This window comes from Beta vulgaris, chromosome 5, assembly GCF_026745355.1.
Source record: "Beta vulgaris subsp. vulgaris cultivar EL10 chromosome 5, EL10.2, whole genome shotgun sequence".
Lineage (NCBI taxonomy): Eukaryota > Viridiplantae > Streptophyta > Magnoliopsida > Caryophyllales > Amaranthaceae > Beta > Beta vulgaris.
In genome coordinates this window covers 67,383,558-67,523,780 of record NC_079206.1, presented here as the reverse complement: position 1 = coordinate 67,523,780, position 140,223 = coordinate 67,383,558, and the positions used below count along the sequence as shown (strand labels likewise).

The 140,223-nt window shown below is 36.3% G+C and overlaps 15 protein-coding genes, 2 long non-coding RNA genes, 1 other non-coding gene and 1 pseudogene across 54 annotated transcripts; 13 read left to right on the top strand and 6 right to left on the bottom strand.

Annotated features, from left to right (window-relative positions):
* The first annotated feature begins 2,399 nt into the window (after positions 1-2,399).
* On the top strand, positions 2,400-5,930 carry LOC104894809 (hypothetical protein). Of its 2 annotated transcripts, none has more exons than XM_010681139.4 (9): positions 2,400-2,759; positions 3,368-3,401; positions 3,549-3,746; positions 4,445-4,534; positions 4,800-4,865; positions 4,968-5,059; positions 5,149-5,196; positions 5,443-5,550; positions 5,720-5,930. In XM_010681139.4, the coding sequence occupies exons 1-9, from the start codon at positions 2,461-2,463 to the stop codon at positions 5,757-5,759; spliced, it is 975 nt and encodes a 324-aa protein (XP_010679441.2). In that variant the 5' UTR covers positions 2,400-2,460; the 3' UTR covers positions 5,760-5,930. The 2 variants fall into 2 exon arrangements, with proteins under 2 accessions (XP_010679441.2, XP_048493600.1); XM_048637643.2 differs by lacking the exon at positions 2,400-2,759 and adding an exon at positions 2,797-3,026.
* Positions 5,931-7,289: 1,359 nt separating this feature from the next.
* On the top strand, positions 7,290-11,578 carry LOC104894806 (uncharacterized). Its single transcript, XM_010681137.4, has 10 exons — positions 7,290-7,397; positions 7,493-7,588; positions 7,680-7,745; positions 8,427-8,732; positions 9,008-9,266; positions 9,412-9,469; positions 10,010-10,096; positions 10,250-10,384; positions 10,487-10,625; positions 10,975-11,578. The coding sequence occupies exons 1-10, from the start codon at positions 7,357-7,359 to the stop codon at positions 11,219-11,221; spliced, it is 1,434 nt and encodes a 477-aa protein (XP_010679439.1). The 5' UTR covers positions 7,290-7,356; the 3' UTR covers positions 11,222-11,578.
* Positions 11,579-11,925: 347 nt separating this feature from the next.
* Positions 11,926-14,374, top strand: LOC104894805 (hypothetical protein). Its single transcript, XM_010681136.4, has one exon. It carries the CDS (start codon positions 12,026-12,028, stop codon positions 14,030-14,032), a length of 2,007 nt encoding a protein of 668 aa, XP_010679438.2. The 5' UTR covers positions 11,926-12,025; the 3' UTR covers positions 14,033-14,374.
* A 1,788-nt stretch (positions 14,375-16,162) lies between these two features.
* On the top strand, positions 16,163-19,941 carry LOC104894804 (uncharacterized). Its single transcript, XM_010681135.4, has 7 exons — positions 16,163-16,576; positions 16,717-17,001; positions 17,120-17,328; positions 17,434-17,482; positions 17,571-17,660; positions 17,845-17,907; positions 18,002-19,941. Exons 1-7 carry the CDS (start codon positions 16,409-16,411, stop codon positions 19,604-19,606), a joined length of 2,469 nt encoding a protein of 822 aa, XP_010679437.2. The 5' UTR covers positions 16,163-16,408; the 3' UTR covers positions 19,607-19,941.
* Positions 19,942-20,980: 1,039 nt separating this feature from the next.
* On the bottom strand, positions 20,981-24,615 carry LOC104894803 (autophagy-related protein 8i). The gene is made up of 5 exons (XM_010681134.4): positions 24,457-24,615; positions 24,279-24,334; positions 24,032-24,084; positions 21,414-21,532; positions 20,981-21,303 (listed from the first exon to the last, which is right to left on the bottom strand). The coding sequence occupies exons 1-5, from the start codon at positions 24,494-24,496 to the stop codon at positions 21,197-21,199; spliced, it is 375 nt and encodes a 124-aa protein (XP_010679436.2). The 5' UTR covers positions 24,497-24,615; the 3' UTR covers positions 20,981-21,196.
* Positions 24,616-24,656: 41 nt separating this feature from the next.
* TRNAF-GAA (transfer RNA phenylalanine (anticodon GAA)) lies at positions 24,657-24,729 on the top strand. Its single transcript has one exon. It is a non-coding gene; the product is annotated as a tRNA-Phe (tRNA).
* Positions 24,730-25,951: 1,222 nt separating this feature from the next.
* On the top strand, positions 25,952-47,088 carry LOC104894802 (hypothetical protein). Of its 6 annotated transcripts, none has more exons than XM_019249830.3 (21): positions 25,952-26,284; positions 26,441-26,745; positions 26,828-26,945; positions 27,184-27,266; positions 28,937-29,157; positions 29,252-29,384; positions 29,921-30,003; positions 30,620-30,826; positions 34,990-35,349; positions 36,113-36,275; positions 36,455-36,646; positions 37,786-37,995; positions 38,081-38,173; positions 39,548-39,753; positions 40,051-40,593; positions 40,680-40,760; positions 40,864-40,949; positions 43,661-44,368; positions 44,827-44,980; positions 45,086-45,212; positions 45,885-47,088. In XM_019249830.3, exons 1-20 carry the CDS (start codon positions 26,176-26,178, stop codon positions 45,168-45,170), a joined length of 4,140 nt encoding a protein of 1,379 aa, XP_019105375.2. In that variant the 5' UTR covers positions 25,952-26,175; the 3' UTR covers positions 45,171-45,212; positions 45,885-47,088. The 6 variants fall into 6 exon arrangements, with proteins under 6 accessions (XP_019105375.2, XP_019105374.2, XP_010679434.2 ...); XM_019249829.3 differs by having other exon boundaries at positions 45,869-47,088; XM_010681132.4 differs by having other exon boundaries at positions 45,864-47,088.
* LOC104894801 (chlorophyll a-b binding protein of LHCII type 1-like) lies at positions 44,037-46,600 on the bottom strand (annotated as a pseudogene).
* Positions 47,089-64,989: 17,901 nt separating the features above from the next.
* Positions 64,990-72,237, top strand: LOC104894799 (long chain acyl-CoA synthetase 1). Of its 4 annotated transcripts, none has more exons than XM_048637668.2 (21): positions 64,990-65,113; positions 65,219-65,276; positions 65,600-65,765; positions 66,505-66,568; positions 66,671-66,760; positions 67,295-67,351; positions 67,507-67,555; positions 67,649-67,725; positions 67,839-67,878; positions 68,728-68,822; positions 68,905-69,072; positions 69,415-69,525; positions 69,695-69,782; positions 69,992-70,058; positions 70,140-70,215; positions 70,398-70,515; positions 70,624-70,869; positions 71,035-71,174; positions 71,270-71,452; positions 71,545-71,664; positions 71,965-72,237. In XM_048637668.2, the coding sequence occupies exons 3-21, from the start codon at positions 65,620-65,622 to the stop codon at positions 72,010-72,012; spliced, it is 1,983 nt and encodes a 660-aa protein (XP_048493625.1). In that variant the 5' UTR covers positions 64,990-65,113; positions 65,219-65,276; positions 65,600-65,619; the 3' UTR covers positions 72,013-72,237. The 4 variants fall into 4 exon arrangements, with proteins under 4 accessions (XP_048493625.1, XP_048493624.1, XP_010679431.2 ...); XM_048637667.2 differs by having other exon boundaries at positions 64,991-65,113; positions 65,611-65,765; XM_010681129.4 differs by lacking the exon at positions 65,219-65,276 and having other exon boundaries at positions 64,994-65,152; positions 65,611-65,765.
* A 1,947-nt stretch (positions 72,238-74,184) lies between these two features.
* LOC104894858 (pentatricopeptide repeat-containing protein At2g21090) lies at positions 74,185-75,774 on the top strand. Its single transcript, XM_010681202.2, has one exon. The coding sequence runs from the start codon at positions 74,185-74,187 to the stop codon at positions 75,772-75,774; it is 1,590 nt and encodes a 529-aa protein (XP_010679504.2).
* Positions 75,775-76,066: 292 nt separating this feature from the next.
* Positions 76,067-80,699, bottom strand: LOC104894798 (probable pre-mRNA-splicing factor ATP-dependent RNA helicase DEAH2). 4 transcript variants are annotated; one of them, XM_010681125.4, is made up of 7 exons: positions 80,204-80,683; positions 79,014-79,216; positions 77,836-78,920; positions 77,290-77,415; positions 76,958-77,196; positions 76,635-76,753; positions 76,067-76,529 (listed from the first exon to the last, which is right to left on the bottom strand). In XM_010681125.4, exons 1-7 carry the CDS (start codon positions 80,498-80,500, stop codon positions 76,403-76,405), a joined length of 2,196 nt encoding a protein of 731 aa, XP_010679427.1. In that variant the 5' UTR covers positions 80,501-80,683; the 3' UTR covers positions 76,067-76,402. The 4 variants fall into 4 exon arrangements, with proteins under 4 accessions (XP_010679427.1, XP_019105370.1, XP_057251303.1 ...); XM_019249825.3 differs by lacking the exons at positions 76,067-76,529; positions 76,635-76,753; positions 76,958-77,196 and having other exon boundaries at positions 77,372-77,525; positions 80,204-80,699; XM_057395320.1 differs by lacking the exons at positions 76,067-76,529; positions 76,635-76,753; positions 76,958-77,196 and having other exon boundaries at positions 77,372-77,521; positions 80,204-80,699.
* A 2,135-nt stretch (positions 80,700-82,834) lies between these two features.
* Positions 82,835-85,602, bottom strand: LOC104894797 (probable glycerol-3-phosphate acyltransferase 3). The gene is made up of 2 exons (XM_010681124.4): positions 84,790-85,602; positions 82,835-83,776 (listed from the first exon to the last, which is right to left on the bottom strand). Exons 1-2 carry the CDS (start codon positions 85,537-85,539, stop codon positions 82,895-82,897), a joined length of 1,632 nt encoding a protein of 543 aa, XP_010679426.2. The 5' UTR covers positions 85,540-85,602; the 3' UTR covers positions 82,835-82,894.
* An 8,120-nt stretch (positions 85,603-93,722) lies between these two features.
* LOC104894796 (hypothetical protein) lies at positions 93,723-97,563 on the bottom strand. Its single transcript, XM_010681121.4, has 4 exons — positions 97,207-97,563; positions 95,983-96,837; positions 94,111-94,252; positions 93,723-94,016 (listed from the first exon to the last, which is right to left on the bottom strand). Exons 2-4 carry the CDS (start codon positions 96,524-96,526, stop codon positions 93,956-93,958), a joined length of 747 nt encoding a protein of 248 aa, XP_010679423.1. The 5' UTR covers positions 96,527-96,837; positions 97,207-97,563; the 3' UTR covers positions 93,723-93,955.
* A 2,794-nt stretch (positions 97,564-100,357) lies between these two features.
* LOC125494101 (uncharacterized) lies at positions 100,358-108,265 on the top strand. Of its 24 annotated transcripts, none has more exons than XR_008969668.1 (15): positions 100,362-100,813; positions 100,981-101,054; positions 101,364-101,500; positions 101,726-101,771; positions 101,923-101,979; positions 102,901-102,946; positions 103,642-103,786; positions 104,331-104,506; positions 104,937-105,080; positions 105,174-105,352; positions 105,818-105,971; positions 107,027-107,079; positions 107,538-107,614; positions 107,804-107,843; positions 107,922-108,265. It is a non-coding gene; the product is annotated as an uncharacterized LOC125494101 (long non-coding RNA). The 24 variants fall into 24 exon arrangements; XR_008969671.1 differs by having other exon boundaries at positions 101,716-101,771; positions 101,944-101,979; XR_008969667.1 differs by having other exon boundaries at positions 101,716-101,771.
* Positions 108,266-111,539: 3,274 nt separating this feature from the next.
* On the top strand, positions 111,540-111,995 carry LOC125494103 (uncharacterized). The gene is made up of 2 exons (XR_007270515.2): positions 111,540-111,641; positions 111,748-111,995. It is a non-coding gene; the product is annotated as an uncharacterized LOC125494103 (long non-coding RNA).
* A 3,394-nt stretch (positions 111,996-115,389) lies between these two features.
* LOC104894795 (hypothetical protein) lies at positions 115,390-116,905 on the top strand. Its single transcript, XM_010681120.4, has one exon. The coding sequence runs from the start codon at positions 115,522-115,524 to the stop codon at positions 116,719-116,721; it is 1,200 nt and encodes a 399-aa protein (XP_010679422.1). The 5' UTR covers positions 115,390-115,521; the 3' UTR covers positions 116,722-116,905.
* A 3,053-nt stretch (positions 116,906-119,958) lies between these two features.
* On the top strand, positions 119,959-120,740 carry LOC104894857 (3'-5' exonuclease). Its single transcript, XM_010681201.2, has one exon. It carries the CDS (start codon positions 120,026-120,028, stop codon positions 120,701-120,703), a length of 678 nt encoding a protein of 225 aa, XP_010679503.1. The 5' UTR covers positions 119,959-120,025; the 3' UTR covers positions 120,704-120,740.
* Positions 120,741-125,415: 4,675 nt separating this feature from the next.
* On the bottom strand, positions 125,416-131,483 carry LOC104894794 (KH domain-containing protein At4g18375). 2 transcript variants are annotated; one of them, XM_010681119.4, is made up of 9 exons: positions 131,324-131,457; positions 130,917-130,991; positions 130,096-130,697; positions 129,086-129,568; positions 128,357-128,593; positions 128,002-128,268; positions 127,341-127,393; positions 127,139-127,235; positions 125,416-125,944 (listed from the first exon to the last, which is right to left on the bottom strand). In XM_010681119.4, the coding sequence occupies exons 3-9, from the start codon at positions 130,681-130,683 to the stop codon at positions 125,813-125,815; spliced, it is 1,857 nt and encodes a 618-aa protein (XP_010679421.1). In that variant the 5' UTR covers positions 130,684-130,697; positions 130,917-130,991; positions 131,324-131,457; the 3' UTR covers positions 125,416-125,812. The 2 variants fall into 2 exon arrangements, with proteins under 2 accessions (XP_010679421.1, XP_010679420.1); XM_010681118.4 differs by lacking the exon at positions 130,917-130,991 and having other exon boundaries at positions 131,324-131,483.
* A 2,842-nt stretch (positions 131,484-134,325) lies between these two features.
* LOC104894793 (uncharacterized) lies at positions 134,326-139,010 on the top strand. Its single transcript, XM_019249824.3, has 3 exons — positions 134,326-135,549; positions 137,432-137,791; positions 138,774-139,010. Exons 1-3 carry the CDS (start codon positions 134,965-134,967, stop codon positions 138,843-138,845), a joined length of 1,017 nt encoding a protein of 338 aa, XP_019105369.2. The 5' UTR covers positions 134,326-134,964; the 3' UTR covers positions 138,846-139,010.
* The last annotated feature ends 1,213 nt before the right edge of the window (positions 139,011-140,223 follow it).

The following is a 140,223-nucleotide window of genomic DNA, read 5'->3' as shown; positions in this document are numbered from 1 at the left end:
AGTTATATAGGTTGCAACAGAAGAGGCGCATTCTAAAATGTGGGAGTTATAATAGAAAAAGGATGGCAAACTAATAACATAGAGTCCAAAAAAGGAGAGAGTGATGCATAGAGAGTGAGAATTCCATTGATTTGATGCAAAATCAAAGATTCTGTGTGGTTCTCCATAGAAGAGGCGCATTCTATAATTTGGGTTTAAGTTTCTATCTATATTAAGGCAACAAGACAAGAACTCCTAGCAACTTCATATCCACAGCCAGGATTACATAACGATCAACTAAAAAGTCTTCATAATATCCAAAGAAGTTGAAACTTAGACTCCGTTTGTCTCGGAGGAAAACATTTTCCAAGAAAACAACTTTTCCCATATTCCATTGTTTGGTTGGATAAGGGATTTAAAAAAGAAAACTAAGGTGGAAAAGAGTTTTCCATCCCTTTGTAAAGATTCCCCTCCAAAGTTTGAAGGAAAACCATTTTCTTCCGCTCTCTCATTTCCAACATTTCCATTTTTTCCCTCCTTAGTTTAATAGTTTTCCATCTAACTAAACAAAGGAAAACTAATGTTCATATGCATTTTCCACCGAAAAATACTAATTTACGGAAAATCTTTTGGCGTAAAAAGTGTTCTCCATCAAACCAAACGGATCCTTAATCGGAAACAGCACAACACATGACACCCCATCCCGGGTTATCAACCCATTGATGGAATCTCCTGTGAAGTATCAGCTCTAAATTGGCAAAACATGAACAAGGTGTCCGGGTTGTAATGGTTTCGAGTTTCAGGATACTTAATTTGAGCATTCCATGAATGCAACTGAGATAGATGGAGGCATGACTGTATTGAGTATTTTCCACTCTAACTTTTTACTTTGCAATCTTAAAGCCATTATAACATCTAAATCCACACCATAAACCAAGAAAAACACATCCATGAAACTGTATTTGGAGCCAAAGATCCATTTTTTAAAACACCCATATAAATCAAAGGGAAGAGTACCCATATAAAACACCATCATCCACCTACCTCCGTAGATAAAAGTTAATACAAGCAAATACAACTCACATCTCATAGCACTATGATAAACTAGTCTACCAAATTCAATTTTAAAACTGCATGATTCCGGGAAACAAAGAAGTTAATCATGAATCCTAGCTATAAAAATAATTGACTTTAAGTTACCTGAAAAAGAATATGGGGTTTTCAATAAATATTCGTTGTTGCTGATCGCTGCGTAGTGGAGGCTGCCGGTCTCGGTGCTGCCTGCCTGGAGGTAGAGAGGAGGAAGGGGGGAAGTTGAAGAAGAGATTAGAAGAGTTTGTCCGGTAAGACACCGTCTACTTTTTAAGTTAAAACTAGTTATTAGGCCGCGCTATGCTCCGGGTAACAAAATTTTCATTTATTAATATTGTACTTTGATATAATAGCACTAAATACTACTTGGTCTAATGGTTAAAACTTTAGTATATGAACTTGAGGTCAGTTTTACGCACGCCTTTTAATATATTAGTATATATTAGGTAATAGTAAGTCTAATATTAGAAAGGTAACAAATCCAATAGTGACTAAGTTAATTTCATTCGGTGACTAGGTTAATATTTAATGACTATGTCTACTTTTATATCTAAAATTAGACTATCTTTTCTAATAATTTCTTAGTGTAGGATTGGTCTTGGGTCAGTTGAGTGCAAATATATTGGCAAAAATTGACTAATTTCAAGTGAAATATATTAAGATTGAAAAAATTGTTAATACCCTAAATTAATATCTTTTTGTCCTATATTAATCGATACATTTTCCATTTTTGTCCATCTCATATTAATTGATACACTTCTTAACGAGTAAGGTTATTGGACAATTAAAATATATTATTTAAATGACAAACATAAATTTTAATAAGCTAAATAAATTAGAATAAGTTAAGGCAATTGAAGATTACTAACCCCACATAAAACGCACCCATAAAGGCAAGAATAAGAAAATCAATTTTCACACATGACACGTACACCCATTCATCTCCAATACTTTTCCATCTACCGTATATGACTATATTCTAGTATCGTTCCTTTTCTATTGCAATAATAGCGATTTTACGATTTTCAACGTACAATTTTAATTATTAATATTTATAATTACTTTTTAGTAGAAATTATACAAATGTGATATTTTGAAAGTACAGATCGAGACGAATTTAACAAAATTCCACATGTATATTTTTCTTATTTAAAATCCGATAGTAAAAAGTGGTAAGTGAAAAATATAAAAGTCTCATTGTTACATTAGAAAAAGAATGGAGGAAGTATAAAATAAAGTAAAGGAGGAAAATTGAAAATTGATGATCTTTCATTAGACTCGATCCCGAAATCATAGGTCAACAGGTGATACCAACACCACTCGGCTATATTCTATACTAATGTATTTGAAATTTTGTTGACTCGATTCTCACTCTTCCCTGAAAGGAAAATGACGAAATCAGCAGGGGAAGATGTGGGTATTGATTACTGGATGAAATGGCAAGTTATGGTATGTGGGTTGATCATAGCAATCCCAGCTGCAATTGTGATCAACATCATAAAATCAAGGAACAGAAATCTGAAAAAATCCCAGAATTTGAATAACTACTTATTATGGCTTCCTTCCTGGAGAAACCTCCACCCAAAATGGCTTCTTCTCTACAGAGCCTTCGCTTTTCTTTCTATGGCTTTCCTTCTCTACCAGATTCTTCTATTTGCTGGTCTTTTCGCTTTGTATTTTTATACCCAGTAAGTCTCTGTCTATGCCTCAGTTTAATTTCTTTCTTTTTTCTGGCAATGTAAACTTTTATCACTTTTGTATACACTATACAGTATGCCATAAATGGAAATATAAGATTTATCTGATTGAGAATCATGTGGAAGCCCAATGATTGGAGCTCCCAACCTCGTGATCGGGAGTTCAACTCTCATCAACTTCATATTTGGGGTGTTTGTGTGGATATTTGCTTCTGGGTATAAATCACCAGTTTCCAGTCTCTGGAAGTTTCTTTATAGGTGAACTTGCTTGAGCTAGTAAATTACCGAATCGAAAAAAAATGATGCCTAACTTTAACTTCCATTGATGCTACTCAGTTTGTACATGCTTAATCTTAGTCATTGAGCATACTGTAATACTTTCTATGATCCTTTTATAAAAGTTTGCCTTTGCTCTAAATCTTGGTACTTGTAATACTTTCTATGTATAATTTCTATAAATCTGGGTGTGTTTGTAACAAATTATACATTGATAAACATACTGTTTTGCCTACTTTCCTAAGTGAGCAATTCATTCAAAGTTTAGGCTTTCTATTATGTTAAAACCTTAGCTATAACACATTTTATTCACTGGTTTACAGGTGGACTTTTGTGTTGGTTATGCTCTATTTTGCGGTAATTCTACTCTACCATTATTATCAGTTTAGCAGCTATAATTGTATTTGTTTTAATCAATGTGTTTCAATTCTGTATTGAAGCAACTTGCTGAATTGAAAAAATACCTAGAACTCTATAATCCCTCATGTTCCTGTGTGCATGTAGATTGGGACCTTTGTTTCTGCCCAAGGATGCTTAATGTCTTCTAACAAAGCTCCAACCGGAAACGCGGAGAAACACAAGGTTGTAGAAAAAGAATCAGGTACTGCCTTGAGCAGCACCAACTTGCAACTTCATGATGGTGGTGATGAATCCCATGAAGGAGCAGGAGTTCTGGGGTCACTTATGCTTATAATTTACCAGGTGAGATAATTGGAGTCTTTTCTGAAAACTAAAAACAATATGTTGAAATTAGAAACGGCGGTTTTAAGTAGCCTGTTAGTCAGTTTTTAGAGTAAACATAGACTGTATAGGTATGACTAATTTAGGTTCATTTTGCAACCTTTGTACTGTATGGTTTTTTAATTCTTAGAATCAAAACTGGATACTGGTAAATGGTAATGATACAGAATGGGTACGAAGTTTTTGATATTCCATTTAGTTTCATCTGATATTTGGATACAGATTTGTGTTTACTAGCTGAGCCCCTCCTTGTCCCTCTTCACCTTGAGTGCAATTAAGAAACTAGAAATGCTTGTAAGCAGACAGCAAGTCTAATCACTAATTCTAAGGAAGTTGCACAAACTTAGAACTTGAAAGCCAGCATGAGATCTAAACACCTGAAACTAATCATATGTATGCAGCCTTGCGCTTATAATGCAAACAAGCTGGAATTGTCTCAGCGCAGCAACAGCTAGAGTCTGTTTCTGAAGTCCTGAAACATTTGTATCTCTTCAGAGTTGATTTTAGCTGCAACATAACGAGGTCCAAACATACTACGTACAGCAGTATCTCTCCCAACAGATTTGACAAGTCAAGGCATTTAGTCATAACCTAATCAGCAATATTAAAGTTTTTAGTGAATATATATGGCTTCATTTAGTTCTTGATTCTTCCCTCAGACTTCTGCAGGTGCTTCTGTACTTACAGACTTGGTATTCTGGTTTATATTGGTGCCGATGATGTCAGGAAAACAGTTTCAACTCACTTTGGTAAGTCTTCTATTATAGCAAAGGTGTAGATGTTTAATGTACTATACTATATGCATTACATACGAGAACAAAGAAATTAAGTATAGGAATTTTGTCTCCGTACAAATATTTGAATCCTATACTAACTCAATTACAAATATCTACATGTAGAATTCTTAGTCCATGAATCTGGCATTACAAATTTACAATCTTGTACTTACATTTGAAGTCTGCAATCGTAGCTTGCAGATACTTTGCTCACTGGGTGAATGTATATTCCTTGCAGTTGATAGGATGTATCCACTCACTAAATGTAGTCTTCCTGGTCATTGATGCTCTTCTTAATGCTCTTGTAAGTGACAAACACATATAATTTATTTCGTTATTTGGTCATGCCTGTTATAAGAGGTGGATTGCTAGCTAATGTCTTGTTATTTCTTCATGGATTTTGCAGCCGTTTGAATGGTTTGGCTTCTGCTACTTCATACTTTGGAGCATCACATATGTGACATTCCAGTGGATACTTCATGCATGTGGTTCCACATGGTAATTGCATATCTTTCTCTCATTTAATTTCATGAGCTATGAATTGAAGTAGTTACCACTTGTTTACCAGAAGAGCTTGTTGCATGTAGGTGGCCTTATCCTTTCTTGGAGCTCTCAACGCCATGGGCGCCTCTGTGGTAAATATTGCAAGCTGTCTCTTTTGTTTTGAACTAAACTAACTCTGGAGTCTGGACAATCTCTTACCGAAACTGCACATATATTGTTCTTTTATTTTGAAATGTATAGATTATATTGCAATCTCGTTACCTCTCTGCCTACTCCAAGATATTGGACCAAAATTATCAGGGTTGCAATCTGGTCAAGATCCTTCTCTTTACCATTAAAAGAACAAAATTTCTGATAAAACAGACTTGTGTTTGCAGGTATCTTGGATTGGCTCTAATTCATGTTCCATGTTACGGTGTTTACTACATGTTCGTTAAAGCAAAAAACTTGATTTTCTCAAAGCTGTTCGAGCGAGCATTCGTGAGGTAGATCATAGTGTGTAGTATAGTTGGTTCTCATTGCTAGATTGCTACTTTGCTAGTATAGGAGACAGATACTCCATGTATAGTAGTAATTCCCATCACTCATCAGTCATCTCTTTCGATGTCTATAATTATATGGCTTTGAAAACAGCTGGTGTTTTTTTATTCACAGATCACATGGATGGATATTACAGCACCATAAAGCAGCCTGAGAATTTTAGAGAAATTAAAGCAAACTGAAATTGAAGACTGAAGCGAGATACTGTACTAATGATAATAATTAGAGGTTGTAATTGTAAACTTGGCTTAAGCCAAACAAACAAGTGGAGGCTGCAATATATGTTACAAATTCTTAGTTACTGATAATATGCTATTATACCAAAGACAGTATGTTGTGTCAATCAAAAGTTACAACCTTAGTCACGTCCAAGCTTCATGTTCGTGTTCATGTTCATGTCCAAGCTCTTCCTATATATCGAGCTAAAAAATCTGTTAAAACTAGATTCGTTTATGATCTTTTGTGTCCGAGTTTGGTTCGTGTTGACCCTTTTATGAACCAAATTGATTTCATAAACTATGTTTTTAAGTTTGTTAATAAAGCAGCTTATGAAATTAGGAGTACAAGTTAAATAGTTAAAAAAAAATTGTCAATATTTGGATAACTAAAACAGCTTTTCTAAGTGAACAAAGGGAAGAGTTTAGGGAAGAGCTTCTAAGTGAAGATTAAATATTAACTAAAAAGTAATGAGCTTTGGGTGAAATTAACTTTATTCAAACTCCATCTTTTTCTTTTTATTAAAATTTTATAGGTTCCTAAAAATTGGGAAATAGGTGAGGTGTTTGGTACAAAAGAAAGTTGGCAAAATGAGGGGAAGTAGAATTTGGCAGGATTTCAACTTTACACAAAATAGGAGAAGATACTTATCTAAAGTCCCTTAAGTAGAAATTCGCATAGAAATTTACTTCCCCCCATTGAACCAAATACTTAAAGCGCGTTTCTATGAATTTGATTATGGAACTTATTTCATATGATTTGGGATTTCATGGCAATTTCAATTTCCGGTTATATTATAAACCAAATTAAACCGAGTGCCTAATAGAGAATCAAGGAAGCACAATTATCATATAATTAATTTTGCTTAGAAAGACAGTAGTAGTATTCTCTTAGTTTATTGTTAACTGAAAAAAGGTACTTGATGAGGGTATTAAAGTTCTAATTGTTATTTTAAAAGAAATAAAATAGTTGTATGACCTTTGAGTCGGAAAAAAAAGCAAGTGCCACAAATCTCCAGAATTGGAAAAACATGAAATTAAGTTTAATAAGATTTTGCATAATCATGAGTTTGGTTGAGTTTTAATATTAATGAATAATTTCATTATTTTTGAATTTGATTGAATTACAATATATGTAATTTGATTAAAATATATACAATTTGATTAATATGTACACAATTTGGTTGAATAATTACATGGGATAGGCTGGTCCGGTTCATGAGCCGGACTTGACCGATTTCGTGACCTTACTGGACGGTTTTAGTAGTGGACTTTCGTGGACTGGGCTCAAAAAATCTGGCCCACGACCTACCCAACAATTTCATGGTTCGAGTTAGACTGGACCGACCTTTTCGTGAGCTCAACCCACATAACCCAAGAAGCGGATTGGACATAATGGGCTGGATTGGCCCGCATTATTGACCATCTTTACTATACTGAGACATCCTCTTTTCCCATCTCACTACTTTTAAAGTCAAACACCATTCTGAAAATATATTTACCCGATTTTCCACCCTAAAAAAATGCTGAAAATCTATGGACAAGATTGTGAAAATGAATATAATTGAAAATCACAGGTATGATAAATAGGTGAAGTTAATAAATTGAAGCATGTGTTACAGTGTTAGTACTTAGTATAACTTAGGATTTTGATTTGTCAATTGACAAGCAGTGCAGTGGTAATATCAAACATGGAGAAACGATGCCAATTTTGGCTGCCGAAGAAGAAGAGATTCTGCGCCAACACCCCCCTCAATCCCTCATCCTCGTAAGTCTCCTCCTCAATAACACTCTCTTATGCTTGCTTACTCTTACTTGCTGCTGCTAATCTTGCTTGTTTTCTATATATACACATATAGATTCTGTGGGAATCACACCACAAGGTCCGATGCCAACTGGGTTCCTTGTTCAATCGACCCTTCACAGTAATCCACTTCTTTTCCTTTCTCTCTTTTGCCTGCATTATTACTATCATTCATTCTTTACTCTTTCGGCTCGTTTGGTTAGTGGTTATAAATAGTGGTAATGGTGGTGTAATCTAGTGTAAATTTGTAAGAAAAAGTTATCATTCTCATAACAATGGGATTATGGGAATGAAAATTTATCGCAAAACATGGATTTTCCTTTATAAATTTCTATTACCACCCGATACCATATTCTCAAGTGTTAAACTGTTAATGGATAGTAATGAGATTTTAAGAAAAAAATTGATATCTTGGGATAAAGTAGCGTTACCATAGGTAATGACATTGGATTTCTAGTACAAATTTATACTATAATGTATTACCATTCCTACCATTTATTACCTCTTACCAAACGAGCAGTTAAATTTCTATTACCACCCAATATCACATTCTCAAGTGTTAATGGATAGTAATGAGATTTTAAGAAGAAAATTGATATCTTGGGATGAAGTAGCGTTACCATAGGTAATGACATTGGAATTCTAGTACAAATTTAGACTATAATGTATTACCATTCCTACCGTTTATGACCTCTTACCAAACGAGCAATTTATGTTTATGTTTATGTTTTTCTCATTTTCATCGTTTCATTATTACTAGCATTGTTCCTTATGTGTGTATTGTTTCATCATTTTCTCAAAGTTGTGTGCTTGAAGATAACATGGAGGCACATCTTAAGAAATGCCCTCTTTTGAAACAAACACAGACTTTGTTAGTCCAGCCTTATTACCAACAGGGCATCAATCGAGGTACAGATGATGATTCTGCAGACCACCCCGATTTTACTTCTGTATTGAAGAGGAATCTGGTTTATTCTTTGACGGTTCCTCAGTTTTCGGACCTGCTCTCCAAGATCTGCTCTATTCACAATTCCATTTCTAAGGATATAGGCTTTTCTTATAAGGTGCCTCCTGCCTGTCATATCTGGATTAACAGGCTAATTAGTAGGTATGTCTATGTCTTTCTTTTATTGCTTTTCCAATCTCCAATGAAACTAATATCTGTTTATAGTTAACCCAATTCGCTTTGTCCTGAGAAACATTGGGAATGTTAATATTACACTTATTCTTCTTTATATGAGATATAACAACTTAACAAGTGAAGTACTATCATATGATCGACTCGTCTGGTCTACCCTTTATTGAACAATAACTGAAAATTTTCAAGTATTCATTTGTGTGTGAATTGTATTTTTAGGGTGATCACTTGTCAGCTACTTGTAGGAAATTGCCGTACCAAGAGAAGCATGTCCAGCAACAGGCGTCAATTCTTGGCAACTTGGAGGAATTTGGGGTTCTGAGCAGTTCTACTCAAGCTTTGACAGAACAACAGTTTGATCATACTGCATCACGTTACTGTGAAGATAATATCTCTTCTGTTGTTGAGTTTGGAGCTGGTAGGGGCTATTTGACACAGATATTAGCTGATTGTTATGGGATCAGAAAGGTCTTCTTGGTTGAGCGTAAGTCATACAAGCTGAAGGTCAGTTTAGCTACAAATTACTTCATTGTTAAAGCAGCCTAAAAATTTCATGCAAGTCGGCTATACAAGCAAGTTTTGGATTTGATATTGATGTTTCAAGGAAACTTCAGCTTTCTTATTACTATTATTATATCTTATACTTTAGGCTGATCGAAGTTTACGACAGAAAGAGAACCTGGCATTGGAGCGTTTAAGAATTGACAGTAAGGTTTCCCTAGGTCCTTGAATTTGGTTGTTTGATTACTTTGTCACTTTTTGAGCTACATTACGCTTTCGAATTTGGACAGAGTATCAAATGGAGAGGGTAATGAACTCTTTCATTCTGTGATACTTCTTTTCTGTTATGGGTCCCCTATGTGATTTTTATGTGTATATGCATTCTATAAGATGATTATAAAATGAAACTATCGAGGCTTTGACTCTTGTTTAAAACAAGACGTTTGGTTCGTAATAAAAATTTACAATGTGGTGAAATACATTATGAAAAGACATTCTGGATAATCTGGACTCTGTTGAAGTAATATATAGTGTCCGCCTATATGAAAATTTCAAGTTTTCTTGGAAACAATTTTGATGAATATGAAGACGTGCATGCCTTCCTGTTTTATTATTTTGATATAGAAGAATACTTTTCTGAAGCGTGTTGAACAAGTTCAAATTTATAATTTGTTGTTGAATAATTACATTATCTTTATAGCTGCATCTTCTTGCCTCTTGACACACATTGATGGTCGCTCGTGCAGTCGAAGACTTGAATCTGAATGCTGTCGAATCTTTGAAGGGAATACCTTACTTGGCGATTGGTAAACATCTATGTGGACCTGCCACAGGTGCATAATATGATCACATTTGAATTTTTGTGAATTAGTTACCATATATCTAGCATATTTCTTTAACTCTTTCGCCCTACCCCTTGTAAGAAACAGAGAAGGGAAACATGCTGAGGAGTTGAACCAATAAGTTTAGTGTATGGCATATTGCAGATTTGACCCTTAGATGTTGTCTTGGCGAACAATGTGATCAAGATATTGGGATAGAAAAGAGTGTTCGTCCTCAACTTAGAAGCACTGCTGTGGCAACCTGTTGCCACCATCTCTGCCAATGGAAACACTACACAGGTAATTTGTGCTGTGGTCATTTATATTTATTTCAATGTCTTTAAGCTGGATCTTATTTTTTCCCCCAATAACTTATTGCTTTTCCTTCGGTCACACTTGCAGGTAAAAAGTACCTAAAGAACCTAGGAATCACTAAAGACGGTTTCCATGCTATTACTTGGTTTACCAGCTGGGCAGTAGATGCTGATCATGGATCAGATCTTTCTGATGATGGTTTTTTGCAATCTCCATTGCCACCAGGGTAAGACATGCATTAGAGTTCTTGAATGTTTGGTTGGATTGACTCGAGTGCCCCTATTCTTCTTCTCTTTTCCTATCTCTCCAGCTTAGTTCTATTATTTTCTCCATATATAATGCTCACAAATTATTAAATTCCTGTTACTTTCTCCTTATCTTTACTGTTCCGATAACTTTAAAAGAGGGCAGAAAAGATCAACTCTGCCGCTTGTTCCTTTTGAACACACTCGAGTAGTAAGTGCAGTAAAGTTTAATTAAACCAGGTGAAAGGAATAGGCTCTGATTCCTTTTATTTTTCTTCTCTCTCTGTCTCTATTGTTTTTAGTTTATGATGGTTTCTCCTCCTTTTATAGTGATAATGATGAATATGGTGGAGGTGGTAAAGAAGTTGAAGATATTATAAGGAATATGAAAGCAGTGGACAGGGCAGCATTGGGATTCATGTGCAAGGATATCATTGACATGGGAAGGTTGATGTGGATGAAGGAATGCGGATTAGAAGCTAAACTTGTCAAGTATGTCCCATCAGACATTTCCCCTGAGAATCGTTTACTGATTGCTAAGGTAGCAGCACCAACCATATCTACACCAACAAGCTAAGATGTAGGACTAAACACTAGTGACGAAATGCATGGAATCCATGACTCCACCTGATATTGATGTACTCCTATAAGACGTTAACCAGGCCAAGAAAGTGAAGTCTCGCTGTCTCGGAGAACATTGTGTTATGTACTTGTGTGTTTTGAGGAAACACAACATCTTTTACTCTTTCTGCTTGTAATGAATATGATATAAAGAAGTTAACTTGTTCATTCATCGATGTACCTAGACCATATTTACGAGTAACAGACAAGGGGTATCAGATTTTGTACAACATTCATTTGGGACATCAACTTTAATTCCTTGCTGGTTTTCTCAGCTTTCATAAGTCCATTAGTCAAATATGGGTTCTCTCAATTTTATCTGTGAAACCCTTTGGATTCAATGTGCTTAATAGTTTTTTTTTTCAGAGAAAAAAGTGCTTAATAGTTACCAACTGAAAATTTGCAGTGTCTTGTTGCTTACTGCTTGTTCAAAGACTTATGGTAGCTACTCCAGGTAGGATATTGATGCATGTATGTGCAGGTGTGAACACAATGTGTTATCCTTGAAGAAAGAAGATTCTGCTGATTAGATTAGATGAAGATGAAGTTGCAAAAACAAAGTTTCTGCCAAAAAGTTTGACTGGTACGTCATGTCTTACGTATTTAGCAATGTCAGTAGCCTAAAGGACATAGTATAAATAGTCATATATACTCATATGATGTAGTACTAAATTAATACTGAAACAACAAACAAACAGCAGCACTAGATATCACAATATCAGTACTAACTAAAGTTTCCCAACCCTTTATCACATTTGATATGGCTTCCTCACACACAGACTCAGATTCAGACTCACTGGGTGTTAGCGGCAGTATCGTCTTCTCTACGGTGGGGCGCACCGAATACGGCTTTGACATATTCTGTGTGTCCCTCCAAGACACTGCCACCGAGCACTGCCTTACTGATGGCATATCCATCAACTTCAACGGCCAATTCGTTGATGACAACAACACCCTCGTCTTCATCTCTGAACGAAATGGGTTTCCTCAGGTTTACTTGACCCGACCCAACTCCTCTGACTCACCAGAGAAGCTTCCCTCTGCTCCCAGAAGTCTCTTCCACGACCGCCCCATCCTCTTTGGCAACTGTCTCTACTTTGTCTCAGCTCATGAACCCACTGATTCTCTCTACAAGAGTTGCTCTGCTGTTTACTCTATTCAATCTAATATTCTAACTCGTTTGACACCACCTGGTACCGCCGATTTTAGCCCCGCCCTTTCTCCCTCTGGAAACTTCATTGCTGTTGCTTCATATGGATCCAACTCTTGGGGTGGTGAATTCCATGAGCTTCACACTGAAATTGTAGTTTTTCCTGTATCTGACCCCTCTAAACGCACTGTTTTAGCTCAACGTGGTGGGTGGCCTACTTGGTCTGATGACTCCACTATCTACTTCCACCATCAATCCGAAGATGGTTGGTGGAGCATTTATCGAGTTCATTTCCCTGCCACTCACTCACCTCATCGTGTCACTCCGCCGGGTGTCCACGCATTTACTCCCGCCGCTCTACACGGAAACGCTGCCAAGAAAATTGCTGTTGCAACTCGCAGGAAGGGTAGATTTTACCGCCACATCGAGCTTTTCGATACTGAAACAGCTAAATTCGAACCAGTTACCGAGTTGTTAAACCCAGAATTCCACCACTACAACCCCTTTGTCTCCCCTAACTCCAAGTTCCTCGGGTACCACAGATTCCGAGGAACTGAACAGAAGAAGGGAGACCAATTCATCCCAAACTTAGAACCTATTCTCTCTCCCATCAACTCACTAAACATGCTCAGAATCAATGGCTCATTTCCTTCATTTTCCCCAGATGGCAACCTCATTGCATACAATAATCAAGATATCAACAATATCGCCAACGGAGGGATCAAGATCATGAAATCAGACGGCTCCAAAAGGTGGACACTCATCAAAGGCCAAGTAGCTTTCTACAACTCTTGGGCTCCATCTCTAGTAGATAAGAACAACCACGTCCACATTATCTTCACTTCATTGGGTAACATCTTTCAACCTGCTAAAACAACAGTCCAGATAGCTCGCATCACCTTCAATGCCTCTAGCTTACATCCTAACCATACAGACGTCGACAACGTTAAGATCAAGATAATGACCAAACAAGATACAGGTAATAATGCTTTTCCTGCTTGTTCACCTGACGGGAAATTGGTGGTTTTCCGGTCAGGTAGATCAGGTCATAAAAATCTTTACATAATGGACGCGGTTGAAGGAGAAGACAGTAATAATATCCGACAGTTAACTAATGGTCCATGGATTGACACTATGCCTAGTTGGTCACCTGATGGAAAACTGATAGCATTCTCTTCAAACAGGCATGATCCTAGTAACACGGTTACATTTGGAATATACTTAGTTGCTGCAGATGGATCAGACTTGAAAAGAGTACATGTGAGTGATGTAGCTATGGAGAGGATTAACCATGTATGTTTTAGCCCCAATGGAGAATGGTTATTGTTCACAGCAAATATGGGTGGTGTAACTGCGGAGCCAGTTAGTTTTCCGAACCAATTTCAGCCATATGGTGATCTGTTTATTGCGAAGTTGGATGGTACTGGATTGAGGAGGCTAACATGGAGTGGCTACGAGAATGGGACACCTGCTTGGCACTCTCGACAACTGCTGGACATTCCTCTAGGAAACCTGTCTTTAGAGGGGATTGAGAAGGCTGATGCTCATCATCAAGTGGATGCTGATAAGTTGAAAGGCAAGTTTGATGAGCCATTATGGATTACTTGTGATTTTTGAAGGCTAAAACCAAATAAATGACTCACTTCCACTAGTCCATTCAGTGCTTGCTACAACGCCAAATAATAATTTACATGTTTGCTTACATGGGGCGGGTGCTGGTGGGTGGTGGCGGAGGTGGCTGGTAAGAGGTGGTGGCAGGTGGTGGCAGGAGGTGGTGGTTTGGGGAAAGAAAAGAAAAAAAAGGGGAAGGTAAAGCTGGAAATGTTTGGTGGGATGGATATGATTTTAAGTAATTTTGGGGCGAAGTTTAGCAGTTTAGAATATGTACCATGTTGCAAGTCTTTTGTTGTTTTCTACCCTCTAAGTTTGAGATTATGGAAGCATTTGATCAATCGTTAATGTTGAGTGTCATCTTAAGTTCTTTACTCATTTTTGTTATTTTACTTGTTTTGTACTTCTTTGCTATTTGCAAGTTTTATATGAAAATCTTATGAATGATTTTGGAAGGGAGAATAAAAGGTATATTCCTTGTGGAGTATAAATATTATTCAAGAATATATCTTATAATATTTTATTGATGGTATTAAGTTTTGGCTATTTAGTTAAAGCAATTTATATATTTTGAGGTTTATTTAAGATTATTATTTTGAGAACCTATTGGGTCAGACCGTCTGACCCAATGTGTTTGGTCGGACGGGCTGAGCCCAAAAGTTTCACTTATAAGAGACGCGCGCAGGCTTTTTTGGTTTTTTTTTTCTTTGTTTTTGTTTAACGATACAGTTAGGTTTTTATACAGTTTTTAAACTTCTTTCGTTCTTCATTGTTCTTATTTCAATCTTTCTTCTTCTTTCAAAATTTCTTCTTATTTCTACTTTTGCTCTCGATTTTTGCTTTTCTTCTCTTCCAATTTACTCCATTTTTGTTCAAAATTCTATATTTGATTACTGTCGGAAATTGATTTAACATACTACATCGCAAATATGGTTAAGACTTAAGAGGATCAGAGATGAAGTTTCTAGGTATAATTTGGTTGGATTTTTCGCTGATTTTTTTTTCAAATTTTTAATGTATTGTTGTGTTTCTCTGATGTTGTTGTTGTTGATGTAACTGTAATGCAGTTCGAAGTCGAAGAAGGTGAAGACTGACACAACTTCTCGTGAAAAACACTAACTGAAAAGAATAAGTTTGATTGGAATATATTTTTTTAAATGAAAAGGTTAAAGAGGTAAATGAAATAATATATAGACCAACTGAAAACTGTAAAACTCTAACTGAAAATAATGTGTTATTGGAATATATTTCTGTAAATGAAAATATTTAAACAGTAACTGAAACAATATAAATACCAGCTGAATAATTTATAGAGTTAACTGAAAATAATAAGTCTAGTTGGAATACATTTGTGTAAATGAAATTTTATACAGTAACTGAAGTAATATAAATACCAAATGAAAATTGTAGAGAAACTAATTGAAGCAATGTGAACACTAACTGAAAATATTTAAGTTAGGATGTGCATTTTTGTGCGTGTTGGTGCTTTGTCCGACGAGGTGGTTTTGTCTGACACAATACCATCTCAATATTTAAACAGTAACTGAAACAATAGAAATACCAGCTGAATAATTTGTAGAGTTAACTGAAAATAATAAGTCTGATTGGAATACATTTGTGTAAATGAAAATTTTATACAATAACTGAATTAGTTTTCTTTAACGTCTACATGTTGGGACTCGCCTTTACAAGTGTCATGGTTTCACTCGTCACACCTCTCAAACCACGACCATCATCACTCGAACTTCATTTTATTTGTTGTTAAAGAAACAAAATTTAAAGGTTGAGCCCACAATCATCTTTCATTTTGATCAACGTTAAATTAAGCATGATCTTCTACTATTAAAGACTGAAGTAAATACTTCCGTTTCATATTACTCGCTACACTTCTCAATTCACGAATTTCTAGGCAAGAGTGTAAAAAGAAAAGGGATTCATGTGAGAGAAGAGAGATAGAAAGAGTTTATTGCTAAAAAAGAAAGTATAGTAAGTAATATTTAAATTCTCATTATAAAAAGTGTAGCGTGTATTATGAAACGGAGGAAGTAATATTGTAGTCAAATAATTGGACGCTTGGAGGCCAAGGTCAGCAAAGTTGGGCCGTGGATCCATAGATATACACCGAAAGGAAAAAAGAAAAACGAATACGAGTAGGAATAGAATAATAATAATAATAATATAAGATATTGCGTGGTTCCTTTCTTCTTGAGAAAACTCTTTTGTCTTCCCAGAAGTTGGATCCACGAACCCTAAATTCCCGAAAATCAAAATTGAGGTCTTGAATTTGCATATCCTGCATCAAAAATACAAAAATCAAATTCGGAAATCAAAATCAATTGGTGTATTAGTTGTAATTGAATAGCTGAATCGAAGAAAAAAGCGATGGACGATAGTTGTGCTGTTTGTGCCGATAACCTAGAATGGGTTGCTTATGGTTCTTGTGGTCATCGAGAGGTATGCTCCACCTGCGTTGCTCGTCTTCGCTTTATTTGCGATGATCGTCGCTGCTGTATTTGCAAATCAGACTGTCATGTCGTTTTTGTTACCAAGGTATGTATAAATTATGTATCTATGTATGTTCTTGATTATTTAGGAGTACTGATTAGTGATATCTGGATGCTGTTATTTGCAATTACTGAGTAATTCATGTTGATCATGTTATAAATTTGTGAATTTGTTGATTTGTAAAGGCACTTGGGGATTATACTAAAACGGTGAATGACTTTTCCACCTTTCCGTCGGAAGTAAAAGAGGGGAAGGTGGGTTCTTATTGGTATCATGAGGATACTCAAACCTTTTTCGACGATTCGGAACACTACAAGATGATCAGAGCTATGTGCAGGCTGTCATGTACTACGTGTGATCATGAGGAACAACCTAGGCGCAACAGATTCAGGAACATTTCACAGCTTAAGGGTCATTTAGCTTATCAACATCGACTCTTTATGTGTGATCTCTGCTTAGAAGGCAGAAAGGTTTTTTTCGCCTTCTTTCCCATCCCATCACTTTTGCATTCAAAATATCATCATTAATATTCAATCTTCTTACTGTCTCTATTGTTCCATTGTTGTTTTCTTTTTTGAGTAATATTAGGTATTTATTCGCGAGCAAAAGCTCTATACTCGATCACAATTGAATCAACATAAGAGATCTGGTGACTCTGAGGTTGATGGAACTGAAAGTGAAAGGGGAGGGTTTGCAGGCCATCCTATGTGTGAATTTTGTCGATCTTTCTTCTATGGAGAAAATGAACTTTATTCTCATATGTCTACTGAACACTATACCTGTCATATTTGTCAAAGGTGCATTCACTTTTATATATATCTATCTATCTATTTATCTGCCTATGCTCTATCCTTGCTCTCGAGGAAAGGAAAACACTAACATCTTATTAATCATTTTTTTAGGTGGCATCCTGGCCGATATGATTATTTTAAGGATTATGATGACTTGGAGGCAAGCACTTTTCTCTCCCGATACATTTCAATGCCCTTTGCCATGTCTTTACCGTGTCCTAAAATATATGCTTACCTATTTGCGACAGACACACTTCCGTCACGAGCACTTCTTGTGTGAAGATGAAGCATGCCTAGCAAAAAAGTTCATCGTATTCCAGTCAGAATCCGATATAAAGGTGATCTTTCTAGCATGTTACGTAAACATACTAATGGCTTAAATTGGATATCTACTTCCTTGTTTTTTAATTGTTCAACCCCGTTGATTTGCGAATGTGAAAATTTGGACTTACTACATGGTATAAAATGTTGTTTTGCTGGGTATAACAATTGAGTTTTACATTATGTTGATACTTAATACAGAGACATAATGCTATAGAACATGGAGGACGCATGTCTAGATCGCAGCGTAATGCTGTTCTCCAGGTATATATATTATATCCGTTTAATGGGTTTGGTGTTTTTCTTTCAATATTTAGTATTCAATTGTCTCATACTCTAATCTTTGTTTTGCACACAGATACCAACTAGTTTTAGATATCGAAGCAGCAATGAGGCGGGACATCACCGTGGACGGAGACTATCTTTTCGCCGTGAATCTTCCCCAGACCATCAGCTTAGTCGGGCTATTGAAGCCAGTCTTGGCAGAGGGGATGCCAGTAATACGGGGGCTGGTCAAACAGCGTCATCTGCTGCTGAACCTTTAGCTCATGGTGGTGCTGAATCAAGCGACATTGATCCCCTTGTGCAGCCGTTCGAGTCATTAACCACTACTGATCCTGAACTATCTTCAAGGTATCGTCAGGCTGTGTCTCAAACCTCTCTCAGTGGGCCATTAAGAGAATCTTCCTTCCCTCCATTATCAACTGCAGCCAGCAGCAGCGAACAAAAATCTCAACAAGAAACCCATGATACAATGGCAGCTCGCCTACGACGTCGAAACAACACCACTGTTCTAAATGTTGCCCATGCTAGGCCCGCTAGAAGTCGTGGGTCTGCTCCAGGTACTTCAGCTGCTTGGCCTGCTCCTGCTCCTGCTCCGGCTCCCGTTCCAGTACCTGTCCCGTCTTCTGGTTCTGGTCAAATCAAGCCAGCAACTGCCAGTGGTTCTGGGTCATCTAGTTATGCTACTTCTTTGCATGGACGGCCAGCGACTGGATCTGGAATCTCTGTAGGTGGGTCATGGGGTTCCAGAAATTTGGGGAGTAGTAATAGGTTGAACCATTCAAACTCTGCTCCTAATCTTGTTGAAAGTAGATCCTTTGATCCAGCTTCTGATTTCCCACCAGTGTCTTCAGCAAAATCCAATAGGTTACAATCTAATGGCCAAACCAAGAAGACAGAAAATGTTCAAACTGCGAATAAGTCTTTGGTAGAGAGGATGCGTTCTGCACTTGAGTATGATGAAAACAAATATAGTGCTTTTAAGGAGATATCGCAAGAGTATCGCCAGGGAATAGTTGGCACGTGGGAATATCTAGAATATGTGAAGCAGTTTAACTTGACACACCTTGTTCTTGACTTGGCAAGATTATGCCCTGATATTCAGAAGCAAAAGGAGCTCATTGAGGCCTATAATGCTTCTTGTCTGAGTAATGGAGCACAAGAGACATTCTGGGGCAGTGACAACTCTTATTCTAAAGGAAGCAGTAGCTCAAGGAAGGACAAAGGGAAGAAGGTGATAGTGGCTGAGAACAGCCGATCAAAGGAAGCATTAGCAGATAGCGTCATCAGTACAGTGAAGAGTTTGCAGTCTCAGCTCAAGCCTTCTGATGGAGTGGTGGAGGTCTTGGAGAAGGATGGGTATCGTCATGGTAGAGGAAAATCAGCTGTGGCAGCAGGTGAAATGACAGTTGAATTGCGTGGCAGTAGCCAGCACCCTCCTGCACAAGTGACCACAGTTGATAACACTAAAGTAGATGGTGGAAACAAGCACAAAAAGAAGACCTCAAAATTTCATAGAATTCGCCTTGGTGATGGCTCTGGTGCAGCAGTTTTAGATGTTAGGAATTCATCGACTGATCCTAGTTCAGCGGTCTCTTCAGGTTGGCCGAAGCCATCTGGAGGTTCATCTTCACGCAGTGTTTGGGGTAATGGAGCTAGTCAAAAACTATTCGCAAAATGATTATTGTTTTGGCTCAACTTTCGGGAACTTCAAAAAATATCAAGACAGGTGTTTTATGCACTGATCATTTGCTTGGAAGTAGTATGGCCTCTTGTGCAACATGTTGCGTTAAGGTTATGAAGATCCAATTTGCCTTTGTTTGAGTTCAAAACGAGCTCATGAAGAATTTTCATGATAAATGAAAATTTACACATAAATTTATACTTTCGAGTACAGGATTATATCTTGGTGGGGCTATTTTTGTTGATTGTGGCTTATATTTTTGTTGATCGTAGAAGATTTGTCTTGTTCAATTTGGTAAATTTCATGTGGAGCGCGTACAGTATCTCTTTGTAGATGATAGTAAGAGTGACAAGTATTTTACAATGAATTTATTTGTAATCAGCAAATAAAGTCTCATATTAATGACCATGATAATGAAATTTTATGGACAAACGTTATCATGGGGCAATAATAAGAGACTTTCTTCACAAAGTTGCACATAAATTTATCACATTACCACCATTTAACACTTATCTTTTTTCTTTTTATTCATATGAGCCATGAAGGCAATACAAAGTACAAAAAAAGAGGGGGGGGGATTGAACTTATAACCTATCGTTCACAACACTTCAATCTTAACCATTTAACATTTATCGCCCTTGTTGTCTTGTAATATTCATACGATGAATTCGGAATAAATGAAATGTATCAAAATTTATACCAAAAGCTCGTTAATCTTTTTATTCGGCATTATCTTTACTTAAATATAGTAAAATTTTCATTTTTGTACACATGATGTTAAAAATCAATAGTAATAAAATGTTTAAACCACAACCTTTCTTTTTCATATTCAATATTGTCTCACATAACAAAATTTTCATTTCTGTAGGAATGTTCCTAGAAGACTTTGTTGAAATTCTTAGATATTAATAGTTTTTATGAATACCTTAGTTAAATTCGTGAATTGATTTACAGGGAAACTATTTGAGGAGAAAGGGATCTAACTAGTTTGTAAAGGGTGAATAAATTTCTTTCCCAATACTTAAAAAGATTTCTAAATGGTGAATATCAATTTACTCTTGAAGGAATAATGTATGTTCTTCCTTATTCCTTGTGTTTATTTGATTCTCTCCCATCCATACTCGTTCCTCTCCATTTTCATATTTTCTCTTATATATGCCTGGCTTTTATTGCGAGGAACCAAACAATAGAAAAACTAATTTAGATGATTTTTCCTTATGAAAATATTCAAAGACACATTCCATCCAATCAAATAGAGGCGCAAGATACATCCTCATTTTATTGTGAAGGAAAAAAAAAACTGCTTACACATTTATTGTAGTAGATATCCGAAAAGGTTCTGGTGAAGTGACTTCCAGTAGAACCAACACATAAACAACTGCAGTTTTTCAATATGAATTAAAGCACAGCTTATTTGCTGGTACTGGACCACTATACACAGAAGGAGTTTGAATTGTATGTCATCAAACATCTTAGCATGATTGATGTTTGGAGAATATACATAATTAACTACCACAAAGTTTAACAGATCTATACACAAATAAAATTGAATTACTAAACAGTCACATCGGGCTGAGATCGGTAAATTTACTCCACAGTCATAACACCACCAAAAGTCTTTTCACTGCTGTAACACATGTATAGAAATCCATCTTCATCCTTGTATGTTTCATAGACAGAGTCCAGCAAACAGGCTGCATATACAATAACATAATGAAAACATTGCCTGAAATTGAACTTGTACTGAACCTCTGAAAGTGGACACCCAGAAAAGCTATTGAAAGGGTATACAGCCAATACTTACTTGTTTGAGGCAATGTATCCTTGACAAATATAAATAGAGCTTTGCCCGGAGCTAGTCGAAGTCTGCCGCTCAATATGTGAATGAAATGCCCAACAGACATGTCTCGTGGAACTAAAAATCTGAAATGCAGAACACAGTATATAATATAAGTTTGAACCTACAAGGGTCTCTGCTTTATGAGACATGAGAAAATTCCAGAAGCATCTCATCTTTGCCAAAAAGCATGAATTACTAGCACAGTTATCATAATGTTTTCCTTCCTCTCTCTCTCTCTCTCAATTTGTGCTCCTCTTTTTGGGGGTTGTGGCAAGTGTTAAAGCAAGTTATTAATACAAGCCCGACGTCTCAAGGACTAAGGGCATATGCTTAGATTGAGGCCTTGAGGGTAATGTATAAGGGGGTACTAGATGAAAACAAAAAAGATAATACTACCCTCACTTTGGTGGTAGTAGATGTCATAATGTATTGATTGTGTAAAGAAGGGGGGAAATACTACCCTCACTTTGGGATAATAATTAATCACCCTCCTCTATTACCCTAAAATGAGGGTAATAGTTCCTCCCTTCTGTTTCTCCCTCCTTACATTTTTATAATCTCTTCCAACACTACCTAAATTCAACTTCATTTTCTTTAGTTTGTCTCTATCACCCCCTTATATGGATTACCATCATTCCAAACATGCACTAAACAAAAGATCCATACTTGGAAAATAAGAATGCACAGGAACTGCAAATTCATTTTCTCAAAGGCAAACCAGGCAATATGCCAATATGCAACCGGATAAAGATATGATTTAAATAATAAATGATCTAATTAGAAGAGCTCATGAAGAAGATTCAAGCATTAACTAGCAAGAGTATGCTCCTGTGAGTTCAGTCTATCACCATAGAGTCATTCCAAAGCTCCTTGTTAGAGCACATATATGACATATGATATATTTTGGTTCTGAGAAACAATTTATAGCGTTGCAGGGAATAAGACCTGGATGATAACAAACCTCACAGCTTGTTAGGTGTTAGGTTATAAATTACAGGAACACAATGAAGTACACGTGTGTAGATTCACAAGAGTGTTGAACTTTGCCTCTAGAATATTTGATGTTTTGGACCTCTAGAGATCCAAAATCATCTTTGATTGCTACTCAAGAATATATTTATAGTATAAATATATCTTTGTCCATATAGCTAATCACTAGCTTTTAGCTAGTGATGCCTAGTTCATAACGATTACTAAAGTGTTTTGTTCATAACGTTCTTTTAATTCGATATTTCACTATTGATATTGTATATTAGATCACAGATGTATTATATTGAAGTCAAAATTTCACAATGTTACATAGCTAGCTGGTAGATGATGTTAATACCTTGGATCTCATATACAACATTTCTGATTTTATATGCAGCATTATCACTCAATATACAACGTTCATTGTCAAATATGCGCTTATTGTTTGTTGACCATAATTGATGCACCCCGTTACCATAGGGAACATATAGTAAATATCAATAAAAAAATAAGATTTTTTTCTTTCTCTTGTTTGTGCCAAGTTGTAGCTAATGTAATGAAAATACCAATTGTTGTTCCAAAAACTCCACCTACTTGATTTATTTCAAAAAACTCAGAGATGAATATGTATGGAATAGAGAGATTCCAACGACCCAAGTAAAGAACGGTTAAACCATAAACCAATCTCGTTTGGGGAGCAAGATGTAAGGCTGTGATGGAGAGGGAGTTCGTTCATCCGGAGGAGACCATGGCCTACGCACGTAAGATTCATGCAGAGGTGCTACAAGTTGGTGTGGATCGCAAGTTGGGTGTGGGGGGTGCTAGTTCTCCTCATCCGCAGATCTGGAAGCCTCCGGCAGAGGGGTGTGTGCGGGTTAATACTGATGCGGGTCAGCTCGAGGGGATGGATGTAGGGCTGGGTGCTGTAGCTCGCAATAGCGAGGGGCAGGTGTTGGGCTGTGTGGTGGAGCAAGGGTGTGGTGATTGGAGGGTGGATGTTGTGGAAGCCAAACGGGTGTATTTGCGGCTGCTGCTGGCTCAACAGTTGGGGAGCGAGATTGTGGAGGTGGATAGTCATAGTCTGAGCGTAATCCAAGCTTTGAGGCAACAATCCTCGGGCTCTAGTGAACTCCATTTAATTTTAGATGATGTTCTTAAATTAGCTTCTAATTTTATTTCAGTTAGTTGGCTTTTTGTGGTTTAACAAAGTCGCTCATAATCTAGCTCACTTTCAACCTATGGAAGCTGGGAAAAGGTGGTGGGTTGATGATGTTCCGGAAAACATTGTTTCTTTGGCTCGTTGTGATATGATTATTTAGTTCCCTTTTGGGTTCCTTTCAAATAAAATACAACCACAAAATGTCATGAATTAGGGATCTCTCCTCGCTTCTAGCTAAGTCCAGTAAGTATCAGTGGTTCTTCTTCAGCTATTTGAAAGTTTTCACTTTTCTCTTTGGCATTTCGGTTTCCATGTACTAATATAAAGCAGATTACACAATTGATCATGGATATGCATAAGCACATACATTCACACAACAATCACATGCAACATTACTTCAAAAAATCATCAGGAAGTATAATATTCTCATATACCAAAAAAAAAAAAAACTGACTTTTTCTTTTCAATCTCAGGAAGATCAGTTCTTGAATATTTCTCAGCAATCACCTGCAAAAATTAAGGCCTAAAAATGAATACTTTGCAGAAACACAACAAAGAAAGAAAGAGATTAAGACCCATAATAAAATTAGTTATACAAAAGTTGGAAGCCCTAAAAGCAATTGGATCAAGCATAAACTGAAAAAAAAGAGATGAAACTGAAAAGTAATTAGTTGTAAAAAGTAGAAAAAAAAGTATCTCACAGGGACTCGATCAGGATACTTGGCAAGCATATCAGTAGATTCATCCAAACGTTGCTCTGCAAAAATTCACAATTCCAAATTCAGCAATTTATCATCATCATCAATTTATCATCATCAATGATTATGATTATGATTATGATTATGATTATGATTTGTGAAGGGCAGAATAATAACATACCAAAACTGAACTCATCTTTGAAACATTCTGTCTTTCCCATTCTCTTTCTCTCCTGATTTTCTGACTTTTGCTCAATTTCGTGTTACTGTGAATTTGTGATTACAGAACAACAAATGGAGGTTGGAAAAAAGATGAAGTCTTGTCGACTGCTACACCACGTATTGAAGTGTTTTGGTTGTCAATATAAGAAGCTTCAACTTGCGGGGATAGCTCAGTTGGGAGAGCGTCAGACTGAAGATCTGAAGGTCGCGTGTTCGATCCACGCTCACCGCAAACAATTATTTTTTCCCATTTGGTTTTAATTAAAATTCTTTAATCTATTGCATTTTATTTTTGATAATTTTATATTTGATTCAAATTTTATATTGCATTTTATTTTTGATAATTTTATATTTAATTCAAATTTTATATGAGGATAATAATACAAATCCCCAACTCTTTGAAAATTCCTCTTACAAATTACAATAGTTAAATGAAAAAAGCTATAAGAAGTTAAAAATGGAAAAAATATGCATTAATTGATCATTTATTATATCGGTTTATATATGATTTTTCCATAAATTTACAACTTATTTTAATTTTAAGACTATGTATAGCATGATCCTAGTTAAATTATGATCATTATGATAATAAAGTTAGAAGTCGATCAAACACCATCATTATCCGTATTCGAGAACGTACACTCCATATATACAGCTATAGGAAAACACTTATAAAAAAAAACTATAGGAAAGCAAAAGGACTAAAGGAGCAACAACTTAAGTTGCAAATTGAGACTTTTGATCTTAGAGACTTAGACCAACTCAACATTGATATCTCCATTAACTTCTCCTTCCCTTCCATTCTCATCATAGATACATTCTACTACCGCGGGTAATTCTAGCTAATGTTTCTCATCTAACATTTAAAAAATGTACAATTTATTCCCTTTTTAAAAAATGTACAATTTATAAGAAAAAAAAATCCGATGATAAATTATAAAATAACTTGTGTATTTAATCTATTTAGACTAAGTAACTGCAATATTAACAAATTCAAAATTGACCTAATTAGTTATAATAAGTACCAATTAGTACTTGGTCTAGCGATTTGGTTTGTATCTCATAATCTTGACGTCGTGGGCGAAGTTCCGATTCGATTATGATGTCTTCTTCTTACCTTATTAAAAAAAAATAGTTATAATAAGGATTTGAGTCTTATCATTGCAAAATGAAATCCCCGATTTCGTCTACATATGCAAAGAATATTCATTATACCAAAAAAAAAAATTAGAGCAATACAATTAATTATTATTAAGGGTTTGTTCTCTTTAACATAAAACACTTGAACCGAATTAAATTGAAATGAAATGAATAATAATATATGAGAATAAAAGTATTGTCCAAAATTGAACTGAACTAGACTGAAGTGAATTGAAAATAAACTGGAGAGACATGCTAGATTATTTTTAGATTTTAGAGGGTATAGAAATTGAAAGAAAGCTGAAAGTGGAAAAGAGCCCGGCCGCAAGTCGGAATGGGTAGTAGCCAGTAGGCAGTGTAGCGGCGCTCCATTCACTCTGACTCCTCCTTTCCAATTTTCCATTGTTGTTTCAGATACATCGTTCATTCTTCATTGTTCTTCATCGTTCTTCATTGTTCTTCATCGTTCTTCATCGTTCATTCTTCATTGTTGATTGTTGTGTTTGAAGAATTTGACAGAGATTATCGAAAGAGAAAGATGGGCGAATTATTGAAGGTGAATGCAAAGCAGTACCTTGGAGAAATCTCGGCTCTTTGTTTCCTTCATGTCCCCTCTCCTTTCTCTTCTCTTCCTTTGCTTCTTGCTGGTCAGTACTCACTACTTGTCTTCTTTTCCTTGCAACATTATTTTCTTCAATTTATGAATGCTAATTCTAACTTCACTACATTAGGGTTTAACTTAGGGTTTAGTTACATCTTATATTTTGATCAATCTGCTGCTTGCTTATTATGATATTTTGCAGGATCAGGATCACAAATATTACTATTTGATGTAAACCTTGGTAGACAGATACAATCGTTTTGTGTATTCCAAGGAATTCGTGTTCATGGAATTGCGTCTCGCATAATGAATTATGAGGATAATGCTTTATCTCAATCTGTTACCTTTAAAATTGTTATATCAGGCGAGAAGATTGTAAAACTGTATAGGTTGTGCATTCAGTTGCATTCAGAATCTCTTGATAAATCACATGTTTCGACGGAGCTCACTTTTCTACACTTGTTGCCAAGATTTACACATTGGGTCCTTGATTTTTGTTTTTTAGAGGTATCTCTGTTTAATTTTCGCGTAAACCTAATTATTTTACTAACTATGCTCTTATACCTAATTATTTGTTGACTTGCTGTAGGATGGTTTATCTTCCTCTAAAGAGGGAGGCTGTTATCTTGCTGTTGGATGTAATGATAATTCTCTTCATATTTGGGATGTCTTGAAGTCGAGATTGGTGTTTGATGTTATATGTCCAGGTCATTAACAATATATACTATCTCCTCTGTTATATTATATGTCCTTTGTTTCTCGAAATTGCAGCATGCTAAAATATCCCATGGCCTCCTGTATGAGCTTTGTAATCTTTTGCTGTGATTGAACAAAGTGTAATTGATTTTCTTCACACTGCAAGGTCTTTATTGTTAAAAAGTTTTTCCATAAACATTATTCAACTTGTAAGTTGTAACTATCTGACATTCTGTTTTTGTCCTGTAGAGCGTTGTCTTCTGTACTCGATGAAGTTCTGGGGCCATGATTTTAAAACTCTTATGATTGCCTCTGGTACTATCTTTAATGAGGTGAGCATGGGTGTCATTTTACTCTCTCGCGAATATGAGTATTTGAAACTGTTATTTATATTAATCAGTTTATTTCTCTAGCTTCAAGTGGAATGTAATGTATATTCCACCGTTTTTTTTACTTGCAACTTTGAAGAATGGCACAAAGATTTTGGAGAGAAGAGGGATAGATAGAGATTAAAAAAGAACCTCCATGTGCAATGAGAGAGAAAGCGGGGATATATTGCGAAAAATATTTATGTTGCGAGTAATATGCAACTTCCTAGAATGGGAAATGTTGCAATTAAAAAACATGGATGAAGTATTGTTCTTAAATCATGATTCTCTCAATGTACTCCCTCCATTTTTCTGATTTCTACTCACTATAACTCCAATAACCAAGGAGAGCAGGAAATAGGGACCGCCCCATGTACCTTTGAGTTACTTTTAAGAAAGAAAATAGTAGAAGTGGGTTCCACGTTGTGTGTTATTGGAAGATAAAAGTGGAAATAGTTTTGCTAAAGAAGGAATCAAGAAAAAGTGAGTAGAACTTTAGAAATTGGATGTAAACCGAAATTGAGTAGAATTTAGGAAAATGTTGGGAGTAGAATGGTTATTATTTTGTGTTTGTTTGGGGGGTTATGGGTAAAGTGAAATATTACATCACAAGAATGGGTGTTATGTTTACACTTTGTTTGGATGTGGAGAGGAAGAGGGGGAAGAAGTGAGGAGGGTAGGAAATGAAAGGAAAAGGGGGGGGGGGGGTTTGAGCTCTCAATTTTTTTCTAAATATTTCCTATAGGTGAGTGAATATGAATCTTTTTAATTCCTCCACCTTTCATTCTCATATGTGACTTTAACAAGGGAGACTTATTCCTTACCCCCAAAATCCCCTATCAGACCACACTCTTATTAATCAATTATTAACTATGATATTCTTGATATCTTCTTCAATGTGCGCAGCATTGTATGGATTGCTCATGGACAAGTTATCTTTAAGTTAATATCTTTGTTGGCCAAGTCAAATTGGTTAAAAAATAAATACAACCAATTGCCACTTGGGTAAAAGAAAAAATTTGGCGCCAACCAATTGTTAATCTAGTAAAAAGCATTCTGATGGGATTAAAATGGACTAATTTTTCAGCTGAAGGTTGTAAAGTATGACGCATTTACACGTGACTAATTCTTTAATATGATTATGTAACTATATTGTGTAAGATACACAAAGCGTTCTGTAATAACTTAGGGTTCTGTAAAATTAAGGGTCATTCTACTTATATAAGTGCGATAAATGTTATTTCACGACCTCTAAGCAATTACAAAACCTTAATTTACCCTTGAAAACACTTCATAACCTTAATTTAGAGTCTGAGTATGATTAAGTTTCTTTGCCTATCTGTTGAAACTCGAATAATAACTTCATAATCCAATAGTTAGCAAAACTTTATTACGGCATTACCCATAAGTTGGGAAAATGATATTAACAATAGATTTCCGAGATCTATTACCTTATTTCCTGATAAGATAATTTACGCATCCAATTAGTACATATCTGTATTTTCCATTTTCCCGTCTATTATGTTATTCTTTCTCCAATGCCATATTCTTCTTCCTTAAATGTGGATGGCCATGACTAGTCGATTTGTTATCGATGTTGTAATTCGTGATCATTTACATATTGTTTTTTCCAGATTGTTGTGTGGAAATTGGTTTGTCAACATCCCAGACAACTTTCAACAAGTGCTGGACAAGATCTCGTTGTGTTGAGCTTTTCTGGAGATGTTCACCCCCTGAATTATCTCCACTATGAAGCTGAGATTATTTCCACTCTCTCAGGCCACCAGGGTTCTATCTTTTGTTTATCTTGGTCAAAGGATGGATCCAAACTGGTTTCTGTATCTGATGATCGTAGGTGAGTCACTTCATGCATTCTAGTAAAATTTCCTGTCTTAAAATTTCAGGACTCCTTAGTTAGCACTATAAGAAATTGATTAGACATTTTTTAGTGCTCGAATGTGGATCACCAATGCTGCAATGAACGTGACTGATGATTTATCAATATCATGTGGCCCTTACTTGGCTGGTCCTGTGCTGTTTGGTCATGGTGCTCGGGTCTGGGATTGCTGCATATCTGACTCAGTAAGCTTCGACGCACCTCTTCTAGTTTAATTTATCCCAGTTGGGTTGTGGGGCTGCTTTTAGATTGCAATATCCTTCGACTGCTTTTATAATTTTCTTTTAGCTCTTCATGACTATTGCCTTTGGCTTTTTCGTTATAGTGTTCTGCTGCAATTTTCTTTTTTCTATTTGCTTTATTTTGTATTGGTTAAACTGTAGTAGCTTGAATGGAGTATATAGATATGTCAGGAAACCATGCCATCTTGTCTGCTGACTACCGATCATTATTTCCTTTATCGCTTTTGTTTGTGTAGAAACTACATTTATTGCGTCTCATGGGCTAAGCTTTTCTTCCTTTTTCTCACCCTACCTGTTAGTAGTAATCATATGTGCCTGGTCCTGGACATTGAATTGCATACCATTATTAGCTTTATTAGGCCTCATGAATCTGTAGTATTTTATTATTTGCTAAGTATATACAGGAAGCTGGCTTCTATAATTACTATATGATGTTTATCTTACAAACTGAATGTGCTCAACATGTGTCCTTTTCAAAGTTTATTGTCACTGCCGGAGAGGACTGTACGTGTCGTGTTTGGGAGTTGGATGGAACTGAGCTAAGAGTTATTAAGGAGCATAGGTAAGTGTAACTCACTTTAGTTTTTTTTTCTTGTAGGTTTTTTACTTAAATCTGGTTCAAAATCTATAATTAGCACTTATTGAATGACAGGCTATACTTAAAAATAAATCATCATGACCTGATGTTTTCTGTCTAGCGTAGCGAGTACCGTGTACCCAAGTCTATGGACTATGGCTTCATTATTTACTTTGTTGCAAGTACAAAGCATCTATGTTTTTTTGCATTTGTGGTTGTATCATTCCATTTCGTAGTCGTACTCAGTTAGTAGCGTTGAAAATGTTCCCGGTATGAAACTGGCCAAGTCAACATCAACATCTAAATAACTCCAATATTATTTTAGAATTATTTTTCCCTTGATGGTCCTAACTTAAAGTGCCGGGCGTCCATTCTCATGTCTGCGTATTTGATGATTTGACTCAGGTACTCAAAAGGTGTTATAAATTCTCCAGAGTAACATAGATGTTACTTGTATTATCTTCATATTCTCATGTTAAATGTTTAATATTTTTGTTGCATGTGTTGAGTTTTACTATTTCTTCTCTGAATGAAATGAATACTATCTGTCACTTGTTTTTGTTCATTGTACTTATGAGCAATCCCATTTTTTGTCTTGCAGTGGGAGGGGAATATGGCGATGCCTCTATGATCCAAATACGTCCCTCCTTGTTACTGGTGGATTTGATTCTGCAATCAAGGCCCACCGTCTGCATTCTTCAGTATCTGCATTCTCAGGCGAATGTATCAGTGAATTTGAGGAAAGAAGAGCAGAGGTCTTAAGAGTTTGCATTCCAAATTCATCAGGTCATAGTGGGTTTATTGACAGGTACACCGTACAACAAATTTTCAACTTGCTTTTTTTTTTCTTGTGCTCCAATCAGGAAATCTTAAGAACTTAAATGCTCTGTTATTCTGTTTTAAGATTGTCCTTGGGGTTACCTGTGATCATTTTGGCTATATGTTGAGTGTCGACACACTGCACCAATCAGTTGAGAAAGCTGTTCACATACCAAATCTGAATTTAGTTTTACCTTGAGTTTGATGCGGAAATGCCTCCCATTTTGCTACCCTCATATTTCGTCTAATGACAGTTTTATCTTTTTGGTAAATTGTATGGATTAGGATAACCCGATACTTTTTTGTCCTATGTGATCGTATTCTGGCTTCCTGCTCAACCCCTTTTTTTAATTAAAAAATCTTCAATTTAGTGTCCAAATTAAACAGGAGTTAGCTTTTGGCCATCTTATTATATTCCCAACTTTCAAGTCAACAATGCAAATTTGGGACGGAAAATGCAGTCTTCTGCAGTTCTAGACTAATGGCATCAAAATTTTCCATTTAAGAATTTTTTAAAAACACATAACTCATTCTTAAGGTTAAAAAGTGTAAATAATCCCCTCAAAGAAAAAAAATGTAAATAAAATCTTTCATATTCTGCCTGTCATTCTAGTTTTCTCTCTCCTCTTCTTTACGACTACTGCCATATCACGTCTCCAACTTCAGTCTCTCTATCTTTTTTCCTCTCACACCTCCTTTCTTGAGCGCATTGAAAATAATTATTCTTGTTCTTTTGTTCCCCATTGTTTCTCTCCTTCACCGATGGAAATGGAGCCTCGGCATAGAATTTGAGCGTTGATTGCTTTTTAGCTCAACCAGCAGCTCCCCTAGTGGTCGCCTTCAGTGAGTTTTGTCAACCTAGTGGGCCACTATGACTATTGAGATTCACTTGCTCTTGCCACAACTCCTTTTCTGGATCTCTCTCTCTCTCTCATCCATATTGATCACCACCTGCGCCTCTTCCTTTTGCAAAGCTGAAATACAGTTACTAATAATAGTGTAGCCATGGTGCAAACTCAAAAAAGTTTCAAACATTTTAATCTACCATCAAGTAAAACTCTTGAATTTGTATGCAAACTATATTGTGCCATTTTATCCACACACTCCTATACTCAGGTACTAATTAGTTGGGTATCACCTCCCCGCTGAATTTTAGGCCCAACGAGTAACCACTGTGCTAAGAATTAATAAAGGGGAAGGGGACTTTAGGTAGTAGAGTTGTAGGTTCTTAGTAGCTTGGAGAATAAGATAGGTAGTTTGTTAGGGGAAAAGCTCTATGTGTAGAGCATATTAGAGATAGAATAGTATGTTGAAAAAAGTGAAGTGTTTATTGGTTTATATTGAGAGAGAACAAACCTCTAAAAGCTTGTATTATCCTTAATTTTTGCTGCTATTAATCTTCCCTTAATTATTTCTATCTCGAAAGTTAATACTATCCTTTATTTTTTGCTGATTTTCCAACTATTAATCAATCAAACTTTTCCATCTTCCCTTAATTGTTTCTATATTACATCACTAAAATCTGTCCTGAGCTAAGCTAGTTCTTAGCACACTCCAATAGGAATGTAAAGGAATGGAGAGTTCTCGATATCCTCTTCTATTTACCAAAGTAAGATCTTTCCTCTAGTCCTAGACACAAGAATTTGGGTAAGAAAAATACCACTATTGGGTGGAATATCAAATCTTGAGATTTATATGGCATCGATTCCAGTTGACGATTCATGTTAGCCGACCCCAAATCACTTTGGGAATAAGGCTTTGTTGTTGTTGTTGTATAGGAAAAGCAAGCCTTACTATGTACATGACGGTTGAGGTCTCTAGCTGCTTTGTTATTAGCAATCAATTCTAATTTCCTAGATTCATTCTAGTTGTTGATATTGGAAGGGGTTAACAAAGACTAGAGAAAGAAACATTTATGTGTGACAAATCTTTCCCTCCTTTTCATTTTAGAATTATAGTTTAAATTCAGTTTAGTAAAGAAGAAAGGGATATTCTATTTGGTATCCTTCAAATTTATAATTCTACATGAGACTAGGACTATGCAAAGACCGGACCGTAATTTGGACAGGACCGGACCAAAGATTTCGGTCTGGTCCTCGGTCCACATAAAATCCCGACTCTAGGTTTCCGGCACGTCACTTGTGGACTGAAAATTTCTGTTTTTTTTACTAAAAGTAAAAATTTATATGTTAAAAATTTTAAAAGGTAGAAAGTTAAAAATGTACTATTTATTACCTTCCGGAATATTGTTATTAAAATAATTAAATTTTAATGTATCTAATTTATATATATGTTTAAATCAAATAAAAAAGTTTTTTTTATAAAAATTATTGATTTCGGTCCAACATGTCAAAAACCGGACGTCCGGACCGGACCGGAATTTTCGGTCCGGTCCTAGTCCAAAATTTTCCAAACTGGTCCAGTCAGTTCCGGACCTTGGCCGGTGAAGACCCCTACATGAGACCTCTCTACTATTGACATATTTATATTGTAACCCCTTAAAAAATAAGTTGCCATCTTAACCACCCACCAATATCGTTTAACAATCCTTACATTCACTTTATGTTACTCCGACACCTTCAATTATCTCAAAAATCGGGTGTCGTGTTCGACACGACATTTTACTTGGATACTTCATTTTAAACTAAAAACTTGTCTTTCTTCTACAAAATAGCCGAGTCGGACACTTGGACACCGGTATTCGTGTAGACATTCAATCCGTATCTGAGCAACATAGCATTCACTATTGCCACCACCTAGATCCACCATGTTTCCTCTTCACAAATTTTTTTACTCGTACTAATGGTACTCCGTAATAGTTAACATCATTATTAAAAAAAGGCTAGAGCTTGCGGTTAGTGGATCTGGTTGATGGTGATAATAGTAGTGAGGACTCGTAGGGGGTGATTAACGGGTTATTATGAAGTGGGAGGAAGTATTTGACTTTCAAGAGGTACAATGTACAATATAGAAAAGTCAATAATTGACAGATACTGTTTAAAATACTAAAACATGCTAAGGTACTACATAGAAAAATAAAAAACAGAGGAGCAGCATATAGAATTACACTGGGTTCAACCTTCAAAAAGCTTTTCACGATTGGGGATGAATTTTTTTTTGGGTTGAAATAAGAGTAGTATAGTTTGATGCAAATTTCATTATATAATGTTTCTTTACTGCTACATTTTCCTTATCAATTACTTTACTTAGTTGGTTTGTCACAATATTCAAGCAGTGAGTTGGGTGTGAGCCTCTAAGTGTTCATTGGGGTTAAAAATAAGATTAACATGATTTATATGCAAAATATATTTAGAAGAGAGACTTTAGTGTGGGTCACTAAGTTGATAGTGATATTCTGTTATGTGAACGCATTCCAAAGAAGGCAATGAGCTAAGTAGATTGAGACAACTGAAAGTGGAGAATAGGTGAAGTGTTTGTAAATGAAGGGAGTAATGAGTATATTATAAATATTATTGCTTTATTGTGATAGACTTTGCATGGAGTTGCGGGCAGCAACAAGAGGGAAGAGCTTGAAAAATGGTAAAGAAAGGGGGCAATCAAGGATCCATTGGCTGGTGGTGACGTAGTACCGAATTACGAAGGGGAGGGCTAGGGGTAAAGCAAATGGTGGTGAACTTCAAAATCTTTTTGGTGGTCGCGAATCGCGATGGGTAGCTGATGATGATAAATAGTGGAAGTAGGGGGATGGGTAGGGTGGTGGCGTTGGCTGAGAGCCTGAGACGCTGACTAGAGGTGGAGCTGGTTGCCAGTGATGAGTGGAAGGAGGTTGAAGGCGTCATATGTTGGTTATGGTGAGTATGAGAATTTTGGCTTATGGTGATGGATCAGGGGGAGGTAGGAGGGAGGGAAAGAGAGAGAGTGAGTTCAAAAAAAATTATTTTTTAACAATGCTTAACCTATAGGAATGCCAATTTTGCTGATCAATTTTTTTTCTAATGAAAAGTTCACGAATTATTAGTTCCATACCATTTTCAGAAGATTTGCTCTAAATTTGGGGTTATTCCAAGTTATTTCCAAGTTCTGATTGTTATAAGATGACAAAATTTGGGACTTATCCTGTTTAATTTCCCCTTTTTCTTGAATTCTAGAACTGTTCAATCTTTTGATGAGTTTTTGGTCTTGCCGGTGCAGCAAAAGCGAATATGTACGTTGTTTGAAATGTGCTCGCAAGGATGTGATTTATGTTGCTACAAACCACGGTTATGTGTACCATGCTAAATTATATGAAAGTGGATCCGCAGAATGGACTGGACTTATCCGAATCACTGAGGAGATCCCAGTTATTTGCATGGATTTGTTGTCGACAAATCTTGATGAGCTGTCCCTGGAAGTTGAGGATTGGATTGCTGTTGGTGATGGTAGGGGAACCATGAAAATAATAAAAGTTGTATTTCGTGATGGCGCTCCTCATGTAGCAGTCAGAATTTCTTGGTCCGCTGAAATGGATAGGCAGCTCTTAGGAGCATATTGGTGCAAGTCACTTGGATGTAGGTAAATGACCTTTCTGTTCTATTTTGATTTTAGTACAGATAATTCAAGGTTTAAGACTTTAAGTTCAATCTTCCTTGTTAAAGACGCATAGTGGTGATGGAACTGGCCAACGATATCAATGTGATGTCTTTGACTGATAAAAAAGAGCTATCTCTGTCTCTCTGACTTTCAGGAAATTGGGGAAGATGAGATCCCTCATATGTGTTGTGTTGGGAAATTGGGATTATGAGATTCTCATATCTGCTGTATTGGGAAATGGGTTATGATGAGGTCCCTCATATCTGTTGTATCGGGAAATTGGGGATGACAGCTTCTTCTAAAGGAAGCATGATAATCTATTGAATTTCCTTTTTATTACTTGTTCCCAAAAGCAAAAACTTCCTATCAATCATATTAATCTACCTTTGCCCATAGCGAGGAAAGGCCTCTTTAATCTTTTCACAACTCATAGAGGTGTATGTAGTTTCCACCTTTTCCTGCGATCATACTCCATCACTTCCCAGGAACATAATATCTGGTGCCTGTATGTGGCCTTTTTTTTTTTTGCACAGTTTCATTTTTTGGCATGTGATCCACAGGTTGACCAATCTTTTGGTTGTTTCAGTTTTGAGGTAGTAGTGATGGTCGAAACTTTGAAAGTATATTCAATGAGTCTGTCACTTCTCTTTGCTTATGAAGATATTTCGGGATCATTTATATTAGTGAAAGAGTGTAGCTGTTCTTCAACTACATATATGTAATTCTTTTTCCTCTTATTCTTTAGGTTCATTTTCACATCTAACCCAAAGGGTTTGGTGAAGCTATGGAGGTTGTCTGATTCATTATCTCATGATGCTGTGGGAAATTATGATATGTATCCAGTTGCCGATTTCATGTCACCTTTTGGTGCAAGGATAATGTGTCTGGATGCGACATTTGAGGAAGAGGTATATCCTGTATGTTTTCTGATTAATTTTAGACAGTATTCTTTTGCACTTGCTTTCATCTACAGTTGGCTTGGTAAGCATTACCAGATACAAAATACATTAATAAATTTTGCTACTGATGCATCAATGCTAAATTGTTTCATATGGTGATCCTGGTCCGTAAACTTTAATTTCTGCAGGTATTAGTTTGCGGGGATTTGCGTGGCAATCTGATTTTGTTCCCTTTGTCAAAAAGGATACTGCTTGATAGTTCTATACAAGCCATTGAGAAGACACCTTTCTTAACATATTTTAAAGGTGCCCATGGGATATCTACTGTCTCCAGCATCTCAATGGTCAAACTCAGCTTCAATGTGATTGAAATCTGCTCGGTAATGTCTGAATTTTAAATGATAGCTGCTCGACCAGTGATTGTGCTTCATGCTTCTTTACTTTGTATTTAATCATATAAGTGATAACCAAATCAATCACAATATAGTTTATTAGTCCATTGACCCCATAATGATGTCCTCCCTTTGAGATTGTAGTCAGATTTCATTTGCTTTGACTGCTAATAATATAGTATCTCCGTCTACTTTTAGTTACAACAAATCCCTCTTATGGCAGTTTCAAATTAATTGAAACACTACTTTTGACATTGAGTTCTCGTTATCTTTCTCTTCATCACATGGTTCCCTCTTTTTATTTATTTTGCAATTAAAAGTGAGCAGAGGAGGATTAGTCAGACTCCTTAATTGCTGCATTTTAATGAAGGATGTACTGTCTTAGAAAGTTGTGTTCGGTGCACAAGCCAGTTGTTGATTAAGATGACATCAAGACTAGATGTAAAAATATTACCGTTTGTTTAAGCTAGTATATTTTCACAAAATTTTACATATAACTAATAGTAAATGATGGCCAAAGTTTGGCCTCATTTGTCAGCGACTTGAGTCTAGGGGGACATATATGGGACAGATTTTTCATAGCTCTGGTGTAATTATACTCATTAGGTACCTGAAGGCTCTGTTATTTTGTTGATTCCAATTTTTTTTTTTTTTGCTTTGACACTTTGTTTTATTTATACCTAGATGATATTTGAAAACATTGATGAATGGTCTTGGCTGCCCTAAAACAAGAAAAAGAAGGAAAATTTCAAATTTCATACATCTTTTTCTCTTTATCATTAGCTTAGCTGTGACACCTGTGCAGATGTCCACTAATTATTCATCTCAATGTTGTCTGCTTTACCACCGAGGCACCAATAATTCTAATCTAGCATTGGACCACTCGACCTTGTCTTTTCGAACTCTATAGGGGGTTTGATGGTTCTGGTCAAATACAATTAACCATTAAAAGGCTGCTGCATAAGCTCTATCATATGCTTCTCTCATTTTAAGTATCCTGTACTCCTGTCTATTTGATGCAACTCCAGAAAATGACGATGATGTCTTATTGTCAAGTATGACGTTTTGCAAGAGGTCGACCTGCTGGAATTTTGATACCCCATTTTCTGTATTTCTTATTCGTTCAGACTGGAGGTGATGGGTGCATATGCTATCTGGAATATAATAGAGATCAACAAATTGTAGAATTTGTGGGAATGAGACATATGAAAGAATTAAACCTCATTCAGTCTGTCGTTGCTGACCATTATTCCCTGGATGATTTAGCAAGCGTCAGCTATGCAGTTGGTTTCTCATCTACGGACTTTTTGATATGGAATTTACTCTCTGAAACTAAGGTCCTTCTCTGCTACTAATTTCGTTTTGTTTATCTAAATATGTGATCCTACCTAACTTGGAGTCTGAAAATGCATGTAATTGCAGGTACTGCAAGTTAAGTGCGGGGGATGGCGCCGTCCTCATTCTTATTATCTTGGTCAAACACCAGAAATCTGCAGTGGCTTTGCATATGTTAAGGTATGCTCTCATTCTCTTGTCCACCCACAAATATTCAATATCATTTTTCGTATCAGATGTGGGAAAACATGAATCATCCTCTGTTCCACCTCTACAGAGATATTGTGTTGCTATTAGTACAATCTTTATGTGCCTACTAGTTGATACTTAACTTGTGAGCACTGTATCTAATTTTTATTCTATACATGCAAAAATGCAGTATAATCGTATGTGAGCCCTATACAAATTGAGTAGCTTGAGCCATGTCCATTTTTGAGGATCTATGTGCCTTTTCAACTGACTTTTTTACTGGACGTTATCTTAAGTTGTCTTGCGATGAAGGAAAAAAGAGAAAGGTAGCTGTATCTTGCTTTACAAGGAAACTTGGAAAGTGAGGGGAAAGGAAGGATTTTTTCCCAATAATTTAATGAACAAATCTCCTCAAAATTGGAAAGATTGGAAGGAAATGAAAATGAAGTGCAGTTTCTTCCCAACAATTTCTAACAACGCTCTTTTGATTTCATCTCTCTTGTCTTCACTATCTTTTCTTTCTCTCTCCTCTCTTTTCACTTTCTCCTTCCCACGTCTAGATCTAGGTTGCACAGAGACGGGTTCGGGGACGGGGAAGGAAAACGGTAAGATTTCAAAACTTTAGGAATGGTTACGCACATCCATACATGATACGTATCGGGTACGGGTACAAGTACATGACCTAGAAGAAGTACCTGTGCTACATAGCTCTAGACCCTCTACTTTGCTCTCTCACTTCACTTTCTCTCCTCCCTGTTTTACTCGTGGTTTTCGTAGAAGATTAGATTGTCTTGCTAGATATTTCAAAATTTTTTTATAGATTTTGATCAAAAATTTTGTTCACCCCTGCTCCTTGGTTCTCTCCCCCTCCTTTCCCTCATATTTTTTGCGATACAAACAGACAAATTTATTTTCTTTTACCCTCCCCTCCTCTTTCTCTCCCCTTCCTTCCCTTTCCTTCCAATTTTACCTAAACAAGCTGTAAGGGTATAGTTCTTGAGGACTAGTCGACCTTTCATCCACAATTGTACTTTTAAAGGCCACTATTATTATTAACACTTTTGCTTGTCAAAAGATCTTTAACTACTATTAATATCAAAGTCAAGGTCGCTGGAGCGTAGTTGCTGGCTTGCTGCCTACTTGGTGATCATATTTCAAATATCATTCATTGATCAAAATCCTGAATTCCTGATATTGTTAATAGTGGTAATTAATTTTTCAACGTATATTCCATCAAGATTGGAATATATTCCTTTGTGCCGATATATAGCTGATATCAACCAGTAGTATTTATCAACCCGTATGGGGTTGGCACTTAGCTACCTTCTTTAAATCTGAAGTTTTTAATTAATGTACCTCCTACAGGATGAGATCATCTATGTTCATAGATACTGGGTACCAGATGGTGAAAAGAAGACATTTCCGCGTAACTTGCACTTACAATTCCATGGGAGAGAGATCCATTCATTGTGTTTTATCCCTGAAGATGTTCAATGCGCAACACAATATCTTGATTCTAAATTAAGTTGGGTTGCAACTGGTTGTGAAGATGGTAGCGTGAGACTGACTAGGTATGATATATAAATGGCTTCCAGTCTTGTACACTGTAGCTAAATATTGTTCTGTCTAATATATGTTTGCTTTATCAAATTTCTATCTATTTCACAGGTGGCTGTTAGTTTCTTTTTGTTTGAACACTTTTGGGATCTATATATGTGCAAACGACTTAGTACACTTGGCTGTGCTTTCTTCTGGATTTTAAAAACTTTAAACATCTTAAACCGTCAAAATATGCAAGATAACTTTTTTACTGTGATTTGTTATGCTGTGTGTGCTGCTATTTAACAGTAATGGGATGGATGGCTCAGGTATGGTCAGGGTACTGATGATTGGGCCATGTCCAATCTACTCGGGGAGCATGTTGGAGGGTCAGCTGTGAGATCATTATGTTTTGTGTCAAAGGTACATTCTGTGGAAGCTAAAATTGTTGAAGCACCTAATGGTACTACGAGGACCAACAATTTCATGGAGAACATTGAGCATCCATGCTTGCTGATTTCTGTTGGGGCTAAACGGGTGCTAACCTCATGGTTGTTAAGGAAAGGAAAGAAGAACGAGGGAGATACATCTGCTGATGGCCTGGAGCACAGTTATGGCAGTCATAGTTCTTCAGTAGGTCACATATCTTCAATGTCATTCAAGTGGCTATCCAGCGACATGCCGGTCAAATGTGTTCGTGTTGAGAAAAAGACTCAAAGCAGTGGGCACTTAATTAGGCCATCAGATGAAGTTCGTATTGAAAACTCTTCAGCCTCCATGGAGATGGAACTGAAACAACATGGAGATGTGCAGGATAATGATTGGAGATATCTGGCTGTTACTTCTTTTCTTGTTAATGCTGCCACGTCAAGGCAAGTTAATTTGACTACTGCTGCTACAATTTTATATTTAAGTGCTCAAATGCAGATTCTGTGACGGAGCTTTCATCTACTTTCAGGTTCACTGTCTGTTTTGTTATTGTGGCTTGCTCTGATGCTACTCTCACCCTGCGGGCACTTGTTCTTCCCTATCGATATTGGTAAGATAAAGGCTTTTGAGCACTGAGATCAATTGGTGACCGCGAAGAAGTCTAGAAGGCCTTATTTAATCTCTCCTATGCTACTCTTTTCGTTGTTTTGCAGGTTTGATGTTGCATCTTTGGCGCCTCTGTCATCTCCCGTTCTGGCTTTACAACATGTTGTGGCTCCCCTTCGCCAACCTTATCAAGGTTTGTCATGATATTTTAATAAGTCCTATATTTCCCATGTTTCAAATATATTATGCTATTGGAAAGGGATTTTGCTGTATTAGCAATTCTTTGGTACTCCCTGCCAGAGTCACATAATTCGCTCCCCATCCCCACGAATTGAGTGCATTCGCTCATTCAAATTCGCAGTCCGTTAGCGTGCCAAATCGATATGGTCTGCAAATTGGAACGACGAAATTAGCGTACTGACCTCTTAGAAGTCATCTTCTGTCCATGAGTGGAAGATCAATTGCAAGGAGAAAAGCAAGATTTAACAAAAATTTCAGATCTAGGGTGATCTGCAAGTTGGAGATGTAATTCACTAAATCAAGGTTTTAATGGTTGGGGCTTTCATCAAGGAGGGTAAGGCGAGCCAATAGGCGTGGTTGAAGAGTGTTGGGTTGCCGACATCTTTTCCGGTGAGAGCAGGCACTTCCGATAGTTGTTGTGTGGTTCGAACGTGCGTTCTTTTTTGCGGTGAGAGCAGACACTTCCGGTAGCATACACTTTTTCGGCAAGGGCTTCCGATTTGTCCATGGAAGTGGACCATTTTCTCAGGTCGAGGTTGAAGATGTGGCTGAATATATAGAACTTTGTATTACCATTTAATGTTCATTTTTTTTAATAGTGGGTAGTTGGGTATGATAGTATGACAGCTGGAAGCCTCATCTCCTTTTATTTTTTCTTTGACAATTACAAAGGGAATTATAAAATACGTCTCAAATCACCAACTAATTTTTAAAGCGTATTCCGAATTCGCTTATCGAACCGAATTCACCGAATGGCGAATTCCGCTTCCGAATTTGTTCCGTGTTCCAGATAGATCTGCGAATTTTGTAACAGTGCTCCCTGCATCCTATATTAGTCTTCCCGTTTGATATGATGTAAAATTTCTTTTTAATGTAATTTATGAATAACATAGTAAGAGAAAATGTTGTCTTGATGGAGAGAGAGTGATTTTAAATTATGAAGAAATTAAGATATTATTTTTGGGACACCTTAAAGATATAGTCGGGGCAGAGGGTCTATGGAGTAGTAAGTTTGGAGATTGCTATACCTTTACTATTATGTGTTGAAGTCATTGTACATTGAATAGCAACCTTCATGCTTTCGACTATGTGGTGATACCATTGTAATAACCTAATGTGCTAAAAGTGCATAGACTCCATAAAAAAAAAACCAAAATCCACGATGTGTGTTAAGCGTTTGTATGATCCATGTATGTGTAATGTCCATGCTAATGGAAAGGGACTCTGCTACAATTTGATCATAAAATTCACGTCAAAGAAACCAAAATCGTGGACAATGCCGATGGTTTGTGACTGTTGCGGCCTAATATCTCAGCTGCGGTAAGCTAAAAAATGTATACAATGCGTTGCAGAATCAAAATATCTCTGGCTTCATTGCATCGGGTAATTTTATTGTCTTTCAACTCATATAACACAGCATACAACCTTTTAGCTCTCTTGGTCCCTCTACCTTAAGTCCGTCCTCAGTTGATATGTCTCTTAATTCGTTGTACTAGACCGTGCTTGCCTAAAACAATTATTCTGGTAGTTTCTAATTTTATTTTCCTTTTTTTTTTGTCCATGCTGTCTGCTGGTAATGATTGCTGGTTGTCATAGAGACAAGTAATGGAATTGATCTCAAAAATTTATGATCAATTTTATTGTGCAATTAAGATATTAGATCATGTATTGAGTGGAAGATTTGGAAGTTCTTCTCAAACTGAACCTGTGAAAGATATTGGGTTGATTTCCAACAGAACTTATATGACACAACTGAGAGAATCAGAATAATGGGTCCTATTTATATGCTATAGACTAAATATGGGAAATAAGAAACTTTGTATCTTTTATTCGATGTTAAGACTTAAGAGGAAACAAATTACTAATACAAATATATAATGCGTACTGTTAGTGTGCCTATTATAACTGCTATCTGAAGAATAAGTTATATCAAATACATCCTCGAGCCCGAGATAGATTACCACAAGACGTCAGACTTCTATGGTAGGGCGGCGGGACACAAATTCTATCTGTATGCTTGGAAATGTAGACATGGTTTTATACTTTGGGATGCTGCATTCTAATCATGGAGTGTAATCTATCACCTTAGCAATAATGCTAGGAGAAAGAGACAAAATCCCAAAAGTTTGGGATAAATAAAATAAGCGTGGATAAGTTGGTAAAATGCAGAGTTGTGTGATTAAGCACTCAAATGTTTGTGCATAAAGGAATGTGTGGATTGGAGCTGATGTAATAAGAGGGTTATAGAAGTAAAATATGAAGAGGGTAGGTAGAGATAGAGGTGGTAGGAGATGGCATGAGTTAATGATTGTGCAAGTATGAGGGAGGAATTGGGAAATTATCACCCTCATTTTGGGGTTATTAGTTACTCACCATATCCCCTAGGGTAATGTTTTACCCCATATGAGGCTAATATTTTCCTTTTCCCGCCCTCTCTTCTTGTGCCATATGCTAAACCATCCCTTCTACCTTATGTTTAGTTCATCTTTATCCTCTTTGATATATTATAATTACCCCCTTCATGTATTTGTCCCTATCCAAGAATGCCCTAATTAGATAATTGTGTGGCTGGCTTCTTGGGTTCAGATTGTTCTCTTTTGTGCCTCGTTCTGTTTTTCTTTCATATAAGACTGGCTTGATATAACCTGAATAAGGTCATGGCAGGTAAAACGATGACCAGGAACATATATATTGCTATTAGTGGATCAACTGATGGAAGCATTGCCTTCTGGGATGTTACTGAAAGCATTAAAGCATTTATGCAGAGGGTATCATCACTTCACGTGGAAAAATCTATAGATTTTCAAAAGCGACCACGCACTGGTAGAGGAAGCCAGGGTGGTCGCTGGTGGAAATCTATTGATGCAACTCTATCTGCTAAAGAAATATGTGCAGATTCTATGGCATTGAGCGACAAAGTTGTCTGTAGTGACAATCCTGTTGTTGATAAAACTTCAGCAGAAATGACCTTGAAGGCCAAGAAAATATCTTCTAATCATGTAAAAATAGCTTCCTCTAAATCTGAGGAAAGTTTTGACGATTCTTCTGCCAGGTTTTCTGAAATAAAACCGTTGCATGTCTTGCATAATGTTCACCAATCTGGCGTCAATTGTCTGCACATTTGCAGTCAAGGGAACAATTTGCCATACAGCCTGGTAAGTGGAGGGGATGATCAAGCAATTAATATTCTGCAATTTGTAGTGGAGCCATCTGTAGCAAGCCCAAATTCCAATGATATTGGAAAAGAAGGTGATACAACATCAAAATCAAGAAGCCCAGGACACACTATGGACTACGACTCGAATCAAAATTATTCAATCAAATTTATACATCAGAACAAACCTGTAGCAGCTCATAGTTCTGCTGTAAAAGGTACTCGTTATGAAAATTTGTTTGAAGTAATTACTCATCTGCTTATTAGAAAGAGTATTCTTATTGTTTCTTCAGTTCTGTCTTCACATGTAATTTTCTGTTGATAGAGCATTTTGGTCTGGGGCAGGGATTTTATGCCATATAACATGCTCAAATCATCTTTGCTTGTGCCTCATTGTGCAATGAGTATGTTCTTTCCTTTCTTGAACTACCCTTTTGGCTCCCAATTTCTTTGTATGTCCTCTTTATGCCTTGCAAAAGGAATTTCATGTCTCGTAACAAAGATTTAACATGTTAGTCACCTTCGTATATTATCTTTTTGTCACTCCCATATCTTTAGTGAGACCTGGGAGAGATCTTGTGAAGGAGAGAGTATCTTACAGGTACTTCCATTTCAAGAGGTTCTTACATTCTGTAACAGCTGGAAGTTTAAGTGTTTCGGCTTTCATTTGATCCAGGTGTATGGACAAATGGGATTTTGATATTCTCCACTGGTCTTGATCAAAGACTAAGGTGCTGGAAGCTTCAAGAGCATGGCGATCTAACTGAACATGGTCATTTTATAACTAGTGTGCCAGAGCCAGAAGCTTTAGATGTCAGAGCTTGTGGAAGGTAGGTGAATCACTTAAGACTTTGCTTGCACATGGCTTCCACTTTTATGTAGAACAAGAGAAATGACTTCCTGCTTCTTTTCTACTATCTTTTTGTTTTATCCAGGAACTCTTATCAGGTTGTTGTAGCTGGTAGAGGAATGCAGATGGTTGAGATCTCTCTATCTTCTGAAAATGATAGGCAGCAATGATTGGACTGTTCTATATGTCCATGCACTTAAAGCACTGAACTGGTAAGCAAAAACTTACACCTGATTTCTGTAATTGGATATCGAGTGTGTCAGCAATCCAGTGAATGTCTGCAGTGTGCCTTTGTAATTGTTCCGAAGCAGGTTCTCAGTGGTTTAGATCTTTATGAGTTGCTGAGTACTGGTATCATCGTCAACCAAATGACAATTTAACTATTTCAAAGTAATAGGTCATATCTAACTCCATGGTCAAGGTTTTTGGCACTGAGGCTTTGTTGTTGTCATTTTTGTTGTTGTTGGTCAAGGTTTTATAAAAAATGACCACATTCTATTAGGATCACTGTCATTGTGTCATACTACTCAGTGAAACTGTGAAACAGCTATATCTCATCCATTGCTGTTCTACCAAACATCTAATGCTCCAATTCCTGACCATGATGTAGTAATTTGCTGATGATCCAATTCTTGGTAACTGATTTGGATATTCTTACTTTGGTTGGCATTTGGCTGCATGAAAACCCGTATGTAGGTTTGAATTTTGTTGGTTTTGCCTATTTGTTTTGCTCTAATTGCACAATGCAGAAAAGATGTGACCTTATGGATTTACAAGGATAAAATTCCAGTCCAACAATTAGTAATATGTTGTTTCTCTCATGGATTAATTTCACTTTTCTGGAACAAAATCTGTGGCATAAGCCCAGGCATTATTGTTAACAGGTTCTGTGAGATGGTCAGAAGGACCCTTTCCGGTTACAATTGCTTGAACAAATAAGCCAAGCATGGAGAACATGGCAAGGCGGCCTTTCTTAATCTCTTTCATCTTCAACTCGGAAAATGCTTCTGGATCATCTGCTAGACCAAGTGGGTGAAAGCTGCCACCTGGATACAAAGGATCAATAACCTCACCTAGAGGCCCACCGGCAACCTGGTAACCCTCAACAGCACCCATAAGGATGACCTGGCAAGCGCAGATGGCCAAGATGCTTTGTGCATGGATCAAACTCGGGTCGCCCAAGTAGTCAAGACCTCCCTCGCTGAAGATTTGAGAACCAGCATTAAACCAAACTGCCTCTCCAAACTTAACCCTATTCTAGAAAGAAGCTCAGGAAAGACAGCCTAAAGCTCCGAGCATGACACGTCGAGAATGAATTACTTCAAGCTCTTTGTTCTTTGTAAAGGTATTTGGGTCAGCCGAGGTCCAGCTGTATTGCATCCGTAGTCACCGGGGAATTCCCCAGTGAGGTAGGATGGGGACTCACCAGAGATTAGGCCTAGGTACTTGACATGTTATGGGCCGTACCATGGGCTTCCCGAGGAAGCTGTCTTCCTGATTGTGATTTTCCCATTGCTTTGGGCAACGGCGGATAGGTCTACTTTGAGTTCAAGGGGAATACCTTCCCTATAAATGGGGATGAAAGGGCCATAGTTGACATTGATTCATGGTTTTGTAAGGGATTTCTTGTGTTCTTCGAGGACGAGATTATTGATTTTGTGTTTGCTGTGCTATTGGGCCAACACCTTATATACAATTGAGGGAGGTCCACATATTTGTTCTATGTGGATATGTGAATCCAGACTTTCTCTTTGATTGGTTATTGGAAGTAAAGTGATGATTAGATTTTGGATCTGAGTCGGACCTTTATGGTCAATCAATGCATGTGATACCGATACCTCTAATTGTATCTCGAATTCTTTTTGTGATTTTTTTACACTCAGCAGATTGCTTTTCTGGGTTTGAGTTTAACTATAAATAATTACATTCTTTTCTCTGAAGGGGATATAGGAAACAAATGTGTACATTGCTATTTGCTACCCGTAACAGGGCCTCCATTTATGGCTCAACCAGTAGTTAGTAATGTATCTTTCTTGATCATTTACTGTGTCAGACTATGCCTATATGTATATATTTTTGGATTGTTAAGATGAATAAGGGTGCGTTCTATTCAACTTATTGGACCTGAACTTATTGGAACTTATCTGAACTGAACTTATTGAACCTGAACTGAACTTATTGGAACTTATTAAACCTGATTGGACCTGATTGCACCTGATTCAACTTATTGGACCTGATTGAACCTGATTGGAACTTATTGGACCTGATTGAACCTGATTGACCTTATTGGAACTTATTGACCCTGATTGAAACTTATTAGACCTTATTGGACCTGATTGAAACTTATTAGACCTTATTGAACCTGATTGAAACTTATTTGACCTTATTAGACAAAAACATTGACCATGAATAACATAAATATTACCCCTCAAAATTTTTTATGGAATAATAATTATTTATAATTCGTTCTTTAAAAATAATGATTATTAATTATCTCTTATGATAATTAATTTAACAAAAAAATTACTATTTATATATTTGCCTATACATAACTTTCATCACTAATATATCTAATAGTGTTGTTTAATTTTATAAAACACTAGTAGAAAATCAAAAAATTAATAATCATTATTATTATTGTTAACCTTAATTATTATTATGTAATTATTATTATTATTATTATTATTATTATTATTATTATTATTATTATTATTATTATTATGTTAACCTTAATTATTTGACCATGATTATAATTATTGTTAACCTTAATTATTATTATGTAATTATTATTATTATTATTATATGTAATTATTATTATTATTATTGTTAACCTTAATTATTTGACCATGATTATAATATTATTCAATAGCAATATGAATAATCAAATAATAGACAATAATACAAGTATAATACTATACATTGTGGTACTTTAATAAAAATTCTAATAATAACATAATCAGCTAATAGTAATATGAATAATAAAATAATAGACATAATACAAATAAATAATAAATAATAAAAAATAGACATAATACAAATAAATAATAAAATAATAGACACTAATACAAGTATAATACTATATAATCAATGTGGTACTTTAATTATAAATTCTAATAATAACATAATCCGCTAATAGTGATATGAAATTATGAATAACAAAATAGTGGACAATAATACAAATGTTTATTAAACATTGACTATTTGGACCTTATTGGACCTTATTAGACCTGATTGGAACTTATTAAACCTTATTAGACCTGATTGGAACTTATTGCACCTGATTGGAACTTATTGCACCTGATTGGAACTTATTGGACCTTATTAGACCTTATTGGAACTTATTGCACTTATTAGACCTTATTGCAACTTATCTGAACTTATCTGAACTTATCTGAACTTATCTGAACTTATTGGACCTGAAACTTAATTTTTTAAGTTGAACAGAACGCACCCTAATTTTTCGCATAGCGTCGGATCTAGCGGCCTAGGCACTTGAAGCGAGGGAGAAAATAAGGTGAATTCTCCTCCAAGTGTCTCCACTTGGTGGAATTTGAACCCATGACCTTGAGGTCATGAAGTGGAATCCCCACACTTGCCGCTAGTTGGCGACAATAAAAGCAACTCCCATAGCAGCATGGGCCGTTGAAGTGGTGTCGGGCACAAGCCGAACATGGAACATCGGATAGGGGCAACAAGAGGATAATTCACTTTCCTAGGCATATACGACCATCCTAGGCATCGCGACACACAACATGGCATGAGCTTTTCAGCTCCAATAGCTCTTCGGATAGGGGCAACAAGAGGATAATTCACTTTCCTATTCCGACTATGGTCATCGACCATTGGGCATAGCATACATGGCTCTACTATGTTCATGCATAGCTTGACCTTTCCTAATGGGTAAGGGGTGCTACATAGCCTAGCAGCCATGGCCCATTGCACACACATAACATAGTAATGGGCTTTAACTTCTGAAAATGTTATAATAGTGCCTTGTCTTTTTATATGAATCTATTGAATACGACATATATTTAAATTAGGTACTTTTTTTTATTTATGTTTGAGGACATGAGATGGTATATAAAGAACTCCCACGACTTGGAACGAGCATAACAACAACTTCTACAACTGTTTCGGAGACATTATAAATGGGTAGTTTGATGGTATTATGGGGCATTTCAGATGGAGCGAAACACCCGAGATGCATTATAAGTCATGCCGCACCCCATAGGAAGGTTTTCGGCAAAAAATATAACCGGGTACGAAGAAACCTAAAACGGTCAAAATTGAAGACTATAAGGCTCCGTTTGGTAGGGCGTAAAATATTTTCAGTGTAAAATGATTTTCATGGAAAACAATTTACAATGGAAAACACAATTCCAAAATTAGTTTTCCGTTGTTTGGTTCGATGTAAAAAAAATGATGAAATGAAAGGAAAATGAAAGGGAAAGTAAGGATGTAGTGAGAGGAGTATACAAGAGAGAGAAGGAAAATAGTTTTCCCTTCATTTTGAAAGGAAAATGGTTTTCCATCCTTGGGAGAGTAATTTTACCCCAAGGGAAAATGGTTTTACACTCTTTTGCCAACCAAACAATGTAAAACTGAAAATAGAGGAAAACAGTTTTCCGGGAAAACATTTTACGCCCTACCAAACGGAGCCTAAGTTATGCTTTTAGACGTTCCCGGGACCGTGCACCAAGTGTCGTGAGATGCCTCGAGGGGACATGGGATAGTATATTAAGGTCTCCCACGACTTTGAATGGGAATACGAACAACTTTTACGACCGTTTGGGGTCATTTCCTGGCTGCACAACAAAATAATAAATGGGTCGTTTGGTGACATTTTGGGGAAATTCAGATAGTGTGAAGCACCCGAGATGCAGTATTAAGTCGTGCTGCACCCCATAGGAAGGTTTTTGGCAAAAAATATGATCGGGTCAGGAGGAGCCCTTAAACGGCCAAAATTGAAGGCTATAAGTCACACTTTTAGAGTCCCCGGGACTTGTGCACCGATTAAGGTGGAAAACTTCAAGGATACATGGGATGGTATATTAAGGACTCACACGGCTTTTAACGGGCATAAGAATAACTTTTACGTCCATTTTGGGGTTTTTTCTGTGGCAGCACGACAAAATAATAAATGGGTCGTTCGGTGGCATTCTAGGGCAATTCAGATAATGTGAAGAACTGGGATGCATTATAAGTCGTGCTGCACCCCATAGGAAGGTTTTAGGCGAAAAATATGACCGGACCAGGAGGAGCCCTGAAACGGTCAAAATTGAAGGCTATAAGTCACGCTTTTAGACGCCCCGAGACTTGTGCACTGATTGTTCTAGGACGCTTTCAGGGGACATGGGATGGTATATTAAGGACTCCCACAGCTTTTAACGGGCATAAGAATAGCTTTTACGTCCGTTTTTTGCGGCAGCACGACAAAATAATAGATGGGTCGTTCGATGGCATTTTAGGGATATTCAGATAATGTGAAGCACCCGAAATGCCTTAAAAGTCGTGCTGCAGCCCATAGGAAGGTTTTCAACGAAAAATATGACCGAGCCAGGAGGAGCCCTGAAACGCTCAAAATTGAAGGCTATAAGTCACATTTTTAAACGTTCCCGGGACTTGTGCACCGATTGTTGTGGGACGCTTCGAGGGGACATGAGATAGTATATTAAGGACTCCCACGGCTTTTAATAGGCGTAAGAATAGCTTTTATGTTCATTTTGGGGTCTTTATCTGGCAGCATGACAAAATAATAAATGGGTCGCTCGGTGGCATTCTAGGGCAATTCAGATAATGTGAATCCCCCGGGATGCAATATAAGTCGTCCTACACCCCACATGAAGGTTTTCGGCGAAAAATATGACCGCACCAGGAGGAGCCCTGAAACTGTCAAAATTGAAGGCTATAGGTCACGCTTTTAGACGTACCGAGACTTGTGCACCGATTATCGTGGGACGCTTCGAGTAGACATGGGTTGGTATATTAAAGACTCCCATGGCTTTTAACGGGCATAAAAATAGCTTTTACGTCCATTTTGGGGACTTTTGTGGCAGCACAACAAAATAATACATGGGTCGTTCGGTGGCATTCTAGGGCAATTCAGATAATGCGAACCACCCGGGATGCATTATAAGTTGTGGTGCACCCATAGGAAAGTTTTCGGCGAAAAATATTACCGGACCAGAAGGAGCCCTGAAACGGTCAAAATTGAAGGCTATAAATCATGCTTTTAGACGTCCCTGGGACTTGTGCACCGATTGTTGTGGGACGATTCGAGGGGACATGGCATGGTATATTAAGCACTCCCACGGCTTTTAACGGACATAAGAATAGCTTTTACGTCCGTTCTGGGGTCTTTTTATGGCAGCACGAAAAAATAATAAATGAGTCGTTCGGTGGCATTTTAGGGCAATTCAAATAATACGAAGCACCCGGGATGCGTTATGAGTCGTACTGCACCACATAGGAAGGTTTTCAGCGAAAAATTTGATCGGGCCAGGAGGGGCCCTGAAACGGTCAATATTGAAGGCTATAATAAGTCACACTTTTAGACGTCGCCCGGACTTGTGCATCGATTGTTGCGGGACGCTTCGAGGGGACATAGGATGGTATATTAAGGACTCCTACGGCTTTTAACGGGCATACGAATAGCTTTTACGTCCGTTTTGGGGTCTTTCTATGGCAGCACGACAAAATAATAAATTCGTCGTTCGGTGGCATTCTAGGGCAATTCAGATAGTGTGAAGCACCCGGGATGCAGTATTAAGTCGTGCTACACCCCATAGGAAGGTTTTCGGCGAAAAATATGATCGGGCCAGGAGGAGTCCTAAAACAGTCAAAATTGAAGGCTATAAGTCACGCTTTTAGACGTCCCCGGGACTTGTGCACCGATTAAGGTGGGAAACTTCAAGGAGACATGAGATGGTATATTAAGGACTCACACGGCTTTTAACGGCATAAGAATAACTTTTACATCCATTTTGGGGTCTTTTTGTGGTAGCACGACAAAATAATAAATGGGTCGCTCGGTGGCATTCTAGGGCAATTCAGATCATGCAAAGAATCCAGGATGCATTATAAGTCGTGCTGCACCTCATTGGAAGGTTTTCGGCGATAAATATGACCAGATTAGGAGGAGCCTTGAAATGGTCAAAATTGAAGGCTAAGTCACGATTTAGACGTCCCCGGGACTTGTGCACCGATTGTTGTGGGACGCTTCGAGGGGACATGGGATGGTATATTAAGCACTCCCACGGCTTTTAACGGGCATAAGAATAGCTTTTACGTCCGTTTTGGGGTCTTTCTGTGGCAGCTCGACAAAATAATAAATTCGTCGTTCGGTGGCATTCTAGGGCAATTCAGATAATGCGAAGCACGCGGGATGTATTATAAGTCGTGCTGCACCCCATAGGAAGGTTTTCGATGAAAAATATGACCGAGCCAGGAGGAGTCCTAAAATGGTCAAAATTGAAGGCTATAACTCACGCTTTTAGATGTTCCCAGGATTTGAGCACCGATTGTTGTGGGACGCTTCGAGGGGACATGTGATGGTATATTAAGGACTCCCACGACTTTTAACAGGTATAAGAATAGCTTTTACGTCCGTTTTGAGGTCTTTCAATGGCAGCACGACAAAATAATAAATGGGTCGTTCGGTGGCATTCTAAGGCGATTCAAATAATGCGAAGCACCGGAGATGCACTATAAGTCGTGCTGCACCCCATTGGAAGGTTTTCAGCGATAAATATGACCTGACCAGGAGGAGCCCTGAAACGGTCAAAATTGAAGGCTATAAGTCACGCTTTTAGACGTCCCCAGGACTTGTGCACCGATTGATGTGAGACGCTTCGAGGGGACATGGAATGGTATATTAAGGACTCCCACGGCTTTTAACGGGCATAAGAATAGCTTTTACGTCCGTTTTGGGGTCTTTCAATGGCAGCACAAAGAAATAATAAATGGGTCGTTCGGTGGCATTCTAGGGCAATTCTGATAATGCAAAGCACCCAACATGCATTATAAGTCGTTTTGCGCCCCATAGGAAGGCTTTCGGCGAAAAATATAACCAGGCCAGGAGGAGCCCTGAAACGATCAAAATTGAAGGCTATAATTCACGATTTTAGACGTCCTCGGGACTTGTGCACCGATTGTTGCGAGACGCTTGGAGGGGACATGGGATTGTATATTAAGGACTCCCACGACTTTTAACGGGCATAAGAATAGCTGTTACGTCCGTTTCGGGTGTTTTCTATGGCAGCACAACAAAATAATTAATGGGTCGTTCGGTGACATTTTAGGGCAATTGAGATAATGCGAAGCACGCGGGATGCATTATAAGTCGTGCTGCACCCCATAGGAAGGTTTTCGGCGAAAAATTTGACCGAGCCTGGAGGTGCCCTGAAACGGTCAATATTGAAGGCTATAAGTCACACTTTTAGACGTCCCCGGGACTTGTGCACCGATTGTTGTGGGACGCTTCGAGGGGATATGGGATGGTATATTAAGATCTCCTACGGCTTTTAACAGGTATAAGAATAGCTTTTACGTCCGTTTTGAGGTCTTTCAATGGCAGCACGACAAAATAAAAAATGGGTCGTTCGGTGGCCGTGCTGCACCCCATAGGAAGGTTTTCGGCGAAAAATATGACCGGGCCCGAAAGAGCCCTAAAACGATCAAAATTGAAGGCTACAAGTCACGCTTTCAGACGTCCACGCGACCCCTACACCGAATGTCGTGGGATGGCTGTAGGGGACATGGCATGGTATGTTAAGAACTCCTATGACTTTGAACAGGCATAAGAACAACATTTACGACCGTTTCGGCACCATTCCGTGGCTGCACCACAAAATCATAAATGGGTTGTTTGATGGTATTTTGGGGCAATTCAAGTACCCGGGATGCATTATAAGTCGTGCGCACCTCATAGGAAGTTTTTGGGTGAAAAATGTTGTCGGGCCCGGAGAAGTCGTAAAGCGGTCAAAATTGAAAGCTATAGGTCACGTTTTTAGACGTCCCCGAGACTTGTGCACTAAATGTCATGGGATGCCTTGAGGGGACATGGGATGTCATATTAAAGACTCCTACGACTTTAAACGTGCATAAGAAAACCTTTTACGACCGTTTGGGGGTCATTCCGTGCTACACGATAAAATAATAAATGGGTCATTTGGTGGCATTTTAGGGCAATTCAGATGGTGAGAAGCACCCGTGATGCATTAGAAGTCGTACTGCACCCCCGTAGGAAGGTTTTGGGTGAAAAATATGACCGGGATCGGAGGAGCTCTAAAACGGTCAAAATTGAAGGCTATAAGTCACGCTTTTGGACGTCCCTGGGACCTGTGCACCGAATCATGCGGGATGCCTCGAGGGGACATTGGATGGTATATTAAGGACTTCCATGACTTTGAATGACTTATAACGGGTATAAGAACAACATTTACGACCGTTTCGGACCATTCCAAGGGACTAACAAAGCTCTTGGATGTACCCCATGAGCACCGGTGCCGAGCCCCCACCGGAGCCCAGAGTCGTGGACTATTAATCCACCCTTTTCTTGTTTTCGGGCCATTATTCGACTTCTCGGGACCCGACGACGTTTTTCGTCCCGAAACTTGCTAAGGATCCCAGGGTGCCTAACAATGGCCCCATGCGGCCTTCACATGGCATCTCATGCCTCTTCTAAGGCATGAGTATGCCTCCAATAGACCTCCGACATCCCTAGGGTGCACCCCATAGTCACATATGTCGGGGCCCTGTGGGTGCTCGAAATCGTGGACTATAATCCACATTTTTTCCCATTATCGAGCCATTTTTCGACTTCACCGGCCACAAAGAATTTTTTCATCTCGAACCTTCATAAGATCACCTAGGTGCCTAAGATGCCTCCGGATGCCTCAGACCTTACTTTTTGCCAACTTTTGCCTTCCCTTGGCTCGTTTAACACTGCAGATCGCATCACATGCCTCTTCCAAGGCACTAGTGTGCCTACAAAGGGCCTGCCACAGCCGTGGGGTGCACCTCATGGTTGTCGGTGCTCGAACTCCGTGGGTACTTGGAGTCGTGGACTAATCAACACTTTTTCTCGTTTTCGAGCCATTTCTCGCCTTCTCTAGGCCCGACGACTTTTTCCTTCTTGTTCCTTCCTAGGATCCCCAAGGGTGCCTAAAGATGCCCTAGGGTGCTTCAAACACTCCTTCGTTTCCCATTTTTGCCTTCCTTTGTATCGCTTGGCACTGCGTTCACTAGGGTCCGAAGTGCCTTCGGATGGCATCCTATGCCCCTTCAAAGGCATGAGTTTGCCTCTCAAGGGCATCATGTATCCTTGGGGTGCATCATATGGTCACCGGTGCTTGGTCCCCGTGGGCGCCTGGAGTCGTGGACTATAATCCACACATATTTTTGTTTTTTGGTCATTTTTCGATTTCATCGGAACCAATCAACAATTCCTTTCATCCCAGATCTTCCTAGTGGACCCGGGGTGCTATGGATGCCTCTAAGTGCGTTAAAGCTTCCTGCGCTACCCACGTTTGCCTTCCCTTGGCTCGCTTGTCGTCGCCCTCGTTAGCCTCCAAACGACATTTCATGCCCTTTCTAAAGCATGAGTGTGCCTCCCATGGGGATCCTACAGCCCAGGGGTTTACCCCATGGAGACCGATGTGCGGGTCCCGTGAGCGTTTGGAGCCGTGGAGTATAAACCACCTTTTCCCTTTTCCGGGCCATGTCTCGACTTCTCTGGGCCCTTTTTTCTTCCCGTGCCTTCCTAGGATCCCCAAGGTGCCTAAGGATGCCCAGGTGCCTAAGGATGCCCAGGTGCCTTGGACAGTCCTTCGTCGCCAACTTTTTCCCCTTGGCATTTGATTGCGACTTTTGAAAGGCAAGCTCCTCTTACTAACCGCTTGCACGACTTTCTAAGGGCAGGCCTTCTCCGTACAACCACAAGATCGTGTTACGGGGATCCTAGCACGGGTGAGCAAATTAAATGTTGTTTTTAAGCAGGATACGGCTTTCAAAAGGCCTCCATGTACTTACCGCATGTGCGACTCTAGAAAAGGCAACCCATTTACTTACCGAGAATCGGTTTTCAAAAGGTAATTTGGACAACCTAGTACTATGAAATGACAAGCCATCTACTAACGTGCCACTACTTACGAGAGAATGCCCCCTACTAACTGGTTGTGGGGATTTGGAGGAAACAAACCTGAATTAAAGAAATTAGTAGAAATTGATTGGAAATAAGAGAAAATAAAGTAAAAGGAGGGAATGAGAAAGAAAGAAAGAAAGAATAAGGAATGGGCTTGTGCTATCAACATATAACATGACATAAAACTAATCAACTATACAAGTATAACCAACTTGTAACCTCATTACTTTTGGTGCATCTACAATATGACTCACCTGGCCACTAATACGGTGCTCTTAGTGCTCAACATAATTGTGGCTGGTGGTCCAAACTGAAGTTTAAGTACACTGGCAATGTAGTGATGTACAAGTATTTATAGTCATATATCAAAGCCCACTTATGAAGGGAATTGGACCACAACTAAGATTATAAGCCAACGTTCTCACTCAAAATGATTATTTGACAGCTCATAAAGAAATTAGCATGTAGACGAAGAACCTATTTTTAGAGGCGATTAAATACTTCGTTTTTTAATATCAATATAACTCTATTTCAAAACATATACTTCCTCCGTTTCTTAATAAATGCAACATAGAGAAAGTGGGGGAATACCAAGGAATGTAAAGAGAAAGTTGGGACCACAATAAAGTAGAGTAATTCAAGTGATGAAACAAAAAAAATTTGTGGTCTCCTTTTGCTTTTTGGTGGCATATTTGTAATAATATTATACTTTTTTTTCAATTTTGAGCTTGGTTGCACTTATTGTGACTATTCCAAATAAGGAAAATGTTGCACTTATTAAGAAACGGAGGTAGTAATTTTTTATCCATATGAACTAGTCACGAAGGCAATACAAAGAAGGAGAAGGGGGATTTGAACCTATGACCTATTGTTCACAGCACCTCAATCTTAACCACTAGTCCAAGACATCATTGATCTATTTCAAAACATATGGTTTTTCTTCATAAATTTTCATTGTCACTATCACCATTTTAGGGACCTATTGCGAACCTCCCGCTTAGTTAACCTATTTTAATTAAAGTGATACATGGCTCTGCAAAGAATACATAGTAAGTGATAATTAACCAATATCAACGTGCAATTTTTATTACACACGTAGCTATATATAGACTACCAAAAACCTTTATATTAAACTCCTTAAGGGCTATGTCGACTAAGGTTTATGGTCCAGGTGCATGCGTGGCAAATAAGACCCTACGTGATCAACGATAGATCGTCTCGTCGTACCATGAAGAAGAAGAGAATTAACTGCAATTACCTACGTACATCTGAAAAGTTTGATTTGCATTAACAACAATTCGTCCTCAATGACTCGTAAAACAGCGTACCTATTAAACACAACGTTCTCGATATCTCAACATGCATGCATCTATAGTTGTGGTCCTTTGATGAATCCTATCAGTATCTTAATAGATTTATAATTAATCCAAGCCAATTGTTTTTTGCGAAAGGAACTACACCACAATCTATCGCCATTTTGCCAGGCAATAACTTCATCTCCAAGGCATTCATCACACATGATAATAAACTTGGAGCTATCTGCTATAGTCGGACCAAGCAGTAGCATACCATGCAATGCAGCTGTTTCTAGAATGACCAATTTGTCTCAACTACAACTTGTAAATAAAAAGATTACGATGAAACTTTTTGTTAGCAATGCATGTAATACTACGAGAATTTGATTTCCCTACCGAGTAAAAGAATACTTGTATGCAAATTTTAATCTGATATTCAATGGACGATAATTTTGACCCAATAACATACAATAACATATATAGGAAGTTTTACATGCCATCAAAAGGAGGAATTTTCTAATTATCAAAACTTAAATCATAACACTTTTTAGGAAATAAATTTTCATGGATATACATTATGTACCTAATTAACTTGACAACTGGATATATCAGATTAAGAAAAATGGCGTGAGAGAGGTATCAATGTAGAGCGGATATTTTACGTATCCCTCTCATCGAAATAAATCTCTTTGCACTTAGTGTATAGCTAGCTAGGTAGTGGCATTGATGGTATCAGTCATAAAAGTAGAAAAGAAAGTACATTTAATAATTTGCACTTTATTCACCTCTTTTCCCATGTAGACACTTCAAACTTTATAGAGGCCGAAAGCAAACATTTAATTCGATGAGCAAGTTGAAACTTGAAAGCTAGCTTCAACCATCTATGGAGTAAAGAGTTTAAATCTCAAGAGTTAGGATTGAGTCCAAGTAAATCACTAGAAGTGAGTGTTTCAAAATTTTGGGATCTATATATTATCTACAGGATATTGAGACATATTTATACATCAAGAAATTTGGCATATAATTAAGTTTTGCTGTTCGTCAAAAACTAAAACTTGGTTGGCTTACCGCTTATGTTATCACAACTTTAATCATTGAAGAAGATCATATATATAAAGGTTGCATGCTTTTGGTTCAGTATTTATGCAACCGTTGCAAAACAAAAAAGTTGTGGAATTACAAAGTCTTATATCATCGACAAAAGAAAAAGCATAACAATAACTCCCACTTAAGGAGGAAAAGATGGTAGCTCAGGATTCGAATCCTCATCCTAACAATATGTTGGGTCATTTACTTGTGGATTGTTTAGCCTTGTACCTAGCCTATATTTACAAGCTAGCGTTGTTCGGAGCCAAAAGGCAAGAAGTATAAGCGATAAAAATGTTTATTATAGAGGAATGCCAAATTAAAGCAAAATTTCATTTTAATTTGTATTCTAAGGTCACAACTCACACATATAGGTGCTGTGTCACAAACAGGTAGACTTAATAGAATTCAGTTAGTGTATATCATGTTTCCCAGCTAGGTCATGCAAAAATGCGGTTCAACCAAATATCCAATGTAAGGTTGCATGGCTAGTTGTGTTAAAACTGAATCACTGCGAAGTTTGAAAATTTTGATTTGTTTCTTCTCTTTAATTACAAACTGAAACTAATGAGGATAATCAGTTTTTTTGGTGCATAAAAAAATGAAGGATATTTAGTAACATTAAAGGACAAGCTACAAATTCTTGTAGATTGATGTTGTTGAACAACCATCATTACTTGGTCCTCTTCAACTATAAGTCTATAACTATATAACTTCGTTGTTCTAAGGAAGTTGATAGATTACTATTTGGACAGTGTTAATACATGTACAATGTTAATACATGTACCTAGAAAAGATTATTCAGCCTCTTAAGAATAGTACAAATCACATGCATGATATATCCACAAGCATTTATATATTCTGTTTAGAGAATAATATTGTGACTCATTGAGCCTACAATCTCTAGACAATCCGTCCACGAGACCCGTGCATCGAATGTCGTGGGATGTCTCAGGGGACATTGCGATGGTATATTAAGGTCTCTCACGGCATTGAATGGGGATAAGAACAAGTTTTACGACCGTTTTGGGGTCATTTCGAGGATGCACGACAAAATAATAAATGAGTCGTTTGGTGGCATTATGGGGTAATTTCGATCGTGCAAGCACTCGGGATTCATTATATGTCGTGCCGCACCCCATATGAAGGTTCTGGGCGAAAATTATGACCGTTCCCGGAGGAGCCCTAAAACGGTTGAAATTGAAGGCTATAAATAATCACGCTTTTAGACGTCCCCGGGATTCGTGCACCGAATGCCATGGGATGCCTCGAGGGACATTGGATGGTATATTAAGGTCTCCCACAGCTTTGAACGGGAATAAGAACATCTTTTACGACCGTTTTGGTGCCATTTCGTGGCTACACGACAAAATAATAAATGGGTCGTTTGGTGGCATTCTGGGGCAATTCAGATGGTGCAAAGCACCCAGGATGCATTATAAGAAGTGTCGCACCCCATCGGAAGATTTTGGGGGAAAATATGACCGGGCCCAGAAGCGCCCTAAAACTGTCGAAATTGAATGTTATAAGTCACGCTTTCGGACGTCCTCGGGACCCGTGCAATGTTGTGGGATATCTCGAGGAGACATTGGATGGTATATTGAGTTCTCACACGGCTTTGAACAGGAATAAGAAAAGCTTTTACGACCGTTTTGGGGTGATTTCGTGGTTGCACGACAAAATAAGAAATGGGTCGTTTGGTGGCATTCTGAGGAAATTCAGATTGCGCGAAACACACGGGATGCATTATAAGTCGTGTCGGACCCCATAGGAAGGTTTTGGGCGAAAAATATGACCGAACCCGGAGGAGCCCTAAAACGGTCGAAATTGAAGGTTCACGCTTTCAGACGTCCTCGGGACCCGTGCACCGAATGTCGTGGAATGCCTCGAGGAGACATTGGATGGTATATTATGGTCTTCCATGGCTTTGAACGGGAATAAGAATAGCTTTTACGTTCGTTTTGTGGTCATTTCGCGGTTGCACGACAAAATAATAAATGGGTCGTTTGGTGGCATTTTGAGGCAATTCAGATTGGGCGAAGCACACGGGATGCATTATAAGTCGTGTCGGATTCCATAAGAAGGTTTTGGGCGAAAAATATGACCGAACCCGGAGGAGCCCTAAAACGGTCGAAATTGAAGATTATATAAGTCACGCTTTCAGACGTCCTCGGGACCCGTGCACCGAATGTCGTGGATGCCTCGAGGAGGCATTGGATGGTATATTAAGGTCTCCCACGTCTTTGAACGGGAACAAGAACAACTTTTACAACTGTTTTGGGGTCATTTCAGGGGTGCACGACAAAATACTAAATGGGACGTTTGGTGGTATTCTGAGGCAATTTAGATTGTGCGAAGCACGCGGTATGCATTATAAGTCGTGTCGGACCCCATAAGAAGGTTTTCGGCGAAAAATACGACCGGGCCCGCAGGAGCCCTAAAATGATCGAAATGAAGGTTATAAGTCACACTTTCAAACGTCCTCGGAACCCGTGAATCGAATGTTGTGGTTTGTCTCGAGGAGACATTGGATGGTATATTAAGGTCTCTCACAGCTTTGAATGGGAAGAAGAACCACTTTTCCGACCGTTTTGGGGTGATTTCGTGGCTACACGACAAAATAATAAATGGGTCGTTTGATGGCATTATGGGGTAATTCAGATGGTGCAAAGCACCGGGATGCATTATATGTAGTGTCGCACCCCAAAGGAAGGATTTGGGCGAAAAATATGACCGGGCACGGAGGAGCCCTAAAACGGTCCAAATTGAAGGCTATAAGTCACGCTTTTAGCTGTCCAAGGGACCCGTGCACCGAATATCGTGGGATGTGTAGAGGTAACATGAGTTGGTATCTTAAGGTCTCCCACGGCTTTGAACGGGAATAAGAACAGCTTTTACGTTCGTTTTGGGGTCATTTTGTGGCTGCACGACAAAATAATAAATGGGTCGTTTGGTGGCATTCTGGGGATATTCAGATTGTGCGAAGCACTCGGTATGCATTATAAGTCGTGTCGCACTCCATAGGAAGGTTTTGGGCGAAAAATATGACCTGGCCGGAAGAGCCCTAAAACGGTCGAAATTGAAGGCTATAAGTCACGCTTTTTGACGTCCCCGGGACCCGTGCACCGATTGTCATGGGATGCCTCGAGGTGACATTGGATGGTATATTAAGGTCTCCCACGTCTTTGAACGGAAACAAGAACAACTTTTACGACCGTTTTGGTGTCATTTCGTGGGTGTACGACAAAATAATAAATGGAACGTTTGGTGGCATTCTGAGGCAATTCAGATTGTGCGAAGCACACGGGATGCGTTATAAGTCCTGTTGGACCCCATAGGAACGTTTTGGGCGAAAAATATGACCAGGCCCGGAGGATCCCTAAAACGGTCGAAATTGAAGGTTATAAGTCACGCTTTGAAACGTCCTCGGGACCCATGCACCAGATATCGTAAATGCCTCTAGGAGACATTGGATGGTATATTAAGGTCTCCCACGGCTTTGAACGGGAATAGAACAACTTTTACGACCATTTTGGGGTGATTTCGTCGTTGCACGACAAAATAATAAATGGGTCGTTTGGTAGCATTCTTGGGAATTTAGATGGTGCAAAGCACCCGGGATGCATTATATATAGTGTCGCACCCCCAAAGGAAGGCTTTGGGCGAAAAATATGACCGGGCTCGGAGGTGCCATAAAACGGTCAAAATTGAAGGCTATAAGTCACGCTTTTAGATGTCCACGGAACCCGTGCACCGAATATCATGGGGTGTGTAGAGGTGACATGAGTTCGTATCTTAAGGTCTCCTACGACTTTGAATTGGAATAAAAACAGCTTTTACGTTCGTTATGGGGTCATTTCGTGGCACTACGACAAAATTATAAATGGGTCGTTTGGTGGCATTCTGGGGCAATTCAGATTCTACGAAGCACTCGGGATTAATTATATGTCGTGCCGCACCCATAGGAAGGTTTTGGGTGAAAAATATGACCGAGCCCGGAATAGACAAAAACGGTCAAAATTGAAGGCTATAAGAAACACTTTCAGACGTCCCCGGGACCCGTGCACCGAATGTCGTGGGATGCCTCGAGGGGACATTGGATGGTATATTAAGGTCTCCCACGTCTTTGAACGGGAACAAGAACAACTTTTTTGACCGTTTTGGGTCATTTCGTGGCTCCACGACAAAAATTATAAATGAGTCATTTGGTGGCATTCTGAGGCAATTCAGATTGTGCAAAGCACACGGGATGCATTATAAGTCGTGCCGGACCCCATAGGAAGGTTTTGGGTGAAAAATATGACCAGGACCGGAGGAGCCCTAAAACGGTCGAAATTGAAGGTTATAAGTCACGCTTTCAAACCTCGGAACCCGTGCACGGAATGTTGTGGGATGCCTCGAGGAGCCATTGGATGGTATATTAAGGTCTCCCACGTATTTGAACAGGAACAAGAACAACTTTTACGACCGATTTGGGGTCATTTCGAGGCTGCACGACAAAATAATAAATGGCACATTTGGTGGCATTTTGAGGCAATTCAGATTGTGGGAAGCAAACGGGATGCATTATAAGTCGTGCCGGACCCCATAGGAAGGTTTTGGGCGAAAAATATGATCGGGCCCGGACGAGCCCTAAAACTTTCGAAATTGAAGGTTATAAATCACGCTTTCAGACGTCATCGGAACCCGTGAACCTAATGTTGTGGGATGCCTCGATGAGACATTGGATGGTATATTAAGGTCTCCCATGGCTTGAACGGAAATAAAAACAACTTTTACGACCGTGTTGGGGTGATTTCATGGCTACACGACAAAATAATAAATGGGTCGTTTGGTGGCATTTTGGGGCAATTCAGATGGTGCAAAGCACCCGGGATGCATTATATGTAGTGTCGCACCCCAAAGGAAGGCTTTGGGCGAAAAATATGACCGGCTCGGAGGAGCCCTAAAACGGTCAAAATTGAAGGCTATAAGTCACGCTTTTAGCTGTCCAAGGGACCCGTGCACCGAATATCGTGGGATGTTTAGAGGTGACATGAGTTGGTATCTTAAGGTCTTCCACGGCTTTGAACGGGAATAAGAACAGCTTTTACGTTCGTTTTGGGGTCATTTCGTTGGTACACGACAAAATAATAAATGGGTTGTTTGGTGGCATTCTGGGGATATTCAGATTGTAGGAAGCACCTAGGATGCATTATAAGTCGTGTCGCACCCCATAGGAAGGTTTTGGGCGAAAAATATGACCGGGCGCGGAGGAGCCTGTAAACGGTCAAAATTGAAGGCTATAAGTCACGTTTTTAGACGTCCACGAGACCTTTGCACTAAATGACGTGGGATGCCTCGAGGGGACAGTGGATGGTATATTAAGGTCTCCCACGGCTTTGAACGGGGATAAGAACAGCTTTTACGATCGTTTTGGGGTCATATCTTGGATGCACGACAAAATAATAAATGGGTCGTTTGTTGGCATTCTGGGGCAATTCAGATGGTGTGAAGCACCCGATTTGCATTATAAGTCTTGCCTCACCCCATAGGAAGGCTTTGCGCTAAAAATATGACGGGGCTCGGAAGAGCCCTAGATAGGTCAAAATTGAAGGATATAAGTCACGCTTTTAGACGTCTCCGGGACCCGTGCACCGAATATCGTGGGTTAGCTTGAGGAGACATTGGATGGTATATTAAGGTACATGTTGATTAGCTTGCAAAGCACGAGCATATGCTTAGAAGTTAGATCCCTTATGTTTAATGAAAATATCATAGGTTCAACTTTTTGATAAATTTCGTAGATCCATTTATTAAGGTTTTACTCTCGAAACGACAAGGACGTCCAAATATAAATTGTCTTCTTTAATTTCCTTCCATACATCATAAACAAAAGGTCACATTTGCCAACAACCAAACCATATTCAACATTTATCTCAAAGGACCAATTAAACCAAAAGGTTAAGCTGGTGATTGGAGTTCCATGAATAGTCGATCTTATACTCTCTCACGCCCCCTCACGTGAGAGTTTATTGGGCTTGAAGTGTAGATGCAGCACAGGTCTCCCTCATACCTGGCGCTAAATATTCCACTTAGCAGTGGGGGTGGATGAGATTTGGACCCGTGACCTTTATGTCACGCTGGCTCTGATACCTTAGCTTGTATGAGACCAACTAAATCAAAAACTTAAACTAATGGTTGAAATTTCATGAATAGTTTTATACTCTATCATTTATAACAATCAGTATTACAAGGTCTTAATCTTTCCATCCGACCCTCTTCGAAAGAATAAAACCCTATACGCACAATAGTAATTATTACTGATCAAATCATGAAGATAGTTTAGATCTTACGTACACCTTCTTAAATATAGCCTAAGCAAAAATTTGGAAGTTTCCACTTTGGACTCAACATCACATTGATGACAACTTCTTGAATAGCCTTAGGAGAAATGATGACCATCTATATACCATAAGCAAAATATAAATGCTCCCTCAACTAACCTATACATTTCCTCCCAAATATTCATCATATGAAAAATCCACTTCCTTTTTTTGGTTATATATACATTTCCATATTTCACGGTTTCGTCCTTATATTATATACTGTGCGTTTTCTCATCTTCACACCCTCTAACAACTAACCAGTACGTACTCATCTACTGAAATTATTCATTTTGATAAACATCACTCTTTTTTTTCCCTTCAATTAGGTGGTTTTGGCTCACACATGCAATTATCATTTTGATTCTTAATTAGCTTCTTTTTGAGGTATAGTATACAAAATCTCGTGGCTTAATCTCCTAATTAAGCAAAACTGTAAACCAAGAAATAAGCAAGAAATAAGCTTAAGCAAAATCTATGTGATCAAACTATCTAGCTCTTTTTCTTTCTTTTTTCTTTCAGAAAAAACAGTCAGTCTTTCAACAACATGTATTAAATGAACTTAATATCAGTCTGAAACTCAGAAATTCCTTTATTATTACTACCTCAACATTATTACATGTAAAGATAAGGAAATAACACTTCTTTTTTTGTTTTTTTGTGAAGTTGGAACTATATATTATAATATTGTGTCATTGTATAACTTATAGTTGAAAAACATATTATTAGGATGAAGAGTTTCTCAGTACAAGTAAGTAGTGGAAGAGAAGGACAAGATGGTCGTCCGGCTGTGGGTCCCATCTATCGGAATATTCTCTCCAAGGATGAATTTCCACCGCCTCATCCTGAAGTGTCAACTACTTGGGATTCTTTCAGGTAACTTTTTGTTTTATATGTTCTGAATAATTCACTGTTCTATTTAAGGAAATTTTCTTTTTCTAAAGTTGTTGATGGAATACTGTGTATATATATAGTATGTTCTTGAGATAACCATTTGCAATTCTTCATTTTAAACAAAATTACTACCCCAGTGGTGACTTTCATGATTCACTTGCATATACAATATATGGGCGCGTGGGTAAGTTGAAGTTCCTTACAAGTAGGGGGAATTCGCATGCATGTGGTGAAACTTGATCTTAGAACCTTAGGTATCGACTGTGATGTCAATACCTCTAGGCTATTACATGCTACTCGTAAATTGTTAGTTGTTATTGTACCTTCATTAGATTTTTTATAGAATGAATACAGAGTTTCTATTATTCATATTAACTGTCACTCTAAGTGGCCTGACGAGGGTTGGTGTGTGAGCATAGAACCAAGGAGAGAGAGAATATAAGGAGTTATGGCACTAATGGCAGGTAGGGGACATTGTTCATTATGATCCATTATTGGCCACAGATTTTAATAGATGCCTGAGATTAGAGAAACTCCACGTTGTAGAGTTTTTTTAAAAAATTATAGAGGTTAGCCAATTCGGAAAATATCAATATATTTTGAATGTCGAATCAAGATCAACTAGGACGGAAATTAAGCATTTTGTAATAGCGTTTATTGAGACGTGAGACAAAACGTACCTAATGATAATCTTATGTTAGAATTTGTCTTTGTTACATAGGCTTTCTGTTGAGAAGTATCCAGGAAATAAAATGTTGGGTTGGCGTGAAATGGTTGATGGCAAGGTAATTTTACAATTCATTTTCTTCTAGTTTACTTTAAACTCAAATATAGTCCTTAAATTGATGAGTTTGTGCCATCTTTTGTTTTTTTCATGAGATGTTTAGTGGGGACCCTATCTTTGGAAAACATACAGAAATGTCTATGAAGAAGTTCTAAAGATTGGTTCAGCATTACGGGCATGTGGGGCTCAACCAGTAAGTTTAACCTTCCACTTTCTCCGTTTCTTAATATTATATTAACATTTTATATTATAAAATAATAACTTTGATCATATTTAGTTACTCATATGTAAAGATAAATCTTATTAGTTTAATTATTATTAGGTCAATTTCAATCTATATATTCAAAATAGTATAATTTATAATAAAATATAATTAAAAGTATTAATGGTGGCAAATTAAGGTTGTATATTGACAATATTCCTAGTTAGTGCGACGCATCTATTAAGAAACAAAAGAACTTTAACAATTCATTCCAACACATATAGTAACAAACTATATATATATATGTAATATTGCTAGATTCATTTCAATATGTAATATCAACTTTTTATAACTATATTAATATATGATTAAAGATACTAATGTCAATTACGTGTAACGAGAATCATACGTGAAAAAAGAATGGTACTTCCTATCGAGAACTCCTTTTTAATTATTTATTATCGTTGACATTTTTGTATGACCAACTTTTTTTATTATTGATAATCAAATTATGTTTTTGTATAGGGTGCAAGGATTGGGATATATGGTGCTAATTGTCCTCAATGGATTGTAGCAATGGAGGTTTGCATAAAATTCTAATCATTCCCTCTTCAAAGAAAAAACAGAAAAAAAAAAAAACACTATTTCACTTTATAGCATATTTATGTATTCAATTGTCTAAATTATTATAAGTGAAATATTATTGTTACAACTAACAAATTTCAACATGTGTATAGGCTTGTGCTGCTGATAGTTTGATATGTGTCCCTCTCTATGATACCTTAGGTAGGTACTCTTTTTACTCAAAAACTATGAAAAGTATTTGAAACCAAACAAAACCTTAACAAAAATAAATTTATTTTCCTTATTTATAACTAGGTCCTGGTGCTATAAATTACATAATCGACCATGCTGAAATTGATTATGTTTTGGTCCACCCTGATAAAGTCAAAGAAGTAAGTTCCTTGAAGTCCATCTTCCTAATTAGTACGTGTTATTTTTTGTTTAAAGGTTTGATTTTGACATTATGTATGCAACTTTTTTGCTGGTTCCTTTTTTTTTTTTACAGTTGCTGAACCCTGATTGCACTTCCAGTAAACGGTTAAAATGTGAGTGATATTCTAACTTGTGCACAAGTGCTTGCTCCAATCAATTTACCTATACTTATATTACTCGCACTCTTCATTTAATTTCAAGGTAGGTCTAGTTTATATAGTAGAGGGGTGGCAATGATGCGAGTCGAGTTCGAGTTTGAGCTAGCTCGACTCGACTTGTTAGCATTTCAAGTCGAATTTGAGTTGAGTCGAGCTCACTCGAGTCGAGTTTTGATCGAGCATTGACCGAGTTGAGTTTTGACCGAGTCGAGCTTTGACCGAGTATATTTCGAGTAAATTCAACAATAAGGTAGAAAAATGTTGAATTTAGGTATTTTGCTATTAATAATTAGGTATTCGAGCTTCTCACGAGTTTTCGAGTCGAGTATCAAGTTGCTCAACTCGACTCGAGCTCACTCGAGTCGAGCTTTGACCGAGTTTTGACCGAGTCGATCTCAAGTAGCTCGCGAGTTATCTCATCCCATTGCCACCCCGATAGGAATTTTATGAGTTATATGATCTTTTATAAGTATACTTTAGATGACACATCGAGATGTACTGATGTACGTGTTCTTTTCTTATAATTTATGTATTCTTTTAATTTGAACCATGTGCGTTATCGAATTTCGATTATGGCCCTAGAATTCTAGGCATTAGGACGGAAGGATCTTATTTGCAATCCCTTCAACTTTACGATAATTCATTTTGGGCCAAAATCATGGAAATCTTTTTTATAAAAAGTAGTCGAATCACACACTTGGACACGTACATGCGTCCAACCCGATTACCCGAGTTCCATTAATAGGCCTTTGACATAAATATTAGGTAAGCTAACAATTTAAAGCTGGCTTTATGTCATTGCAGCGGTTGTTTGTTTTACATCGTTAACTGAAGAAGAAACTCAGAAGGCTCGTAATGCAGGGATAGAAGCATACTCATGGAATCAATTTCTTCAAATGGTCAGACTATTATCATAGCATTTCAATATAAGTTTACTTTATAGAGCTTCCCCTCCTAAATAACATGATCTTGTTCATATAGGGGAAAGAAAATCCATCAGAACTTGTGCCTCCACAAACAATCAACATTTGTACAATAATGTACACAAGTGGTACGAGTGGAGATCCCAAAGGTGTTATCTTAACACATGAAACTATGGCTATGTTTATATGCGGATTGAATATTTTCATGGACCAATTTGAAGACAAGGTAATAAAGCTACCTAACAATGCTAATTGTTTACCTTTATAACTCTGATCATACATGATACTTCATGGTGTGAATGATAAGGTAGCCAACCTCGCGCATATTTTTGATCTGGTAGTCTCTGACACGATACAAACACAATATTACTGGGAGAAACCGAGATCTGATTTTAGCTTAAACTCTATGTAGTTAATGATATGTTTTGTAAGCAACTGAAGTCAGCATTACATATTACCCACATTGCTAGCTCTACAGTTCATGCTTGTATCATCCACATTGTTAGCCATGCTTCATTCTTGGCCTGATATTATACAATGGAGTGATTAATTAAGTAATTTTGAACAGATGTCGGTGGATGATGTGTATCTATCATTCCTTCCCCTGGCTCATGTACTAGATCGAGTGGTCGAGGAATATTTTTTCCATAAGGGTGCTTCTGTTGGCTACTTTCATGGGGTATATTCTCTTATTTCTCTTCGTCTATTGTGTAGTATATTACAATATGACAATATTTAGATCAATAAACTGAAATGGCTTTGTGTCAAAAGCTTTTCGACTTTTGATGAACTTGAAATTGAATCCCATTACTTCCGATGTCTGAATGTTGTTGACTTGTGCATTGAAGAATGTTAGAGAAATTGGTGAAGATCTCATGGAGTTAAAGCCAACTTTTTTTGCTGGTGTACCTAAAGTGTTCGACCGTGTATATGAAGGTATGTCCTGATACTACTTGGCCTTCCTCTATGTTACTCGGACTCTTCAACTCATTTCAAGTACCGTGTCAGATCTTAGACACTCTGACAAGTTCAGATATCAACAGTCAAAGTTGCACGTTGGCAAGAATGAGAGTCAAAAGTAGATTAACAGAGTACAAAGGAAGTAACTACTAATGCATTTCTCCTAATTGATAAACTTATATCAGGCATACAGAAGGCAATTGCAGATCTTCTTCCACACAGAAGGATGATTTTTCACCTTCTTTACAAATAGTAAGTTGTTCATCTTCTGTTAAAATTCTTAGTTCTCTGGCTTTTATACAGAACTAAGTCTTTTTTTCTGTTGAAATGCAGCAAATTATTCTGGATGAATTTAGGGTACAAACATAAAAATGCATCCCCTTTAGCAGATCTTCTAGCTTTCAGAAAGGTGATCGCCTTTGATCCATAATTTCACATCCTGATCTTTTTAATGCTTCAATTTTGCTCTTCAGAGAACTTTCAATAAGCACAAGTTTATTAACACTGCTTCATGTGTTTTAAGCTGAAGACTAGTTCTTGAATGTTACAATATCTTTCTTACTCGTAAAACAATGTTTGCACTAAATGTAGGTAAAGAACAAGTTAGGTGGTAGGATTCGACTAATGGTAAGTGGAGCTGCACCTTGGAGCGAAGAAGTGGAGGAGTTTTTGCGCGTAACTTGTGGTTGTTTTGTACTTCAAGCCTATGGTAATAAATAACTTAAGCCTGCAGCTTGTTCTTTTACTGGAAGCTTACATTCTCAACAATTGTCTCTAAAAACCATTGCTTGAATCAGAATTCTGAATTTTCTTGCAGGATTGACAGAAACTTGTGGATTGTCCACAGTTTGCTTCCCTGATGAAATGTCTATGCTAGGATCTGTCGGTGTTCCGTCTGTATACACTGAATTGTGCCTTAAAGAGGTTCCGGAGATGGGTTACCATCCGCTAACTGATCCTCCTCGCGGAGAGATATGTTTGAGGGGTAAAACACTCTTTTCTGGATACTATAAAAACCCTCAGTTAACTGCAGAATCCATCAGAGATGGATGGTTTCACACAGGTATACCCTGTAGTTCATTAATGCTTATATAAAACACATTTAGTCTCTGCTCACTTCGTTTGATCTATGCTTAAATGAAAACATTAATACTGTTTTTACTGATTAAAGCTTATTTTTACTGATTGAAACTAATTTTTGCAATTGTTCTTTCCTGTGATAACTCAGGTGACATAGGAGAGATGCTTCCTAACGGGACAGTAAAGATCATCGACAGAAAGAAGAATCTGATTAAACTCTCACAAGGAGAGTATGTCGCGCTTGAGTATATAGAGAAAGTATACAGCATTAGTCCCATTGTTGAAGATGTATACCCTCTTCCAGGAAAACTTTAAACCTATACCTTTGTGCTTATTGATCCAATTTATTCGGTATGAGCTGATTTCTTGTCTTTCTTTTGAAGATTTGGGTTTATGGAGACAGCTTGAAATCGATGCTGGTTGCTGTTGTGGTGCCAAATGAAGATAACACCAAAAAATGGGCAGATAAAAATGGATGTAAAGGCACGTTTGCTCAGTTATGCTCCCTCAACGAGTTCAGAACTTATGTCCTCTCTGAGCTTAGAGTTGCTGGGGAAAGAAACAAGGTGCATAAATCATAATGCCATAATAATATCTGATTTCATTTTCTTATATCTAATCTATGATCTTCAATCATTTTCTCTTTTGTTTTGATCAGCTTAGAGGTTTTGAACATGTCAAGGGAGTCATTCTAGAATCTCAAACCTTTGAAATGATACCAAGTTTGCTAACACCAACCATGAAGAAGAGGAGGGATAAAGTGCTAAAACATTATCAGGTAACTTATCAACACTCTCTAGTCTCTAGTCTCTAGTCTCTTCATGCTATAGTTGCTTCTATAGTTCTATGTTTTTTGACTAGGGTACTTCCATCAGACACGGATACATGTTCAAGTGTTTGAGTCCGCTATTACATAAAAAAGAAAATATGATTTTGGCTCACATTGAAATGTTAATACCCATGTTAGAGTGTCGAGAATCTGACCCAAGTACTCGAGATAAAGTAAAGAGTCCGAGTAACATAGAGTAGTTCCAATCTCGTGTGATATTTTATGTTGTTACCTTCAAATGTTGTGCAGGCAGAAATTGATGACCTATACTGCACCTTGGCTAAAGGAAAATGCTGAAATTTTGCTGCTCTGTGGAGGCCGGCTAAAGAAATTGTGAACATTATAGTGTCTTTATGTGTTTGTGTATTATTATCATGTATCCTATAGAAGGTGTGCAAGTGGTTGAACAGGGTGCTTAGCTTGTATGGCTTTCTGTACAAAATCTGTTTTAGGCCAGTGTTTGAAGAGAAAGGAAAGATGCAAAGTTATCATCAATAAAATTAACTTCTTAGTGTTAAAAAATTGTCATGATTCAGCACATTACTGCTTGTTAGTTGTTACTCTATTTCTATTAGCTTGAGCCAGGAAGTTCTCAAACCTTGAAAAAGAGATGAAAACATAAATCAAATCCTTTGAAACTTGAAAGGTTTACAAAGTTATTCATTAGGCTCTTGTTGTTTTCACCTGAAGCACTAGACTATGCTTTCCCATCCAATATGCGGTCCAAGCCCAACCCATAGGCCGAGCATGCATGGGCTCATATTTGTTCACTCAATGAAACTTTACCAACTTTGAACAGATCTCATAGCTCGATCAATAAAAAAAATTATAAAAACATGGGATATTCAATACATTAGACAAATTTTGGAATTTGAAAGTTCGCTTGAATGTGTTCAAATACTAGAATCGAACTTCTAAAATAGGATTTCTGGACTTTATGAATTTGATTTGATAATTACACTTAATATCTAAGATTTGTTTCTTTATTCTTCTTTAAAATCGTCCCACAAAACCCTTCGACGCTAATCTTCTATAAAAAGAATAAAACATATGTATATGAACTCAACTTTATCAATAAAACAAGTCGGATTTTTACGAGAAATAAACCGCTCTTAAAATATATACAACATTTTTTTTTTATTGTTTTACATCTTTGATTATATACGGAACTATGTTTGTTGTATATTGAAACTAATATATTAATAAAAGGAAATTTCCTCAGGTACTCCTGAGGTTTGACGTAAGTCCCAAATTACCCCCCACATTTGGGGAATTCCTCAAATACCCCTGAGGTTTGTGTTTGGGCTCAAGATACCCTTACTATGGACGGAACCCTAACACCGTTAGGTTTTCCTCCTCTCTCTCTCCCCCATTTTCTCTCTCCTCCCATTCTCCCACCCACTGCCAAACCCCCCTAATTCCCTACTCCGGCGCCGGCGAACCTACCCCTCCCTTCCCCATTCCAGATTCCCTCACCCTCGGCGTTGGCGCCGGCCAGAACAACAGAACGACAGCCTAGGGTGGTTTTGAGGGCGGGTTTAAGGGTTTGTGTGCGGCATATCTGGGTGGCGAAGGGAAGGGGGTCGACTCACGGTGGGAGACAGGGAAGGGGGGACATTTCCGATAGGGGGGAAGGAGGGAGGGTGTGGTGTCGTGTCAGGGTGATGTTGTTCTGGCCGGCGAATGGAGGGCTAGGGTGAGGTGTCGAGGGTGGGGGGAATGGAGAGGGAAGGGTCGCCAGGGGTGTTGCTGTTCTGGCCGGCGAAGGGAAGGGGTACGGTCGTCGGGGGTACTGCTGTTCTGGCCGACGAAGGGAGGGGGTAGGGTCGCCGGCGCCGGAGTGGGTGGTGGTCGCCTGCTGTTGGTCGCCGGTTGGGGAAGGGTGTTGGCAGTGGTTGGGGGAATGGGAGGAGAGAGAAAATTAGGGAGAGAGAGGGAGAAAACCTAACGGCGTTAGGGTTCCGTCCATAGTAAGGGTATCTTGAGCCCAAACCCAAACCTCAGGGGTATCTGAAGAATTCCCCAAATGTGGGGGGTAATTTGGGAATTACGTCAAACCTCAGGGGTACCTGAGGAAATTTCCCATTAATAAAAGATATTGAAACAAGCTTTATTATATATATATATATTTTTTTTTTGGGTCCTACTACGAGGAGTTTTCCACTACCTTCGGCGGGTGGACTAATATCCTGTGTGACATTGTGAGTTTGCATGGGTACCTCAAAGGGCAGCAACCCTCCCCCAACTGAGATTTTTTCCATACCCAATGTTCAAACTCGAGATCTTGGTTAAGGGAAGCGAGAAGTCCTTAACCACTCACGCCAATCCTAGTTGCTTTTTGAATCCATTATATAAGCAACTCTCAAAGTCAAAATGTACTAATTTCTAAACGAGCTGAGTTCAAAAAGGTCTTTGAGCTCCAAACTCAAGTCACAACTTACACAATAGAGAACCGCAAAGTTGGTTATGATGGTATTCTTCGATACTACAAAGAGGAAGTGTTTGAACAAATTTCACCGGCAATTTTTTACCCTTCAACCAACTACTTTAAACCAAAGATTAAAGATTGCCCTTCAAGAGGGCCAACTTAACGATGCTCGAAAACTCTTTGATGACAATCCCACATCGAGAAATGTTGTCTCATGGAATATGATTATTGCTGGTTATATAAAAAGCAATCACAATCATATTGCCCGCCAAATGTTCGATGAAATGCCTGAAAGAGACATTGTTTCTTGGAATACCTGGTTGTCTGCTCTGCAAAAAACCCAAGACCATGAACATACTTTCCAGTCTTATCTCCAGCTACAAAGATCTGGTTTGCAACCAACTTCACACACCTTTTCAATAATAATCACTTCTATTTTGGGTACTTGTTTCAAAGTTTTGATCCCTCAGCTTCATAGCCAGATTGTTTCTTTGGGTTATTACTCTAGTATCTATGTGGGATCATCATTGATGAGAGGATATACAGATTTAAAGAATCATTCTTCTTTAGTATGTGTGTTTGATGATATGTTATACAAAGATATTAGTATATGGAACGCGTTAATTTTGGGTTATATGGAATTGGGTTTTATAGATGAAGCTCAACGAGCTTTCGACAGGATGCCAGAGAAGGATGTGGTTTCTTGGACTACTTTGATTGATGGGTATTTGAAGAATAAAGAGGTTAAAAGAGCTAGATGTATTTTTGATGAGATGGATGGAAAGAATGTTGTTTCATGGACTGCAATGATTTCAGGGTATGTGGGAACAAACAAGTGTTTAGATGCTATAGAGTTGTTTATCCTCATGGTGAGATCAAGTGTTCCACCAAATCAGCATACATTCGCAAGCGTTTTGGCTGCCTGTGCTAAGCATTTTGAACTTCTTACAGGACAGCAAGTTCATGCAACCATAGTTAAGCATGCTATTACTCTTGATGTTGTCTTGGCAACTGCATTTGTGAATATGTATGCCAAATGTGGAGATATTGAAGCAGCTTATAGTATATTTGAGAAAATGTCGGACAAAAATTTGGTGTCTTGGAACTCGATATTAGGTTGTCATGCAAGGCATGGGCGAGCAAGAAGAGCTTTGAATGAGTTTGAAAGAATGATCAGTTGTGGAATAAAGCCGGATCACATAACATTTACCAACGTTTTATCAGCTTGCGCACATGGTGGACTAGTTGAAGAAGGGGAAAGGATCTTTTGTTCCATGGAGAATTGTTATGGTATAAAGTCGGATAAGGAGCACTATGCTTGTATGGTAGATCTATATGGAAGAGCTGGACGTCTTGATAAGGCAAAAGGCTTGATTGAACGTATGCCGTTCGAGCCAGATATTGTTGTGTGGGGTGCTTTGCTCGCAGCTTGTGGCTTGCATTCAGATTTTGAATTTGGCAGCGACGCTGCAGATGCAATGCAAAACTTGGAAAAGAATCACCCTGCAGCATACATGGTTCTTTCGAAAATTCTGTGTGATAGAGGTCTCTGGGGCTCTTCGACAGATATAAAACAGGCAATGAGAGACAAACACATGAAAAAGCAAAATGCTGGAAGTTGGATTGGTTAACAAGAGCTTGAATTTAGTCATCAGGACATTCAAAGACGAAGTCGAAAGTCGAAACCATTGTTTGTTTGTTTGCATTTTCCTTATTTGGTACCTGCCACACAATGCCACAAAGATAAATGGACGGATACAATCACAATCATTATCCCAGAATCAACATTCTTGACCTTTGCTTTGGATTTGTATAATTTTGTCACATCTATACAAACTTATGAGATGGAATATAATGCCCATTTAAAGGAAAGAGAGAATCCATATAACAAAAGAGTTTTCCAACTAATCTAAAACATCTTAATAAAAACCTGTCGCAACTAGATAAGACAATGCATTATAACAGAAAGATGTTACAATATCCAACAAAACAGAACAATTTGTAAAATACTCTTAATATATCTGAGTTACACGCGAAATAAATAGTAACTGTGCATGACAGGCAAACACTAGTTTACTAATTTTTGGACGTGAAATAAGCTGACAGCAGCTTTCAGGCATCAGGAGTGTTAAATCCACCAAGAGATTGTATTGTAAAACAGCAAGAATCAAAGGTCTCCTCAACAAGCTGCACTTTCAATGCTCCTCAATGCCCTCACAGAAGTGTACATAGAAGGTCATAAGGTAAACTGCCCATCGTCTACCTCCTGTTCTTACTCTCTTCCCTGTCCTTATCGCGCTTCTTGTAAAGCTTCTCTAGAACCCGTTTTGCTTCGCAGTTAGGGAAGTTTTCAAGGTCATAGTAGTGTGGTGCTATATCAACAATCCTGTTCAGAAATTAGAAAACACAAAAAAAAAAAAAAAAAAAAAACATCACAACACGGATCACCTAGCAAATCAAGCTGCTGTTTAAGAGGAAAGCATGATCTAACCATTCTCCACGGACATCAGTAACAGTACGAATGAAATTCCGGCTAGTCAACACATATTCGTTGTATATAACCCACTCTGGTTTATGGTCTAGGCAATTTGAAGGATGCAAATGAACCACCTGGAAGGACATTTCGTAGCACAGTAGCAAACAAGTTAGGGTCACAGAGAATAAATAGGTGTGCAACAGTAATGTTATGTTTAAAAAACAGTACTACACAACTCACTGAAATGCACTTCATTGAGAATGAAGTTAACAGTTATCTTTCTTTTTTTTTTCTGCAGAGGGGGGAGGGAAGAAAAAATTGATGTATGGATAACTCACTTGGTTATCTTTCACTGTCAAATAATGTCCTGTTTTTTCCAGGTGTGCTACTTGCATGAAATATCCTGCCAACATTGCCTTCCGTATGTTGACATAGTAATCCCTGCTGTTGAAATCAGTGCTGCATAACTTTAGGTTGAACCTTGACATAATGCGGACAAGTTGCTGCCTCACATTATCTGCAGCCTTTAATGTCCTCTGGTTAATAAAATTCTCGTAACACCAAGCTGGGTCTTCCTCTGGTATGTGTCGAAAAAAGTAAGGTCATGAGCAGAACCATCCAGGAAAAAGAAAAGGCCAAAGGAGGAAAATTAGGCAAAGTGGATACTCACGATTCTGCTTGTAGGCATGGTATACATTCAACAGCGTCAGGTGATCCCCGTCGATGTGTCCAAACCTAGCTTTCGCTTCATCTGCAGCTTTCTGGGCCTCCCTAGGCCGCAAAAAGCAATTGGGTACTAGATAATATAATTGTTATCACAGACGAGGCCCACGGAAGGTCAGCAGATGCATAGAGGCGAGACGAGACCATTTGCTTGATGAGAAAATACTGAGAAATTGGATCTATCTGCATCAGCACTTACTTAGAAAATCTATGGCACATGCCAACCAGGGGCATGGAACCCAGACTAGATAGTGGCTGATGGTGACCTATTCAGACTCACAGACATGCAAATGCACATGCATAGAACCAACAAAACAGAAAAAAAGAACCTAGAAATACATGCATAGACACAACCTATGTTATATGAGACTTAGCAAGAAAAATGCTGTCAGGGACACTTCTTGACCCCGACAGACAATTTAATTAGAAAATTTTCGAACTGACATGAGACTCAAAAGGTTAAACAAATCTATTCATCATAAGACAACATTACCTGAAAGCATCGCAGATACTGAGAGGATTTCATTTGAACAGTTGAACTCAGGGCTCACAACAAGCATCTTTCCCATCTGAGGATCCAGTGGAAATTCACTCATAATTTCTCCAAGTTTTGTCAAATTCCCTTCATCATCCAATGCACCAAGATAATTCAACACCTCTAATGCTCGCATCAAAGTCTCTGGAGCTGGGGGATCCATAAAGTCAAAATGTACCAGGTCATCAATACCCAACTTCTTCAGTGTGAGTACAGTATTTGCAAGGTTTGACCGCAAGATTTCAGGATACGTCTGAGGCTGGAGATCATTATGGAAACTCTTCTCCGTGTATAGCCTAAAGCATTTACCGGGCTGTGTTCTTCCAGCACGACCAGCTCTCTGGTGTGCACTTGCCTTTGATATAGGAGAAACCAACAATGATTCAACACGAACACGAGGATTGTAGACTTTCTGTTTTGCAAATCCTGGATCTATCACAAAAACTATACCATCAATGGTCAAAGAAGTTTCAGCAATATTAGTAGACACCACAATTTTCCTCCCAGGAGGACCTCCCTCTTTTGTTGGCGGTGGAGCAGATTCAAATATTTTCTGCTGCATAGCAGGAGGAAGAGTAGAATACAAAGGGACAACTTTCACGGGGCCGACTTGGTCACCCAAATTTCCCACTTCTTTATTGATTTTACGGCAAGCATCCTCAATCTCCTCCTCTCCAGTAAGGAAAACAAGTATATCGCCAGGAGGTTCACACATGTGTATTTGTACAACAGTTCTAATAGCTGCCTCAAGGTAGTCTCTTTCAGGATCCTGGGTGTAAAAGATTTCCACGGGATGCAGCCTTCCAGGAACTTTCATAAGGGGTGCACCATTGAAATAATCCTGAAATTTCTCAGCTTCAAGAGTAGCACTCATAACAACCAGCTTTAAGTCTGGTCTATTTCTCAACACTTCCTTCAGAAGCCCAAACAGCACATCTGTTGCCAATGTTCTTTCGTGAGCTTCATCAAGAATTATAACTTTATACCTCTCTAGAAGAGGATCTGTCATTGCTTCTCTCAAAAGCATACCATCGGTCAAATACCTGCAATTCAGAACACATGGAACTTAGAAGCCACATAAAGTTGGATCATAGTTTCTGAGAGAAAATATATCTTGTCAGAAAGGATATGCATACTTCAAAACAGTTCTCGGACCACTACAATCCTCGAAACGAATGCTGAAACCAACTTCTTCTCCCAGAGTCACATCCATTTCCTCTGCAACTCTACGTGAAACTGACATAGCTGCCACCCTACGTGGCTGAGTACAAGCAACCATGTTCTTCCGCCGTTTATCAGGAGTATCTAAATCCACAGCTTCCAAGACAAATTGCGGAATCTGAAAACGCCATACATCGCAAGTTATATTCTTTACTGCAGGGCGCGAAACAACTATATGGGTAGACAGTCTTATATTAATACCTAAACCAATGGCGACCTACTATTTTAAAAGGTAATAAAATTGAGCGCCTAACTTTCTTGAAAAAGGCTATTTGCAAAACGCAATCCACCTTACTAAAACACTTTCAACATCATTCCACACTAAATTTGTTTAGAATAAATCTTAATTTTAGCCTCTGCCAGCTCAAATGCCTGAGCAATGATAGCGAAAAAAGATTCACATCCTGGCTTGCAATTTACACCCTCTAGAACCCAAAAGTGCCATAGAATAGAAACGAGAGCCTTTTTCGAACTTGAAAGCGCCCTTTTTGAATTTTTTGAATTTTATGGCAAGTTCTTTAAATATAGGTTGGTAAAAGACCTGAAGTGTTTGTACAGCTACTTGCAACTGTCTTGCTTACAAGTGCTCCACACTTAACCATCTTCATTCTAAGTTTCCAAACAAAAACCCATATTTCACATTATCTCTACTATGTGAATCGTACCCCAATTCATATCCAATATACCTATAAAATTACCATAGAATCCACCCTCACAACTATATCCATTTAAACAAGATAAGCATATCATAAACACTGTAACATGTAAACTCTAATATACCAATCAAACTAACTACATAACATATTCTTACATTACCCAGCTCCATATTATCACAATTACAACATAAGTATGATTATCAAAGCACTAAGCTTCAATCCAAAATCACTAAGAATAATATATTTCATAGATAAGTCAACCAGTCATAGACAACCCCACAATCTCCATACAACCTTATCCTACAAAACATACCACAAATACCCAAAAAAGATAAAGAGGCAAAAAATACAATCTAGGGTTTCCAACATAAAACCCAAATTTCATCAAATCACAAACACTTAACCAAACATTGCAATTAATCAAATAAACTCAAAAAAAAAAGCCATACCTGAGTAGTTTTACCACTACCAGTTTCACCGACCAACACAATAGTCTGACTGGTACTAAGAACCTTCAAAAACTCCTCCTTCTGCTGCCAAACAGGCAAAGATTTTCGCTTCTCCAAAATCTCAAAAAATCGCTGAGAATAAGGTCTTCCATTCCATGGATTAACTGTGAGATTAGCGCCACCATTGTTCATCAACATCGAGATTCCACCGTTTGATTTTGTTAATTTGCCTGGAGTTATGGCGTTTTCGTCAACTACGTCGAACAAACTCACCTTCCTTTTTCTTTCGGTTCCCATCTGATTCAATTTGCAAACCCTAATTTCACCACCAATTCTCCCCGATTTGCGGATCCCAATTTTTTTGCGGGAGGGAGAAAGTAGTGTGTTTTGGGGAGATTAAACCCTAGGAGAGAGAAAATATAGAAGCAGCTGTCGTAACTTTATATATCGGGTGAAAAAATAAGGAGTGTAATTGGAGAGGGAGAAGATTCTGGACTTCCGATTTCAGCCCTGTGGCTGTAAACGTCGGTTATTTCTCAATTTTAAGGTTTTGTCTAATACATAGGTAAATAAGAATTAGGGTAAGGGTGTCAATTCAGTTAATCAAGGGTTTGTTTTTTCGGCATAAAATAATTGAATTGAACTGAATTAAATTGAATTAAACTGAACTGAACTGAAATGTGAAAGTAAAAGTATTGTCCAGAGCTGAATTGAATTGAACTGAACTGAATTGAAAATAAGCTGGGGAGAACAGGTCCCAAGTTCAGTTTTGGTTCAAATTAAATAGTTCAATTAATCTCAGTTCAGTTAAATTAGTTTTTTTTCAATTAAATTGATTCAGTTCAAACTTTTTGAGTTTTAGTTTAAATTCATGCAGTTATTTCGATATTCAGTGCAATTTAGTTATGTTTGCATTTATCTTTTGGTTTGGCTCAGAAAATTCAGTTAAAAGAGTTGATTATTTACCTATTAGTATCTGACAAACAGTTGTTTTCAGTTTGAATTTAGTTAATTTCAATTAAGCATAGAAAACGGCAACAACGCTTATGAAATTTGATATCAATTTTAAGATTTTTGTTTTACGACCCTCGCGTCTAATACATAGATGAATTAGAGGAAGGTGCTCGTATATATGACCATTTTAGAATAACAAGTTAAAGTTGTCTTTATACGACAGTACTCCTATATTGTAAGACGTTAAAAATTATCTATAGAATAACAAAGAATCACTTTTTATAAGATTGATTTTTCCAGCAAAGGATTCATATTATTGTCGAGAGTATTGCTTGGGTTTTCAATTACTTTGATTATTGCTTTTCAAAAGTGTTCCGAAAATTTAACATTATTTTGCACAAGTTGATTGCATATTTAACGTTTATATCAGGATAAGATGTATTCTGACCTTCTCCTTCTTCCCAAGCTCATAATGCCAAATATATCAAAGTTATAAATAATAATATATGCAAGTTTCTAGAGTAGAAAACAGTGACGAAACATCATAGGAGCTGGTGGGAGCCCCGGCCCGGCCAACTTCTAAATTTTCCTAAAAATGTAAATTTTTCAAATGAAATAGGGTAATATTTATATTTGCTCCCATTTAAAATTACAAATATGTTGATAGGAAGTAATTTTAAGGAGAAAGTACGCAACCCAATAATGTACACTCTCACGCCAATATTCCAACAAGAAACTGATTTCATACAGTTACTATAAATTAAAAAACCTTGACAAAATCCATCCCACATACTCACATAGTCACATTACTCACATACCCACACTAGCAGTAGCATATGATCGATTATTCAACACATAAGTCCAATTGAGCGCATTGCCGAATACCGCGTACATTGGGTCACAAAAAATCCTTCATCGTATTACGTTATACTCTTGTCATCCACGAGCACTCTATTGAGAGATACTACTATTATATATGACTCCAATAATATGAAAGATGTTGTGAATATAGTGATACGGCTTAACCTAATGAGGGTGTCAGGGCTCATATATATACATAACGTACAATGATGAGGATACCCTTAATATTCTCTATTACACCCCCTCAATCTGTGCAGGGGAAACAACGTACAGATTGGACCGTAAAAACTCAAAACCATAATATAGTGATACCACCCTCAATCTCTGATACCATGTGAATATAGTGATACGGCTTACCCTAATGAGGGTGCCAGGGCTCATATATATATACGTAATCAATACATAACGTTCAACGACGAAGATACCCTTAATATCCTCTATTAGATGTCTTGGCCTAGTAGGTAAGATTAAGGTGTTGTGAACGATAGGTCATATGTTCGAATTCTCCCCTCCTTTTTTGTAATGGTGACAAGGTCATTGCAAGTGATACAAGATCTCTTCGTAGGTTGAGACTTTTAACTTAGGCATTAATTAATTAGCACAATTGGTAAGTTTGCAGCCTCTTGGTGTACATCTAGATCATTAGACCGAGTCATCATGGGGACATGGGTTAGGAGGACAATTAATAACCTAGATGTGGAGCTCGAGATAGGAAGCCTAAAATATTGAAGAGAGGTACGTAGATTAAACTTTAAAATAAAGAGTATATATTATATAAACTTTGAGTTTAAATTTTTTACAAGAGGAATGAATGAATTAATCCTAGTAAAAAGAATTGTATAATCCAAGTAAACATGTATTAGTTCTAAGCTATAATTACACAACACCATTATTACCCGCCAAAATCAAGTACTTATCCTTCCTAGTAAGTTTAGTACACTCAAAGCTAAGAGCCTCTCCAATCTCTCTTTGCACATGATTAGCAACATCAAACCTCGATTGGCCTTGATCTTGACACGTGGACGATCCCGACACGGTTCCAAGCAATTGCACAGTGTAGCTAGGGCTAGGGTTCATGAGGAAGAAAATAGGGTCCAAACATTTAAGACCACTAGCAGTAGTTCCATAAAACATAGTCACATTACAGTCCATTGCCACAGGAATAATTTGATCATTCATTTCAGCAAACAAAGGACTAAACCTTAAAAGATATGGTTCCCTACATGTAGTTCCTTCAGGGCAAACCACAAGATCACCTTCATTTAAGAGCTTCTCCATCATGTTACTATCTTTTTCGCGATTTCGAGTTAATCGGACAGTCTTGATTGGTGCTAACATCTCTGATAATCTGCTTAAGCTGTAGGTGACTGCAATGAGTGGTTTTTGAAGTGCATAAGATAGGTAAAGTGGATCTAATAATGTTCTATGGTTGCATACATAAAGTTGGCCTTTGGATGGTTTTTTAACCTTAGATGATGTTGTTGATTTAGTTGTTGGGTGTGAGAAAGAGGATAGTAATCTTATACCAGTAAATATTAGAATTGGAGTTGCTATTTTATGTGGAAGGGATAATGCAATAACACCTCTAAAAATGGCAAGGATTATTCCAAAAGGTAGCCATAAAAATAGGGCTAAAGTGGATATTGGTGTTGGTCTAAAAGCTAATCTTCCATCATGGAATATTAAGGGTTTTGGGTAATTTTCTCTTGGAAGATATTGCCATTTTTTCTTTGTTTCTTCACTTGTTAAATAAATCTCCTGCAATAATATATTCAAAACAAAACGTTTAGACATTGAAATTAATATTCATCAGAAAAAAAAATTAACTTGTTCATTTAAAAATATAATACTTCCTCCGTTTTATTTTAAATACAATAAAAAAATATTTTTATGAGATATAAAATATTTATTCACATGCTAGCTACGCGCATTTAAACGAAATAGAAAAAAGATAAATATATATATATACCCTATATTGAAAAAAGCGGAAAAAATCTTATAGTAAAGACAAAACTTGAAGCTAGTAGTCTACCATACTTTAACGATTTAAGTCGGTTAGTTAAATCATTCTTTTTGGCTCTATGTTGGTTAAATTATTGCTTACATATGTACTGTTTTTATGTTGGTCTTTTAGTGGCAAAGAAGGGATTGCCTCTTGGGTATTAATTCTACTAGATAGGCCTTTCAAATAATGACGAAATCCTTAAGTAATACCTAAGTATGTTTGGAAATTATGAAAGTAACGTCCAAAAAAAATCAGTATTGGGTATAATATAGCTTTAGATCTTATCAGGGTAATAGAAGATAGATTAAGTTTGAATGAAAATAGTATATTATGATACTATATTATTTTTGTTTTTGACATAATAAGAAGTTTATAATAATGAAGCAGAAGTTGTTAGTCCATAATATTATGTTATTAATAGGATTATTTGTCATAAACTCCTAAAGTTAGGAAATTCTTTCTTATGTAATGAAATTAGATATTACATAATAAAGTTTTTTAGCATACAAAAATTATTAAAAGAAACGGACTAATTTTAATATAAAAGTAGACCTAGTCACTAAATGGATTAAACTAGTCACCGAATTAATCTAGTCACTATTGGACTAATTCTCTCTTTAATATTGGGCTTATCATTGTTTAATTTTAATTTAAAAATAGGCGATTTCTTACAAGATAAACTCTTTAGCATATGATACAATGACAATTATTGAAATGTTAAAGAATAAGATAAATGCACAAATAAAAAATATGTTCAATAACTTACCTTACAAAAAGAGAAGAATGGATGATTTAGGGTAGATTTGGTGCCACTAACTCCAAAAACATTTGAATTATCCAATATCTCACCATCTCCCAAAATGCTTTTAAGATCATTCACAACCATCTTCTTATTATCTTCCATTAAACCAATAAAATATCCATGAAAAACTTTTAGCTCTTTTCCAACAACATAATCAACCTCTAAATACTCTCTCAAAAAACTTTCAACCATTACATGAGGTAAGTCACTAACACCAACTTTTCTCTTAAATTTTGTCACAACTTTAAACCCTTCTAAACCAACATCTTCAAGGAAAAACTTTGGCAAAATAGCCCTTCCTACCATAAACCCATCTTTCTTAATCCCAAAAAAACACACCATTACCATCATCTTTAACCTCATTTCTTTGCTAAACAAGCAAGTAAAAGGGTACGAAATAAGAAGAATCAATGCCCTTAATACACTCCCAGCTTCGAACGCGACGAGCATGAAGTAAGGGAACAATGAGGATGATTTTAACAATGTTTCTTCCACATTGAAGATCAAAGTTTGTTCATCATTACCATCATTAGTAAATATTAGCTCATTTGATGCAAGAAAAAAAGAAGGCCATTTTTGAAGCTTTAGTTGAAAACTAGGATATAGAACATTGCTAACTTTTCTATGAAGATATCTAGGAGTTTTAAAATGTTCATGAAGAATTCGAGAAAAGAAAAAAATTATAGCTCTAAACAAAGAAGTATATGTTGCCATGAAATATTTCTTTGTAATATAGGAGTATGTTGCTTTGGTTGTCAAAAGTGTAACATAATACCTAAGTATTTATAGAGTTAAGACTTTAGAATAGAAAAAAAAAAGTGCCTTAAATTTTTTGGGTTATTACGAAAGTGGGATTATGAGAAATTGTGTCAAATGTGACGAGGTCCAGCTAGTAGGGCGGTGATGAGTGTGACACAATGTGAGTTTGCATTAAATTGAGTTTTCATATGGGATTAGATTTGGTCAGACATTTTAATTAATTTACTCGGTTAATAGCAAAAGTAGTACTAGTGAATAGTAAGATCTAGCTAGTACTCGTTTATAATTTGGTCAAATTGTTTACTAGGGGCTCCGAGTATCTCGCTGTTTGATCACCTACTGTAATTTACAAGTGGGTAGTGGGTACTATCGCCTACCATATTGTTGGTTGTTGCCTAAATTTAGCTATGAAATTTGGATTGTAACTCTTAGGAATTGTCAATTCTATCTAGCTAGAGAGTCATCATGATCCAATGTCTCTGATCAATGTGTGTCCGTGCCCTATATACATCAGATAAACGATAAACAACAGTTGTGCATTCGAAATTATATTTTATATTGTAGTGTGAAATTCGTACAGATAATATGTTTAGGGCATGTTTGGACTGATCATAATGTATCAAGGGGTAATAAAAGTCAAACTAACAAAAATAATGATAGGTAAAGGTGATTATTATGAATGAGAAGAAATACGGGTGATAAGCAAGGGGTTTAACTAGTGTTAGTAAGAAGAAAAGGAAATTAAAGAGGAATTATTACCTTTATTATGGGGGTAATAATTACCTACCAATCCCTAGGGTAAATGTTACCCTCATTTGGGGGATAGTCGCGTCTTTTTTCCTTCTTCTCATCACAATAATATTAAAGTTTTTATTTTTTTTATTAGGAATCACAACAACATTACATGATCCTCCTTAATTGTAACCAGCTTAATTCACCTTCATTTTTTATTAGTTAAGCCAGAATGAATCAATGTTTATTAATATTTTTAAAGAGTAATTAAATTTTTATCTCACAACTAAACATAACCTTTTGTATTTTTTTTTTCCCATAAAGATCCATATATAATAAAAGATTATGACGTAGATAGAATTCGATCACATATCTCAATTTCCAACCTCATAAACCCTTGTCAACTAATTAATTAGTTAGACAATACTTATAGAACTCTTATATTACTCTATTATTGGAGATCCTCATACTGAATTAAGTAGAGGTAATGAGTCAAGAATCAAGATAAATATCTCCTTGATCCTGTGGGCTATTATCTCTCTATTATAAACCAATAGTGTCAACTAATAATAGTTTTCTTACAAGAGAAGAATCATCACCGGTAGTCCGGCACTTCTCATGGGTGAGGAAACAACCCACCTATATCACATTTTTTACATCACCTTCCATCATCCCTCAATTTCCAAGGTTAGGCTGTATCGTCATTTATGCTTTTAGTCTGTTTAGTACTACTATTATTAACTACGTACTCTATTCCCTAAAAAAAAAAAAAAAAAAGGGCTATGTACTCTATCACGCAGCATGATGTAAAATTGGATGACTCATGTAATCATATTTTTTTGCACCCAGTGGGACCTCTGGGTAAGAAAAAGAACCTTATTGAATCAGTACCTCGTTCAGGTCCGTCAACTCAGGTAAACAGGCCAACGCTTGAAAGTAAGGGGAATATAAAGGAATCTCTACTCCCAAACACAAGTAGATAGTGGTGTTCGAACTTGTGACTTACAGGTCACAAGATGAGTTTTTCACTCCTGGCCCTCTACCAAGCAAGCTTGGTTGACTCATTTAATCATATGATTACTTCATATAGACATAGTAGAGAAAGGCTTGGTAACCAACGGTTTGGGTCCAAAAAAGACTCAAATACCCAAAATAAAATACAATGGTACCATTATAACCTGACATTGGTATCAAATTGTTATCAGGACTGGTACCAAGGTATCAATATTTTCGGAGAATGGTACCATCATAACCTAGCATTGGTACCAAGCAAATGTCAGCCACACGCGCGTGAAATTTTACAACGCATAAAATGACCAAATTACCCCCGTTTGAGTCCCCTAAGAGACTCAAACGGTTGATTGCCAAAACAAGCTCAGACATAATATATGACTGGAATACACACATATCAAACTTTGTATTTTTTTTTTTTTTTTTGGTGGGTGGGGTTTTGGTTTGAAGAGGTGAAGAAAGTTATTGAAATGGACCTTAAAATATTTTGTTGAGAGGATAGAGTCCCAAGGCTCTATGGTGCATCCGGAAAGAATCCAAGCTAGACGGATGCCCTCACCCAGGTCCCAGGCACATGCATGCATGGTACGTCGTAGAGGGGCATGTATTTCTCACAGCCCTTGTTATGAAATTTGAACATGCTTTTAAGTTTAACTATAAGATGTTATCCTAAAATCAATTATTAATAAAAGAATTATATAATTCTCATTCGACCAATATGTGACAGCTTAATCATTATTTGTTCATACACATAGGCACGATAGAGTATCTTTATATTTGAAGGTATAAGCTAAGTTATGGCAAGATTAATTATTAATTAACAGGACAATCATGAGTTACAAATAACCCCAAACTTGGTAGACAAATGACCTAAGACTTAATTATGAGTTATCCTTACTATATCTACCTTCATTTTGAAGTATATGATATGGAGCATTTGAGGTGTTTGTTTAAGGAATTAAAAAAAAGGAAAAAGAAACAACAACTCTGATAAATTCCTTAATGTTTTGTTTTACTAAGTCATTTTAATCATTCTTTTCACCCTTTTTTTACCCCCAAACTCCTCTACATTGATTCCCCACCCCCTACTAGGGTTTCACCTCATCGCAAAAATCCTGATGTATACCTTGAATAATCTTAACCACCCTCATTACACCAGTACCACCACCTGGTTTGACCAGCACCATCTCACATTACCACTAGCCAACCACCACCAACACATCGCAACAACCACAAAACCACAACCCCCCCCCCCTCCACACACACCACGAAACCATCTCCGCACAACCCAACCCCCACAAACCACCATCCCATAATTATTAACCACCACCCCAATAACATACAAAACCACCATCCCCCCGTACCATCAAAATGCAAACCCTAACCACGATGAAACCGCCCATCGACCACAAAACCACTATCTAACCACGTACGCAAACCCTAACCACCATAGAATCAGCAACCCAGCACAAAACCCTCATCTCACCACCAAACCTAAACCCTAACCACCACAAAACTACCATCCCACCAACAGAAAGCAACCATCCAATGCCAATTTTCTTCGTCGGTCGTCTTTTACACCGCCACAATCGCTTGCACCAACCTTGCGTGTAAGGGAAGAGGGAAGGAATTGGAAGAAAGGCGGAAGAAGGAGGAATTTTATAACTCTTTCCATGGCCTAACTAGACATATTATATTTTTTTAATTGGGGATTTTCCCATTTTTGTGTATACCTTTTCCTTACCCCTTTACCATTGATATTTGATAACCTCCTATTTTAGCTTTTCTCACTGGTAATCCTCCATTTTCTTAACCTCATTCGTAAACCTCAATTATTGCATAAATGTCAAGGGTTATGAAGCAAAAAGACGTTAGTTGTCGTTTATTGCTGAAAATTTTTGTTAAAAATTAATGGCACGCAAAAGATTTTCTCAATGAGTTTTACAACACGCAAAATGAGGAATCCGGGTCCTTTTTGTCAATTCTGACCTCAAATTTGATTTTCAAGGGCCAAGATGACCGCCTAAACATTAATCGAATAATTTTTGTCGCACACAAACTAATTAAGGCGTGCTAATCAAGGCATGAAGTTCTAACGAAAAGTTTTCGGAGTTAAATTTTTTTTCTTTATAATATCACATTTGATATTAAGACGATAAATGAGGATTACCAACGGGATTAAAAAAACTAAAGGTTTGCAGTGGAAACAACTAAATATAGCGGATTACCAATGGAAATTTTCCTATAAATAAAAGCTTCTAGTGTATATTTATTAATACTATTCATTACTTAAAGAAATCAGGTAATTAAATTGTCAAGTTTGATAAGTAAATACGTCCCTAATATATAATGAAAATATGAAAATAAGAGAATTATTACTATAATATAATGGATAAGGTAGAGTCAACTTGTATATTTCCTTTAAAAAGATACTCGATCACTTCTGCGCCGCAAGAGTATCATTGGTGAATGATAGGTGGAAGTGGTGATGAGAAAGAAAGTAAATTTGATTATTGTAATTGATGCATGTGCTTTGCTTGCCCCATGGAGCTCGAGCATTTTAATGCCTTGTCCCTCGCAAGTCGCAACGCATGTACGTTCATGAAGGCTACTTAGTTTGTTAAGATGAATCTAGAATAATAATATTGAGGAATGAGGATCACCAAGAGTTTCACATCTTCAAGCAATGTATCTTTTGAAAAGCATTAATTTTCTATCTCATTCTTCTCACAAGTTATTAAGGATATCTTGGCCCAGCGTTTAAAATTGAGGTGATCTTCCCATAAACTATACGATTTTCTACTTTAAAGATCGTCCATTTCTCTATTGTATGATCCCCCCTCAGCTCCTTGAAGAATTTCTAAAGTACATCTTTAGCATATACTTCTATGTAAAAGGATATTGAATTGGTTAGCAAGTCAAACAAATTAATAATCCTGTAAATTGCATATAATATTTGAAAACTGAAATCAGCAATTCATTTATATGGATATGGTTGTCACCATAGTGGGAACCAAATGCAGTTTTATGTTATTCCTCCGTTTTAAAAAGTTCTTCCTACTTTAATTAATGTTATCTTATAAAAAAAATCGATGCAATTATATATTGGAGGAAAAAATTCCCTAACGAGAAACTTCTATTTTCAAGGCTTCGCATTAAAAGAACGCATTAATCAATTCTAAGTGGATATTTATTTGGTGCCCTTGTCTCCAAAAGTGTGTTAATTTGCCTATAATTTCGTTACAACATCAATGCTAATGACAATTGATAAATGTAGTGCAAAACAAAAAATTATAAAACAATTTGGAAATGAATGAACAATGCATAGACACTGCGACATATACGCAACATTTTGAAATTTGAACTATTTAAATTAAATGATAGTTTTGATAAATGCTAATAAAAACGATATGCTATTTGCCTATTATGCAATATGTTATTGGATTAATCTTCAAATTAAAGTAGTGTATTGACATGTATGAAAGTTACGTAGTTAACATGTTGCTTGAATTAAGAAACAAATATAGTACTGTAACAATATATTGCTAAACCACTTATTACTAGATAAGAGATGTGTTGTCTTTTTTTTTTTGGTGAAATACGGAATATATTAACCTTAAAGTTCTTGGGCTAAACGCCTTAATACATAATCATCCCACATGTTCAAAAGATAACTAGGGGGTGGGGATAAGCCTAATGAGAGATGTGTTGTCTGAACGACCAAAGATGTCTTGGCCTAATGCTTAAAATTGATGTGTTGTAAACGATAGGTCACAGGTATTCGAATTTCTTCTCCCCTTCTTTGTACTTTGTACTGCTTCTGTGGCTCATATGAATTAAAAAAAAAAAAGTGTAGTCTGAACTTTTTAAACCATGTATATGGTCACTAGCATCTTTTGTGGATAAATCAGTTCAACTTAACAGGTCAAGCTCTTTGAAAGTAGAGGCGAAAAGATATATAAGGCAATAATGTCCACCTCAAAGCCCCCCTTGATTATATCAAGTACTAGCTACTAGATTATATAATAATGACCCATATTAGTTGTGATTATCATTGTTGTAACTTGTAAGAAGAGAGTATTGATGCAAATTAAAGAAAAATGGTGTTCGCCACTTAACTATCTCCTCCTCTCCTCTTCTTCTCCAATTCTCTTTCTAGCATTTCTTAATTTCTTGGCCTTTTAGGTTGAAAATAGTCTAATTTTCTTCCAAAATTAGACTATTTTCAACCCTTTTTCCTTCGTTTTAGGATTATTATCTTATTTACTGTTTTCTTTTGTTTTGCTCTTTATTTGTGAGAGCTTTTCTCCACCTTTTTGGTGGATCGTTTCTCATCTATGTATGAGTTTTCCAATCTTCATGCTCTTAATAGTTTGAAAGATGATCTAGATCTATGAGGGTTTAGGTTTTTTCAGCAATTCGTCACCAACAACAATTACATCATAGAATCAGATTGTGAAGGTCTCTACTTGAAAGGATGCAAAGATAAAAATACACTATGCACGTCAAGTTAGTGGTGGACTTTGAGTTATGCTCGAGTATGCTTAAAATTAATTGGTTCCATTGTGAAAATTGTTCTAATTTGTTAAATCTATAATTAATTATCATTGTATACGTAGTATGTCTTATGGTTACTGATATAGTTTCTTTTTGTCAAAAAAAAAAAACTTGTAAGAAGAGGAAGAAAACTTAGAGCATGATCAAGGATAGGAGCTAGCTCAAGTGGGTAGAGCGCTCCCCCTTGGCCCTTGAAGTCAGGGGTTCGATCCTTACCCCCAGCATTATGCTGGGGTATTTCCTTAGCATGCTATGCATGTCTTACCGGCCAATGTGTTGGTAGTTCCTACAGGCTAGTAGCCTGGTAGGGGTTAGCTCTTGGGCTAACTTAATTTCCTAATAAAAAAAACTTAGAGCATGATCAGTCCAAGTTATGGAATAGAAAGTGAATAAAATCAAAAAGAGTAGTAGAATGGCAAACAAACTAAGGAAATCTATTACTAGTAAGTAACGATAATGGATTGAGAAGCGGTTGCACTGAACAAGCTAAGCTAAGAAGAAAAGGAATAATTATTTGCTTTTGTTTCTTAGAGCCTAAAAATGTTGAACCAAACATTCTCTTAACGTGTAGCTCTTATTACAAAGCTGTAAAAGACTATGGCCCTGTTTTTTAACAGATAGTTGTTAGTTGTTCGCTAATTGTATTAGCTGATAGATAGCTTATTGTATTAGCTGATTTGACTAGTTGTTTATACAAAAGTGTTTGGTAAATAGCTAATAGCAAATTGTTACATAATTGTGTAAAATGACCATTAAGGACATGTACATAATCTAGTTGTATTTTTTATTGTTTATCAATGTAGTTTTCAACAACTTTATGACATAAATGTAATTGGTCTGCTCATTTCCAAACCTCTAATGTCAAAAACCCCTCTACCTTTTTCAAAAAAAAGCTTTTTGATCACAATCAGTTAATTGAAACCTCTCTTTACCAAACACTCAAATTAGATAATTGACTAGTCAAATCCTCTAACATGAGTCCAACCTCTAATTTTGCTCCAAACCTATTCTTACCAAACAAGGCTAATTAGCTAGTACATGCATGCTTATAATAATACAGCTGACATAGTGACACCTGCCAAGGGTGGTTAAATTTGGTGTTGATTAGTATAATCGTTGCGCGTAGAATCTTCATAGGTCATGTTCAATTCATACTTTGCTAGCATAAATTCTTCATCCAATCTTTTGCTACGCAAATGTTAATTTTGTCCAGCATAAGAAAATTGACTTCTCTGGCAAAATGACAGCTGATGGACAAGTAGTTAGTATGAAACTTGTACCAAGTTAACTTACCAAAATACCTCCAAATGTTTCACTTTTTTCTTGGAACCCCTTCGATACCCCATGGTAAGATGAATTTCCTCTAAACTGCCCTTGCACAGGACCACTCATCCAGTGGCCCAACAAGCCCCAAACGATGGCCCTCTACGCAATCATACAAAAATAGTTGCATAGAACTTATCCCTCTATTTTACCCTCACCTTAAACAATGCTAGTATTCACTATTCAGACACTAGAACAAAGAATAGTATTGAGATTTGAGACACTAGAAGTCTAGAACAAAGATAACCGGAAAGTTGCGTAACAAGGTGAAGTTTTCTGGAACATAAAATTGCAATACAAAACGCTCAATAATAACTCTATCGAGCAATGCATGAATTTCGAGTCATATCTACTACAAAAATTTGCTTTGACAGATTTCTGGTACCACCTTGCCTTCCAAACAGCTGCACTGCGCTGCATTAGCTAAACGCCTAAACCCTCGCCATACTAGAAAATACGATAAGGCATGAAAATCCTAATAGCTACTAATGGGGAAAAAAGGATGGAAATTGGAGTGGAAGGCTCAAAAAATTGCTCCTTGATCTGAATATCGGAGTCTGGATAAGACACGGTTCAAGTCATGCAAATACCTATACATCCTCCCAGATATGTTCTAGTACGAATATTTACAGATGAGCAGAAGTTTGGGGAAAAAAATGAAAAAATTAAAATTGATCAGAAGTTACAAAAAATCAATCTATCAAAATGTGAAGTGTCAGATTAGCCTGCTGATTCTAAGAACGGATTTTTACCGGGCATCCCTGCCTTCTTGCTCCTGGGGACTAAATCCGGAAGCCAGCTCCAAAGAACTACATTAAGAAGACAGAAACAGAGTTGAAACACTTTTTTATCTAACGTATGGAGCATATATAGTAAAAACGCGAGTAGAAATGACTAACTCACCTAGGAGGGAAAGAAATGGGATGATTAATCTCATTTGTAGGAGCATTGTTGAAGAGTTGAATTGAAATTAAACCCTCACTTGCTGTAGCCGGTGCAGGAGACCCCTGAAACTTCTTAGCAAAGTTATTTCCGGAAAATATACCTGCAAGATCAAATCCTAGTGATGTTTAAGAACAATTCTCAGTTGCCTTAAGCGACTGAACTTTGTAGTCATAAGAAGAATTCTTATGGATACACGTTGCTAGTTTAATTTGAAACTACACTGGGGCTCTTTACACATATTTCAACACGAGTACATGTCCAACTCTCCAACTCGGCTCTTCTATAAAAATAATGAAGTGTCGAAGTGTCCGTATATCAATGTCAAGTATCGAGGATCCGGCACAGTTACTTGAAATAAAAATATAGTCCGGGTACCACAGGTCGAAAGTTTTGAAGTCAAAGCAGAACAGTCTAAAGTCCACCAAAGGTTAGGAAGAACCAAGACTTCATAAGAAAACAAATGGCAAGAAACAACTATTATAGATATAAAAGCAATACATGACCTAGTTGTTCACAAAAGGGAGGTTAGTGGCAGAAGCGATACATGATACATCAGCCATACAATGAACGGGAACTTTCAGATACAAAGAAATGAGGAAGGGAATAGGAATAGAAGAATCTGGAATTAGAGTTGATGAGCATATACAGGTTCATCTGTCACATAGACGTGCCTATGGCATCAAATATGAGAACTCATATAACCTGAAAATTGGAAAGAAATACACATGTAACACAATTGTGTTGTAGTAAATCAAAATAGTTAAAATAATAAGCTCAAGGCAGAAGAAAATGTTTGCTATCATGGAGGCATAACTCAGAAACAGATTAATATGCTAGACTACAATAATAAGTGCAAGTAAGAACATTCCCATTAAAAAGAAAGCACTTTACACAACAGCAGTATGACCTATCTTTACCTACACAAAGGTTTTAATTGTGGAAACAAGTTCTCTAAACTGGAATAGATATTACATCCTAAGACATCCTCGAAACTAACATGGTGTGATTGCATAAGTTAGGTTACAATGACTGACGGATGACAGATTCAATTTTCCAATAGATGCCTGTATGAATTCTGGAGTATTATAGAGGAAAAAGCATAGCTGGCTACTTCTCTATCTAACACTATGTATTGACAACATTACCCTTGCGTATCTAACCCAACTTGAGTTTAGTATATGGGTACTGATGTCAATACTCAATACATAGGATGTTACATGGAGAATTATTTTGCCATTTAGCTAGACTCATTTTTTAAGCTTCAACAAAATTCTAGTCTGATAAACAGATCTCTATGTGATCAAACAAAAACTTCGGACAACAATACATATCAAAAACTTCCATAGATAAACAAACAACAACAAAAGTATATACATGATTATACAATCTACATAAAGTCTGAAGGTTGAGGGATTGATGAGGTTTAAGGAAAGGATGCAATATACAGACAGAAGGGGTGAAAGTAAAACGAAACGATTACTCAGCCCTAATAACACCAACCAACCCATTTGCATGCAATATCCTACATGATCCTCCCACGAAGGCACGAATACATGGAAAAGACAAGCGTTTAGTGCCTCTTTGAGTAAAGCCTTTTTCTTACTCCCTAGTATTGCCTTGACATATCAATGTCCATCTTCGGTCCCAATCTCACATTAGATATATTCACTAAAATAAAATTATATATTTCATAAACATTAACATTCAGGTCTCTTTTAAATTGCAGTGAAAACCAAAAGGCTTAGTAAGTTCAAGCCAACACAACTAAGAGACTTGTTTTGCATTATTAAAGAACAACATGCTGCAGAGTCCAGAATTCAACCACCATACCTTGAAATACTATTATAAGGAAGAAGAGAACAGTTATCACCATTGCAGTTACACTGCTGCTTGGAGATGGCCGCTTGGCATCTTTCATCTTCTTAAACGCTTTGATCCGTTCAATTCTTGCACGCTTCCTAGCAGCAAGCTCCGAAAGCTCCTTCACCAACTTTAGGTCCGATGCAGTCAATGATGGACCTTTAGGAGGTCGTGGTGGTTTGGAAGCGTTTTTGGAGCTCGGCTTTTTTCGTTGCTCATTTAAATTCCTCTTTTCTAAAAGAGCTGCAAGATCTCTACCTTCTTCACCTCCCAAACTTTTGTCAATGACCAACTCTACTCCTTGACCACCAACATCATTTAATTTAGAGAAACTATCACTCGAGTCAATATCAATCACACCGCTTGTCAATCCATAACTTAAAACCCCGTTGTGGGCCCTACTCAACGATTTTCTCCCTCGGCTATTACCAGAAACATCCCCACTTCCCTCTTCCTCTGAGGTAGTACCACCACATTCAATATCAATCAAAAACTCCCCTTCTCGAGAAGCCATATGGCACTAATATAAACTCGTATTAACACCTAAATCTTCCTCTTATATATCATAAATCTGAAAGTGCTCAAACTAAGGCTTATACTTCCAATAGAGACTCAAATTGTCAAATGAAATTACAGCCAAGTAATTATATAAAGTGGTAATCCTCTCACTTAATTCCCAAGCTTAATTGCCTTTTTCAAGAAATGAAATGCACAAATTCTTTTTCGACAAAAGCTACTTAAATCAATCAAGAAATTCGAAAAATCCACCTCAAACTTTGGCTGATGATTCTGAAAGACAACCCTGCACCTCTAACCACCCACAATCTGCATAAATATCAACCATATCATTAAAAAAAACACAATATAACACCAAAAAGTATGAACTTTCAGCAGAAAATGTCATTTATAAACAAGAAAAACACACAAACTTCCATTTAATTGTACTATATATTTCCTACTGTTATACAAACATACAACACAAAAGCTAACCCAGAACAAAAATAACCCCATATAAATAACAAAATGACACCCAGAAAAAAACACACATAAATACATACATACATACATACAAAGAATTCATCTTTAAGAACCAAATAATGAAAATAAGCATCAAATTTAAAAATGGGCATAGTATAAAATCATATGAAGAAAATAAATGACAACCCAGAAAAAAAAAAAAAAAAAAAAACCAACCTCAATGAGAGCAGGGAATAAAAAACCCTAGATCACAGGCGAAAAGAAGCAGACAACAAAATCAAAAGATCTTTTTGAACAATGGATGCCTATAATTAAGGAACAAATTATTGGACATGAAATTAGTTTTCTCCAAAAATTTAGCTCCTACCCACTTTCAATTTCTCCTCATTTATGAGAAAATTCAAGCATAGAGCCAAAAATAAAATTCTTAATTGGGTGAAATGTTATGGATAAAATGTGACATATAAGGACAAAATAAAATTTTGAAACTTTTGTACCTTTTATATGAAATTAAGAAAAGATTGGATAATAACAAGACGATGATGAAAACAACAACCCACAAAAAAAAAAAAGGAAAAAAAAACTGTGGGCTTTTTTTTGATGTAATCATGTAATGTTTGTTGGTTCATTGGTTTTGAGGGGAACGTGTCAGTGTAACGCATAAATAAATTCGTTGATGGCCGAACGTATAAAAAAGTTGGCAAAGGTTGAATATTAGTTGACGTGTCAACTGTCAACGGCTAACCATTAGTAGATTTTAAAATGATATAAACATGTATATTACCCATAAATAATGGTTATATAACACATTGTTTAACTTATAAAGTGACTTGAAAAGCCTGATTATGTGGAAGAGGTTGCTGTTTATAATGTATTGAAGGTGATAATCTTGTGGTCGTAACTCGTAAATATAGTTTGCGGATTATATTTTTTGTTGTTGGAGCATTTGGCTCATAATTGATTATTTTCGCTAAATCATTTCTGTTTTTAATTCGTAGAATTCTTGTATGTGCTTTTTCCAGTCTTTATTAGTTATCAGTTTTTTTGCACAAAGTTTTAGGAGAAACCATGTTGTGGGACATAAAAAGAAAAACTATTATTTTATGTTAAAGTTGAATGTATGTGTAATGGAAAGTTAGTGTCTCAATCAAAAAATAGAAACAAAAGAAATAGGTAAACTAATAAGAGACATCTCAAAAAAGAATACTGATAAACTAATAAAGACCGGAGGTAGTATTTTAAAAAGTTAATCAAGTTGTTGATAAATTTCTAAAGTTGCTTACTATATTGCACATACGAGGTTGAACATTAATTTTATTCTCATAGAGATTTGTTTATTCTTAATATGTTAGTTAGATTAGGATTTTTCTTTGAGAGAGAAGTCTTTTAATCTTTCCTTGGAACTTTTAAAAAAAGGGTAATGTTATTTGTAGCCCTAAGGGTTACATATAAATACATTTCTTTAAATGGAAACGGTTTAAGAATTCAAGACACATTTTCACATCAACTGAGGTACTAAATGTTTGATTCAATATTTTATTTCCATTTTAAGCACCTTATACATAGCCCTTAGGGCTATGTATATCATTTTCCTATAATTATTAGTTACAATATATGCATGAATGCATTAAAAACCCATATATGCATGAATAACTCCCTTTTACAATCTTTTAGAGTAATCATTATCATATGTCTATGTATCTTTAATCATTAACCTCATTGACACTAATCATCAACCTATAGCATGCCATCAACTAAAAGCATGATGCAATGCATATAAAAATTGGTATAGATATAACACTATATATTTTTGGGATATAAAGATAATGAGATTAAATCTACCATTTAAGGAGTAAAATCAAATATTATTACTAATTGTGATTAGTTCTATCCCAATAATTAGTTGTACAAGATAAATATGTATATATTGAACTAGTAGTCTCGGTATATGGACAAGAAAGGTAAAAGAACTAATTTTACCCAAAAATTTTACATATTTTTCCATACAAACTTTGCAAAATGACCTCTTAAGAATGTGATTAAATTCTATATAATCATTGCAAACAAATGTTGGCAGTCTTTTGAACGGCATATAAAGTAATTAACTCGTTATTAGGCCCGGGCTATGCCCCGGGTAAGAAAAATTTCATTTATTAATATTGTACTTTGATATGATAGCACTAAATACAATTTGGTCTAGTGGTTAAAACTTTAGTACATGAACTTGAGGTCACGGGATCAAAACCTATACTATGCAATTTCTAATTTTTTTATTGTACATGGATTACATGAACTAAATTAAAACTCCTTAGGGAGAGCGCCACGTGGCACCGTTCCTGGTTTACGCACGCCTTTTAATATATTAGTATAGATCATTGTACTTACTAAAAAAAAAGTAATTAATCATTATATTCTCTAATAAATGAATTTTTTAAAACATTTCCTTCATACCAAATAACATTTATGCAAATGCTAATTTATATACTTCTTCGGTTTTGTTTTAAATACAATAAATATGTACTCTCTCTGTTTTTTTTATCGTTCCCATTTAGAATCTTGACACATTCATACTTAGAGAGAATCTTCTCAATTTTTCAATTTATAAGAAAAAATATAGTCATGCCGGATCTTGTTTGATTCGTCTCAATTAGTACATTATTAATATTCAATCGTTATAATTTTTAATAATATATAATAAAAGATATTTAAGTTCAAAGATGTGCATTGGAAGATGTGCACGGGAAACTGAGAAAGATAAAAAAAAAAAAAGAGAATTAGCTATATGCAGCCCTAAGGGCTGCATATAAGACATAAATACATTGCTTAAAATGGAAATTAGTTGTCAATTTATGACAAAAGTTTGCACTAATCTATGAAATAAATGATCAATTAATGTTCGTTTTTTCCATTTTTAGCTTCTTATATGCAGCCCTAAGGACTGCATTTAGCTTTGAATTTGTCTTGTAAGAGACCGTCTACTTTTAAATTAAAATTAGGCAATGGTAAGCCTAATATTAAAAAGAGAATTAGCCCAACAGTGACTAAGTTAATTTCTTTCGGTGACTAGTTTAATCCATTTAGTGACTACGTCTACTTTTATATTAAAATTAGACCGTTTCTTTTGATAATTGCTTTTCCCTAAATAAAATACTAATGTTGGGACCTTTTCCTTTTGTAGTAGTATAGTAGGATACAGTTTATCTAACACATCTTAGACCTTTTAAAAGTTGGAGTTCAAACACTATTCAAATGAATAGTGTTCTGAGTCACAAAATGGTGAAATTCACTATTCCTTTTAGATGGACAATCTCAGCCATTCATCACCACTCAATCTAAACCGCACGATTTGTCTCGGCCCCCTTCTCCTTTGGCTGCAACTTCTTTCTCTCACTCACTCACCGTCACTCTCTCTCTCATCTTCTCCATCTTCCATCTCCTAGATGTAGAAAAATTAGGGTTTTGGCTATGGCTATGGCTGTCACAAAAGCTTGCAATTTCTTCACTGTTACGACGACTCGGAGCGATCTTCTCCTCTTCTTCACTTCGTCTCTCTCCTCTCTCATTTTTTCACGTCGTCTCTCTCCTCTTCATTTCTTCACGATTCTCTCATCAATCTTTCTCCCAATTTTTCACTGCTAATTCTTTCGTTAATGTTATATTGATTTCTTTGATGATTTTTTCGGGTTAATTTATTCTGAAATTGAGTAATTTTATTGTTATTAAGGTTTCGTTTTTGATTTTTTTTGCAGAGAATTGTGTAATTTGGGAGATGAACAAAGATCGACCATTTGATCCTCTCGATTTCTTCATCTGAACTGTTGAGGTAACGATTGAATTTTTTCTGTTTTTTTTTTCTCTTCTCTCATCTTCTTCACGATTCTCTTGATGTGCATCAATTTTGATTTCTTTGATGATTTTTTCGGGTTCATTAATTCTGAAATTGAGTAATTTTATGGTTATTAAGGTTTCGTTTTTGATTTTTCTTTGCAGAGAATTGTGTAGTTTGGGAGATGAACAAAGATCGACCATTTGATCCTCTCGATTTCTTCATCTGAACTGTTGAGGTAACGATTGAATTTTTTCTGTTTTTTTTTCTCTTCTCTCATCTTCTTCACGATCTCTTGATGTGCATCAATTTTTCTCCATATTTTTCACTGCTAATTATTTCGTTAATGTTATATTGATTTCTTTGATGATTTTTTTGATGAATTAAATCTGAAATTGAGTAATTACTTTTAAAAGTACCAAAAAATCATAGCCCTTAATTTCGTCTCCCCTTCTTCAGTCTTCACTGCTCCTCTCTCCTCTCTGTGTGTCTCTCTCATCTCTCAATTCTTTTCTTCTCTCTCCTAAGCCATACAATTCTCTTTCAGAAAAGAAGGTTTTTAGAGAGAGAAAGAAGGAGAAGGCATTAGAGAGAGAAAATCTACAAATACAAGTATACAACCAGTAGAAAAAAACTAAACAAAAATAGTGTACAAGATGAAGGAGAAGCAGCTTGATGGTAGAGGTGATACTAATAAAGGCCGAAACTTTGAATTGGACCCCAATCTTCCTAAATCTTTTTGTCAGAATTGCACTCGGATTCCTATTTTTATTCGGTATTTTGTATATGGTTTAAGAAGATACATTTTAGCTAATGAAGTATATATGGTTTGAAAAGATCGAATTTTATTGAATGATTTTTTTACTGTTTTAATGCTTACTTTTGGTTTAATTTCTAAGGATTTTGTAGATTTGTAGCAACTCCAATCCTTCTGTTCCAAGGATGCTACATTGAGGTATTTTTTTCATTTTTTGTATTTATAATACGAATTCCTTGTTTAATTAGTGTTTTTGGGTTACAATTTGTTAATTGATAATTGGCTTCCCCGACCCTACCCAAAATATACCCTCATCTGAGGTATTGGTGCACTAATTATGATCTGATAGAACTTTGGCCAGTTGGTGTAGGTGGGATTTCATTAACAACAGCAACATTAGAGACAGGTTAGTGTCTAATGCTTGACTTTTTATGGCTAAATGTTGGATTTTGGGATGTTTTGAGTTGTAGGTGTTAAACATTTCTCTCTTTTTTCAGATGGGCCGGGTTTAGCTAATTTTGATTTATGGTGTTGATTAACTTTTTTTAAAAGTTTTAGATGTTGATATTCGGTAGCTTCTCTCAATCGTTCTTGGCTTGTATATTTTCTGCAATTTCAAAATGTGCCAAAATTAGTGGGTTTGTCATACTTCTTCTTTATCTCTTTTGTTCTTCAAATTTTTCTCCTGTTTATGCTATTTCCTAATTGCTCTCTACAAATTCCTTTACTTTCAAAGTTGGAAGATATCTGAACCTCTAATGTCCCAAAATCTGAAGGTGTGTTTAGCACTACTTTAAAATTAACTCACCAATCATTCAAATTTCCACTGTAGTTTCTAAATTTGAAGCTTATAGTTCAATTTTAGGTGCCAAACTTTAATATGATGTTGTTGATGGTGTTCCCACTGTAGGTTGTAAATTTTTTGGGAGGTTTAGTGATAATAAAATCTAAAAGTTCAGCCTAAAAGCATATCTTCTAAAAGCATGTTTTTTTTGCTGTGCTGTCTCTGAACTCTTGAACTCATCTTAATATTGTTCAAATGCGTTGTGCCTAATGTTTATGAGACTTGGTAATTAATTTGGCCTGGTATCTGCTTAGTTATCTGGAATATTAGGATCTAGGTTTTTTTTGCTGCTAATCCTGTGGACTCTCCTTCCACTTCTGATTCCGAATTCGTACGCCGAGTTAATAGTTCCTTTTCAAATCATCATCGTTCGTTTCCATTTTTTCTTCAGGTTCAGCTTATTATGAATTTTTTTTCCATATGCTTTTAAGCTCCCCTTTGCTTGCTTTCCTCACTCTACTGTTTTCTTACACCCTCCAACAGGTCTCACAAATTATGTGTTGCAAGCTCTCTCTAAGCAAGAGGTCAGGTTGTAACTTTAACTCTCTAGATCTCCCTCTTTTTTTATCGAGGGATTTGAATTAACAGATCATTATATTGGTTTGAAATTTTGGATTGGAATCATGCAACTCTACTTTCTTCTTTTTCCTTAAGAGCTACTAGAAATATGGTAATTGTTCAACTTAGGAGTTTTAGTGGATTCTCCGTCAAGTATTGGGTTGGCCTTTCTTTTATAATTTTAGGTTATTGAATTTTGTAGGTGTTTCAATTATACATGGTCATTTGAGTGCTTTCTATTGAATCTTAGCCTTTTAGTTTGCACCATAGGCCCTTTTTGGTTTGATTGAATCTCCTTTCATTTTCCGAAATAATTACCATGTAATTTGAGTGTTCTTCAATTATACATGACACTGCTAAGGAGGACGAGGAAGAGGACTATCAAAATCAGAACAGACTTGGCCGAAGTGTGAAGAATGCATACCATAGATTTACCAGTAGTGAAAATAAAACATAAAAGAAAGACGAATATTACCAGTAATGAGGGTGGTAATGAGGGATTTAACAATGGAGCCCATAGATTTAGCAACAGTTTGCATCTTAGCCTTTTAGTTTGCACCATGGGCCCTTTTCAGTTTTAATTTCTTTATGTGAAATCAAATTACCTTTTAGATATTTTAGGGAGAAAGTGCTTAAATCCTCTAATTGTTTCGCTTTTCTTTGCAGAACTGGATCTCATTCATGAATCATGGCCTGAGATTAAAGAAAGCATAAGCGAATGAGGCATCCATGGAACAGTATACTTCTCAACATGTTGATAACAACGCGGCCACGAAGCTTGCTGCTGCTGTTGCTGTTGCTGCAAGGAAAGGTGTAGCCTCTTTTTAGAGTGAGGTTATTGCTAATCTCATGATTGGGTTGTTTTAATCACATCATCCTTTCTATTATTTGTGTAGTTGATTATCTTTGTAGGAATCCCTAGATTACATACGTTGGTATCGAGTTTCTAATTGCTTTATTTTTCGATTTCTATGTAAAAGTGAGGTGTCAGGCTAAGCTTCTAACTGTTTTAATTTGCGATCTCGAGTATTTTACTCAGTTTCCTCCATAACCTTCTAAAAGTGACGTCAATCGAGTTTCTAATTGCTTTATTTTACTGTTGAACGTTTACTCACTGCCATTGACGTCCCTTCCAAATTTCTACTTTACGAATTCCGAATTTCTGCTAAATATATGGGCTCATTCGCTTCTGTTGATGCAAATCCTGCTAAATCCTTTCATGATTAGTTTACGAATTCACGAATTCCGATTTCCATAGAAAGAATTGATGATGTTTAAACTAATTTGAACGCTATGTGGTCCCATCTAGGGACTTTTTTGGCTCTTAACTTATGGATTTGCTTTACGTGCTGCAGGTTGTGTTTTTCACAAACTCCGGAACGGAAGCAAATGAGTTAGCCTTAATGATGGCAAGGTTATACACTGGGTGCCAGGATGTTATCTCTATAAGGAATGCTTAGCATGGAAATGCTGCTGGAACTATGGGTGCAACTGCTCTGCTCAGTGCAATTGGAAGTTTGATGTTACTCAGGTATATAAGGCTCATCTGCTACCTTAAATCGCTAAAAAGATCGCCCATATTCGACTTTCTGAGTCACTTTTATTCTTTTGTCTTGTGTCTATGTGACGACAACTCAAGTTCTTGACTTTTGACTTGGCAAGATAGTAGTAGAGATTCATTTTTGCTTAGATGATCTTGGTACAAATAGTCGTTGATAATCAAACTGTCACTTTCTAAGATTGACCCGTTGAAGATAGTATTGAAACTTCTAAGTTTTCCTGTGCAGCTCTGTTTGTTGAATTGCACTAATGTCTTCAGAAGTTTACTCTGGTTTAACTGTTTTAAGTCAACGTGCTAGATTGCTGTTATTAACAGTCTTCAAATCTCAAAGGCTGTTGTTTACTATTTCTTTAGGTGTCAAAGGCATATTTTTTTTGGCTAATACCTGGATTTGTGACAGAACGGGGTACATCATGCCATGAATCCTGACCCTTATAGAGGTCTGTTTGGAGCACATGGAGAGATGTATGCAAAAGATGTTCAGGATATTATCCAATTTGGAACATCTGGTCATGTTGCTGGATTCATCTGTGAAGCCATTCAGGTCGATATCATAATATAAGCACTTGCATGGTGTTGTTGATTTTTGGCATTTTCATCTGCCATATTCTGATCTTTGTTTTTATTTGTTCCCCAGGAAGTTGGAGGAATCATAGAATTGGCCCCTGGATATCTTTCTTCTGTGTATGATTTTGTAAAGAAAGCTGGAGGGCTTTTCATAGCTGATGAAGTTCAAGCTGGATTTGCTCGCACTGGAAGCCACTTTGGGGTTTTGAGGCTCATGGAGTTGTCCCTGATATTGTGACCATGGCAAAGGTGGGTAGTCTTTGCACTGTTCTACAATATTTCTGCTGCGTAGACTTCTGTGTTGACCAATTATAAGGTGTTCTTGCTTATATGTGCCAAAGTTTGACCAATAATAAGATGTTCTCGCTTATATCTTCCTAAGTTAATCATGTGTTATACTTACATCTTTTAAATCATTTGATCTATGATGCAAAAGCAATTGGGAGACTGGATATTGTGCTTACTACAAATATATCGTTGCAACTAGAATGGATCGTGAAGATTGAAATGTTTAACATCTGAACTTATCCAAACGAGTATTTTTTAGAAGTATTTTAAGAGCCAAAAAAGTCCTGCTAAATCCTTTCTTTTTCTTCTTCTTTGTTGATGCAAATCTATACCGTGTGATTAACTAATCTACAAAGGCCGAATAACAAAGAACTTTTTTTCCTTTTTTCTTCTTCTTGAACTTAAGATTGGGTGTCTTGGAATTAGCTAGCGTCCCTATCTGCGGATGGATCTTGAAGGAGGGGAATTCAGCTACTTCTTGAGCAAACTCTCCAAATTGTTCAATCAATTATCCATGCTTCGGAGATTGATGCCACTATTTCCCAGTGGCCATATTGGTGGCCAGACGGCCTTAGTGCGGGTGAGCTATCGAATTGCAATTTAGATTGAGCTCGGTCCATTTTAAAGATATATTCTAAATTGATAATCATGAATAATTACAATTTTCATCCATAAATTTACTTGATTAGCCTTGCTATGTGTGGTTTGGATTTGCTCTCCTATCTACCCTTCTCAATGATTAGGAAATATCTAGGTAGGATTCCCTTTGTACTTAGTTTAATTAGATTATCCATGGGGTATTTAAATCGTTTGTGCATATTATTACATTGTTGCAAACTATATTAGGTTTGCGTGGGGGCCATTGGCGCTAGATGCTCATTAGCTACTGAGGGTTGTTTGGTTTTCCTGGTTTAAAATACAACAAAAAAGTTCAAATACTGTTTGAGCCAGTTAGGGAGTTACTCACTCCGGTTTTGAAGCTCATTTACTTCCACAAAGAGGACTGAGAGTACAATATCCAATTATTTTAACCAATGTTTATTCAGCTTCTCGGCTTTCCGCCAAATTCAAAACATTTTCTAAGCACGAATGTTTGTATTTACAGGGGGGTGGGGTGAAAGAACTTATATGTGAATTACATAAATTTATAGTGTTGTGTTTTGATGGCTTTTCATGGTTGTTGGGATTTCATTCTTAGCCTTTTGGATTTCTTGCCCTGTACCTTTAGGATTTTATGTAACGAATTCCCAAAAATGCCCTAAACCTTTTGGACTGCATGCTAAATAGCTAGGAAACTTGGTTGCTGGTTTGCATTTGTCACTGATTTTTTTTTGTAGAATGAATTCCATGCTAAACGTACTCATTGATAGCTTTTAGATATGGAATGGCCAAGATTAATTAGAAAATGGATGTATGGTAATATGGCATTCTGTTAGTTGAGCAAGTGTAACTTTTATCTTCTCAATGGCTCTAACTTGTAACTTTGAAAGACTTGTGGTCTTCTGTTCCAAATTTCATACAGTGGTGCCCTCACAATTTCTGTCACCTAAAATAGCTAGGAAACTTTGATAACAAATGTTCTTTTGCATTTCTTTTACAATTAGTATAATGTATATATTAATATATTGCTTTCAGGGAGGACGTGTATCTATGGAGCGAATTGTGCTGACTGGATCATGAGCATGGAGGTACATAATTCTTCTTCTTCCATGCCCTTCCTATAGGACATGCTTTTATGTGGTGTTAGGGTCATCTATCTTATGCTTTATATCTGTTGGATGTCGGTTTTGATGCATTATGAGATCTCAATGGAAAATAGTCCTTCTCGTGGAATGTGCTTATATCTTATTTGCACACTTACATCTGCTGCAAGGAATCAGATGATGGCAGAAACAATGCTTTGTATGCAATGCTAATTGTTTATGTTTTATTAGAGCATTTTTATAGGCCTGCAATGCCGATGAACTCTTATTGTGTTCCTTTGTATGACACTTTAGGTGAGCTTTCATTCTATGTCGATTTACTCCAATGTTAGTTAATATAAACCTTAAAAGGGTTATATGCCATAAGACTATCATCGATTCGGCATTGTTCTTTTGAACTTTCCTTTACCATGATCTTGCTGTCATCCGTGTTTTTTCTGTAGGTGCTGGTGCTGTAGAATATATCATTTTCCATGCAGAAGTTTCAATTGCATTCGTAGAAGAAAAAAAGATTCCCGAGGTATATTAGTTCCCTTTGGCTATGTGAGCTGTAAACTTAACTATTGGAGAATTTGTTAATTCACATTGTACAATTAATTCCTTGAAGGCTTTTTCATGATGATAGGATTTAATGTTACATACTTCTAAATGTTCCCCCCTCCCCAGAAGTGTTGTAATGAGTTACCGTTTTTCTGTTCTTCACTTTCAGTTGCTTAAAGCTTTGCAAAACACATTGAAATACTTGAAAAGTAAGTTACTTCTGTTGTATATAGTATTAAGCTTTCTATGTTATTTTTATGGAGTGCTTATATGTGACTTTTATGCAGCTGTGGTTAGTTTTGGGAATATCACACATGAGCATAAAGAAGCTGTTGAAAAACTTGGCATGCAGATGTATAGTTGGGATGACTTTTTGCAATTGGTAGGTAGGCATATTTTGATGCTGGAGAATGTTTTAATCTTTTGTCTACGGACTTATCTGTTTTATGTAGCCTTAAGTAAATGTTGCTCCTTATGTTTTTCTCAATAGCTTATATATTGATAAGCATTTGGAGCTTTGTTCAGAAAGTTTAATACCCATTATGCAGTTCCAGAGTGCGATGTGTAAAGTTGTCTTTTGTATCTACATAGTTATTAAACAATAAGTATAATGATGTTTTTTTATTGGCAATGCTAAAGTTTTGTGGTTATGATGTTTTTTTATCTAATGTTATAGGCTTATAGCGCAAGGGCCAAGTAAACCTTAATCTAGAAAAAGGTTCCTTGGACAAAAAGTTTGCTTGACTTAATACCCTTCTCCAAGGATCAAGTGTATAATTGGTGATAGGAGAAAAGAAAGCAAGAGTACAATAGCTCTAACTTGTACACCAATAGTTTGGTCTTTTGTTACTTGCACTTATATGACAAGTTCACATAATTTGCATGATAAATATTCAAATGAGAATGGTGTGTGAGATCTAACCCTCTGTTTATAGTACTTATTTCAACCAAAAAAAATCTAAAAGGTAGTCATTTTAAAATAAGTATTGAACGTTACTATATTTTTCAATCATCTAAATTCGTTCTAAACATGAACGTCTTGAGATTAGAGTAATACTTTCATTTTAAATTTTCCTGGATGACAAACGCTATTTGATATGAGTCTTGATGGACATGTTGTATCTTAGGTGCGATGAAGTCATATTATATAAATACTTTTTGTTTCATTATAGTTTAATTATATTGGTTCACTAAAATCTTATTATATACGCAATTTATGAGTGATACTTTTTTTTTTCCTTTGATGTCAGAAATAGGGTTATGTAATGGAAGCTTATATCTATTTTGTGAGAGTAGGTTGAAGCTCCATTTCAAAAACAATTTGGAGACGTGAAATAATTACAACTAAGCAATAAGTTCCAGTAGTTTAGAGAACTCTCTATAATTATTACATTTAATATTTGAATTGCATTTCAAACAACCACCAATAAATTGAGGACTTGCTTTTAAGCTTTAGCCCATGCACTCAAAACAACAAGTGCAAGTACCAACTGATTTGAAATAATTACTTTACAATCATCTTGCTAATTGAAACAACGTAATTCGAATATCACAAGTACGTTGTTTCGGGGTGCCGCTCGCGTAGACACTCGATTAAATCATTATGCTCACATCCTTATTTCTATGTACAACTACCCACTGTTGGCATCAAATTCCAAAAAGAGGGTGCTGAAATGATCATGCTCACATCCTTAAATCATCTTTCGAGAATGGATTGTAGATTTGCTTTTAAAACACTTCGAAGACACGCGCAAAAGCTCCAAGTTACCAACAAGTTTTTAATCAAAGTTGTTAACTTGACTATTAGATTACACTTGAAATAAACTTATTTATGTATTTTCAATAAAGGAGTTTGCACACCATTATTCATTGGTTTGCCTAATGCACTTAATACACTTGTATGTACCGCCTATTTGGAATACACGTTAAACAAACATTTAATTACTCAATGATAACAAACTACAAATATCACAATTACACTATTTTTTCGAACTATCGTGTTTTCAATCTATTGCTCTAATAAGAAGCAATTTATTTGACTAGATAGATAAATGGATGCAATAACTGAATTTTATTAGTGTGGAATTCGAGATTGATGTTCCTTTATATCTTTGTAATTGATAGGAGCCCACAAAATCATGGGAGGATAGTGATAAAAAAAATACTAAAGATATTTCCTGATGCATATTCGAAGCTATACTTTGAGGTGGCTACCTATATCTTCTCGACACATAAATACATCATGGATGATGTTCTCAATGCCTTGAACGAGCTTGTCTTGGCAACCAACTGTTTGAGTCTCTTAGGAGACTCAAACGGGGGTAATTTGGTCATTTTATGCGTTGGAAGATTTTACGCGCGTGTGGCTGACATTTGCTTGGTACCAATGCTAGGTTATAATGGTACCATTCTCCGAAAATATTGATACCTTGGTACCAGTCCTGATAACAATTTGATACCAATGTCAGGTTGTAATGGTACCATTGTGTTTTATTTTGGGTGTTTGAGTCTTTTTTGGACTCAAACCGTTGGTTACCAAGCCTTTCTCTGCCTTGAACTATAATACGTAAGTATTGTTGCTTCCAATCTGTAACTCTGTTCTATAACTAATTAAAGATGCACAATGGGTTTCACAGGTTGTCAATCTGGAATCCATCATTTTCTTGACAAATAAATGCATCCATTAAACAAATTATGGTTCGGATAAGGAGAACTTTTATTATTTAATATTATACTTTAAGATAATAAGATTGAATATCACTTGTATAGTGGTTAAGATTTTAGTATATAAACTTAAAGTCACATGATCAAATTTTATACTATGCAATTACTAATTTTTTTAATTGCACGTGGATTACATGTAGTAAAACGTCATTGGGAAGAGCGCCACGTGACACCGCTTTTAATATATTATTATAGATTCACTTCTCCAACCTCAACCATAGTAGTATATTTTCACTCTCTGCCAATCCGAAGCCAAGATATTAGTGTTATGCCTAAACATCACTTATAGTAGCATGGTAAATAAACAAGATGAAGATAAGATACTTGAGGAAGGTACGGGTAATATCAACTAAGTAAGGTATGAGGGAAGTGGAAGTGAGAAATGCGCCCTCAAGATGGAGAGCAAAGAATGTAGAATCATAAGTGATAAGTGAAGAGAATAGCAGGAATAGATAACTACTCATGAGCAAATAATGTTGTGATCCTAACCATTATTGTTAATATATTTGCAACGATAGTGGGCTAAAGTCTCAAAAGAGACAAAGCTTTTGATTGTGTACTTTTATATATATTTATTCTCCTTCAGGCTTTAAGCTTTTCATGGCTGTATATTGATGACAAAGCAGATGTATGTTTTGGTCCTCTAGGATGAATCACTATGAGCATCATTGTGTCTTGTATTCTAGATTCTAAAGATTTCCAAAATCAAGTTCTAACTTCACATAAATTTTTTCTAAACATAAAATTCAAAAAATCATAAAAGACGAGAGAGAAGGAAAGCAAGGAAAAGGAAAAGAGACGCGAATAATGTTGTATTTGACGTTATAAACAAAACATAACAACCAAGAAAGAGGGAAGGACAAAGAGATAGGAACACTTTTAAAGATCTTCTATAGTTACAAAAACACAAGAAGGATATAGATCGAGAAATAGACATATATGTAGAAGGATAAAGATTAAGAGGAGGAACGTAGGTTTGGGACTCTAATAGTTTAATGTATGCATCACACACGCACGTACGCACCCGCACGCGCGCTCACACACACATGCGCGCACACACACATCACTAACAATATCTAATATAGTATAAAGCATCGAATATCTTTTTTTTTTAGAGAAAAAGCATCAAATACCTTAGCATATAGCTTGACATTCAATATACTAATTATATTTAACTTAATTAGAATATCACAATACAACATTCTTGGATCATTGCTGCCTATGAACAATGTGAAGTGCTTTTCAAAATGCCAGCAGAACATGTTAGCAATTTATCGACTAATGTAAGCATCCTTGCACTTAACACTTTTTCTTACTTTACACACATACTCATACTTGATTTAAATGTACATTGATCTAATTCTTTGACTATTTGCATCCTCTTGATAGGCCTTTAGGAACATCTTTTGTGAACTAATGACAACTCCAAATCACAACAATCGCTTCAATTTCAAAAAATAGGGTGTTGCAGTGGGGAGCTTACTATCTACAAGAATAGATTATAGCTCCATCTCAAAAACACTTCAAAGGCATGCGAGAAACCTACAAGTTAACAAGTTTTAAATCAAAGTTGTTACCTTAGCTATTGGAATTGCACTTCAAATAAACTTAATTATGTATTCTCTTTTCAAATGAAATTAACGTGTAAATAAATCGTGTTTGCACACCGTACTTCATTAGTTTGCTTGATGCAACTAATACAATGTGTGTACTCAGCGTCTGGTTGAAATATGTGTTAGATAGATATTTCACCACTTAAGGCTAACGGACTACAAATATCATAATTATACTATTTTGGGGCGCCGTGCGCGTAGGCGCGCGGAGCAACAACTAGTATGTGGAAAAGAACAAATATACCTATCTATCTAATTAATAATAGTACTTTGTGGGACTATGTGTTATTATCGATGATTGAGCTAGTGTGATAAAATCCAACAGCAAGACAACCTTGGAAGAATATACGCTTAAACGTGGGCTACTGAGTTCTTGACTTTAGTTGCCGGCACCGGCCATTTGACCGGCTAAATTAATCATATAAATATGAATGATTAATTGACTTCTCTCACAAAAACAAAATTAAAAATGACTAATAGCAAATGTCAGTCATGTACTTTGTTATATGAACATCTAAGTACAATGAATTATTAGTGTCAAAAAAAAAAAATGAATTATTAGTGTCAAAAGATCTATGAATATTCACATCAATCCTTGTCATTTTAAAATGGTTCATAATTTCGTGATTGTATGAGTTTTTTTCTTTAAAGAGAAATTAGTCTTTTCTCATAGAGTATTGGAAGGGTCAAGAGCCATGTACACAACTACCACCTGTGATATGTTTATTTTAAATAGTATTCTCTATAGTTTATTACATAGATGGTAATAAATATAATATATATATATATATATATATATATATAGATTATAGTAAAATAAAAGTCTCATAACAATGTTTATAATTCAATCGCACATGAAAGTATATGATTCTTTTTAATAAATTTTCATTATTACTACATACTACCTTTTAGAAGTAAGTAATAACAAATTTTCATAAGAGAACACATAATTCGAGGATAATCAAAGAATAGTGTTGCATTGCCACAAAATCATGATTGTATTGGAATAGAATTTTCCTTGCAAAAACATACAAGTTCGCTAGTAATATTGTCATATACTATTAGTTTAACACTTATCAAACATGTTTATAAGATTAACATTAGTTTTCAGATCTTATCGGTGTAGTGCTTGTCTAATTTTACACCTTAATAATCCCTCGATCTCAAGTTGTGTTGCTCCATCATATTGTTTGGAATCAAAGTTAGAAAAAAAGTTGATTGTAATTTGTAATCATAAAATTATTTTGTTATGACTTGAAACAAATTGAGTTTTGAGTTACAAAGTTTAGTATAGGCTACAATTCAAGTTCAGTCGATCTTGGACAAACTTGTAGGACCTTATCATGATGATCATGGCTCAATACAAGTTTGGCCCGGCCAACATGAGCCTTACATAGTTACATCAAGCTTGCCACAACATGAGAGCCATGCTGGTGGATTATTGTGTCATGTACGAACGTTATTTTCAAAATCCAGCATTAGCCCTACTAATATACTACTAGTGAGGGGGCGTTTGGTTGGAGAATTTCAAGAAAGGAAAAGGGAATTGAGTTCCTTGTTTCTCTTTGTGAGTGTTTGGTTAGTGTGTTTTTTCAAACCCTTTACCCCTTTTTCTTATTAGGATTACCCTCCTTTCCCTTAAATTGATTCCCCACCACCCCCAAGATTTGGGATTACCCCATACCCCTCTACCATATTATTATTATTATTATTATTATTATTATTATTATTATTATTATTATTATTATTATTATTTATTACTATTATTTATTATTATTATTCAATAATAATAATTATTATTACTATTTATTATTATTTATTATTATTATATATTATTATTTATTATTATTTTATTTATTATTGTAATTATTTTATTATAATTATTATTATAATTATTTTATTAATATTTATTATTATTTATTTTTATTTTTATTATTATCTATTATTATTATTTGTTATTTGTATTATTATTATTAAATAATAATAATAATTTTTTATTTTCTTGGATGTTTCTAACCAAACAACATTTTTAATCAAAGGGAAACCCTTTCCATTCCTCTTGTCACCCATTATCATACCATTTTCCTTTCCTCTCAACGAACCAAACGCCCCCTAATATGACATGTTGTGCTGCATGTTAACCCGCTCACTTGCAACGTTTTTCTAAAAAGAACATAAAACTCTAGCGAGTCCCACAGACCCATTAGGATCTCATTCACAATTATCATAAGATAATAAGTAAGTTGAGCGGTGTATAGGCCCTTCATTACAAAATTGACACGATCTTGATACAACACTTTTGTTACTAAGACTAAGCTAAACGTGAGTCAAATTATACAATTCATATTCACTACATGATCCAACTTGATCCATGTCCAACTCTAGAACCCTCATAGTTAAGGGTGAAAGTTCAGTGTATGGTTTGAATTAGGGCCTAACACAGCTCGATCTAAACAAATTTGGATTTCAATTTTCCAACCCGATTAGAGTTTCAATCCGTTAAATTTCAATTCGAATGTTCATACTCTAGATTGGATCCGATCTGTAAATTCGATTTTTCAAAACTCTAGTTTTTCGATGAAATAAATGAATTCACTCATGGTACACCCGGGTGTACCACGAGCATGGTACACCCAGGGGTATTTTTGTAATAAATTAGAACTTCAGGTGCTCATTTGACACCAAATTTGTTCATATGAGCATTTTGCTCATTTGCTCATTTTTGCTTATTTTCTTAAATGAGTAGATATGTTTGCTCATTTGTTCATTTTGCTCATTTGCTCATTAGCTCATTTTGCTCATTTGGAGAAAATAGTCTTGGGTGTACCATGAGCATGGTACACCCAGTTGTACTATAAATATTCTCGAAATAAATTAAGCACAACAACATAGTTGATTTAGAAAATGAGAAATTAAGTGTTGTTCGGGTTTCAGGAGGGAGAGTTGAATTGATAGCCTATTGCTATTAAGTTACATTGGATTTTTGAATCCAATTACCCTCAATCCACTCCGATCCGAAAAATCCATTTCTTCAAAAAGTCTCAATCTAAATCCAATCAAAACACAATTCGAATTCGATCCAAATTACTAATTCGGATTAGATAGAACCGGATTTTGTATATTGGATTTTATCCGAATAATATTCCCCCTAGTCCCCTACTCATAATCATCACTTTCTTTCACTTCATCAGTTGCATGATATTCGTTATACTTTCTATAGTAGGAAGTTTCATATTACTTGCTACACTTTTTTTTTGGGCATTAAACTCTTTCTATTTCTCTCCTCTCACACGAGTCTTTTTTTTTTTTGACTTTTTACCTTTTTTTTTTCAAAAATTGCCTAAGATAAATTGAAAAGTGTAGGGAGTATTATGAAACGGAAGAAGCTTCAACCAAAGTATAAGGAACAAAAAGAAAAAAACCAAAGTAGAAGGAAAAAAAAGAGGGTTTAGGGGAGGTTTTAACCTAACTTTTATATCTTTCCCCCTTCCTTTCTCTCTCTCTCTCTTCTCCTTCCTCCTACCGCCACCATTCTTTTACCATCGCCGCCATGACTCTGCTCGACCTAATCATTGAAGCTTCAACCAACCCACAAACAAACAACGAACCTCTCAACTATCCAATTACTCTCAGCTCAAAACCCATCTTCTCAAATCTAAAACCCATCTCTGAAAACCATTTCTCTGCTCTTCAACCTCTCAATGGCTTTCAAATCTCAGAATCTGATGCAAAACTCATTGATTTCAGCTCCAACTTCTTCACCAAACTTAAGCGTAAGCTCAAATCTCCTCACTCTTTCTCCTCCTCATCTTTCATGGAAATGCTCAACTCTTTTCTTGAAAAAATTGGGGAAATTAAATTTGGAAGTTTAGACGGTTTGATATCTAAAGATGAAGTTGATATTGAAGCTCATACTTGTAAATTACTTCAAAAGTTGGGGTCTTTTGTTGGGAATGATGTGTTGGGGTTGGTGATTGAGGGTTGTTTTTTATTGGGTGATTGGAAAATTTTGGAAACCCTAATTGTTAACAATCTTGTGATTGATCATATGCTTCGTTCTGATTTGTTGTATAATTTGGTTTGTAAGGGTAGGCCTGATTTGTTATGTTTGTGTATGAGGCATTTTACTGATGTAGAATCATCTGATTTGGGTAGAATTTTTAAGTGTTTTTTGTCACCTTCAAAAGATGGTTGTTTGAATATGGTTGTTGTTAGGAATGAGTGGGAGAGTGAAGCAACAGCTGCAATTGAGAAATTGAGTGATAAGATGTTGAGTGGGAAGAAATTTGAGTTAGCAAAGGAGGCAGCATTGTTGCTTATGATTGCCTATGATGGTTTCTCGTCTGCAGAGTTGTGTTTACACTTTTTGTTGTCGTGTTCGGATGTTGATGAAGTAGTGTTTTCGAGTGCATTGAGTAAGCTCAACGCCGAGGAAATGTTGGGTTTTATTAGGTATTTGAGGAAGTGGTTGAGCAAGTATGAGAGGTTTCCTCAGGTTGGTCCATGTCCTAAGGCCGCGACTACATTGGGATTGATCATGTGTCAATGGGTGCCAAGGCTGGAAGATGTTGTGAAGTCTCTTGGTTTTGTTGTGGATGAGCATTTTTCTTCATTGGTTTTGCATTCGGAGTTTAATGAGGAGTTCAAAGCGATTGAATCGGTAGTGAATTCTTTGGTTTCTGAAGGCAGATTGTGTTGCTCCGTGGCAAATTTGATTGGGGTTTTGAAACCAGAGGTTAGAGGTGCGTAGCATGGATAACTGACTTTCTTGTTCTTCTTTTTTGTAGTTTGTTCTCAATAGAATGTCTATTTTATGTTATAAATCAATGCAATGTTAAGAGAATAGAGAAAAGATATTGTTTGAGAATTTTGTCAGATGTTGAGTAAGATTTTCCTATTACCATATGTGATGACTCCTTGATAACTTTTGTTAATTTTGTGCTATTTTTAGTTTGCTTCTAAATTTGTGATGTGTGATAGTGTGACACCCTGTTTGTTATCCTTGTGTTAGAGTTTCATACTCATTGCTATCTTATCCATGTATGATCATGTTACATTTGAGAAGATGGTGAAAAACAGCGCAATCGAAGTTAACAACGACATATATACGACTCAATAAGTCAATATGAGTGTTGACAACTTTGTTTGTTTGTGTATTTGTTTTGTACCCTTGAATTACATGTATAAGCTGGAATAGTTTGATCCAATTTAGCTGGATGGATAATGATCATATACCCAATTGTGTTGATAGTGAGCTGGAAATAATAGCAACATTTTACATATACCGATCAATTTGAACCATATTCTACCATTAAACTAACAAATAGGGATTCGATAAGCTACTTGCCATCCTTTGATTAGTCTACAACGAGACGAAAAAAGAAGCATATTTATAATGTTTTGACAAATCTAAGGAGGTTGAAAGCTTGCAGAATTCTGTGAAAGGTATCATACAGCTTTGTAAAGCACTGAAAATTTATTGATGAACTCAACATATTGCATCTTACTCTTCCTCCGACATCGTATGAACACTTCCACTTCATATTGTACCAATTTCGTGTAGCTTTATGAAATAGCAGAGTCGGACACTTCAACTTGTCCAAATGTCATAGCTTATAATTACTAGTAATAAAAAAAGCTACATAGCTCTTGCCGGTGATCTGAAATTTTTGGAGTACCCGCCATTAAATTAGGTGCCTATTTACAGAACTCATGCTGGACTGATCAGAAGTCTTTGCAGTAGCCAGCATATAATTTGTTGCCTATACAGAAGCAAAGGCCGACTCCCCGAGCAGCCATATCAATTTGCCTTTGAGATAATGTAGCAACACTCAACCCCTAAGAGCCGCAGAGTTACAATTACTGTATATCTCTTCCCTTTCAGACACACGAGTGACTAGAACACCCAAACCCCAGTTTGTATATGTTCCCAGCATTTCGTCTTGTGTCACAGTTGCAGGCTTGCTGTCAAGTCTCACACATCCACTGCGTTCCTTCACTTGATCGTGTAACCTGTCTGCAGTGCTCAAGCCAATACTTGATCCTACACCTACAACTGTGAACTCTTGAATTTAGAGGAAATTAAGACAGAACGAAATGCGGAAGCATAGCTTGTTTCATGAAGCTGGATGGTTAGGCGATAGTTGGCACAGAATAACATTGGTGCAGCCACCTCTACAACATCACGTCTGGCACTGCATATCAAATACACGAGGCTTCGATCAAACTCAGCTACAGTGGTGATTACTTGGGTGCCGTGACTACTAGTCTACTCTTCCTATATGAACCTGGTATACACTTGACATCTTTTAGAGAGGTTTTGAGGAGAATGTCTACTTGTAACATTGGAGGCTCTGATCTGCTTGAAGTTCTGATAATGGACAAACTTATTGTGCGAAGGTGCTGGGGTTGATTATTGAAAAGTGCAGGAACGAGTTTCTAACGGTTATTAATTTTGAATCTTGGAGATTGACAAGTTTGGAGTAGTCTTCTTGTTTTACTACTAGCTGGTTCCTTGGGAATTCATAAGAATTTTTTTTTGGTATTAAGCATCTCCCAACTTCCACGACCATAAGACATGAACTCTGCCGTGCTCTTTTCAACTTATTGTACTTATATGAACTTAACTAAACTTATATGAACTTATTAGACTTTGTCATACTAGATCTTGGTTAGTTCGTGGGAATGGACAAGTAATTTACTAGATTTTGTTTTGCCAGTGTGTCAAATCTTATTTTTGATGAAGTTATCTCAATTTACTAGTCCTTTTAGATCTTAGAATGAATATGTGAACTTATTTTTTTTCTTGCAAGTACTAGAAATAAGTTGAACAAAACATGAACTTGGTAGAATTGTGCCATCGTGCCACTTTTGGGAACTAGTTGAATATTACTACTAATAAGAGGAGAAATTATAGATTTTTTTTTTTTTTTGAATAGAACTCATAAGAGGGGAACACACTTCAATAAATCAGAACGAGCACCAAGAATTACATCACTAGGAAAGTCATTATCCGAAATACTTTCATCTTCCTCCGTAAAGGCATGATGAGCTAAAGTATGGGCGACATTATTGCAACTACGATTAACAAAAAAACCTAGCAACGTTCTCAAAAGAACTGTCAATAGAAAAAATAACTTCTAAGATATTTAATTTTTAGATGTCTAAATCTAAAACATGAGTGTGTATTACCTATTGTAATTTCACTTGAGGTGGGGTGCACTAATTTTTCTATTTAACATTTAGGCTCCGTTTGGTAGAGTGTAAAACATTTTCCTGGAAAACTATTTTCATCTATTTTTAGTTTTACATTGTTTGGTTGCCAAAAGAGTGTAAAACCATTTTCCTTTGGGGTAAAATTACTCTCCCAATGATGGAAAACCATTTTCCTTTCAAAATGAAGGGAAAACTATTTTCCTTATCTCTCTTGTACACTCCTCCCACTACCTCCTTACTTTCCCTTTCATTTTCCATTCATTTCCTCATTTTTCTTACATGTAACCAAACAATGGAAAACTAATTTTGAAATTGTGTTTTTCATTGTAAATTGTTTTTCATGAAAATCATTTTACACTGAAAATATTTTACGTCCTACCAAACGGAGCCTTAAGGTCTGTTCTCTTCGGCATAAAACAGGTGAACTGAATTGAACTGAAATAAATAGTGATATGCGAGAGTAAAAGTATTGTACAAAGCCCTTAGCCTTTCTCTAGTATGAGTAGCTTCACAGTTGCCTAGTAATTTTCAAGACTAATTAAAATTCAAATGTATCGTTGCGAACTCATTACAGACTCACAGTTACTACAGATTTTAATAGTTACTTTCGTTTTCCAATTAGACTGTTCGACTTTGCCTGAGGGAACTTGTACCTTCCCTTTCGAACTTGATAATACCAACAGTTTCAAGTACTCTAAGGAGTAAATTACAGTACATTTCATCTTCACATAAAACTTGTTTTTTTGCACCTTTCCACTTCTTCTACCATCAGTTCACCACTATATATATTCACATCACTTTTAAACATAGTGTCCTAGCCTTCCAATTCTAACAAAAACATGTCAATGAGCTACGAAGTTAGGATAAATGGTGGAGTACTGGTGACAACCACTGTTATTAACACCGTCGCTGAGCTTGATGCACACCTTACGAACTTTATCTCTGTCATTCACCAAAACGCTGACATCTCTGAATGTGTTGTAGGATTGGACATAGAAAAAGACTTTAGACCACATTACAGCTTTGCTAGACCACATCACAACTTTGTTGCTGAAAAAGTTGCTATACTGAAGCTGTGTTACGGCACCAGTTGCCTGATCATCCAACTATTACATCTAAATGAGGCACCTTATTCTTTGTCCAACTTCCTGCAACTCAATTGGATATCCTTCGTCGGTGTTGGGATTAAGCACTGCGTCGAAGCGTTGGACAGAGATTATGGTATCAAGTGTAGGAACGCCATCGATTTAGGCGAGTTGGTAAGTACTAATATAGTAGCAGGAAGGTATAGAGTGTATGGCTTGCTGGATATACTGAAAATGTTCCAGTGCAGAAATTTAGAATTGAAGAAGACGTTTCTTAGTCATTGTAAAGCTGTAGCTCAGAGCAACTGGGGTGTTACTACATTATCTGTAGAACAGATAGAAGCTGCCACTTTTGAAGCTTTTCTTTGCTTTGAAGTAGGCAACCACATACTAGAATCAAGGAGTCGCCCTGGTCATTGGATTAGGATTTAACCAGATATTGGATTTTATGACGCAAGGAATGAATGCAAAGGGGGATTCAAGTGATTAACACATAAAAATGGTGACGCTAAACACCACAATGAAGGTGGGTAAAAACCGCGGGTGGAGATGATTCCACCAATCTATTATCAGAGATTGTAGTTCCAGATGAACAACAATCGTTACAGCTTAAGTTTTGTGATCTAAGTACAAATGTAGATTGTAAATCAGAATAATGAATAACTCTCTTTTGTATGCTTTTTGTATCAATAATGTCGTCTCTTTTCTTTTGGCTTTCTTGTGCTTAAATACTCTATCACATTTAGAAATCTACAACGGTAATTCTCCAAAATTGTAGGAGATTCTCCTTGCTATGCTCAACCAACAGTATCCGCCTTCTAGCATTGTGCAACTGATTTTCCTTTATAGCTTTGTTGATCAAAGCGTGATGAAATCACAACCCTTCTTTCTCGAACCATTAGTTGCTGGACTGGTTGACTTAGTCTCCACATTTTATTTCCGCAGCTAGCCTCACGTCTTAATGTCAAAGTCACTACGTCGTTATGTCAGTATCAACATGTAAAAATCAGCCATAACAATTATTTATAATGATTGATTATGGATGATGCCTATCTACTGTAGTACTGTCTATTGGTTATGCTCTATTGCCTTAATATAAAGCTTTTACTCTTTGCTGTTGGTATAATCATGAGTAGATTTTGTCATAGAAATCAGTGTCGCATGATTAATAAAAATTTGTCCAAGTTGCAAAAAATATACTGTTCAGATGTTGAGAATTGATTCCAAATCAATCAATAAACTTCAACTAAATACCATCCATGATACTGCTGGAGAAATAATTATTTGCACAACATCACAAGATATAATAGCTTTTACTTATTTGGTTTTGGTGCTTTATGTTGGATAACATCCAAGTAAACGCGAATTTCAGTTCTGCTTGTTTCTTGTTCACAAAAAGATTTTGCTCTCGGCCCGATAGGGCAAGTTCCTTTTTCGGCCTTTTGTCGTGTTTGTTATCGGGCCCGATCGAGCGGTCTCCGTATTAGATCTAGTTATAGAAAATATATCATATTAGAATCCTACAGTAATAAGGAAACGAGTATTGCCGTATGATATTAGGTAAATATATTATTAGTATTATATTTAATTTAGGATATGTTATCCTAGTTTTATTTAAGTCAGGTTTGATATGATGTATTATAGATATCCCTCTCGGGATCAACAATAATGTAAACCTTTTTCCTTCAATTTATTTTAACACTCAACCCGACCTGATCAAGCAAACTTCCTTTTGGGCGAACTTCGGTTTTCGCGGTTTGTGGGGACTTTTTTTTTCTGCGTAGTCAATATATTTCCTTAACATTAATGATAGCTAGATATGATAAAATTTCTAAACATCATTGACAGGCATGAAAGCATATATAAAAACTGAATTCTTGCGTAGATATATAATTATATATATATATGTTCTAATTCACCTCTAAGTGTCTCACAGATAAGTGAGTACCAAATTGGATTAAGGGTATTTTTGTTTTGTTCTTAAAAAATACTTTCTCATTTCGTCACAAATCAAAGAATGTTATCACAAACAAAAGAAATTGATTGAATCCTGAAGGTAAACAATGTTAACAATAATATCGTTTTCCGAAGGATTAGTTCTAATTTCTCCTGAGTTCAAAGATATAAGTAAGCGATGACCAATGCTCTAAAAATGGATATCATACAGAAAGAGATGTTAAGATTGTATACAAGTGTAGCTAAAGTTTAAGAAATGTACATTAAGAAATGTTATCAAGCAGTTTTATATGAAGAATCAGCACAATATTCCAGTTCAAATGATTGCAGGATTTGCAATCAAGGGCAGGAGGGGATGGGGATATTTTAGCAGTATATTCGCAACAGAAAAAAAGACCGCTTATTCAGATAAGCTCGTTATGAATACCTTTATTCAAACACAAAGAAGATCAGTCAACAACTACCCCTGCAGAGTAACAAGGCAATGGCACAGGCTTGCGCAGTTGCACATTTCAGTCATAGCCACTCAAATCAGCCCAGTTGCAGGGAGACCCTGATTATAGAGCCGGCCAAGCCGGCTCAGTGCAGGCAAATAGCATCGACAGCCTGTTAACATGCCAAATTGACCCAGACCATGCGGGATGCAAATAAACAAAATCACGAGTATGATCATAAAGTAAGCACAACCTAACTAGGATCGGATTTGGGACACTAACTACATCCACCCGTTCGTCTTCTCTATTGTGCCTGGAACTGGAAGATGGGATATCATACATTGCAATTAAATGATGTGTCACGTATAGCAGCACAAGGCTATCCACACTAACACATTGATCTTCGAAAAAAGGCTCGGAGAAATTTCAAAATTGTTAAACCACCTAAAGGTTACTACTAAGAAACTAAATATGGAGTCAATGGGAACAGATATACGAACAAAATTCTTAATATTTATAAAACGATGTTCTATATAGACTTTCAAGTTACCCTACCAAAACATTACTTCTCACTTCTCAATGTGGATCCAACATCAAAGCAAGATTGACCATCCACAAAAGCATAAGTCAATGAGAAAGGGAAGCCAAAGAAGGATTGAGGCCGACACAGCGAGCACATAGATTTTTTTTTTACAAAATATACATCTCAAGTGCTCGTTTGATTAACCAAAAAAATATGGTAAATAGAAGTTTACAAGAAAAGGAACAATGTGCAGTTGTTTGGTTGGCAAAGACATACGAAAGCGCACATGATGAAGTTGCCATGTTTATTTTCCATGATAAGCAAACAAGACTTTTGCATTCCTATATGGAAAACAAAACTTCCTAGAAGATAATAGAAGTTCATAAGAAAAGGAACAATGTGCAGTAGTTTCATTGGCAAAGACAATAAAAAGTGCACAAGATGAAGAAAGCTAGTGTGCAGAATTTGCCATGTTTCCATGATAAACAAACAAGATTTTGAATTCCTATATGGGAAGAAAACTTCCTAGAAGGTAATACTTTTCATGTTCAACCAAAAGGCCACAAAATCATGCTCTAAAAAGGGCAGTGTGCAAGTGCATTTGCTTTTCTTTTCAGATCTCTCTGTAATATCCTTCTTGCATTACACACTCTTCAAGCAAACAACTGTGCACGAACAAGTTGACTAAGATTTCCAACTTCCTTACGGTTAAACAAGAAGCCTAAAAGGCTGAAAGGGGATTGATCAATCTAACTGCAAAACTTCCCACAAAAACAAACAAACTAATAGAGGAGTCAGAAATTACTTAATTACTCATCGCTTCAAGAGGAATACAAACTCATGACTCAAAAAGGATCCTTAAAAGTTATGATCTTGGCAAACTTTGTCTACTACCTAGAAAATGCAAGCTTGCACCATTTTCTACGAGGGACAGATCTACACGCATAAAAGGATACATCCATCTATGGCCAAAACATGATCCATTCCTTCAAAACAATTTCTTGGCCTGATAAGCTATCTTAACAAGGAAAAGAAAAGGCATCATCTAAAAGCCGGAGAAATGCCAACCTGTAACCACACTATGATTACCAACGAAAAGGTGTGTGCGTACTTCATGAGTTGGGATATTACTTATTACTTCCATCACTCTAAAAAAAGAACTCATGAACAAAAAAGGCTCCTCAATTGATGAACTTGGCAACTTCGTCTACTACTTTGAGATGCAAGGAAGCACATAAGCTTATGAGGGATAGGGTGTACATGATAAAATGCATTCATTGATTTTCAGAGTCTAAAACATCCTCTATTACTTCAAAACATTTCCTTGGCCTTATAAGCTGTCAAGCAAGGAAAAGAAAAGGCACTACTTCCTTTGGTTTAATTTATACCAATAATATGGTGTATGTCACCACTTTACAAGTATGGATGGAAAACGAATGGAAGCAGAAGGCGGAAAGGAGCCAAAGACAGCTGGAAACCACAGGTATGCATGGAGTAAGCAGAAAACTTTTAAAATGAAACTTCTGCTCTATAAACTCTGATTTCAAAATGGCTGAGGAAAAAGTGTTACTCGAAAGAGGGGACCTGGGAGTCTGGGACTGTTGATGAATAAAGGGTCGATATGATGGTTGATTTTCCTAAAATTAGAATTCGTTACCAGCAATAGAAGAGACTTTATGGCAAAAGAAAGTTGAAGCCATACATGTTGAGAACCTCACAGAGCGGAAATTTACTCTGAATGACCAAATCAAATCTAGTACAGCAGAAAGATCAATTCGTCCTTGACCTTACTGCCAAAGATCACAGCAGGAAAAACTTCTTCTCCAAGGTATGTACCTTAAAAGTTGGTACAGGAAGTTCACAGAATCAATAGAACTAGGTAGATACAGTAACTTCAGTGGCAGGCAGATAGAAAACACCGAATTTCAGAAGCAATTGAAGGGCAGAAACTTAGCTACCATATGTAATGGACACACTTCCGGAAAAAGATGCTTTTCAGACAACCAAACATTCTCAATCATGCATTATGACATGGATCAGGCCTACCACGAGTTGAAAGGGGAATTAAAGCCCCCTTGGCTTTTATGATTCCAAGAAATAATTTCTAGCTCTTAAGTTGACATGGAAGAATATAAGAGGGCATGAAAAGAGGATGCAGTCTTTGCGCGAGCATTATAACAAAAATAGATCCGAGAAGATATGCAGTCGGAGGAATGGAGGAAAACCAAACGAACATTGAAACACCATAACATTAAACACCCGTATGATAATTATGGTCAGTAGAAGAAAGGATAGCACATAGTCAAACAGCAGAAACTGCTGGAATATAGATTATAGAACATCAAGAAAGGAACGAAAGATCCTAGCTAAAGTAAGCCACCCCACAAAAGATGAGTAGACTAAGTACTAAGCACCCATGAAACCTAGGCTCCACTTAGATAGATCTGGGCGCAAATCTTCTCGCAAGATCCTGAATGGCATTTTTATGGAAGGCATACAATCTGCTGGAATAACCTATTATCATGGAGCTCTGGTGGAATAGCCTAGAGAAGATATAGAGGACAACAGTGAGGAGCAAACCCTGAGTGTCGGATTTCAACTTTTCTACCAAGAAAATAACCTGAGAAGCTAAGTTGCCATAATAAAGGCTTGAATCAAGTTTTCGGCTGAACGCTTCTGCTCAGGTGTACCAGATATATGCGCCACACGATCTCCACGAGAAGATTTTGGCTCAGAAATCTCTATAACAGCTCCTGATATCTGAAAGACCAGACAAAAGCAAATTCCAAAGAATGTTAAATATGTTGGATTATGCTCCAAAAGTAGTCAAATGATTTTCCTAACAATTTGGATTAGTGGCTAGTAGTAAGTTAGTGGGTAATTTATTTTATAATTAAAATGTGATTAGTGAATAGTAGTTATGGAGGATATGGTATAGGACATGTTTTCCACTACTTAGTAGTGTGGCTAACTTTTAGGTTAGTTACTTTTTATTGTAAGCCTATAAAAGGCACTTATTGTATTGAGATTAATTGAGCAGGTTTAATGCAAAACTTCTCCACATATTATTTAATCTCCTCTCTACTCTAATAAACTATCAAAATACTCAACGGAAAGCAGTGAAAGAGAGCATAAAATAAGCAAAAGCAAAGCACAAAAAAAACACACTTAAGTTGGTACTTCTCCACACACATACAGTTCACGAACTTGAAAGGTCCAAAATCCATTTGAAGTTCCTTGGTAAAACCTCACTCAACCTTCAGTTTGATGAGTTAACAAACACGGCTATAGTTTATTCTTTTACTCATCATAGAGACGAGATAAAGCTGAGTTCAGCAGATGAGGAACTCTGGTCCTTAAGTTCATACACTGCTCTAACAGAAATAAGGGCAGAACACTACTGATATTCTCACAAGCTTATCTTGCACTGACTAATAACTAGCAAGATCTAGACTAGAAAAAAGATACGGAATGATGAAACAATATTAAATCTTGTCAAGCAAGGCCTGAGCTCCTGAACCCCACTCAACATAATTAACTTGTTTAATAGGAAAGAGTCGAGCTGGGCTAAATCACTTAAAGCTTACACAATATGCAGTTATAAGTATAGACAGAGCTTGAGTAGTATATCTGCTGCATCTTAAGCAAACATCAGTTACACTAAAGCTTGACTCAATCTATAGGCCATAAAAAGATACATATCAATTGGCCAAAGAAGTAGTTTTAAATAGCTACGACAAGATGAGGTTGTCAACAGTTAACTATAGTATATGAAGTTATGAACCTCCCTAGAGAAAAAGTGACCACTGAATGTGGAAAAGTTTCTATGCATACCGGAAAAGCCTTAGCTATCCACACAAAAATGTAAGCCACGTTAACAAATGTATCATACTCAAGTCAATCACACAAACAAAAACGAAATGAAATTTCTCACATCAAAACAACATAATATACCTGACGAATATTTGCAAAATTAGCCCCATTTTTCCCAAAAACTTTACTCACTGCATTAGCAGGAATCAATATCTCCAGAGTAGAGGAAGGCAGCAATCTGATTATAAGATGGAAAGGGAAAAAATATAATTAGTACGATCTAGCTAGAATAAGAAACTAAACTCTAGTAGACAAACTAATTTATGAATCATGATAATCATACCCTCCTCCATAAAGCTTCGATGAATAAGAGGATCCATAAAGATCATCTCCCATCTGGAAAAAATAACAAAAAAGAAACCAAGAGTTTGAATTAAAACACACAAAGGGAGAAATATTTCACCAAGAAGTAATAATAACAGCAATTAAAGCAGAGACCTAAATCCAGACAGCAATTTGACAACCTAACATAAACTATTAAATTATAGCTACTAACAAAAATTATTTAAACTCTATGAGAGATATAAATAAATAAAATCTTTAATGCCATTGTTTCTATACCGGAACAACAGAAACTTACAAAAGGATAATGAAAGAGAAGGGGACACAACGACACACAAAATACCCACAATGGAAGATTGACAAATAATGAGGAACTATCCACTGCAACTCAAGCACAGTACACCAGCATTTTCAGAGTATTTATCTTACCTAAATCTGCAACGCGAAGCACATAACTCACCATTTATTTAAAATGTGGGTTTTGATCCACACTAACCGCATAAAACTCAATTAAAACATTCAACCCCCTAAGCTCCAGAGAAAAACTAAGAGGTCCTCCACTTGTTTACATAAAATTAGAGTATTAGACCTATAACAAAACCTGGTAATTGCAGCCAAGGGGAAGGAAGAACTGCTCTTACAATCATAGTGGATCAACATACCGATAAAGATCCATATTTGTAATGGCCATTTGATGAAAACATGCCAGCCCCACTCCCAGACTCGTTTCTTGGTTCATACCCCAAAGGGTTGGCTGGGGGAACTGATTGTAGGACAGGAGGCAATGAAAGACCACTGCTACTAGCATATAAAGAATCAGGAGCAACAGAGTGATTACTAGCGCCATCCTTATCTTTCAGTGAATCATCACGGAGCCTTAAAACAATCTGTATAAGTGCATCTCTGACACTTTTTACTTCTCCAGATACCTGACAACATGATAAAAGAAGTAACAAGAAAATCAATCCATCTACAGAGAATTGCACCAAAACTTTACGCAAATAGGAGAACCCGTACCACAACATATTCATCACCATCATCAGCAATCTTTGGCTTCTCTCCTTTTGAGATCCGTATATCAGCCCTGGTTCTTTTCCTGATCTCATTGATGATCGAACCACTTTTCCCTATGATGCACCCAATATTCCTAGATGGAATGAGAAGACGCATGCTAACATTTTCAGCATCTTCATTGATCTTCTCTTGAAGTAATAGAACAGCTTCAACTGCCTTCGATTGTAAGTCATCCAATGACTGCCAGGAAACAGGAGTTCCATGATTAGAATTCCAAAAAAGATCAAAGAATACACTTGCAAAGTCTAGCAAGAAGTACAAGAAAATAAGTGACAATTCCCCAAGCCAAAGACAAAGGCAAAAAGCTGTTATATTTGAGAAGGACAACAGCAGTTACAACCACCAAAAAGAAACAGCACATATTTATTAGATTTTTTGTCAATAGTGGTAGGAATCGAAAACTATATAAACTTCACAACATTTATGTTCACTCTAAAGTCTGAAACTGAAGTTTCAGAAGGGAAAATATGGATGGGGGTAAGAATTCATTGGTGGACAACAGGTACAAAGAGCAATACAGAAAGACTTATTAACTTCTATGCAATAAAAAAAGCAACCATTGAACTCTAATGATGATATGTCCTCCTGGAAAAACAGCCAACCGATTTACAAGTACAAAATAGAAGAAAAAAAATGCTGTCAGTTGAAGTACAAAAATAAAGGAGGGCATACCTCAGTTGTAGTTATGGTGATCACACATTCGCTGCACTTATCTTTGGTAACCTTAGAATCATCCACCTCAATATGTGCACCACTGGCCTGTCTTACACTTTTAATAGTACACCCTCCCCTCCCAATGACACGTCCGATCATATCAGAAGGGCATAAAACCCGTACTGTCAACTCCTCAGACCGAGTAGTTCCACCATAACTAGGGACAACAAGAGACCACATGCTTCCTGTATCTGCAAAGCCTGGAACAGAAATTTCGGGGGCACGAGCATCAATTAAAGAAGGTGCAGACCTAGGAGGAGCTACGGGATCGGTGTAGAATCCACTGGCTGGATATATAGGCATGTCAGCAGGAATAATAATGCTTGGTGCAACGTCTGGCACACTAGTGTCAAGGGAAATTTCTTCTTTAGAACCAAACTTGTACATGATTGCAGAAACAGCAAACAGTGCTTTCTTCACAGCCTCGGAATCTCCAGAAATCTGTGTAAAGACAAGGGTTTTAGATGAGAAGCAGAAATTGACATCACCTAACACAATTACATGATCTCCAATCTCAGGGGAAGAACTTAGTCATCAAAGCCAGAAAGCTTATCAAGCTTTTAGGACCCATAAAAGCAACTTCTCATTGTATGCAACTTTCAGCTATTATATCTAACTGTCATATTTGGGTGGTTTCACTACTTAAAATAATTGTAGCTAAAGTAACCCTTCATTCCCCAAGAAGATGTGTTGCAACAAAACTAAAACAACAAATGATAACAAACCGAGAAGAGTCAGGAAACTACTAAAGCAGGCTTGGCAAGTTCAGACTACACATTGGAGTAGCATTCCACCACGAATCTTTAAACTATATCCCTTTATTCTAACATCAAAACTAAATGCAGCAAAACTATGACCCTGCTTGAGATAAGATTGGCTAAATTTCAAGAATAATTGAAAGTATACATGCTGCTGGACACAGGTAAGTTAATACATGCCACATAGCCTTACTAAAAGGAACCACTAACCTGGACAAAATTGTCAAAACTCATAGCACATGAATGACTCGGGTCTGCATCGTCCTTACGAGTGACCTTAATATTAGCCCTGGTTTTGCTCCTCAATTTCTTTATAGTGATCCCAGACTTGCCAATCACATTGGCCGACTGGCTAGCTGGGACAAGAATGTTGCATTCCTCTTTATCCATTTGCCTCCTCTCAGGGTCACCCAAGCTGCCCACTGCATTAGCAATGGCAGCATGCATTCTTAAAAGAGCATCTTGTGCAGGGCAAAGCGGCGTATCATTGTCATATTCCTCATCAAATTCAACTTCTACCTTCTCCTTTACATAGCAATAGATAGTGATAACCCTTTCCTTGGCACCAGGAAATGGGTCCACCACCTTCACCTTCGCTCTAGTCTCCTGTCTTATAGAATTTATCACTTTCCCGGCTTTACCAATCACGCTACCAATCACCGTATCAGGACACAATATCCTGTATGCAATTAACTCATCACCACCCTTATCTTCCTTGTCAGTCCGTCGTCTCTGATTCTTCTTGCCATCCCCATAGTTGTCCTTCTGGCCTCGAAACCGCTTTCCTGTCTCACCCATAGATGAACAAATTTCTACAAACAAAGAAGAAATACAATTCAAATTTTGATCAATTCCTCTCAACAACACATGAGAAACTGATAACATAAACACAATTTCTTGCAAGTGTTAGTTATCCTTATACTTCTCCACATACAAATGTTATAAAACCATATTCATCCACCATAACATCAGCTACAATTCAAGAAAAACCATAAAAATCAACAAAACAAAAAAGGTGCTCCTGAACTTACAACAACAACCAAGTTACCAACTTTGATTTCCTCACAAGATCAACACTTCAACTATTTTTATTCAGCCATCTTTCTCTGCAATAAAGTACAAATCTTTACTTACAAATTTCCATTTTTACCTTAAAATAATCTTTTCTTTTAATCAAATCTTGATTCTAGCTCTAATTTAATGAAAAGCCCACATTATGATATACGATACATCTAAATGTTTCACCACCTCAATACAACCCTCCATTAAATAAATTTTACCTCACAAAAACCCAAAAAAAAAAACCAAAGTAAATTATTATAATCCATTGTTTTTTCCACCCTAAAAATCGAAAGTAAGTATAACCAGAATAGTTTGAAACCCTACATAGCAGAAAAAGAACCAAGAAATAGGAATTATGTAGAGAAAAGATACTAACCATAAACGAAGAGAATTTGGAGAAGAAGGGAACACGAGGGCTTCAACTCAAGGATTTCCAAGAATCCTATGAAGGTAAAAAATGGAGATCAATTTGCAAGATTTCTTAATTTATATAATATAATGCCATTTATTATTTTTTAGCATATGTTAATTACATTATACTACTATGGATCTTTTTTGGCTATGGTTTGGCTTAGGCCCATACTATTATTTATGCCTATGGCCAACAACCTTGTCCATGTTAAGAGATTGGTCCATGTTATAATTTACATTTCTGAACTTGTTTAGCAAATGTAGCAAGTAGCAATTTAAAAAGTAAGTATTCCTGTTAGTGAATAATTACGTCATATTTTAATGGTAAAACTAGTATTTAGGCCCGGGCGATGCCCCGGATTTTCTCTTTGCTACAATTTATTAGTAGTTAAATAAGTATTCTCATACTCATTTAAAAAAGTCATCTTATTCATTATATGTATTTCAAACGTTTTCAATTCATATATCATCATTAATTTTGATTACAAAATCAATAATGGTATGGTGGAGTAATGGTTGGATTTCTTACTTTTCATACTTGAGGTTATGGGTTCAAATCTTTACGTAAACAATTCTTTTTTGTTTTTTTACTATATGAGAAAGACGTGGATATAATGTTATTGGATGAGAGAGGGTGACATGTGGCACATATATGTTCTTAGGAACGCCTTTTAATATATTAGTATAGATAGATTAGTCTCAACATCCTGAATTATAGCTCGAGTGCACCCAACATCACAAACTATGACTATTGGCCTAAACACCACCAACTACGAGGTTGCGTGCAGTTTGTACCACAAAAATTCATCGTTTTCGGCAATATTTTAGGCTTCCGCCCTTATTTATGGTACGGAATGCACCCCACCGCATAGTTGGTGGTATTTAAGCTACTAGTCGTGGTTGGTGGTGTTGGGTATACCGACTACAGAGTGGGGTGCAGTCTGTACAATAGAAATTCACCGTATTCGACAATATTTTAGGCTTCCGTCCTCATTTATGGTACGAAATGCATCCCACCGAATAGTTGATGATGTTTAGGCTACTAGTCGTAGTTGGTGGTGTTGGGTGTACCCGAGCTAAAGGTGTTGAGGCCAATTTTGCCTTATAATTGCAATGAACAATTTTTACTCATCGTTCATGTAAATTAATAAGGCATATAATACTTACAATTGCAACAAACTTATAAAACTCTCTTTTAGATATGTTTTATGTTATTTTCTAATATTCTTAAAACATCTTTGGGATGAACAAAGTGTTGACCAGATTTTTGCATTGGGTAAAGTTCATTTAGTAATGGTATTTCATTAATTTATTTATTTTGATAAAATAGAGGGGTATAGCCCCTAAATAAAGAGAACAAAACACATCAACATACGAAAGAAAAAGCTAAAAGAGAGTACAAAAAAAAAGAAGGAAAACAACCGCTAAAACTAAACCAGGAAAACAAAGAACTATTACACTATTGGACTACATCAAATAAAGCCATTGCCAGTTATACATTAAGTTATGTAGATAATGAAAATTTGCATGATTTTGTTAATTGGGTTGTTGTTTGGTTGATTGAAAATGGAAAAAGTGAGGGTAATGAAAATTCTTGAGAAATTGAAATTCCTACAAAACGTGGGAATATATTCACCTAGTCCCCCTTGATTATTCAAAATTCCCACATCAATTAACGGGAATCACAAATTGCTTGATGTCAACCAAACACATTCGTTAATTTCCTAGAAATTACAAAAACAAAATCACTTCCTATGAAATGTAATTTCCCATCGGAATTAAATTTCCATGTATATCATATGACCACTAAGAGCAAATTGAAACGAAATGCGGTAGATAACTTGAAGTATAATTACTAGACAAGAATAACATATTGGGATGGCAATTAAGTGCAAAAATAAAAATAGAAAAATGGTTGTAAATTGTTTTCTAAGACTAGAGGATTTAAAGGAAATAAATAAATAAAGGGTAATATAAATTAGTTTTTTTCTAGCCAAGACAAACTTTGATATTCAATCTCTTATTCAAAATATAAAATGTTTGACTTTTTTTTTACATTTATTAAGAATTTAGTTGAATTGGTATTATGATCTATAAAACAACAATTTATATTTTATTGATACTAAACCAAACAATAATATTATAAATCACAAGTATTGTCAAACGACTTATGTTTCTCATATAAAAATAATTAGCTAAACGACTAGAATATTAATAATATTATAAATCACAAGTATTATTTTAACATATTAAACCGATTTCTTCCAATTAATTACATGGTAGAAAAGAGGATTAAGATTGACCTAGTGGTTATAATACCTTCCACACTCCTATAACAAAGGTCCGATTCTCACCTCTTACAAAAATAATCTCTGATTTCTCCTTCCTCGCAAGACAATTCTCCTTACCGACATAGTAAAAAAAAAAAAAAAAGGTTAACATGATAGAGAGAAAAGCAAACAATTGCTCGTACTTCCCATTTATGTGCACATATATCATGTGTACTTGCATGCTAAAGCCTTTGTACTAGCAACATATGCATTAAAAAACTCCCACCTCCTCCAAACATATAGTACTCCACTCCACATTACTATATCTAATCATGTCTTAATATTCTCCCCTCATCTTTCTCTCTCCTCTAATCACTCCTAAACTTTCAAATTTTATCATTTATATTCCTATATTCCAGCTTGATCTTATCTTTTTCCAATTTTATATACATGTTCTCACTTTATTTTATTCCTTTTCTTTATACTTTGTAAAGTTGTACTGCTCAATGTTTTGTAGTACTCCCATCTAACGTACTTATGTACATCAACATTTTTTTTACCCCATTTTTAATTTTCTGTATTGTTCATTAAGCTGGATAATGAAGGTTTTGATGAAATATAGCTCCTAAAAGAATATACAATCCATTTTACATGGTATTTTTCCACCAATAATTATTGGTAAGTTTGTACTAATTCATTTCTTTAATTGTGTTTTCTTTGTTCGTCCACCAGAAATTATATTTTATGTTATATTCTGCAACTTTTTAGTTTATGTTAATACATGCCATAATACATGAAATCTCATCCTATAACAAATTATGTTCATTAGATTGTCATACTAATAAAAGGGCTATTTTTTTTTCTTACATCTTCTTCTAGTTAGATTCTAGCTTTGTTGGCCTTTGTTTTTCCATAAACATGGACTTTGCAACTTGCTTTTAAAGATTCTTTTTGTACTCAAGTAATTATATGCTAATATTCCTATATTTCACCCATGTTACTTAACTAAATAAACTTTTAAATTTAAGGTATGACCGGTCTACCGCGTTATAGTTAATAGGATATAGATAACATAACTTAATTTTAAAGAACGATTCAATTATTCGTCTTACAGATGATCAGTCTCCATCTAGGGAGAAGGAGAAAGATCCACTATATTAGAATCAGAAGATTCATGAAAGAATTAGTTTTATTTGTTAGCTTTGTTAGGGTTTCTTCAACCTGTATATTGTAACACGCCTTATATGATTCAATTCCTTTTGTTTTATCCCTGATTCTCCCTAATCCCTTACCTACAATTATATAAAAACATTGATTATATGTACTTTTTGGTTTTATGTCTAACCCTCCTTTTGGAAGTCCCCTCTATAATGAGGAAGATGACTTCTCTTTCCCTTTTCAACTACCAAATAATGATGATCCCATCAATTTCCCACCTCCTATTGAAGATCATAATTCTTTGCCCTCTACATCTTCACTACCCATGTCAGAGTATCAAGATTTAAGCATGTTTATTGATGGTCATCATGAAGAAGATCATACACTAATAGGGCAATATAATCCCAACATACAAGAGACAATAAATTGGGCATGTCCAATTGAACAGGTCGGTCTTAATCAGGTGCACCAGGGTGCAATAGAAGGCTCATCTATAGGATATCATGAGATGCAAATGCAATACTACTGTCCTACCACCACCACAACCACCATCGCTGTCGCTGCCTCCGCCGCCACCATGATGATTAATGATCAAGCTGCTCCACCACCTGGTGTTTGTCGTGGTGGCGGCGGTGGCGGCGGTGGCGAAGGATCGTCTAGCAAGAAACTTGATCACAATGCTAAGGAGAAAGTAAGGAGGATGAAGCTTAATGAAACATATTTGGCTTTTCGCTCCTTGCTACCAGATTCTAAAAGAGCTAAGGTATTGCTACTTAAACATTTTTACATGCCAAAATCTGTTTAAAACAATCCTTTACTATATTTTCACTTATGCTACATAGTACATCATTACAATTTACATCTCTAAATCAAAGTTCTTTATTAATAAATATCATATCATAGTATATATTACATACTTCTCCTTATCCAAATAAGTGTCTTTTTTAGCAAATTCATTCCTATTTCAGAATATATGTTATTTTGGGGGCATGTTTTTTACAGTTGTCACTTGAGTTTTTAGTTTGTAGCAAGTTTTTAAAAAGTAAAATTAGTCGCCATATGATTTTCCTAGCATTTTGTTGTTATGTGAGAAATGAATGAATGAGAAAATAATAATGCTCTCAAAATTTCACTAGCCTAGGAAATACTTATGCAATTATGCTTGAGTAGTTGGGTGTAACAGAAAAGTTGGTATGGGCATCTCATTGGGTGTGGAGAAGTATTGGGAACTTAAATTTCTCTCTTCAAAATCCTTTCTTTTGTGGGACGATTTATGGAAGTTCAGTTTCTTTTTTCATCCCCCGTCCCCACCCAGTTTCTTGCCCAACCCTCGGCTTCTTCAGTTGCCCTAGCTAAGAGCCCGCATGTGCTACATTTAAGCACATTGAGAATTCGCATCAACTCTAAATTTTCCGGAGACATGCAAAAAATTCCCCAAGTACACAACTTCCAAATCCAATCACTTTGATTATCTTTGATAATTTGGCAATTAAAGGTCTGAGTGAAAACAGGAAATAGGGATATTTTATTAGCATAAAACTTGTTGCACATTTGGATTGTGCTAGTTGATTGAGGAAAGGACTTATCGTATGTCATTTGGAGATTGATCAATAGGATTAAAATTTAAATCATTTATGTATACTACAAATAAAACAAAAGGAAATATTTTCCACTAATTATCAAGATTGAAGTTCATTCTACATAAAGGTGAAAGTAAGCTTAAATCTAATGCACCAATTTCAATTACACTAATCAAATTAAGATACCTACGAGCGAGGCCAAAGCCAAAATACTCTCTAAGGGCAATGCCATTTCATATAACTGATAGTTTTGCATCAATGTTTTCCAATAAGCGGACAAGGCCGTGCTCTTATTAGTACTATTCTCCCCAATCCAACCTAAGTCCGCATCACCTAATTTTGGTGAGGTTTTTTTATACTCTCTCCGTTTCGTTTTAAATGCAACAAATGAGTATTATTTATGAGATACAAAATATTTATTTGTTGCATTTAAAACGAAACGAAGGAAGTATAGAAAAATAAGGGGGATAAATCGGAGAGAGCTAGCTATTGCTTATTGATATTTCATAAATATCATACCATTCATCTTTCTTCATGAAACATATGATGGACATGCACTCGTTTTAATTTAATTATGTACTACTCCCTCCGTCCCGTAATATAAGTCCAGATTCTGTTTTTACAAGGGAATTCAGGTAAAATGGAATCTTGATTTATTTGAATAAGAAAATTCATTTTTATTGAGAAACACTTACATTGTTTTTTTCTTTTTAACAAAAAATAAAAACTGTCATTTAATGTTGCACGGTTTAATGCATAGAGGAGTTCAATGGGGTAAAAGATTCCATTTTGTCATTAATAATGGTGCATTGGAAGCTGTAATTAATGACATTTTAGGAATTAAACTATTTTTATGAGGGTATTTTGAGCATAATTATTGATTGAAAATATAAATAAGACTTATATTTTGGGACACCTAATAAGAAAACAGGATTTATTATGAGACGGAGGGAGTACAACTTATTATATAAATCCTATAAAATGTGATTTTGCAACAACTATACATTCTTGCTTACATATAATATTCATGCACTTACTTTAGATCAAGAATTTTATAATTTGCAGAAAAGATGGAGTGCACCATATATAATTGACAGAGCCTTGGATTACATCCCTCAGCTTCAAGCTGAGATAGAGAAGCTAACACTCGAGAAGAAGAACATGCTAACAACGCTAGAGAAAAAGCAGCAACTCGTTGAACGTAGCAAGGATGATCATAATGCAACTGAAGATAAGAAGACGCTAACAGTATCAATGAATGAAGTAAAAATTGGTGAAGTGATAGTCCAGATTTGTGAACAGAATAACAAAATTGGTATCTTACCTACGTTGATCGAAAAACTCGAAGAAGAAAGCATGCAAATCGTAGGTGCCTCTTCACAACGTGCATGTGAAGATAGATCCTGCTTCCATATTCATGTTCAAGTAAGTTATCTTTTACTATTATGATGCCGCGTACCTTATTTTTGTATGTTGGGTTTTGGGCTCTAAATTACAAGGCTTCATTTTTTTAAAAAAAAACCTACGGGGCCAGGCCCAGGCCTGCCCCAATGAAGATCCGCCATTGGTTACAATAATTTGTGTTGGTATATATTATGATGAGAGAATCGTATTCATAATGTGTAATAAGTTGCAAGTTGCATGAAATAATGCAGAAATCTTATAGACTTATAGTGGTTGAAGTGTGATCTCTCGACTATGAGGTTAATTGGGTTTGATAAGGTGTTTTTTGATTGCATTTGGAAGTTATATTTACCTTGCTTTTGCAAATCCTATGTACTTTAGCTTCCTAGCAATTAGGAAATATTATTTAGTTTGAGCATAGGAAGTCGGAATTTCCATGGAAAGTTCTACTTACTTAAGGTTAGGGGGATAATGTAAGCAACTTCTCGTCCCTTTTTGTGGGAAGCTAGAACTTCCTATATATGAAGTTCCACTTCCTATGTACATGTTAACCAAACAAACTCTTTGATTCTAACTTCCTATGAAATTAAACTTCTCATAAATTAGATAGTCAAACAAACTACCTCTAAATGTAATTAACTAGTGTAACTGTGTAAGATCCCTGAAGAAACATTAGAACTCATGTTTTAATCACACTTCTACTGTTAACTGATGAAAAATTTAGCCATTTAGGTTCTTAGGGGTGTACTTAATCAAGCTCAATTTTCTTCACCTTAAAAAAAACTTATTTTAAGGGAGATAACTTCATATAATTTGTAATTGACCTAAGTCTTGTACACAAGTTCAATATGTAGAATGTTAATATAAGTTCGGATAAGATAAGTCGAGTGAAAAGAATACACTATGATATTTAATATTTTTATGAATGTATAATGCATGTGATGGGCAAAATGTTTCGTGTGAAATATAATATTAAACTAATATGTGTTCTAATCTTGTGCAGATGGGTGAAAACCCAGTGGAAGCTGATTATGTTGCAATTTTACATAAGAAGATAATCTCTTGGCTGTCTTAGTATAGAGAAAACTGTTCATAGAAAAGACTAATATGAGATTCTTTGTATATGAAATTGAAATCTCCTCTTTACTTTTCTGTAAAGAAGTAGAAATACAGCAGAACAAATGAGAAATGCATGCAAAAAGAATTACATCCTCATCATATTTGTAATGTGGTCATTGACTTAATTAGTAGTAACTAATTTAGCGTAATTTATCTAAGTTTTGTTTAAAGGGAAACAACGAAACCATTCATCAATGTACGGACAATGTCCGCAAGTACATAGGGAGAAATCGCATCAGGACTGTGATTCTCTCACAATTGTTCAGATTCAAAAGGAACTAATTTCGCTAGATGATGAGCAACGTAATTACCATTTAAGTTTTTATATATATATATATATATATATATATATATATATATAATATTATATATATATATATATATATATATATATATTCACACGTGGGAGTAACACACTTGATTAATTCCTTTAAAGAAACACTAATTTGCTATGTATTATGGTTAATCAGAAGCAATTGGAACCCCAACCACTTGTTCTAAAATGTGAGTCTCCGACCACCAAGCTATAACTCTAATTTGTAATGAAGCCGCAAAATAATAACTTGTTTCCTTATTATGTGTTTATTATAAGAGTGCACAAAGTCAACTCGTCTTCCAATCCTCACAATTAGCAATTATTGGAGTGTGTGAACAAGACTATTTAATTCTATGTATAACATATAAAGTCAGCGATCCAATTTACTTAATTTGTCTTAAGCTGGTAAAAAATTAATAGAAAGATGAGGTTGCATAAACAAATAATCTAACTCCTTTTCCCTCTTAAGGAGTCTGCCTTGCAAATCTAACTGGTTGAAGTGTTGAACCTAGGGATGGGCAAGGGTAGGGTCTGGGTCGGGTCCAGCTGGACCCTAGACCCGGACCCTAAATATTTTTGCAGACATAGACCCGGACCTGGACCCTAAGGGTCTGAAAAAATTGGACCCGGACCCTTAGGGTCTGGAGGGTCCAGGCCTAAATTTTTTATTTTGCTAAATTTTCAGCATTATTAATATCAATAATCATCTGAAATTCGCATGAAACAAACAAAAAAAATCGCATGAAACAAACACAAACATATAAATTGAAAAAAACGAAACAAACACAAACACAAACTTATAAACTGAAAAAAAAACGAAACAAACACAATTCACAAACATATAAACTGAAAAAAAAAACGAAACAAAAACACAAACATACAAATTGAAAAAAAAAACGAAATAAACACAACTTACATAAGAGTTTAGAATGAGTGTTTTGGTGTTTTAGTTTAGGTTTTAGTCTTTTAGAAAACCAGTTTGTTTTTTTTCAAAAAAAGTTAAAATGTATATATTAGA

Coding starts and splice junctions, on each gene's coding strand:
- LOC104894809 (XM_010681139.4), top strand. CDS start 2,461: ATGACGAAATCAGCAGGGGAAGATGTGGGTATTGATTACTGGATGAAA. Junction 4,866..4,967: donor ATGCTCTTCTTAATGCTCTT/GTAAGTGACAAA, acceptor TGGATTTTGCAG/CCGTTTGAATGGTTTGGCTT. Junction 5,551..5,719: donor TTCGAGCGAGCATTCGTGAG/GTAGATCATAGT, acceptor TTTTATTCACAG/ATCACATGGATGGATATTAC.
- LOC104894806 (XM_010681137.4), top strand. CDS start 7,357: ATGGACAAGATTGTGAAAATGAATATAATTGAAAATCACAG. Junction 9,470..10,009: donor GGAGCGTTTAAGAATTGACA/GTAAGGTTTCCC, acceptor TCGCTCGTGCAG/TCGAAGACTTGAATCTGAAT. Junction 10,385..10,486: donor CCAATGGAAACACTACACAG/GTAATTTGTGCT, acceptor TCACACTTGCAG/GTAAAAAGTACCTAAAGAAC.
- LOC104894805 (XM_010681136.4), top strand. CDS start 12,026: ATGGCTTCCTCACACACAGACTCAGATTCAGACTCACTGGGTGTTAGC.
- LOC104894804 (XM_010681135.4), top strand. CDS start 16,409: ATGGACGATAGTTGTGCTGTTTGTGCCGATAACCTAGAATGGGTTGCT. Junction 16,577..16,716: donor ATGTCGTTTTTGTTACCAAG/GTATGTATAAAT, acceptor TGATTTGTAAAG/GCACTTGGGGATTATACTAA. Junction 17,661..17,844: donor AGTCAGAATCCGATATAAAG/GTGATCTTTCTA, acceptor TACTTAATACAG/AGACATAATGCTATAGAACA.
- LOC104894803 (XM_010681134.4), bottom strand. CDS start 24,496: ATGGGAAAGACAGAATGTTTCAAAGATGAGTTCAGTTTTG. Junction 24,085..24,278: donor AGTATCCTGATCGAGTCCCT/GTGAGATACTTT, acceptor TAATTTTTGCAG/GTGATTGCTGAGAAATATTC. Junction 21,304..21,413: donor GGATACATTGCCTCAAACAA/GTAAGTATTGGC, acceptor TTGTATATGCAG/CCTGTTTGCTGGACTCTGTC.
- LOC104894802 (XM_019249830.3), top strand. CDS start 26,176: ATGGGCGAATTATTGAAGGTGAATGCAAAGCAGTACCTTGGAGAAATC. Junction 26,946..27,183: donor GTTTGATGTTATATGTCCAG/GTCATTAACAAT, acceptor TTTGTCCTGTAG/AGCGTTGTCTTCTGTACTCG. Junction 29,385..29,920: donor ATTGCTGCATATCTGACTCA/GTAAGCTTCGAC, acceptor TCCTTTTCAAAG/TTTATTGTCACTGCCGGAGA.
- LOC104894799 (XM_048637668.2), top strand. CDS start 65,620: ATGAAGAGTTTCTCAGTACAAGTAAGTAGTGGAAGAGAAGGACAAGAT. Junction 66,761..67,294: donor GGGCATGTGGGGCTCAACCA/GTAAGTTTAACC, acceptor GTTTTTGTATAG/GGTGCAAGGATTGGGATATA. Junction 70,516..70,623: donor TTTTGTACTTCAAGCCTATG/GTAATAAATAAC, acceptor ATTTTCTTGCAG/GATTGACAGAAACTTGTGGA.
- LOC104894858 (XM_010681202.2), top strand. CDS start 74,185: ATGGTATTCTTCGATACTACAAAGAGGAAGTGTTTGAACAAATTTCAC.
- LOC104894798 (XM_010681125.4), bottom strand. CDS start 80,500: ATGGGAACCGAAAGAAAAAGGAAGGTGAGTTTGTTCGACGTAGTTGAC. Junction 77,416..77,835: donor AGTATCTGCGATGCTTTCAG/GTAATGTTGTCT, acceptor TATATTATCTAG/TACCCAATTGCTTTTTGCGG. Junction 76,754..76,957: donor TGACAGTGAAAGATAACCAA/GTGAGTTATCCA, acceptor ATGTCCTTCCAG/GTGGTTCATTTGCATCCTTC.
- LOC104894797 (XM_010681124.4), bottom strand. CDS start 85,539: ATGGCAACATATACTTCTTTGTTTAGAGCTATAATTTTTTTCTTTTCT. Junction 83,777..84,789: donor CATTCTTCTCTTTTTGTAAG/GTAAGTTATTGA, acceptor ATATTATTGCAG/GAGATTTATTTAACAAGTGA.
- LOC104894796 (XM_010681121.4), bottom strand. CDS start 96,526: ATGGCTTCTCGAGAAGGGGAGTTTTTGATTGATATTGAATGTGGTGGT. Junction 94,253..95,982: donor CCTTATAATAGTATTTCAAG/GTATGGTGGTTG, acceptor TTGATCTTGCAG/GTATATTTTCCGGAAATAAC. Junction 94,017..94,110: donor CCCATTTCTTTCCCTCCTAG/GTGAGTTAGTCA, acceptor TTCTTAATGTAG/TTCTTTGGAGCTGGCTTCCG.
- LOC104894795 (XM_010681120.4), top strand. CDS start 115,522: ATGACTCTGCTCGACCTAATCATTGAAGCTTCAACCAACCCACAAACA.
- LOC104894857 (XM_010681201.2), top strand. CDS start 120,026: ATGTCAATGAGCTACGAAGTTAGGATAAATGGTGGAGTACTGGTGACA.
- LOC104894794 (XM_010681118.4), bottom strand. CDS start 130,683: ATGGGTGAGACAGGAAAGCGGTTTCGAGGCCAGAAGGACAACTATGGG. Junction 128,269..128,356: donor ATGGTGATGAATATGTTGTG/GTACGGGTTCTC, acceptor TCATGTTGTCAG/GTATCTGGAGAAGTAAAAAG. Junction 127,236..127,340: donor TCGAAGCTTTATGGAGGAGG/GTATGATTATCA, acceptor TCTTATAATCAG/ATTGCTGCCTTCCTCTACTC.
- LOC104894793 (XM_019249824.3), top strand. CDS start 134,965: ATGTCTAACCCTCCTTTTGGAAGTCCCCTCTATAATGAGGAAGATGAC. Junction 135,550..137,431: donor CAGATTCTAAAAGAGCTAAG/GTATTGCTACTT, acceptor TATAATTTGCAG/AAAAGATGGAGTGCACCATA. Junction 137,792..138,773: donor GCTTCCATATTCATGTTCAA/GTAAGTTATCTT, acceptor AATCTTGTGCAG/ATGGGTGAAAACCCAGTGGA.